This window comes from Salvelinus fontinalis, chromosome 31, assembly GCF_029448725.1.
Source record: "Salvelinus fontinalis isolate EN_2023a chromosome 31, ASM2944872v1, whole genome shotgun sequence".
Lineage (NCBI taxonomy): Eukaryota > Metazoa > Chordata > Actinopteri > Salmoniformes > Salmonidae > Salvelinus > Salvelinus fontinalis.
In genome coordinates, this window is record NC_074695.1 from 42,497,690 (window position 1) to 42,641,868 (window position 144,179).

Consider the following 144,179-nt stretch of genomic DNA (forward strand, 5'->3'; position numbering starts at 1 on the left):
CAGTGGCATTGCCCTCTCATGCCTAGCAGTAACGCTCTCTAATTGGACTGTTGCTTTAGAATGTGCCAAGGCTCTCTCCTATCATTGGCTACCTGCTGTGTGACCAGCTACTGTTACCTGAGGGGGAGGAGCCTGCCAGACAGGTAGAAAGGCTATATTAGACCCGAAACAACTTCAAAAACACAAGAGGAAAGACCTTTACTGTAAACATAAGAACCTGAAGTGTATTAAGAAGAAGCATATCATATTTTCAGTTCCCTTTAAATTCAGGACTTCACTTTTCCATTCACTTCATGTGCTCTGTTAATTGTTTTGGGAAAGTAGAAGAGCAAAGTGGTCTTTGATACTGTATAACACTTTAGTATGTTTTGATGACAATGAGATGGCAGAGCCTTGCAGAGTACGCCTATATCCCTGACACTAACTTGACTGTACACAGTCTGTATCTATCTGGACCACGGGGACTGTAGGTAACTGGGCAAGCGCAGTTGTCAGAAGAGCTGCTGCTCACCAAGACAACTTTATATCAGAAAGGCACTCTAGTGACCTTATTATTGACAACACAACAAACATGGTGGGCCTCGGGCAGGTAGGCAGGTATTGCGTTTAGTTCTTCCAGGTCCTGTTTGTGAGGAGGGCAGGGAGGTAGCAGAGGACGGGTTGGGCAGCAGCTTCTATCAAAGGCCGGAGGAACCAGACCAGTTAGTCTGTCTGTGTGGACTGGAATCATGCTCGTCAGTGGTTGGATGGCTGGGCCTGGGAGAGACTGTGGGTCTGAACCACAAGGTGGTGGGTTATGTGCGTGTCACACATTCATTGAGGATCTCGGGGGTAGCGGCCAAATCAGTGTTTTTATGACAGTGACATGCTCATCTTTAAGGCACCTGCCAGGGACTGACTCCTAACCAATAGCCATTTATATAGAGTACTCTGTGCCACTGCCAATTTGGCAAAAACTGAGCCTTTTCTCTTACCTAAAAGCCTTGTAAAAAGCCATTTTTTCAATTAGGGAAGAATCTGCACTATTAGTTCAGCACCATTGCAATCCGAGAAAAACAAACAAACAGATATAAACATTTATATATATATATATATATATACACAAATAATTTACTTCTCTGAAAAAAGTTCCTTGGTATCAAAAGAACGTAAACCATTCGCTCTCTCTCTCCGTGCTTCTAAGAGTTGGTGACGACTTGTCACTTCTGAATGACGTGTACATAAGAGTGTACTGTATATCCACCTTGTGTCTAAAATCAATATAAGAACAACAATGTGGGGTCCTAGTTGTCGTTTGGCGCGAGCTGACCTAGTCCAACAGGCACTTCAAAGTCACCATAGTAACAGGCTGACTGACAGCTATCAGACCTTAAAGGGACACTTCAAAATGGAAGGAATCAATCAAATATAACTAGACAATTTCTCAGTCTCTCTCGTCTCGGATTTCATTTCAAGGTACAAATAACCCTCTTCACAACCAAGGCTTTTGTCGTCCCCCCCCCCCCCCCTTTTAAAGATATCATTTCTTCATTAAACATATTACACAAAGGATCTCACGAACTGAGTGATGACGTGAGAAAGTAACGAGCTAACCTTCTGTAGAGGACGTTGTCACACAAAGCAGGAGAAAAGAGGTCAGGAACACACCGACAGTCAATGAAAGAGAAACACGCACAATTGAACAGATTACCCAGAGTGTCATTGGAATTGTAACTTAAACAAAGGAATGCATTTTGTCTCAAAATGGGACAAGTAGTTTGCGTTTTTTTCCTGGCAGGGATCTTTACAGCTGGGTTTAAATTGAGTATAGTTCCTCCTGTACTCATACAGCCTACAGTACAGTACACACAGGAGACACCCCTCATAGTCCTAACCACCATACTATCATTGTGTGCCAACAGCAGGCAGATGACAAACCTTCAAACAACCTTCAGAAAACATAGGATCATATTATACGTGATATATCGTAGCAACGTCAATGTCCTAGCCCGACATCGGATTCAAGTCTTTTGGAAAAACAACAAGCATAACATCTGGCAGTTGACGTAAAAAAAACAAAGAAACGTTGAACAGGCGTTTTTTTGATGGTTGATGGTTGACAACAGCAAGAGGTGGTAATTCAATAGTCCAGGATGTTTCCCCCTGTGCAATTCCAGGTAAAGTAGAGTGCTGAGTGTTCTGACATGATATAAATCCAAAACACTGTCCAAAATGGCACCCGATTCCCTAAATACTGCACTATATAGGGAGTAGTGTGTGAAGTGGGGTTGTCCTGCTGGTAGTTGACAGTGGATATGGTGGTCACAGAGGAATCCTAGGAGATCAGGGTCTTGCTTTGTCCTTGGCATTAGAATATTCTGCTTGGGTTTTAGTTCCAATTCTAGATATCTGTGTATGTGCGCGCGCACGTGTGACAGTGATTCTGTGTGGCAGTTTGTGGGGAATTGTGTGTATGTACATTATGCATGTGGCAGTGTGTTTGTGTGGCGGTTTGTTGGTGTATGTATGTATGTATGTGTGTGAGCAAAGATGTTTGTGTGTGTGCGTGTACGTTTTGTGACAGTACTGTAGCCTATGTGGCAGTGTGTTGGCGAGGCAGCATGCATGTTCGTGTGTGTGTGTGGCAGTGTGAGCTTCCGTGCTCTCTCTGATCCATCACTCATTGCTTGGATCCAATCTCTCCTCTGTTGCCGTTGGAGACTCCTGGGAGAGGTGGATGCAGAGGCCCGGTGAATGGCGTGTGGCCGAGCGGGAGGGCCGGACGGAACAGGAAGTCAGAGCCTGGGAGGTGCAATCACACACTGCATCCTGGGACAGGAAGGAGACAGTAAATAGTTACGTTATAATCCAATCCAATGAAAGACGAAGCTGTTTAAATAATATGCTTGGATATGATGTCCTGTGTGTGTGTGTGTGTGTACGCGCGCGCACGTTCATGTGTATGCTCCTGTCTCTGCGTGAGTGTGTGTGTGTGCGCCTGAACCTACCTCAATGCTAGAGCTCATGGTCAGGTCCCTGGTGGTGGGGTCCCTGGCGGTGGGGTCCCTGGTGGTGGGGTCCCTGGTGGTGGGGTCCCTGGTGGTGGGGTCCCTGGCAGTGGGGTCCCTGATGGTGGGGTCCCTGACGGTGGGGTCCCTGACGGTGGGGTCCCTGGTGGTGGGGTCCTTGGCGGTGGGGTCCCTGGCGGTGGCCCCAAGCTCCTCCCTGGGCATCTGTCTCATGAACCTCTTGTTAACGATCTTGGTTACACTGTCGTTCCCCACCAGCGAGGCCCCGGAGAGGCACTCTGGCTTAGGCTCATCCGTGGCCCCCACCTCCCTCTGCCCTCTCTCCCCTCCCCCAGGCATGGGCGTCCCGGTCCGACCGCATACGTTCCTGAAGAATTCCTGGAAGGGACCGTATTTCTGGGCTCCGGTGTCGGGGCCAGGGCCAGAGGGCTTCCCTGCTGCCTGACGGGCTGGGCTGACCCCCGGCTCACTCTTCCACAGGGACTCCACGCTGCCTGAGTGCTCCACCACACTGAACAGGCTGGACAGGCCATCGTTGAGGCCACTGAGCACGGGGCTGTCCCTGGTGGTGGTGGAGCGGGCCCAGGCCGAGCCGCTGGAGGTCGAGGAGCGCTGGTGCAGGTTCCACAGGCTGCGATCCCGGGAGGAAGCCGAGGATGACCCCCCTCCGTCCAACTTGGAGGAGGATGCGGAGATGCGGCGCTGAAGCTTGGGGGAGCCGTACTTGGGCGAACAGCAGGGCCTGTCGATGCGGCTGTGCACCTTATCCAGGGACGAGGAGATGTGGCGTGAGCGGGCCGAGGCCAGTGAGGACGAGGGCCGGGGGGACCAGGAGGACTTGGTGTGGAGGCCCCCCACCCCCCGAGACCCGAGCCCGTCCGTCTGCAGTCCCACGCTCACAAACTGGGCCGTCTGGGTGGAGCGGCTAGACACCCCCACCGTCTGGCTGGCCGCGTCCTTGCTGCACTTCCTCTCCAGAGAGCTGGAACGGATGGCCTGGCGCACACAGTTGGTCATCTCCTTCATGTCGTCCGAGAGGTTGGCAGAGATCTCCAGGCCGTGGAAGGGCGCCACCCCCGCGCCACCGCTGCTGTTCTCCAGAAGTTCCCTGTGCTGCTCGGACAGAGAGCTCAGCCACTGGTCGTAGGACGAAGAGGAGGAGGCAAAGGAGGAAGAGGGAGGCTGGCCCTCCGGGGCCCCAGCGTCTGACGGAGTTGAAGCCCGGGACAGGTGGCCTTGCTGGGCTTGAGGTTTGTCCTGCTTCTCCTTGGCCAGCCGGCTCTCCATACGGCGCATGGTAGGGGGGCTGTAGTAGATGCGGATACCGGTCTTGTCGGGGGCCGTGTAGCTCCTCTGGATGCTCCCCAGGCCCAGGAAACTACTGGGGGAGCTGGGGCAGTCCCACGTCTTGAAGGGTGCATTACCCTGCTCCATCATAGCCACCTCATTGGTCAGGTACTTCCAGTTCTTCCTGGTGAGGTCACCCAGGTCTGTGTGGGCTAGAAGGGGAGGGGCATGGGTGTTGGGCTGGTCCTTCTCTCCCTCCTCATTGGCTGTCCCGTTGATCTCCTGACCCGGAAGGAAAGGACAGGCCTCCAGCAGACCCTCCAACTCTGGCATGGACGGGATGGATTTGGTCCTGGGAGGAGAAAAATGACATCACTAAACATTTTTCATGACAACTGAAATGTAGAGTTTTGTTTACATTCAAAGCCAATGTTACCTTGGTAAATTACTTCCACTTGTAACAGCGTCTGTTGCAGTTTCCCTTTCGGAGGTGGTTTTGTCGTGCAGAGACTGTAAGGGAGAGAAACAAGGAGAGGTTTTAAGTTGCCGGCCCAGCCAGGCTGTGGTTTTATAGGTAGTGTTTAATGGAGGACATGATGAGGATGTGGGCATCATGAAGGAGATACAGTATCTCTCCCTGACAGAGGGCTCGCTGTCCATGTAGTGACGCTGACTCAGGACCGTTCAGCTCACACACACACACACACACACACACACACACACACACACACACACACACACACACACACACACACACACACACACACACACACACACACACACACACACACACACACACACACACACACACACACACACACACACACACTAAACCATTTCCTCTCAGAGGGGAGGGAGGAAAGATGAGAGGGGATGGGGGGAAGGAGAGAGAGGAGGGGAGGGAAGGAGAGAGAGGAGGTGAAGGAAGGGAGGAAGGAAGAAGAGGAGGATGGGGAAGGTTCATTGAAATCCTACAGTACATGACTGCTGTCTACTTCATGAAGGAAAGGAAACAAGTTGTTTGTTTTTTTACACAGGTTTTGTTTTCAGGGCGTTTTGAAGCACGGCGAACAGAACCAACAGCAGTGCTGCGACAGATTGGAGAAAATAGTAGAGAGAGAAAGAGGCGTCTGTCTGAAATAATGACATGTCCTCTTGTGTGCTTGGCCTCAGTGCTACGTTTCCTGTACAATTTTCTGCCACAATGAGTATTGGAGCAAGAGAGAGAGAGAGAGAGAGAGAGAGAGAGAGAGAGAGAGAGTCCTATTTTCCAAGACCAGCCAGTCAGTTTGGGATAGACTGGATGACAGCCAGACAGGCACAGGTAATGAGGCTGGGCTGGTAGTAGGGCCAGTCAGACTATACCACGCACAAGCGCGTGCTCACACACACACACACGTGCTCACACACACACACACACACACACACGTGCTCACACACACACACACACACACACACACGCGTGCTCACACACACACACGTGCTCACACACACACACACACACACACACACACACACACACACACACACACACACACACACACACACACACACACACACACACACACACACACACACACACACACACACACACACACACACACACACACACACACACACACACACACACACACGCCTCCAGTGTGGTTAGACCACACAGCAGACACACTCCTGTTCAGCAGCATGCTGTCTGTCTTGTACTGGCCAGTCATCCACCCACAGTGAAAGTTCTATGGAAAACGCTAAACCTATAGTCATAGAGTTCAGGAATGCATACAAGCCTGCAATTTCCTACCCGTGACAACCTCCCATTCCACCCCATCAAAATACCACCCGAGGAAGGAAAACGAAGATAGTCATTAGATGTCACAAGGATATTCAGCGTCACTCTCAGTACTCATGGCTAAGTGTCACTCTCAATATACATGGCTAAGCCAGACTACTAGACTATGCTAGAATAGAATTGAACAGAGTAGAGTAGAAGCTCTGAGGTGCAAAAAAATCGAGTTACCATCTTGTTCTGTAGCCTCTGCTCCCACTGGCCTCTCTCCTGATTGAAGTGCTCCAGGAGCTCCAGCTTCTCACGGCTCCAGTTCCTCTCTCCCATCTGCAGCTGCTTGGTCAGGTCCATGACGGCGGCGTACGAGTCGGCCAGGAGGTGCGGGTACTCCTCGCGCTCCCTCTTCAGAGCCATCTTCAGGTCGGGAGGTCCTTGGAGGTCCTTCTCTCCCCCGGCCAGCACAGCTTGGCCCAACTTGCTCTCCAGCTGGAAGGGGGTGACAGAGAGAGTGGATTGGGCGAGGTTAATGAACATGGCGAATTATGAGAGATGTTAGTGCGATTGGTGCGCAAGTTCTTGTTCCATGCATTTCGGAACAGCTACATTAGACGTAGGCCTACGGCTGATGAAATGCCCAATTGCAGAAAAGCTTCCTGAATTCAACTCTCTCTCTCACTGGCTTCCACTCTTTTTCTTTCTTTCTGTCTGTCTTGTCTCAGAGAACAACTGTTAGTGTTTATCTGAATTAGTGATGTGAGGGTTGAGGGTCCTGACATAATGTGTGGATGAAGGGCGTTGGGCGGCGGGCGGGTTCGACCAAAGAGAAAACAATGCATAAAAAAATCGAAACGTCAGCATCACTCATGTGAATATCTAAACAGACTTTTTTTGCTCTTTAGTATTTCTCCCTCTATAAAACCAGATACGGAGCAATTAGAGAGAGCCCCATGAACAACAACAGCGGATGCTTTGTGTGTGTGTGTGTGTGTGTGTGTGTGTGTGTGTGTGTGTGTGTGTGTGTGTGTGTGTGTGTGTGTGTGTGTGTGTGTGTGTGTGTGACAATTTGAACAAGGCATCCCTTGTTTCTGAGGCGGAAGAGAAAACAGACAGAAAACCTGGAAACTCAGTCACATTAAAGAGACGACAGCTGAAGACGCCCCCACTACGTTTCTCCCCTCGTCCTCTTTTCCTCCTCTCTCCACCTCTCCCTCCTCTCCAATCCCCCCATTAGAATGAATCAAGCTGTGCTTCAAGGAGGCGATTGCTCTTTATATTTTTTACGAGTCCGTCTCGTTTCTTTCTTGTATTAGAGCTCACAGCTTTCGGCGGAGGGAGCCCCATCAATCGCTACGGTAGGGACGACTGCAGGTTCCTCCCTTATATGGTGCTAATGGAGTCTGGGCGGCCTATTGGATGACTATGCCATTCGTCTCCGACGGCGACGGAGCGTTGATCTCATGTGATGATGAATATCCCTAATGAGTTTTATTGGTGAGGCGTTGCGGGGCTGTGACTTAATAGTTGTCTGGAGGTTTATGGCACAAAGAAAGACATTTGCTTTAAACGCTCCCAATTCACCCCAGATTCCCCCCAAAAACCACTGCAGACAGACTTCCTTAGAGGGTTTTCTGTAGGCATCTGTAGGCATTAGGCCCTAAGCCTGGTTCCACAGTGCAACAGCTGCCGGTGCCATGCCACGTTGCCAGGATGGCATCCTACTGATGTGGTTGGCAGAGCAGATCAGGGAGAGATTGGTCCCAGCTGTGCCATCCAGTTCTTGGGCACCAGACCAGTGGGTCTACACAAGACAAGGGCAGCAGTAACAGCATAGTTTATAGAGTGAAGGGGGTATTGTAGAATTGTGTGTGTGTGTGTGTGTGTGTGTGTGTGTGTGTGTGTGTGTGTGTGTGTGCGTGCGTGCGTGCGTGCGTGCGTGCGTGCGTGCGTGCGTGCGTACGTGCATGACTCTCAGGGTAGGGCAGCAGATGACGAATGAGTTTCTCCAAAAAGAAGAAAAGCAAAGTCACTCGTCAGCCCTTTCAGATGACAAATGATCCCAGACCGGGGAAAGAGAGCCAACGCTTTGATTATGGCCGTGATTCACACAGGTGACGCCATTTTAAAGTGATCCAACTGAATTACTACTCTGGCATTTGGGTCTTCCTGTGAGTTCACAAACAGAACACAAATCAGGAGGTTAATTAACCCAAGGCTACAGCATGTGACCCGCTCCTGCAGTCCATGTAGGACCTTATTTAATCAGGAAATATCAACGAAAAAGAAGTTAGTTGTATCAAGTTTAATAAAGGTCTAGAACTATAGCGCAAGAAGCCCATTTTACTCTCTCCCTATCCCTCTTTTCCCCCTCTCCCTCTCTCCCTATTCCTCTTTTCCCCCTCTCCCTCTCTCCCTATGCCTCTTTTCCCCCTCTCTCCCTCTCTCCCTATCCCTCTTTTCCCCCTCTCCCTCTCTCCCTATCCCTCTTTTCCCCCTCTCTCCCTCTCTCCCTACCCCTCTTTTCCCCCTCTCTCCCTATCCCCCTTTTCCCCCTCTCTCCCTATCTATCTTTTCCCCCTCTCCCTATCCCCCTTTCCCCCCTCTCTCCCTATCCCCCTTTTCCCCCTCTCTCCCTCTCTCCCTATCCCTCTTTTCCCCCTCTCTCCCTATCCCTCTTTTCCCCCTCTCTCCCTCTCTCCCTTTCCCCCCTCTCTCCCTCTCCCCCCTCTCTCCCTCTCCCCCTTTTCCCCCTCTCTCCCTATCCCCCTTTCCCCCCTCTCTCCCTATCCCTCTTTTCCCCCTCTCTCCCTATCCCCCTTTTCCCCCTCTCTCCCTATCCCCCTTTACCCCCTCTCTCCCTATCCCTCTTTTCCCCTTCTCTCCCTCTCTCCCTATCCCCCTTTTCCCCCTCTCTCCCTATCCCCCTTTACCCCCTCTCTCCCTCTCTCCCTATCCCTCTTTTCCCCCTCTCTCCCTCTCCCTCTTTTCCCCCTCTCTCCCTCTCTCCCTATCCTTCTTTTCCCCCTCTCCCTATCCCTCTTTTCCCCCTCTCTCCCTCTCTCCCTACCCCCCTTTTTCCCCTCTCTCCCTATCCCCCTTTTCCCCCTCTCTCCCTATCCCCCTTTCCCCCTCTTTCCCTCTCTCCCTATCCCCCTTTTCCCCCTCTCTCCCTCTCTCCCTATCCCCCTTTTCCCCCTCTCTCCCTATCCCTATTTTCCCCCTCTCTCCCTCTCTCCCTATCCCCCTTTTTCCCCTCTCTCCCTATCTCTCTTTCCCCCCTCTCTCCCTATCCCTCTTTTCCCCCTCTCTCCCTCTCTCCCTATCCCCCTTTTCCCCCTCTCTCCCTATCCCCCTTTTCCCCCTCTCTCCCCCTTTCCCCCCTCTCTCCCTATCCCCCCTTTTCCCCCTCTCTCCCTATCCCCCTTTTCCCCCTCTCTCCCTATCCCCCTCTTCCCCCTCTCTCCCTATCCCCCCCTCTCCCTATCCCCCTTTTCCCCCTCTCTCCCTATCCCTCTTTTCCCCCTCTCTCCCTCTCTCCCTATCCCCCTTTTCCCCCTCTCTCCCTATCCCTCTTTTCCCCCTCTCCCCCTATCCCCCTTTTCCCCCTCTCTCCCTACCCCTCCCCTCTCCCTCTCCCCCTTTCCCCCCTCTCTCCCTATCCCTCTTTTTCCCCTCTCTCCCTCTCTCCCTATCCCCCTTTTCCCCCTCTCTCCCGGACACACAACACATTACTACTGCCATGGAGGAGAGAAACAAAAGCCTCTACGGGGGATTCGTGAGGAGGGAGGGAGGATGGAGAAGACCTGGCCCACTCCTGACCTGATCCACTCCTCCATGGCTGTAAATTGTGACCCAGTTATGGTGTTGTGGCTGTGGTGGTGCCACCAGGACAGCGGATCCCCACGGCACAGTGCTGCTCAGGGCAGGCGGCCATTTACCTGTGCCCTTTCAGAGCCGTGGAGGAGGGACCGCAGAGGGAGGGAACAGTCTGACAGGACCAATGAACCATGCTTCAAACTGTCTACTGTACTGTGCCCCTCCCTCTCCTTCTCCACAGCTCACCCCCCCCCCCCCCTCCCTCCCTCTGTTAATTTCTCCCCCACTCTCTTCACGCTTTCTCTCTCTCTCATTATTACTCTTCATCTCTCCTCCTCCTAATTACTTTTTTATATTTTTCTCCTTCTCTTTCCCCCCTGGTCTGATATTATGTATTATCTTGCTGTAATGCAGTGGCCTGCCTCAAAGCATGTTAGTTTAAGTCATTGCGGAGGCTGCTGTTATGAGAACGTCTCAGGCTGGCAGTCGTCTGGATATTAAACTCATCTCTCACTGCCAGACACACACACACACACACACACACACACACACACACACACACACACACACACACACACACAGACACACACACAGAGAGAGAGAGTGAACGGCGGTCTGAGGGCAAAGCAGACAGCCAGACGGAACAGCAGACAAATAGATTGGTACAAATCCACCACCTCAGGATATCAGCAGTTTCAAGCCATTCGTTACTATGAGCATTGGTGATGAAATGAATACCCAGTGACTGATTCATACCGATCTGTAACACAATCCTCCACAACTCGGCAGCTTTCTCCAGTGACTAGATTGTAACAAATGGCAGGTCATGTCATCCTTCATGAATGGGTAACTTGATCTGTGTACAGCTCCACGGTGTGCTCTCCTGCATGCTGAATGGATAGCTAGCTATAGTTCCACTATAAAACCTCACTTAAAACGGCCGTACAAATCAATGGCTTTGCCCCAGACATCCAGGTAGCCAAAGGGAGAAACGATTGGGGCCAAGTAGCTATAGAATATCTGACTGATCAGGCATGAAATCTACACTAAAGTAATGACTCCACCTCCAAGCAGGGAGAGATCGTAACCCTGGTGACTAGAGTCCTATTATCTGTCCTCTCTCTCCAGTAGTCTGTGATACCAGGGTGCTAAAAGGCCTGATGAATTACTGTCCTCCCAGGGGAGGCTTTACGCTAAGCCTAGATAATGGTCTGTAAGCTACATAATAACCCGGCTTCTAAAATAGCCCAATAACACCTGATGGCTGAGGGTTTTTACATGGTTTTAGGTCAACTAGCTATACACTCTTAGAGAAAAAGGGGTTCCAAAATGGGTTCTTCGGCTGTCCCCGTAGGAGAACCCTTTTTGGTTCCAGGTCGAACCCATTGGGTTCCATTTATAACCCTCCTCTGTAGAAAGGGTTCTACATGGAACTCAAAAGGGTTCTAACTGCAGCCAAAAAGCTTTCTTCAAAGGGTTCTCCTATGGGGACAGCCGAAGAACACTTTTAGGTTCTAGATAGCACCTTTAATTTCTAAGCGTGTTGGTTCTAAACTATACAACAGAGCGTTTCCATCAATACCTTGTCAGCCACACTGAGTGCACCTACGAGGGCACAGTCAAATGTCCATTTCAGTAATTCTATTTTAATGCCAGTTACTTTCAGTAGGTGTTCTGGTCTTACCTGGGTGATGAGGCTCTTGAGCTCTGTCCTCTCCACTTCCCAGGAGGCCTTGGCGCGGGCAAACTGCTGGGTGAGTTCCTGTGAGCCCTGGCGCTCCTCTCGCAGCTCTCCGCTCAGATCCTGGAGCGTTCCCTTCAGGTCCGCCAGAGTGCTGCTCACGCCGCTCGTCTAGACCACGGACAGGATGGAGAATCAGTGAGAGGACCTCGTCATAGAGGCGAATATAATATTTACATTTAAAATGATTACTATCTGAGTAATACCTCTATATTATCTCTAACTATCTATCTCTCGAGGATCTCTATGCCACATTTAGTCTAAAATATTCCCTACTTTAATACTATATTTTCCTGTGTTAACCCTGTGTGTCCTGTACCTGTTTGTAGCTCTTCTCCAGCAGGCAGAGCTCCTTGGAGATGCTGGGGCTGAGGGGCTGGTGCTCTGCGGCGGCCATCTTGTTGTCTCCCTGGTGGGCGGCCAGACTCTCCTCCTCCAGCAGCAGGTACAGGTCCTTCAGACTGTTCACCTGTAGGGAAACACACAGCACATTATCTGTCAGTCAGTCAGTTAAACAATTAGTCAGTCAGCCAGCCAATCAGCCAGCAAGCCAACCAACCAACCAACCAACCAACCAACCAACCAACCAATTCTGCCACAACTAAGTGGCTGATTCAAAAGGAGAAGGTATCAACCAGTCCCGTACCTCCAGGACATCCTTGGCCTCCGTGTCCAGCTTGCGTCCCAGACGCCACTGTTTGAGGAAGCAGCGCAGCTTGAGGCTGAGCAGCAGCAGGGTCTGCTTGAGTTGATGGGACTCCTGCACCATCAGGTTCCTCTCTTGGCTCCAGAACTTCTGTTGCAGCCGCGTCTGCAGACTCAGACTCTGCAGCTGGAAGTCCCTCCTCGTCAGGGCCTTCTGGTGCTCCTCCTGCAGCTGGACACACACACACACACACACACACACACACACACACACACACACACACACACACACACACACACACACACACACACACACACACACACACACACACACACACACACACACACACACACACACAGGACACAGGCCAGTTAGTGAGGGCTACAGTGACATATTTGTTATTATAAGGGATTAGCTTCATAGCAGTTGTTTGTGAAGTTTGCATTTAGCTGTTTGCTAAGTGGGTGCATGTATGTAATAAACTGTTGTTAAATATATATAGTAGCGATACCGTACTGTTCTCCTGTGGGGCGCATATTCTGTATTAGCACTGACAGGACGTGACAGTGGCAATGCTCTGCGTGGTTTAGCAGGGTTTGTCTGTAGTCACTGTGGTGTCCATAGATATAGACCAGTCATGTCTCCATGGTTGTGTACATAGATATAGACCAGTCGTGTCTCCATGGTTGTGTACATAGATATAGAACAGTCGTGTCTCCATGGTTGTGTACATAGATATAGAACAGTCGTGTCTCCATGGTTGTGTACATAGATATAGAACAGTCGTGTCTCCATGGTTGTGTACATAGATATAGAACAGTCGTGTCTCCATGGTTGTGTACATAGATATAGAACAGTCGTGTCTCCATGGTTGTGTACATAGATATAGAACAGTCGTGTCTCCATGGTTGTGTACATAGATATAGACCAGTCGTGTCTCCATGGTTGTGTACATAGATATAGAACAGTTGTGTCTCCATGGTTGTGTACATAGATATAGAACAGTCATGTCTCCATGGTTGTGTACATAGATATAGAACAGTCGTGTCTCCATGGTTGTGTACATAGATATAGAACAGTCGTGTCTCCATGGTTGTGTACATAGATATAGAACAGTCGTGTCTCCATGGTTGTGTACATAGATATAGACCGGTCGTGTCTCCATGGTTGTATACATAGATATAGACCAGTCGTGTCTCCATGGCTGTGTACCTGTGAGACTGTCTGAGAACTGCTGTGGGTGTGGTCTCGGTGGGCCTGTCTCTCCAGAGTCAGTTCCTCCTGCGTCCCGTGAGCCGTCTCCCTCGCATCCGACAGAAGGGCCTGCAGCTCACTGATCTGCTGAGGGAAGAACGGCGGGAGGGAGGGAGGGAGGGAGCGAGCGAGCGAGCGAGCGAGAGAGAGAGAGAGAGAGAGAGAGAGAGAGAGAGAGAGAGAGAGAGAGAGAGAGAGAGAGAGAGAGAGAGAGAGAGAGAGAGAGAGAGAGAGAGAGAGAGAGAGAGAGAGAGAACACCATTATAGCTAGAGTAAAATACACCACACCACCTCCCAACTGAAAAAATATCCTCCTTTAGATTGTATAACACAACAAACATGTCTCATGTATTGATCATAACTATACTCCAAACAGGGAACAACAATCCCCGCCTTTTGTCACACCGCTAAAGAATGCAATACAACTTACACACCCACATTTGGTCCTGTGCTGGAACGAACACGCCTCATCTCAAATACCATCTCATGCTTCGTATTGGCTGTGGAGTGAGAGGCATCGACCGTTCCCCATAATGTTCTTCTTCTTCACCCTCCGCTAACTCGCGGCGGGGGTCACCCCCAGCCCGACCCAGCCCCACCATCACCGTTAACCCACTAACTGCGAACTCAAATGGCCTCCTTTATACCGACAGGCACATGACCAGCCGCTCGATCTCTTCATTATCACTCAGCGCCAAAATTAGACGAAGCGTGTAACATTTGATAGGGTGGGACACTGGTGATGTTGGGTGGAAGACTGAGATACCCTAAGGGCATTTTAATACTCTAAAGGCTTGTGAGGTTTGAAAATGAAAATTCCATTATTTAATGTCCACTGTGGGCATAACGTACCATGGATATGGATATCTGTGTTTAAATGACGCTCGGCTACTAGTTGCTGCTGTGTTTTGAAGTATAAAGACGGCGACCATTGCGCTTTGTCTTGCGATTCTCTGAGGGCTTTGACAGATAAGTGAAAGTACTATGTCATTTATTTTCATATGTAAGCTTGACAGGCGTTGCTGGAATCATTTTTTGGTTGTTGTACAAGTCACCCACCATTCGTCTACCCTTATTGTGTATTCTGAGTGAGTAAACTTTCCTGTCAGCGTAAGTCCTCGTTGCGCTATGACACTAGCTCACTATTGCAAGTAACATAATTGATTTACAACTGATTTTTTTATATCAGTTACACCATAACCAGCTTCTGTATATCTCTCTCTCCTTCTCCTCTGCAGCCTCTGTAAGTGACTTCTGACACCTTCAATTTCCCACCAAAGGGATTGAGGAGCAAGAGTGAGGGGCACTCAATTTCAGACGGTAGTTTCCTCACACTTCAATGCACATGTTGCCTCTTAGACCATCAAAATTGTATAAAGGGCTTACATTTCGCAGGCAAGCCTCAGGCGCAGACTCCGTGTACATAAATGGATAACCTGCTGTCAGTTTCCGTTGCCCTTCATAGCTTTTTGTCAGTCACGCCACTGCCCTGCAGAAGAATCTCCCATTTAAAGGTAGACTCAGCGATATGACGTAGATGCAGAAAGTAAAAAAAAACATAATGGGTCAATTTCCGCAACAAATAAGAGAGTTCAAGCGCGAGGCTCAACTTCTCCACTGCTTTGGTGTAAACAGCGTGAAGGGAACCCGTGAACATGCGTAGATACTGTGTGTGACTGTGTGAGAGCGAAGTGTTGCATCTCGCTAATCTCAAATATCTCTGGTGCTGCTCATGGCAACATCATTTGGATATAGTACCCTATTTCTAACATTCTGGCTAAGAAATGGAGTAGCAGATTATCATACAGTACATTACTGAGTTATACCCTGAAAGGGTTGGGTGGGGAGAATGAACAGGTCCAAATTCATTAGGCACCAAACAGAAGAAAACGGACTGAAATAGGGAGAGACAACCTGAACTTGTCCAATAAGAAACGTTCCTTTTCATTTTCCGATGCACAACGTTTTGAAGCCATGTTCCCAAATGAATAGAACAGTCACCCTGATGGGCCCCAGGTTCCCACCAACACTCCCACATCCATGTCCATACATCAGCCCTGTCTCGCTTCTATCGACGACCCCGTCTCTACAGACAGACATAGCACTCAGGCAGTCTGTGTGTGATAACATCATCGCCTGGCACAGTGCCAAGGTGTGACTGCCTGACAGTCCTGTCCCCTGTCCTTCCCTCCCCTGTCCCTGTCCTGGCAGCCTAATCACTGATCACTGAGAGGAGCCGGGTGGATGACAGATGTGTTAAAGCCAACAGTAGTCTGCAATGTAGTAATTACTGAGAGAGACACAGGTTAAATTAATAGGCCTACAGATCTCAAACACATGGCCCGCGGCCAAAAGTGGCCCACAAGCCATTTTAATATGGCCCGCTATGTTGTCATAGTTCATAGTTGTCATCGCCTACTATTATATCATTCTTGATTTCAATGCGTTTTAATTCTGCACATACAGAGAAATCAACTGAGTTATTGCACCTTTAATTATCAGCCTACTGACAGCAACAATAAGGTTCTTTAGTTCTCTCAGTATATAAAGAGTGTGGTGTGTTCAGATGACTAACTGATTATGTGCTACGATACAGTCCAGAGAGAAACCTTTCATTTCATGACTCCCACATTATAAAAACAAAATTGTAATATCCTGTAACAGGAGAACAGGCTGTGGCGATTGTGTTTCTCTCTGCTCTATTCATTGCTTCTGCTGATTCCCCCTCACAGCCCAGGTTTCCAAGGAGACCTATAGAAAGGCCAAACAAACACTGAGCAGCAGACTCGTCCTCTCCTCACCCCAAGAGTTGATGTCATACAGCAGCAGCAGCATGAATCCAGCCTGATTCAACCACATGAAAGAACGAGGGAAGCAAGCCTAAAGGCAGCCTAAACCGCATGTTGGGGCCATCAAGGAATGCCCAGTGTGTGTGTGTTTGGGGGGGGGGGGGGACACTAAAGTCACAGGACTAAGGTCGAATCTTACTAAGCTGGCTCTGATGCTAGATGGATGCAGCAGAGCGACTTGCAAACTATCACGGACTAAAAAGGGAAACCCAGCCGTGAGGTGTCCAGTGATGCAAGCCTACCAGACAAGTTAAATGCCTTCTATGCACGCTTCGAGGTAAGCAACACTGAACCATGTATGAGAGCACCAGCTGTTCCGGACAACTATGTGATCTCGTGCTCTGTAGCCGATGTAAGACCTTTAAACAGGTTGCAAGGTCGCGCGGCCAGACGAAATACCAGGACGCTTACTCAGAGCATGTGCTGACCAGCTGACATTTTATCCCTGACATGGTCTGCAATGCCAACTTATTTCAAGCAGACCACGATAGTCCCTGTGCCCAAGAACGCAAAGGTAACCTGCCTAAATTACTTTCGCCATGAAACGCTTTGAAAGGCTGGTCATGGCTCACATCAACACCATCATCCCAGACACCCTTGACCCACTCCAATTCGCATACCGCCCCAAAATATCCACAGATGATGCCATCTCTATTGCACTCCACACTGCCCTCACCCAACTGGACAAAAGTAATACCTAATGTAAGAATGCTGTTCATTGACTACAGCTCAGCATTCAACACCATAGGCCCCTCTATGCTCATCCACAAGCTCTGAACCCTGGGACTGAATGCCTCCCTCTGCAACTGGATCCTGGACTTCCTGACGGGCCGCTCCCAAGTGGGGAGGGTAGGCAACAACACATCCTCCACACTGACCATCAACACGGAGGTCCCTCAGGAGTGTGTGCTTAGTCCCCTCCTGTACTCTCTGTTCACCCACAACTGTGTGGCCGTGCATGACTCCAACACCATCATCAAGTTTGCTGATGACTCAACGGTTGTAGGACTGATCACTGACGATGATGGGGCAGCCTATGGGGAGGTTAGAGACCTGGCAGTGAGGTGCAAGGACAAGAACCTCTCCCTCAACGTCAGCAAGACAAAGGATCTTATCGTGGACTACAGGAAAAGGATAGACGAGCACGCCCCCATCCACATCGAGAGTTTCAAGTTCCTCGGTGTCCACATACACACACACACACAGTTGTGAAAAGGGCACGACAGTGCCTATTCCCCCTCCGGAAGCGGAAAAGATTTGGCATGAACCCTCAAATTCTCAAGTTCTACAGCTGCACCATTGAGAGCATCTTGACTGGATACATCACCGCTTGGTATGGCAACTGAAGGGCACTCGACTGCAAGGCGCTACAGAGAGTGGTGAGTACGGCCGAGCTCCCCTGCCATCTAGGACCTCTATACCGGGGGGTGTCAGAGGAAGGGCCAAAATATTGTCAAAGAATCCAGTTCCCCAAGTCATAGACTCTTCCAGACTTAGTACCAGTGCACCAAGTCTGGAACCAAAATTACCCTGAAATACTTCTAACCCCAAGCCATATGACTGCTAAAGAAGACTGCTAAATAGCCAATCAAATGGCTACCCAGACTACCTACATTGTCCCTTTCTCTTGCACTGACTCTATGCACACACACTGGGCTCTACCCACACACACATCCCAACACACTACATACACCCACACACACATACAGTTAAAGTCAGAAGCTTACATACACCTTAGCCAAATACATTTAAACTCAGTTTATCACAATTCTTGACATTGAATCCTAGTAAAAATTCCCTTTCTTAGGTCAGTTAGGGTCACCACTTTATTTTAAGAATGTGACATGTCAGAATAATAGTAGTGATTTATTTCAGCTTTTATTTCTTTCATCACATTCCCAGTGGGTCAGAAGTTTACATACACTCAATTAGTATTTGGTAGCATTGCCTTTAAATAGTTTAACTTGGGTCAAACCTTTCGGGTAGCCTTCCACAAGCTTCCCACAATAAGTTGGATGCATTTTGGCCCATTCCTCCTGACAGAGCTGGTGTAACTGAGTCAGGTTTGTAGGCCTCCTTGCTTGCACACACTTTTTCAGTTCTTCCCACAAATGTTCTATGGAATTGAGGTCAGGGCTTTGTGTTGGCCACTCCAATACCTTGACTTTGTTGTCTTTAAGGCATTTTGCCACAACGTTGGAAGTATGCTTGGGGTCATTGTCCATTTGGAAGACCCATTTGTGACCAAGCTTTAACTTCCTGACTGATGTCTTGAGATGTTGCTTTAATATATCCACATAATTTTCTTTCCTCATGATGCCATCTATTTTGTGAAGTGCACTAGTCCCTCCTGCAGCAAAGCAGCCCCGTGCTTCATGGTTGGGATGATGTTCTTCGGCTTGCAAGCCTCCCCCTTTTTCCTCCTAACATAACGATGGTCATTATGGCCAAACAGTTCTATTTTTGTTTCATCAGACCGGAGGACATTTCTCCAAAAAGTACGATCTTTGTCTCCATGTGCAGTTGCAAACCGTAGTTTGGCGCAGTGGCTTCTTCCTTGCTGAGCGGCCTTTCAGGTTATGTCAATATAGGACTCGTTTTACTGTCGATATAAATACTTTTCTACCTGTTTCTTCCAGCATCTTCACAAGGTCCTTTGCTGTTGTTCTGGGATTGATTTGCACTTTTCGCACCAATGTACGTTCATCTCTAGGAGGCAGAACGCGTCTCCTTCCTGAGCGGTATGACGGCTGCGTGGTACCATGGTGTTTGTACTTGCGTACTATTGTTTGTATAGATGAACGAGGTACCTTCAGGCGTTTCGAAATTGCTCCCAAGGATGAACCAGACTTGTGGTGGTCTACAATTATTTTCTGAGGTCTTGGCTGATTTCTTTTGATTTTCCCATGATGTCAAGCAAAGAGGCACTGAGTTTGAAGGTAGGCCTTGAAATACATCCACAGGTACACCTCCAATTGACTCAAATTATGTCATTTAGCCCATCAGAAGCTTCTAAAGCCATGACATAATTTTCTGGAATTTTCCAAGCTGTTTAAAGGCACAGTCCACTTAGTGTATGTAAACTTCTGACCCACTGGAATTGTGATACAGTGAATTATAAGTGAAATAATCTGTCTGTAAACAATTGTTGGAAAAATGACTTGTGTCATGCACAAAGTAGATGTCCTAACCGACTTGCCAAAACTATAGTTTGTTAACAAGAAATTTGTGAAGTGGTTGAAAAACAAGTTTTAATGACTCCAACCTAAGTGTATGTAAACTTCCGACTTCAACTGTACCACGCTCACACATGCATACTTACACAAACACACACACACACACACACACACACACACACACACACACACACACACACACACACACACACACACACACACACACACACACACACACACACACACACACACACACACACACACACACACACACACACACACACACACACACACACACACACACACACACACACACACCACATATGCTCCTGCTACTGTCTATTATCTACCCTGTTGCTTAGTCACTTTAACCCTACCTACTGTATATGTACATAGCTAACTCAATTACCTCTTACCCTTGCACGTTCTCCCTGAATATAGCCATCTTATTTTTTACTTGTCATCGTTATTCGTTATTCACAGGGTATTTATTCCTTGCAAGTTTTGTGTATCCTTAACTCTGCATTGTTGTAATAGGACCCTAAGCATTAAACTGTTTGTCTACACCTGTTGTTCACAAAGCATGTGACAAATCATTTGATTTTGTGGGTGTGTATTTTGACTGTACTGTAGCAGCGACCTACCAGAGCTGTGTATGTCTCCTGTGTTTCCTGGGTCTGGTTGCGGTCAGTGCGGCTGTCACCCTCCTCCTTCTGACCTTTCACATCGTGCTCTGATTGGTCCCTAAAGTGGGGCTGCTGCATGCATGCATGGGCAAGTTAATGAAAAAAAATAAAACAAAAAATAAAAAGAGGGGAAGACGAACAGAGGAGGAAGGAAGAGGATGAGGGGAGACGTATTGGGGGGGGGGGGGGGGGGGGGGGGGGGAATTGAATCGAAAACAAAACAAGACCAAATCAAAAAAGAGATAAAAACAATAGAACCAAAATGGACGATCAATAAGACACGTTCCAAATAAAAAAAATGAACCTCACAGGACAAAGAAAAGTATGTAAAGGAAAAACAGCTTTTTCAGAGTGGTGGAGGACAGAGTGGAAAACAGAACCAAAACAATGATGAGAAGTGCGAGCGACGGCTGGAGGGTTGGGGGAGGGGGGGTGAAGGAGAGGGGGATTACAATAATCAAAAGAGAGAGAGAGGAGAGAGGAAAAGGAAACAAGTGCAGAAAACGGCGGTCACGGTGCCCATGCAGTGAGAGAGAGAGGTGGGAGGGGGGAGAGAGAGAGGGAGGGACGGGTGGAGAGACGGAGGGATGGGGGGAGAGATGGAGGCAGAGATGGAGGGATGGGGGAGAGATGGAGGGACGGGGGGAGAGATGGAGGGATGGAGGGAGAGATCGGACGGGGTTGGCACTCAGTAGGCCTCTAATGTAGCTTCATTAAAAGCATAGAACCAACTTTACTAGACTGACTTAAAGTTATATCCTAAACATTTGGCCTAGGTGTGCTGAGCTATATATAGTAAGTAATACAGTACAACTACTCAACGAGCAAACCAACCACTATTGATACACTGTTTGCTCCTGTCTAGTTCAATACGCTCTTTTATTACACCTTCATAGCCCTACTCGTGCATATACAGTACATTTACATGGATATGACAATAGCCTCTTGATGTGTGTAAATAGATGGTGGTTTGTGGTTCCTAGGATTTCCTAATCACCCTACATGTCATGCAGCACAGCGGTGGCTGCATTTGAGGCCTGAGCTCTATGTAGCATCTATAGGAGGCTGTAAGGCGTCAAAGCAGCATGCGTGTCATGTGTACTGGCAGCATTCTGTGCCAGGGAGAAACCATAGTGTGAGCTGGGATGCAGGAGGAGTATTAGTAAGCCATAACGTGGTTCAAAGAGCAAACAGGACAGAAATAATAGATTTGTTACAACAACAGAAAAAGAGGATATAAAAAGAAAAGGAAAGAAACACGATCGATAATAAAGGAGGGGTGGGAAGAGGAGGAGTAGGGGGTTTGTTCTTACCTTCTGCTCTGCGGGGATCTCACCCGCCTGGTCGTCTGGAGGGCAGGGGTGAGAGGCAGAGGGTGCACCCACCACAGAGTCCCCAGCCTCGGACAGTAGAGGCAGGGGGGATGCCCCCTCCACCTGTGCCCTCCCTGGGGGGGTGGTGCCTAGGCTCTCAACCCGCTCCACAAAAGCCTGGAGCTGGGTGTGCAGTGCTCGCAGCCTGCCAGTCAGAGCCTCCACCAGGGGAAGATCCTGGAGCTCCGAGGGCTGGGCCTGCTGGATCTTCTCTGGGACACATGGCTCTGCAGCCTCCCCGGAGGAGATCTTGCGGTAGAGGGAGATGGAAGGGCAGTTGGAGTCGGAGGCAGTCAGCAGCTGGATGGCTGTAGAGATTAGGCGGGCTTGGTCCCTCATGGCTAGCAGGGATTCGCGGTCCTTCAGCCCCATGGGGACATCACTGTGCAGGGGGACAGGAACCCCAGTGGACATCTTCTTCTCCCTCTCCTCCAGGGGCTCGTTCTCCCCTCCGATGGGGCCCTCGCGGTGAGTCTGGCTGGGGAGGCACTCAGCTGAGTCCCCTGCCTCTGCGTCGGTCTCCAGGGCGGGCCTGGAAGAGCTGTGGTAAGAGGCCAGGTCGCAGCGCTGCAGGTTGGACAGCAACACACGGTTCTCATACTGGAGCTTCTTCACCTTGCCGCTCAGATCCCCAATCTGGAGCCTGGCGGTATGCAGCAGCTCCTCCTGGGGGGCCTCTGTGCTGATCAGAGCCCCCCCACCATGACCGTCCTCCAGGAGAGAGATGGACGAGGAGTCATCCTCATCTGGGTCCGACGCCAGCGGCAGCTCCGACTTGTAGCGGTTGATCTCGTTCATCAGCAGCTTGTTCTGCTCCTCCATCTCCAACAGCGAGCGCCGCAGCAGTTCCGCCTCCTCCTCGACAAACTGCAGGTGCCTCTGGAGCTCCATCACATTCTCCAGACCTCCTCCTCCAGGGCCTCCCATGCCTCCGACCCCCAGGCCTGGTGGCAGCTCCTGGCCCTTCATATCGTCCATCTCGGCCCGCAGGCCGCGGTTCTCCACCTCCAGTTCCACAATGCGCCGGCTCAGCAGGTTGGCCTCCTCCTCCACCAGCTTCAGGTGAACTCTGACGTCGGCCTCGCGCGTGTGGGGCGAGTCGTTGACCTCCTCCGCGGTGAGCGAGGCGTCCACATCGCCGTAGACCGAGCGGTACTTGGCCAGCTCCTCCCGCATTTCCTCGCTGTCCTTGGCCATCTTGGTCAGCTTCTTGCACATGAGCGCTGACTCCTCCTTGGCAAAGTGGAGCTGGCACTTGAGGTCCGAACTGTCCTCCTGCTGGCCACAGAGAGAGGTAGTTAGGAACCCTGACAACACAAACTAACTAACTCACACACAACAAGACACGTTATCTCCAGCTAACATATCACAGAGAGAAAGATTATGAGGCCAAAATGACAAATGAAAAAAGTGAATTGTTTCTTCCCATTAACATAATAGCTTGAACTCATCTGACATCCTCATGGTAACACTAGGAAATAGTTAGACCAATGCAAAGTTATGGATTTTTTTGTGGCAAAGTGGGGTAGGTGGATGCAACACTGGGAAGTCATGCACACTGTATTACAGTGATATGAAATGTGTGGTGGCTGGGGGCACTTAGAAACATTGGTGTATTTATAACAGACAGAAGCCATTTTGAATATTAAACCCACATTTATTTTGCAGAGGGCATTACTCAGATTCCCTTCCATTTATTATTTAACCAAGCGGCCCAAAATGATCCAGGCCCATTAAATAATACTTTGTGTTGTGTGATTTATTGGTTCTAGACTATTTCCCAGAACATTAAACACAGTCTGGAGAGGGTTTATACTATATACAGTATGTTTGCACTCCAATATTATAATATTAAGCATTAACCTCATCCCCACAGGAATGAAGGACGAGAGAGAGACTTTGGACTTTTCTTTAATAAGACGTCCTCATTATACTAAAAACACCACATTCCCCTCCCCCCACACACACATTGTGTACCACCACAACCTCAACATGAAATAGAGAGAGAGAGAGAGAGAGAGAGAGAGAGAGAGAGAGAGAGAGAGAGAGAGAGAGGAATGTGCGCAAAAGCTTGATCTGCTATTGTCAAACTAGTCAAACGTTGTGCCATCTTGGAAGTGTATCATCTCCTTCCCAAGTCGCGAAAGTGACAACAATCAAGTTTAACTGTAATACTTTAGCATTGACTTTGTGTTCAATAGCTGAGGTCAGGTGAGAATCGTGAGACAAAATGCTGCGCCTGCAGTTTGTTTTATTGGTTGATTTTATTTGGGAGGTCTCTAGGGAGATTTTCCTTCTTGCTGTTCAACGTAGAAAAAAAATCTACGGTCTCTGTAAGTCTGGGTTACCTGGGGAGACAGCTTCTTCTCTGGCTTGTTGTTTGGCCGAGCGCCTCGCTTCTTCAGAGAGTTCTGAAAATAGAGGGAAACACATATATTGACAATAATTAGTATCAATCGTTCAACAAATCAAATGAACAAAGTGCTTTCACAGTAACCTAGCCGAGGCCCTAGACCCCCAAAGAGCCAGCAGCAGCACATTGGCCAAGGTGTTATACAACATAATAATAATACAACCAATCTCCAAGCCTTCTCCCCCACCACCCCCTCACCCAATTTGCCCCTGTCACCCCCTTCACCCCTGCCACTTTACCCAGGTTATCATCACCATGGAGATGTTTATCCCTACAGTGACACTGATAGGGGTGTGGAGCTACAGTTGACCGCATTCCTGCTATGCAAACCGAGAGGAAGGGGCGGCGAGGGGAGAGGGAGACAGCGATAGAGAAAGAAAGAAAGAGAAAGCTGAAGAGAGGAAGATAGTGAACTGAGATGAGACCATAAAGAGAGAAAAGGAACAGCATTGCTAATGATAGCCAGCCCCTCCCGTTGGTCACCTGGGCTTCAGTACACAGAGTTAAATCCAAATAAATCCCAATTCCTACCAGAGTCCAGAGAGACACAAACATACACACACACACACACACACACAGAGAGACAGACAGACGCGCTGCAGTACAAGCTTATCTCGCCAAGGCGTTTCCATGGAAACTGGCTACTTTCTCCGCACTCGGCTGGCTGGTGAAAAAAGGCAGAGATATCCACAGTCCTCTCTGCTGTGTTTTATTAAATCAAGCTGAAAACAAACAAGACCCTGCTACCACAGTACAGTATAGAGCCTTTAACTCAGTGGACACACACGTATGCACATACACACACACACACACACACACACACACACACACACACACACACACACACACACACACACACACACACACACACACACACACACACACACACACACACACACACACACACACACACACACACAGGCACACACAACATCCAGAACCAATTCCCCCAGTGCAAAAAAATCCAGCTGGAGAGCAGAGTAACTAGATTGGATTTAAAGTGGTGCCGGTACAGCATAAAGAGATGCATCCAATCCTCAACCCCCATTTTGCGTTTGCTGACAATGTCATGCAGTTTAGCTGGTGGCTGAGACCCTTTAAATGGTGCTAAACTTCCAGGTAGAATCAATGGAGCGATAATGGAAGTAATGATCCCTGCCAAGTATTGACCAAGCTTGGGACACTTTTCCATTTTGTTTTGACCATTGGTTTCGACAGGCCAGCTGTAACAGGGATGGAGTGGTGCCACTGTGACATGGCAGGCGTACACCATCTTAACACAGAGCTAAACCCCAATACCCAGTCATCTATAAAACCCCTTTAAATAATACCCAGTCACCTATAAAACCCCTTTAAATAATACCCAGTCATCTATAAAACCCCTTTAAATAATAACCAGTCATCTATAAAACCCCTTTAAATAATACCCAGTCATCTATAAAACCACTTTAAATAATACCCAGTCATCTATAAAACCCCTTTAAATAATACCCAGTCATCTATAAAACCCCTTTAAATAATACCCAGTCATCTATAAAACCCCTTTAAATAATACCCAGTCATCTATAAAACCCCTTTAAATAATACCCAGTCATCTATAAAACCCCTTTAAATAATACCCAGTCATCTATAAAAACCACTTTAAATAATACCCAGTCATCTATAAAACCACTTTAAATAATACCCAGTCATCTATAAAACCCCTTTAAATAATACCCAGTCATCTATAAAACCCCTTTAAATAATACCCAGTCATCTACAAAAACCCTTTAAATAATACCCAGTCATCTATAAAACCCCTTTAAATAATACCCAGTCATCTATAAAACCCCTTTAAATAATACCCAGTCATCTATAAAACCCCTTTAAATAATACCCAGTCATCTATAAAACCCCTTTAAATAATACCCAGTCATCTATAAAACCCCTTTAAATAATACCCAGTCATCTATAAAACCCCTTTAAATAATACCCAGTCATCTATAAAACCCCTTTAAATAATACCCAGTCATCTATAAAACCCCTTTAAATAATACCCAGTCATCTATAAAACCCCTTTAAATAATACCCAGTCATCTATAAAACCCCTTTAAATAATACCCAGTCATCTATAAAACCCCTTTAAATAATACCCAGTCATCTATAAAACCCCTTTAAATAATACCCAGTCATCTATAAAACCCCTTTAAATAATACCCAGTCATCTATAAAACCCCTTTAAATAATACCCAGTCATCTATAAAACCCCTTTAAATAATACCCAGTCATCTATAAAACCCCTTTAAATAATACCCAGTCATCTATAAAACCCCTTTAAATAATACCCAGTCATCTATAAAACCCCTTTAAATAATACCCAGTCATCTATAAAACCCCTTTAAATAATACCCAGTCATCTATAAAACCCCTTTAAATAATACCCAGTCATCTATAAAACCCCTTTAAATAATACCCAGTCATCTATAAAACCCCTTTAAATAATACCCAGTCATCTATAAAACCCCTTTAAATAATACCCAGTCATCTATAAAACCCCTTTAAATAATACCCAGTCATCTATAAAACCCCTTTAAATAATACCCAGTCATCTATAAAACCCCTTTAAATAATACCCAGTCATCTATAAAACCCCTTTAAATAATACCCAGTCATCTATAAAACCCCTTTAAATAATACCCAGTCATCTATAAAACCCCTTTAAATAATACCCAGTCATCTATAAAACCCCTTTAAATAATACCCAGTCATCTATAAAACCCCTTTAAGATACAAACATCTCACGTCAATGTGTTTCTGTCCCTCTTACCTGTCTTGTTATCTCCAGGGGTGTGGCGGATATTATCATGCAAAAGACTGCCGGTCTCACCGTAATTGACCGTTCATTAGCATCAACACGTTTAGCATCTCCAGGCCTCCACACATACAAGCCACCGACGCCTTTGAAACATCTACATTTGAAAACGTCTAATAAATCAATTTAACACACACCATCACAATAAATCCCTTATTTGTTTTACGCAAGTCTAAAAGACACATTACGATGTGAAGAGAATGTATTTCAGAAGAACAGAATGTGATACTACTGTATGTTATCCGGCTGTGCGCCGTGCCATAGGCTGTAGGCTTGTTCATTTAGCTGACAATATATGTTGATATACACCTAATCAAGTTTCATTTTGCATGATTTTATAGATAGAATAATATAATTGAACTTAGCTTAATTAAATAGAAAGGATATGTTTCCAATTATGGAGCGAGTGAGCACAGGAAGTGGCTGTGTTGAGCATATGAAGTGGCTGTGTTGAGCATATGAAGTGGCTGTGTTGAGCATATGAAGTGGCTGTGTTGAGCATATGAAGTGGCTGTGTTGAGTATATGAAGTGGCTGTGTTGAGTATATGAAGTGGCTGTGTTGAGTATATGAAGTGGCTGTGTTGAGTATATGAAGTGGCTGTGTTGAGTATATGAAGTGGCTGTGTTGAGTATATGAAGTGGCTGTGTTGAGTATATGAAGTGGCTGTGTTGAGTATATGAAGTGGCTGTGTTGAGTATATGAAGTGGCTGTGTTGAGTATATGAAGTGGCTGTGTTGAGTATATGAAGTGGCTGTGTTGAGTATATGAAGTGGCTGTGTTGAGTATATGAAGTGGCTGTGTTGAGTATATGAAGTGGCTGTGTTGAGTATATGAAGTGGCTGTGTTGAGTATATGAAGTGGCTGTGTTGAGTATATGAAGTGGCTGTGTTGAGCATATGAAGTGGCTGTGTTGAGTATATGAAGTGGCTGTGTTGAGTATATGAAGTGGCTGTGTTGAGCATATGAAGTGGCTGTGTTGAGCATATGAAGTGGCTGTGTTGAGCATATGAAGTGGCTGTGTTGAGCATATGAAGTGGCTGTGTTGAGTATATGAAGTGGCTGTGTTGAGTATATGAAGTGGCTGTGTTGAGTATATGAAGTGGCTGTGTTGAGTATATGAAGTGGCTGTGTTGAGTATATGAAGTGGCTGTGTTGAGTATATGAAGTGGCTGTGTTGAGTATATGAAGTGGCTGTGTTGAGTATATGAAGTGGCTGTGTTGAGTATATGAAGTGGCTGTGTTGAGTATATGAAGTGGCTGTGTTGAGCATAAAAGTGAACATTTGAAACAGGAGTTATTTGGCAACTAGGGTTGTGAGTTAAACAGACTTTAGAATGTCTTAGAAATCAAAACATATATGGGCTTCACGATGCGAGTATAGGCTATTCATGATTTGAGAAAGTAGCCAAAAAAGCTTGCTCTCTGTGTAACAGTTTAACTTTAGTCCGTCCCCTCGCCCCGACCCAGGCGCGAACCAGGGACCCTCTGCACACATCAACAACAGTCACCCACGAAGCATCATTACCCATCGCTCCACAAAAGCCGCGGCTCAAGGGGAACTACTACTTCAACGTCTCAGAGCAAGTGACGTCACCGATTGAAAGGCTATTAGCGCGCACCACCGCTAACTAGCTAGCCATTTCACATCCGTTACACTTGTTCCTGGCCTCAGGTTTAACAGCTGACCATATTTTCATCCATCAGACTATTCACATTTTTATTTTATTTAACTAGGCAAGTCAGTTAAGAACAAATTCTTATTTACAATGATGGCTTACTGAGGAACAGTGGGTTACCTGCCTTGTTCAGGAACAGAATGATAGATTTTAACCTTGTCAGCTCGGAGATTTGATCCAACAACCTTTTGGTTACTGGCCCAACGCTCTAACCACTAGCTTACCTGCCGCCCCTAGTCTCAATTAAATCTTGTCTTTACTAATATGTAAAATGAGTTTAGATTTAGACTGGCCCATTATCAAGCCTGGGCTCCCGAGTGGCGCAGTGGTCTAAGGCACTGCAGTCCCTGGTTCGAATCCAGGCTGCATCACATCTGACCGTGATCTGGGGTGGGCCATCATTGTAAATGAAAATGTGTTCTTAACTGTCTTGCCTAGTTAAATAAAAAATCATGCACTCAAATAGGGATTTGGAGGCTGCACACTTTCGGTCCATTCGGTCCGTTCTGTAGGCTACTTGGGTTTTATAGAGGAGCTGTGCTTAATATGAGCAGCTGAGAAATAAATCCAATAACACTTACTTCACTCCATCAACCACTGTTCGAGGAGCATGCTCTCACTGCGCGACAGGTGATATTCCGCCCAAACTCTGTCACGTTCCTGACCTGTTTTCTGTTGTTTTGTATGTGTTTAGTTGGTCAGGGCGTGAGTTGGGGTGGGTATTCTATGTTGTGTGTCTAGTTCGTCTGTTTCTATGTTCAGCCTGATATGGTTCTCAATCAGAGACAGCTGTCAATCGTTGTCCCTGATTGAGAATCATATATAGGTGGCTTGTTTTGTGTTGGGGATTGTGGGTGGTTGTTTCCTGTCTCTGTGTTTATGTTCTGCACCAGATAGGACTGTCTCGGCTTTCACGTTTGTTGTTTTGTAATGTTTGTTAATGTTCATCGTTTATTGTTTAATTAAACATGTTGAACACTAACTGCGCTGCATTTTGGTCCTCTCCTTCATCACAGGAAGAAAGCCGTAACAGAACCACCCACCAAACCCGGATCAAGCAGCGGGTTAACGGGCAGCAGCGACAGCAGCAGTGGTTCAAGGAGGAATGGACATGGGAGGAGATTCTGGACGGTAAAGGACCCTGGGCAGAGCCAGAGGAGTGTCGCCGTTCCAAGGCGGAGCTGGAGGCATCTAAAGCGGAGAGGCGACATTATGAGGCGCTAGCAAGGCAGAGCGGCTGGAAGCCAGAGAGGCTCACCCAAAAATTTCTTGGGGGGAGGCTAAAGGGGAGTGTGGCGAAGTCAGGTAGGAGACCTGCGCCAACTTCCCGCGCTTACCGTGGAGAGCGAGAGTACGGGCAGACACCGTGTTACGCAGTAGAGCGCATGGTGTCTCCTGTACGTGTTCTTTGCCCGGTGCGGGTTACTCCACCTCCCTGCACTAGCCGGGCTAGAGTGAGCATTGAGTCAAGTGCCATGAAGCCGGCTCTACATATCTGGCCTCCAGTACGTCTCCTCGGGCCGGTGTACATGGCACCAGCCTTACGCATGGTGTCCCCGGTTCGCCAACACAGCCCAGTGCGGGTTATTCTACCTCCCCGTACTGGGCGGGCTACGGGGAGCATACAACCAGGTAAGGTTGGGCAGGCTCAGTGCTCAAGGGAGCCAGTACGCCTGCACGGTCCGGTATATTTTTTTTATTTTTTATTTCACCTTTATTTAACCAGGTAGGCTAGTTGAGAACAAGTTCTCATTTGCAACTGCGACCTGGCCAAGATAAAGCATAGCAGTGTGAACAGACAACAACACAGAGTTACACATGGAGTAAACAATAGACAAGTCAATAACATGGTAGAAAAAAGAGAATCTATATACAATGTGTGCAAAAGGCATGAGGTAGGCAATAAATCGAATAATTACAATTTAGCAGATTAACACTGGAGTGATAAATCATCAGATGATCATGTGCAAGAAGAGATACTGGTGTGCAAAAGAGCAGAAAAGTAAATAAATAAAAGCAGTATGGGGGTGAGGTAGGTAAATTGGGTGGGTAGTTTACAGATGGACTATGTACAGCTGCAGCGATCGGTTAGCTGCTCGGATAGCAGATTTTTAAAGTTGTTGAGGGAGATAAAAGTCTCCAACTTCAGAGATTTTTGCAATTCGTTCCAGTCGCAGGCAGCAGAGAACTGGAAGGAAAGGCGTCCAAATGAGGTTTTGGCTTTAGGGATGATCAGTGAGATACACCTGCTGGAGCGCGTGCTACGGGTGGGTGTAGCCATCGTGACCAGTGAACTGAGATAATGCGGCACTTTGCCTAGCATAGCCTTGTAGATGACCTGGAGCCAGTGGGTCTGACGACGAACATGTAGCGAGGGCCAGCCGACTAGGGCATACAGGTCGCAGTGGTGGGTCGTATAAGGTGCTTTAGTAACAAAACGGATGGCACTGTGATAAACTGCATCCAGTTTGCTGAGTAGAGTATTGGAAGCTATTTTGTAGATGACATCGCCGAAGTCGAGGATCGGTAGGATAGTCAGTTTTACTAGGGTAAGTTTGGCGGCGTGAGTGAAGGAGGCTTTGTTCCGGAATAGAAAGCCGACTCTAGATTTGATTTTGGATTGGAGATGTTTGATATGAGTCTGGAAGGAGAGTTTGCAGTCTAGCCAGACACCTAGGTACTTATAGATGTCCACATATTCTAGGTCGGAACCGTCCAGGGTGGTGATGCTAGTCGGGCGTGCGGGTGCAGGCAGCGAACGGTTGAAAAGCATGCATTTGGTTTTACTAGCGTTTAAGAGCAGTTGGAGGCCAAGGAAGGAGTGTTGTATGGCATTGAAGCTCGTTTGGAGGTTAGATAGCACAGTGTCCAGGGAAGGGCCGGAAGTATACAGAATGGTGTCGTCTGCGTAGAGGTGGATCAGGGAATCGCCCGCAGCAAGAGCAACATCATTGATGTATACAGAGAAAAGAGTCGGCCCGAGAATTGAACCCTGTGGTACCCCCATAGAGACTGCCAGAGGACCGGACAACATGCCCTCCGATTTGACACACTGAACTCTGTCTGCAAAGTAGTTGGTGAACCAGGCAAGGCAGTCATTAGAAAAACCGAGGCTATTGAGTCTGCCGATAAGAATATGGTGATTGACAGAGTCGAAAGCCTTGGCCAGGTCGATGAAGACGGCTGCACAGTAATGTCTTTTATCGATGGCGGTTATGATATCGTTTAGTACCTTGAGCGTGGCTGAGGTGCACCCGTGACCGGCTCGGAAACCGGATTGCACAGCGGAGAAGGTACGGTGGGATTCGAGATGGTCAGTGATCTGTTTGTTGACTTCGCTTTCGAAGACCTTAGCTAGGCAGGGCAGGATGGATATAGGTCTGTAACAGTTTGGGTCCAGGGTGTCTCCCCCTTTGAAGAGGGGGATGACAGCGGCAGCTTTCCAATCCTTGGGGATCTCAGATGATACGAAGGAGAGGTTGAACAGGCTGGTAATAGGGGGTGCGACAATGGCAGCGGACAGTTTCAGAAATAGGGGGCCCAGATTGTCAAGCCCAGCTGATTTGTATGGGTCCAGGTTTTCCAGCTCTTTCAGAACATCTGCTATCTGGATAAGGGTAAAGGAGAAGCTGGGGAGGCTTGGGCGAGTAGCAGCGGGGGGGGCGGGGCTGTTGGCCAAGGTTGGAGTCGCCAGGTGGAAGGCATGGCCAGCCATTGAGAAATGTTTGTTGAAGTTTTCGATTATCACGGACTTATCAGTGGTGACCGTGTTATCTAGCCTCAGTGCAGTGGGCAGCTGGGAGGAGGTGCTCTTGTTTTCCATGGACTTTACAGTATCCCAGAACTTTTTAGAGTTAGAGCTACAGGATGCAAATTTCTGCTTGAAAAAGCTGGCCTTTGCTTTCCTGACTGACTGCGTGTATTGGTTCCTGACTTCCCTGAACAGTTGCATATCACGGGGGCTCTTCGATGCTATTGCAGTTCGCCACAGGATGTTTTTGTGCTGGTCGAGGGCAGTCAGGTCTGGAGTGAACCAAGGGCTATATCTGTTCTTGGTTCTACATTTTTTGAACGGAGCATGCTTGTCTAATATGGTGAGGAAGTAACTTTTAAAGAATGACCAGGCATCCTCAACTGACGGGATGAGGTCAATATCCTTCCAGGGTACCCGGGCCAGGTCGATTAGAAAGGCCTGCTCGCAGAAGTGTTTCAGGGAGCGTTTGACAGTGATGAGGGGTGGTCGTTTGACCGTGGACCCGTGGCGGATACAGGCAATGAGGCAGTGATCGCTGAGATCTTGATTGAAGACAGCAGAGGTGTATTTTGAGGGCAAGTTGGTCAGGATAATGTCTATTAGGGTGCCCATGTTTACGGATTTAGGGTTGTACCTGGTGGGTTCCTTGATGATTTGTGTGAGATTGAGGGCATCAAGCTTAGATTGTAGGACTGCCGGGGTGTTAAGCATATCCCAGTTTAGGTCACCTAACAGAACAAACTCTGAAGCTAGATGGGGAGCGATCAATTCACAGATGGTGTCCAGGGCACAGCTGGGAGCTGAGGGGGGTCGGTAGCAGGCGGCAACAGTGAGAGACTTATTTCTGGAGAGATTAATTTTTAAAATTAGAAGTTCGAACTGTTTGGGCATAGACTTGGAAAGTATGACAGAACTTTGCAGGCTATCTCTGCAGTAGATTGCAACTCCTCCCCCTTTGGCAGTTCTATCTTGACGGAAAGTGTTATAGTTGGGTATGGAAATCTCAGAGTTTTTGGTGGCCTTCCTAAGCCAGGATTCAGACACGGCAAGGACATCAGGGTTGGCAGAGTGTGCTAAAGCGGTGAGTAAGGCAAACTTGGGGAGGAGGCTTCTGATGTTGACATGCATGAGGCCAAGGCTTTTTCGATCACAGAAGTCAACAAATGAGGGTGACTGGGGACATGCAGGGCGTGGGTTTACCTCCACATCACCCGAGGAACAGAGGAGTAGTATGATGAGGGTGCGGCTAAAGGCTATCAAAACTGGTCGCCTAGAGCGTTGGGGACAAGGAATAAAAGGAGCAGATTTATGGGCGTGGTAGAATAGATTCTGGGCATAATGTGCAGACCAGGGTATGGTGGGGCACGGGTACAGCGGAGGCAAGCCCAGGCACTGGGTGATGATAAGAGAGGTTGTATCTCTGGACATGCTGGTCTCAATGGGTGAGGTCACCGCATGTGTGGGGGGTGGGACAAAGGAGGTATCAGAGGTACGGAGAGTGGAACTACGGGGTCCATTGCAAACCAAAACAATGATAACTAGCCTGAACAACAGTATGTAAGGCATATTGATATTAGAGAGAGACATACAATAAGGCATAAAGTGATTGCAGGTCATGATTGGGAGAGCTAGCTAAAACAGCAGGTGAAATAACAGCAGCTAGTCAGCTAACACAGCAACAGAAGGTAAAAATGGCGACGACTGGGCAGAGAGGGTCGGATTAACTACACACAGATCCTGAGTTAAGGCACAGAGCCGACAGATAAAACACAAATAAACAGAATGGAGTACCGTGAATTAATGGACAGTCAAGCAGGCATCAGCTATGTAGCCAAGTGATCATAGTGTCCAGGGGGCAGCCGTAGATGGAGTAGTGAGGCCTCCACTAAGCTAGCACGCGTTTAAAGTTAGTAGCCCGGGGGGGTGGTCTGCTCAGACGGAGGGGGTCTGCTCAGACGGAGGCCGGTTGAGGGCACCCGTTGAGGGCACGTCTGCAAACCAGACGTGGTCGTGTCGACAGAGAATCCAAGCCGGATAGCGATGGCGAAAGAGAGGTTGTGAATTGTAGAATTGTGTTTGCTAACTGGTGCTAGCTTCCTGGCTGCGCTAGCTGCAAGATAAGCTAGCAGTTAGCAGACCGGGGCAGGCAAGTTAGCCTTTGGGGGACGTCGCGATGGGGGGGAAGTCTGTTTTTGCCTCTTCGTGCGGTGACGTCGATAGACCAGTCGTGGAATTAGTAGGGTTCCAGGTAGCTCTAGGTAGCTAACAGGCCTAGTAGGTTAGCAGAATGGGCCTTCAGCGGGCGTCACGCCTGAGGGGCCTGTTGGAGTCCCCGGGCAGATTATGTCGGTATTCCAGTCGTAGAGGATAGGCGGGGTTCCGTGCTCCGTACCGGCAGTAAATGGGTCCGGGTCTTGTAGCCCAGGAGTGGGCTTCAGTGGTAGCACAGGAGCCCTAGCCAATTAGCTTCAGGCTAATTGGTGCCTGCTCCGGTGCCTGCTCCGGGATGGAAACGCTAGCCAGGAGTGGTCACCCGGGATTGTGGTTAGCTAGTTGCGAAGATCCAGATGAAAATGTTCAGAGTTTGCGGTAGGAATCCGGGGATATGGAGAGAAATAGGTCCGTTATGCTCTGGTTTTATTCACGTTGTTCGAACTAGCGAGAGCTTTCCGAGCTAAAGGTTAGCTGATGACCGCTAGCAATGGTTTGCTAACTGATAGCTGGTAGGCAGTTAGCTGGCTATCTTCAGTAGATGGATTCCAGATCAGAAGTAAATAGAAATACTTTAGAAAAAAGCAGATCCACGCCACATTGGGTGAGGCGGGTTGCAGGAGAGTATTTAGAAGTTGAGGTTTAAGAAAGTATTTTTAAAAGATATGCGAAGAAAAAGATGTAAAAAGATATATACAAGGGACACGGGACACGACAGGACAAAGACGTCTACACTGCTACGCCACCTTCCCGCCCCAGCCCAGTACCATCAGTGCCTACACCACGCACCAGGCTTCCTGTGCGTCTCCAGAGCCCTGTTCCTCCTCCACGCACTAGTCCTATGGTGCGTGTCTTCAGCCCGGTACCACCAGTTCCGGCACCACGCATCAAGCCTCCTGTGCATCTACAGAGCCCTGTACGCACTGTTCCTTCTCCCCGCACTCGCCCTGAGGTGCGTGCCCTCAGCCCGGTACCTCCAGTTCCGGTACCACGCACCAGGCCTATAGTGCGCATCGAGAGTCCAGTGTGCCCTGTTCCTGCTCCCTGCACTAGCCTTGAGGTGCGTGTCTCCAGTCCGGTACCACCAGTTCCGGCACCACGCACCAGGCCTACTGTGCGCCTCAGCAGGTCAGAGTCGGCCGTCTGCCCAACGCCGCCTGTACTGCTCGTCTGCTCAGCGCCGTCTGAGCTGCCTGCACTGCTCGTCTGCCCAGCGCTGTCTGAGCTGCCTGCACTGCTCGTCTGCCCAGCGCCGTCTGAGCTGCCTGTCTGCCCAGCGCCGTCTGAGCCATCCGTCTGCCCAGCGCCGTCTGAGCCATCCGTCTGCCGAGCGCCGTCTGAGCCATCCGTCTGCCCAGCGCCGTCTGAGCCATCCGTCTGCCCAGCGCCGTCTGAGCCATCCGTCTGCCCAGCGCCTTCTGAGCCATCCGTCTGCCCAGCGCCGTCTGAGCCATCCGTCTGCCCAGCGCCGTCTGAGCCATCCGTCTGCCCAGCACCGTCTGAGCCATCCGCCTGCCCAGCGCCGTCTGAGCCATCCGTCTGCCACGAGCCTTCAGAGCCGCCCGTCTGTCCCGAGCCATTAGAGCCGTCCGTCAGTCAGGAGCCGCTAGAGCCGTCCGTCAGTCAGGAGCCGCTAGAGCCGTCTGCCAGTCAGGAGCTGCCAGAGCCGCCAGCCAGTCAGGAGCTGCCAGAGCCGCCAGCCAGTCAGGAGCTGCCAGAGCCGCCAGCCAGTCAGGAGCTGCCAGAGCCGCCAGCCAGTCAGGAGCTGCCAGAGACGCCAGCCAGTCAGGAGCTGCCAGAGACGCCAGCCAGTCAGGAGCTGCCAGAGACGCCAGCCAGTCAGGAGCTGCCAGAGACGCCAGCCAGTCAGGAGCTGCCAGAGCCGCCAGCCAGTCAGGAGCTGCCAGAGCCGCCAGCCAGTCAGGAGCTGCCAGAGCCGCCAGCCAGTCAGGAGCTGCCAGAGCCGCCAGCCAGTCAGGAGCTGCCAGAGCCGCCAGCCAGTCAGGAGCTGCCCTCCAGTCATGAGCTGCCCTCCAGTCATGAGCTGCCCTCCAGTCATGAGCTGCCCTCCAGTCATGAGCTGCCCTACAGTCTGGAGCTGCCACTCGGTCCGGAGCTGCCACTCGGTCCAGAGCTGCCACTCGGTCCGGAGCTGCCACTCGGTCCGGAGCTGCTATTAGTCCAGAGTTGTCCCTCTGTCCTAAGCTACCTCTCTGTCTGGAGCGATTTCTCTGTCCTGAGCTACCTCTCTGTCTTGAGCTACCTCTCGGTCCTGAGCTACCTCTCGGTCCTGAGTTGTCTCCTCTATTCAGGAGGGGCCTTGGTGAAGGTCGAGGGTGAGGGTCGCCACTCAAAGGACGCTAAGGAGGGGGACAAAGACAGTGGTGGAGTGGTGTCCTCGTCCACCGCCGGAGCCACCACCGCGGACAGATGCCCACCCAGACCCTCCCCTTGAGTTTTAGGGGTGCGCCTGGAGTTCGCACCTTGAGGGGGGGGTTTCTGTCACGTTCCTGACCGGTTTTCTGTTGTTTTGTATGTGTTTAGTTGGTCAGGGCGTGAGTTGGGGTGGGTATTCTATGTTGTGTGTCTAGTTCGTCTGTTTCTATGTTCAGCCTGATATGGTTCTCAATCAGAGACAGCTGTCAATCGTTGTCCCTGATTGAGAATCATATATAGGTGGCTTGTTTTGTGTTGGGGATTGTGGGTGGTTGTTTCCTGTCTCTGTGTTTATGTTCTGCACCAGATAGGACTGTCTCGGCTTTCACGTTTGTTGTTTTGTAATGTTTGTTAATGTTCATCGTTTATTGTTTAATTAAACATGTTGAACACTAACTGCGCTGCATTTTGGTCCTCTCCTTCATCACAGGAAGAAAGCCGTAACAAACTCTGTATGCCAGGGGCTCTCCAACCCTGTTCCTGCAGCTACCCAGTGCTTCATTTGGGAAACCAAGTGAAAATCTGTTCGGGAACATCGATAGTAACATGTTTTCCCAACTAAACATATTTCACTAAACTGTTGACAGCCCGTTGCGTGCTCTAGAAATGAATAAAGGAGAGAAAGGGGGAGATGGAAACGCACGGTGGTGAGATTCTGTATAGCTAAAGGTAATGTGTCACCCAATTAATTATGAAAATATAAAATGACCTATTACTAGGCTATTCTAAATCAAATCGAAATTCACTAATTGTAGACTAACTGTAAGCCGCCGTGCACAATCAATGAAACAACAGCATCGCCTCGCTAGGCTATACATGCTCTCCCAGACTCATGCATATACATTTTGGAGCGTGCAATAAGGTAACCAGTCCATTTAGTTTGCATAAAAAATACCGTCCACACTCGGAGGCGATTACTCAAATGTGTTTAATATTGACGTATAGGCCAGACCAATTATGTACCAAAGACATCTTAAATCAGTGTTGTTGTATGTTTCTCTGCCATGGGTAATACGCAGTAGGCTATGTATTGTATAAAGGCACAATGTCCCCCCCCCCAGGATTGGGCTCATAAGCCTATGTGTATGGGAGTCTTTAATGAATCTTCACGCTGTCCATTTCGTTGTGTTAAGGTTTTGAAACAACATCCACAACGACCACGTTTTACACAGTTTAAACCTGCTGTTGAACTTCTCTCTTCAGATTGATCATCACGACAAGGTGATTGTAACACTTTTACAAGTACGATAGCCATACTGTTTTGATGATAAGTGTTTGATGCGATTTTCGATCCCCTATGCATTGATGTCAGAGTGGTTAGAGGGGCAATAGAGCCCTGGGTACCAGGCCATTAGCAACCTGATGGTAGTTAGCAAGTTGGATACTACCAAAGCATGTCCAGAGTGCATGAAAGGAGATTACCTTGACTCAATGGTCACATGGAATTTTACTGCGGTCATGACTCATGACTGCAGGTGTGGCGGCAATACGGTCACCCCAATAGCTGATTCAAATATTAATCATTTTCACACTCAAAAATGTTTCTCCTATGGGGACAGTCGAAGTACCCTTTTGGAACTTTTTTTCCAAAGAGTGTAGGGTGTAATTTTGGACACAGTCTTCCTGCTCTGCAATCTCACACCCCCAAACGAAACCAGACAAAATTCCACCCGCTCTGCCAAGTTGATGTAATCTTCCGGCCCTCTCTGTGCAACAGCTACGTGTCATTCAGAACACAAGGCCACTCACACAAACAATGCAGCGCTGACTCAACCTCAGTAAAACACAGAGGCAATACTGGGACAACGTTAGGGAGATGAGGTTAGAAATTATGTTTTTGTACACTGTAAATTGGTTACCGTGAATTTGACAGTAGCTTACAGGCAACTTGATGGCAAGTAAAATTCTGTATTTCATATTATAGTACACTTACTGTAATATAGGTACGGTATCAAAGCAAATACTGTGTAATGACACACATTACAATACCGTACACTGTAAAAAAGTAAATGCTACTGTAAAATGAATGAATTAATGGATTAATGAAATTCATTGAGGGGAGGGCTTTGTATTTCACAGTATTTTACTATAATTACAAGGGATTGGTGCAAGCAGATTTACTGCTATAGTGTTTACACATAATAGCATATTAATAAATATTTTGTGTTTTATGTCACTTGCACATCTAGAGGCCTTAACAAAGGCTTCCAAACATGTGGCAAATACAGGGCAAAACAGACCAGAAAGACATGGAGAAATGGTAAACCATTTAAGGTTTAAGAATTCCTGTCACTCCAATCTGTCCCCTATACAGTTTATATTAATGGGTCTCCATAAGCACATACGAGTTAAAAATTGGTACATCATTCTCACTCATGGGTGCAACAAATATAGCCTTTTACAAGGCATGCCTCAAAATATGTTAATGATCCAGCAACAACAATACCATCCACCCACTAGTGGTCAAAAGGTTTTCAGCCCTCTAAAGATACGGTACGGTACTGTATTCTGTGGAGTGGAATGACAGAGCCATTCAAAATACCGCAATTTTCCCACAATGCACCATCATTTACAATATGCAGTAAAACATTTGAGTTTTTTCTTAAACTTCTGATAATATCTAAAACTACAGTTTTCTGTTCCAGTGTATGTAAAGTGGTGCCACTCCAAGTCTGCCTGTGTCATGCCTAAACACACCTGCACCATGCACAGTTAAAGACACGCACGTGCACACACATACAGATGCGTGCACGCACCCACACCCTATTTCCAGCAAAAAGAACCTGAGCATTCAAAGGCATGTGTCTGTGCTATCTGATAACATGGTTCTGTGTGTATGTCAACAGGCTGTAACTCTAGTGGTGTGGGCTGGGTAACCGGAGGCCTGGAGGGGGTAGGTAGGTCGGTAGGATGATCCCTGGCAGGATGTCTCTCTCCTGCGAGAGGGAGGTAGAGACGTGTAGGTCCCCTTAGACATGTGAAATGGCATTTTCACTAGTAAAATAGCAGTTTTCACACGTTGACGTTAAAATTCACACGTTGAAACCATATTTTCACATGTATTACATTTAGAGTTCACATGTTAACACCACCTTTTCACGTGAGGATAACGACATGTTTTCACCTCGCATGTGAAGTGCAGTTTCAAATGTGACATTTTCGGTATTGCATGTTCAAAACGTTCATGTGGAAATCGGATATGTAGTTTCACGTGAAAAACATTCCGTTTCATGTGAAAAACTTCCACATGATTGTTTTCACAACTGAGCTTGCAATTCCACATGTGAAAGTAAAAATCGAATTTGCAGTTTCATGTTTAAGAAAACTCCATATGAATATGTCACTTTCACATGTGGAATTGCAAATTCACATGTGGGGTTTAAAAGAATGTTATGGTGTGAAAAGATGGTGTTAGCATGATGCATTAGCAATGTTTCCAAATGTAGAATTAGGGTAACCACATCTAAAAAGCCCAAGACGGGAACGATTTAGCGTGAAAATTTGTGAAACAGAGGACAGAATAACTTTTTTAGGGGTAGGTTCATAAATGCTGCAAATAGATCACATTTGTTTTGATCAGTCATGGAAATGAAAGTGATGAAAACATGTTTTAAAAAGATGGAGAACAAGCCATAGGATGAAAAATACCGGAGTTTTGGCGCAGGTACTGCCGACTAGTGCTAGCTAACGCTACCTAACAATAAAAAAAAAAATTGAATAGATAATTATATTTAAAAAATTTACAAATGGATACTTGGTCACAGTATCGATATAATATTGTCCAAAATAATGTTGTGATATTAATAGATTTCCTAGTTATTATATGGTGCAATCCTCTAGTGAGCGAGTTACTTTTGTGACATTAATATTAAGCAAAACTTCTGAAGTCGAGAACACAGTTCTTAGTATAGCAAACAAAAAGAATGATATCGAAAGCAAAACATAAACCTTAAAGTATTGATGGCAAAACAAAATATCGCAAGGAAATAATTAAAAACTGCGAGAACAAATGAATGTAAATGGGTGCAAAAATAGTTTTCCATGAAAACATTTTGTGTAACGCGATTAAATAGAAATGCCTCCCTCTTTCCTGTAATTTTCCCTCTCTTTGGTTATGTTACCCTGGCCTTTGCTTTCACTGCTTTGTTTTGGCACGTTCATTCCAGCAGCATAGCACCCTGTATCCCACTGCTGGCTTGCCTCTGAAGCTAAGGGACTATTTAGGTCCTGGTTGGTCCCTGGATGGGACACAGGAAGTAGGGAAAAAATGCACATGTGGGGAAAATATAATTCACATGGTATGTTTACAAGTGTGTTGAAAAACCATGTGTTTTTTGTGTAAGGGTCCGGCCTGGCCATCATGCCTGCACACTTAAGCCCAGTACAGCTCTGCTTGGCTTTGCCCTGTAGTGTAAATCAGGAAACAGTCAGCCTGACTGGACTTAGGAAATAATGTCTGGTGCAAAGAAAAGGACGGAGACGTTGTTACACAACGATTAACTTGTGCAACAATGAATGTTTGGATAGGATCAGACATCATCGCAACACTAATGTGGGTTTACTGGATTTGGTGGACATCTGATGGCTTTGTTGTGTGTGTGTGTGTGTGTGTGGGGGGGTGGAGTTTGATCCACACACACACATAACACACACACACACACACACAAACAGCAAGAAAATAATCCTGCAGCAAAAGGAAATGTGAATTATTATGTAGATTATAATTGATTATAATGAATGAAAAACAGAGGAAGAGAGAGGAGTGTAGGTGTGGGAGGGAGGTAAGGAAGGAGGAGTGGGAGAGAGTAAGAATGAGAGAGAGAGAGAGTAAGAGAGAGAGGGTGAGAGTGTGGGATATGCTGACTAGTTAATAATGGAGAGTAATAGTGTACAACAGTTGAGGCTGCTGAGGGGATTTGATACCGTTCTACCAATTCCGCTCCAGCCATTGCCACAACCATGTCCTCCCCAATTAAGGTGCCACCAACCTCCTGTGGTGTACAAGGGACTCTGATGGCGGCTCGACCAGAGGGGGGAAAAAATAGTCCCAGACTCCTACTGATGTGCCCTACTCCGTCAGGCACTCAAACAATGGGTTGCTCCGCCAGCCCGGAACATAATCACACAGAACTACTACTTCGGTCTGCACCCAAGGCAACCAACACAGCAATCACACAATATGGCGTTATCATATTGCTACACCATTCAATACGGAGGAAGCATGAAACAAAGGGAGCAATAAAAGTGTAATAAGATTTGAAATATGAATATCCTAATCAGTAGGATTATTAAAAAGCAATCGATGCTATTCTAGTCGTAACATAAAATGGTGTTATTGCAGTAATGGAGGAGGCACTTTCAAAATAAATTACATCTTTATTCTATCTGCACTCCAAAGAGGGAAGTGAAGTAGAATAGTATATTTGCATGACACTTCCCAGGCTGCTATCGCAGACCTGTGGGTGATGTCAGTGTAAATGACAACACCAGACAATACACCCCCCACTTTGCTTTTGGTCTAATCCACAGACCAATCAATGGTGTTCGGATCAACCCAAGTTTGAGATCCAGTGGGTGGAGATATGTCTCTGTGTTACCAAACTCACTGCTGCTCACTTTCAGACATTGTAGGAAGGCTGTGGGAAAGAAGGATGTGGTTGGTTGGTTGATCTGACCCTGTGCGTTCACTGGTTAAATATCTTTCTGAAAGCTTGCTATTAATATGATTGGTCAATTTCAAGTAGAGCAAACAGAGTAATGTGTCTGTTTCTGTCTGTTGGTGTGTCAGTCTGTGTGCAGTGTTAGAGGTTAGAGAAAGCGTGCAACAATGAGTTGAGGAGAGAGGAAGGTGGGAGGGTGGGAGGGAGGGGTCTGTAGATGTCCTCTAACGCCTGTCAGCACAGCAAAATCCAGGGGGACAGCCTAAACACCAGCCACCCCTCTGTCTCCTCTCCTCTTATTGTCCTTTTACTGCACTCACAGTGGACCAGCAGCAAAAACCCAAATCTGCATACACAGAATCCCCGGAACCAAATGTAACCCACAAATCAAATCAACGTTTATTGGTTGCATACACAGATTTGCAGATGTTATCGCAGTTGCAGCAAAATGCTTTGTTTCGAGCTCCAACAGTGCAGAAATTACCTAGCAATAAAAAAACAATACACACAAGCCCAAAAAATACAAAATAAAGAGATTAAGAAATATCAGAACGAGCAAAAATATATATTATGTATATATATATAATGTACACATATACCCACACAGTAAATATACATATAATGGTGTGTATGGACAGTATAGGAATAGAAAAGGTGTGTACAGCAGTAGTTATATGGGATGAACCATGACTAGAATACTGTATATACACATGAAGTGGGTAAAACAGTGTGTAAACATTAAAAGTGACCAGTGTTCAATGACTCTATGTACATAGGGCAGCAGTCTCTAACGTGCAGGGTAAAGTACTGGGTGGTAGCTGGCTAGTAACAGTGACTAAGGTTCAGGGCAAGGTACTGGGCAGTGGTGACTGTTTAGCAGTCTGATGGCATGGAGATAGAAGCTGTTTATCAGTTTCTCGGGTCCCAGCTTTGATGCACCTGTACTGTCTCCACCTTCTAGATGGTAGTGAGGTGAACAAGCTTAGGCTTGGGTGGCTGAGGTCCTTGATGATCTTCTTGGTCTTCCTGTTGATGTCCTGGAGGGTAGGCATTGTGCCCCCAGTGATGCGTTGGGCTAACTGCACCTCCCTCAGGAGAGCCCTGCGGTTGCGGACGGTGCAAAAGCTTTTGACCCTCTCCATCACGGCCCCGATGGGGGTGTGGCCTCATTGCTGTCTCCTGTAGTCCATGATCACCTCCTTTGTTTTGTTGACGTTGAGGGAGAGGTTATTTTCCTGACACCACTTTCCCAGGGCTCTCATCTCCTCCCTGTAGGCTGTCTCGTCAGTGTTGGTAATCAGGTCTACCACCCTTGTGTCGTCTGCAAACTTCATGATTGAGTAGGAGACGTGCGTGGCCACGCAGTCATGGGTGAACAGGGAGTACCGGAGGGGGCTGAGTAAGCGTGTTGCTGCCTGTTTTCACCACCTGGAGGCGGGCTGACAGGAAGTCCAGGACCCAGTTGCACAGGGAGGGGTTCAGACCCAGGGCCCTGAGCTTAGTGATGAGATTGGAGGGTACTGTGGTGTTGAAGGCTGAGCTGTAGTCAATGAACAGCATTCTTACATAGGTATTTCTCTTGTCCAAGTGGGATAGGGCAGTGTGCAGTGAAATGGCGATTGCGTCGTCCGTGGGTCTGTTGGGGCAATATACAAATTGTTGTAGGGTCTATGGCAGGGATATTCAACTCTTACCCTATGAGGTCCAGAGCCTGCTGGTTTTCTGTTCTACCTGATAATTAATTGCACACACCTGGTGTCCCAGGTCTAAATCAGTCTCTGATTAGAGGGGAACAATGAAAAAACGCAGAGGAACTGGTCAAAGATTTTTAGTTGGAGGGGTCTAGGGTGATATGGTCCTTAACTAGCCTCTCAAAGCGCTTCATGATGACAGAAGTGAGTGCTACAGGGCGAGAGTCATTCTTTGTGCTAAGGCCCTATTCCCACTACGGGAGATGAAGGAGAGTCTGAGAAATGGAGTGGCGGAAGAGATTTCTACTTTTCAATTCACATCACATCCTTGCCTTACCTTTAGTTGTGACTGGCAAGGCAACATTCTTAGTCAGCAGCTCAACATGACCCGTGAATATCACAGTAGCCAGTAAGCACAAACTATTTAACAATCTGAGCAACCTTTCTTCGAAAACATATTATAATATTTAATAATGCAACCGAAACATATTACACTCTTGAACCATGCAACAATCTACAAGCATGTGCAGACAATTAAAGGGTTTACTTTTTGTGAAGTAAACCGAGGGAATGTTTGGCAGCATGAGTGAAGGATGCTTTGTTGCGAAATAGGAAGCCGATTCTAGATTTAATTTCGGATTGGAGATGCTTAATGTGAGTCTGGAAGGAGAGTTTACAGTCTAGCCAGACACCTAGGTATTTGTAGTTGTCCACATATTCTAAGTCAGAACCGTCCAGAGTAGTGATGCTGGACGGGCGGGCACGTGCGGGCAGTGATCGGTTGATGAGCATGCACTTAGTTTTACTTGCATTTAAGAGCAGTTGGAGGCCACGGAAGGAGAGTTGGCTCCAGCTCATCTACAAGTCTCTGCTAGGTAAAGCCCCGCCTTATCTCAGCTCACTGTTCACCATAGCAGCACCCACCCGTAGCACGTGCTCCAGCAGGTCAATCTCACTGGTCGTCCCCAAAGCCAATTCCTCCTTTGGCCGCCTTTCCTTCCTGTTCTCTGCTGCCAATGACTGGAACGAACTGCAAAAATCACTGAAGCTGGAGACCCATATCTCCTTCACTAGCTTTAAGCACCAGCTGTCAGAGCAGCTCACAGATCACTGCACCTGTACATAGCCCATCTGTAAACAGCCCATCCAATTACCTCATCCCCATACTGTATTTATTTATTTATTTATCTTGCTCCTTCACACCCTAGTATCTCTACTTGCACATTAATCTTCTGCACATCTACCATTACAGTGTCTAATTGCTATATTGCAATTACTTCGCCACCATGGCCTATTTATTGCCTTAATTAACTTCTTGTCAATAGGGGGAGCTGTTAGCACTATGTAATCTTGACGTTCCCAAATTAAACTGCCTCGTACTCAATTCTTGCTCGTACAATATGCATATTATTATTACTATTGGATAGAAAACACTCTCTAGTTTCTAAAACCGTTTGAATTATGTCTGTGAGTGAAACAGAACTGGACTTAGAGCAATTTCCCTATGTGGAGTTGAGAATGCAGAATTTTCCAACCTGTTCTCAGACCTGTGTATAACTCTGCCTGTCTTCTATTGGTTGAGATGCACTGCATACGCCTTCCCCTGGGTGTCAGCGAATAGAGGGCCTTGAAATGGAGTCTCTAGGCAGATCCGAAAGTCTATAAATTGATTGGAATCGAAGTGTCCCCTCTTTTGATTCTTCGCTCTGACGCAGGGAGGATCTTGGCATGTCGTTTTAGAAGCTCCTGTTTTAGCTCCTAGATATATCCGGCTCTGTTTTTATTCGATATAGGCTTTAAAGACATCATAATCTTGTTATTTTAAACCGAGTTATATCAGTTTATGTCAGTATATTGCGATTTTCGGGTATTTCATTTTCTGGCGTTGTAGGAAGTTGGGTATCTCTCTCTCGCATGCTATTGTTTACTGCTAATTGCAACGTGGAAGATGACTTTCTCCAACCCAGCAACGATTCTTTTGGACAAAGGACACCTATCCCAAGATTCTGATGAGAGGTCATCAAAAAGTAAGAACTATTTATGCTGATAATTCATTGTTCTGTTGAAAAAAGTAAAATGCATAAGACGCCATTACTTGCAGTGTAGCCTTGCTTTATCGCACGCTGTATTGCGCAGTAACGTTAATTTTAAAAATGTAACCCAGCGATTGCATTAAGAACTAATTTGTCTTTCAATTGCTGTCCAACCTGTATTTTTTTTGTCAAGTTTATGAATAGTTTTCGATAAAAATAGGTGCCTTTCCAAGATGGCGCCGGACAGATTGCTTGAGGTTTTGGACACTATTCTCATTGTATAAGCACGATTTGTGCCGCTAAATATGCACATTTTCGAACAAACTCTATATGCATTGTGTAATATGATGTTACAGGACTGTCATCTGAAGAATTCTGAGAAGGTTAGTGAAAAACGCTGTGTATTTTTAAGAAATGTTTTATGATGAGTAATTAGCTAATACACGATGGTCTCTGTAGTTATTCTAGTCGCTTTGGTGAGAGTTGTGATGGTGGCTGCAATGGTAAACTCTGATTTATACCTGAAATATGCACATTTTTCTAACAAAACATATGCTATACAATAAATATGTTATCAGACTGTCATCTGATGAGGTTGTTTCTTGGTTAGTGGCTATTTATATCTTTATTTGGTCGAATTTGTGATAGCTACTGATGGAGTAAAAAAAATGGTGGAGTAAAGAAGTGGTGTCTTTTGCTAACGTGGTTAGCTAATAGATTTACATATTGTGTCTTCCCTGTAAAACATTTTAAAAATCAGAAATGATGGCTTGATTGACAAGATGTGTATCTTTCATCTGGTGTCTTGGACTTGTGATTTAATGATATTTAGATGCTACTATTTACTTGTGACGCTATGCTAGCCTATGCTAGTCAGCTTTTTTACTGATGGGGGTGCTCCCGGATCCGGGTTTGGGAGGAATTAGAGGTTAATTCCCTTATCTTACCTCATTTGCACTCACTGTATATAGACTTTTTGTTTTCTTTTTTTCTACTGTATTATTGACTATGTTTTGTTTATTCCATGTGTAACTCTGTGTTGCTGTATGTGTCGAATTGCTCTGCTTTATCTTGTCCAGGTCGCAGTTGTAAATGAGAACTTGTTCTCAACTGGCCTACCTGATTTAAATAAAGGTGAATAAAATGTATTTAAAAAACAAAGTCACTCAAAGGATCTGATGATATAAGCCTAGGTCTAGATAGTGTTTTTACCTAAGTCTTTATGGTGTTTGTGTGTTTTAATATTTTCCTAAGTGTTGGCTACTACCTTTAACACTTAAAGTCAATAGTTAAGTTAAGTCTTAAAAGACAATTAAAAGAAAAGACAACACGTTCTTAGTTTTTTAAGCACTACCTCCACATGTGTTTCAGTGTAATTTCTTTGAGATGGGTGGGTCTAAGGCTTTAGAGGGTGTGAACGATGCTACAAGGGGGGAAAACAAAGAGCAGCACTGTGGCTGTTCAATGTGAAACGTTATCTTTATTTCTCAACAATAGGCTATTTAATACTGTTAATAGTTTGCCTAATGGGGGAATTTGGTGAGGTAATGTTCAGAGAATCCATTTAGGCAGTTTGGTGAAAGTATTCATTTTCTAAATATGTTTCCCAAGGATTAAAGTAGAGCAAGTGTGAAAATCGCAGCAAAATGTTTGAATGCCTTTTTTTCCTAAATGGGATTATAAATGTATCAACTTTGAAACAGCTTCCCCATGTTTCCACCAAATACAGTGTATGCTATTCCATTTTGAAGCTCTGAGTCTGTACTTTTATTCAATATACAAAACACAATTTAACATCTTGGAACAAAAGACCGAAAAGAGAATGGTCGGTCACAAATAGCTAATTTTTGCATCCTCACAAACATGCTGGATGTAGCTGAAAGCTGACGTTTAGCTGAACCATAGCTAAATAGGAGTTATTGGGCTTACACCAGCCACCGTATTAAAGTTACCATAGAAAAAAACAGACATCATGGAAGTCATTATATTATATGAGGTAAAAGCAAATTGTGACTGAAAATGTTAATAATAGCCTGGGGAGTTGCTTCTTGCCTGGACCTCGGATTCCACTAGATAGCACAGCCACAAAGTCAACACTGGCTATATTGTAAAGATTCATGAAAGCGAAAAGTTGCCTTTAGGTCTTAATTTAAGTTTAGGGCTAGGCATAAGGTTAGCAGTGTGGCTAAGGTTAGGGTTAGGTTTAAAAACTGATTTTAAGAAGATACATTTTAGAAAAGGAAGGGGTTTATAACAGTGGCTGTGGTATCTAGTGACGATGCTGGATATCGATGGCGGTTCAGTGCAGTCACGCAAAAACGCACTATTTAGATTTAAAACTACGGTGACATTTTCAGAATGCAACAGGCCGTTACTGCCAACTCAGGTAAAAACTCAATAAAACAAGTCTCCAACATAAGGAAAAGGTCTATACATTTCAGCTGTTTCAAAAACATTGCTATTACAATTTTTACCGTCGGGAGTGTTAGCTCAACGAGACAATTCTGTTTACACTGCCCTGCTTAGAGAGGGGCAATTTTCGGGCGTGTGTTGTGTGGTCGAGAAGTGACACGTTTGCAAGTTTACATCGCAGTATGTGCATAGGCGAGGGTATTTTTGCGGAAAGTCTAGTAAGTGTGAAGACCTAAGAAAGGAGCTCTGCAGGTGTAGAGAGAGAGAGAAAGAGAGATCTAGCCAAGGTACAGGGATATATTCAGGGTGACAAATGAGAGAGGGAGAAGTGGGGGGAGATAAAGACAATCTGCATAGGCAAAGAGAGTAAGAGGGGGAAGAAAGAGAGAAGGAGGGAGACGTATAAGAATGAGTATTTAAGTATTTAAACTACAGTGAATGTTCGATTCAGAGACTGGGGGGGGGGGGGGGGGGGTTATCCCACCCCCTCCACCGCAGACCTTAATAGGTTCCCTTGACTACCGCTTGTGCACTCCCTTGTTCAGTTTCTGACAGTGGAGGCCAATAAAACAAGTTGGTGAAAGATGGAAGGAAGAAACATGGAGGACAGGAAATCCCTATTGACATGAGACAGCTCCACTCTTCAAAAACCAATGGAAATAACAACAAACACAAGAACACCCCCTCCTGCCCTCTCTTTTACGTCGAACTGGGAAATAGGGATGGGCATTAGAAAATATTTTACTATTCAAATAATATCATTAAAAAAAATCAAAATACTAAAAATAACAAATTTGCTCTTGAGTCTCTCCACCGTACAATGACGCAAATGGCAGAGGTAAACAGTGGACAGGCTGCTGGCTTTTCTCCGCTAGTTTGGCTCACGACAACAGCGAAAGAGAAGTCTGATTTTCACCACGATAGAACAGATTCTGTTACTGAAAGGTTTTCTGGCGAGTATTTGGCATTGATCTGTGTCAGGTCTTGTGGAAACGCCGCTAGACACCTGTAATTGCTATTGGAAGTGGGTAAAATAACATACCGATGTCAGGCCAGCCTGTAGGGCTAAATGCGCAGCAGAAGTTCAATGCACTATTATAAAAACTACATTCAAAAGTTTGTTGTTTCATTCAATTAAGAATTTCAAATGTCATGGTATATCCTTGTCATTCATGGTATAAAAATGTCACAAGGATCATACATTTTATATATATATTTTTTTTTACATGAACACTCAAGTAATAGAATACCAACGTCCTTTCAGATATCCGGACATTCGATTAACCGTGCCCATCCCTACTGGAAATGTGATTATTTGCATATGGATTACTCAGAGGTGTTAACGTGCACATACATTATTGCACACACTATATTAAACACATAGGCCTGACAGATATATACAAATACACATATTGGAAATCTGTTCTGTACATGCAGACAATGCAAAATCATTGAGGTGGGACCTGGACAGTCATTCACTTCATCCCTCCACCCTCACTCCCTTCTATTCAGCATATCTTGGCTTTACTGTACATGCAGGGGCGGCCCTGGGCGTAAGCGACATAGGCATTTTGTGTGGGGGGGGGGGGGGCTCAGTCCCATTAGAATAGTAGAATTTCTAAATGTGGTGGTGTCAGCAGTTTTCCACTTGTTATGCTAGTCAATCAATTAGCCCACGTCAGCACTTTCATTGTGATGAGTAAAGTTAGTCTACCAAGCTATCTAAACTTGTTGTAATCATGTCCAAATTGCCCAGGGGCCCTGACCTCCAGGGGGCCCCCATTGATTTTGTTAGTCACTCTCACTCAGATACAGTATCATATTAACATGGCATAAGTCATGGCAAAATGTGTAGAATTTCAGGAAATTTGCTTTAAAACTGAAAACAAGTTCTCTCTGCCCCATGGCAAAACGTGTAGAATTTCAGGAAATTTGCTTTAAAACTGAAAACAAGTTCTCTCCGCCCCATGGCAAAACGAATAGAATTGCATGAAATTAGTTATAAAAATGTATCTCCGCCCCATGGCAAAATGTGTAGAATTGCAGGAAATTAACTTCAAAACTTAAGATGTTTCTCTCCGGCGTCCATAGGTTTGCAAATGGTTTGCCTAGAGCTCCCTAAAGGCTAGGGGCGGTTCTGTGTACATGTCCATTGTCTACACAAAGGAGCTAGCAGATTGGCCAGCTCCTGAAAGCCTGATCCCTTCTGCAGGCAACTCTCCCGCCCCCTCCTTCTCTTTCCCTCTCCTCCCCCTCTCTCGCTCTTACCATGGAATCACAGCACGCACCCATATACCATCCCAAACAAACAGACGCTGTTCCAATGCTAAAAATAGACCCCCATCTTTGACGACAGAGCCCCCTCGCCCCTCTGTGCCCACCCTCCACACCACCCACGTCGAGCAGCAGTGACACCTTCCATCATATGCTTCTGAGACTGGGAGAGAGAGGAGCAGTGTTTATGACGAGGTGTTGTAATTAGCACTGTGAAACACTGTTATAATGGTGCCCTGGGGCATATAGGGGTTGAGTGGCCAGAGTGAGGGAGTTCTTTCTGAGCCTGAGGGGACGCAGCATGTTGACTAGCTTGATCAGTTTAGATAAAGAGTCGACTCCAGAGTGCAGAGGAGAGGAGGTCATTTCTAGGCCGCGATAGAAGGACGTTGAACGGTGGAGATTGTGTCTCTGGTTGTAATCACGTTGACCAAGTCACGGTCACAATAACACTTTACAAATTGGTCCATTAGAATCCATGCACCGTGGGAACAAAATGTAGATAAAAGAAAGAATTGAGGTGAAGGAGTTATTCCTCCATCCGGCTGCCCTTTAGATGAGTGTCACAAGCAGCCACACAAAGACTAGGATCAAACCCAGCTGAGCTCCCGACGTCCACCCTTTCATCTCTCCCTTTAATGTGCTGAAGCTGACGTCACTTCTAGGTGACGTCTCAAATGGCACTCGATTCTCTATGGGCCCTGGTCTAAAATAGTGCACTATATAGGGAATAGGCTGCCATTTGGGACGAACCCCCTAGGTCCTGCCCTGACTGCTTTGACTGCCATTTAACTACCAGTAACGGCTCAAACACCAGGGATTTTACAGTTTGTCTACTGGAATTAAACATCACACGAATCGCTCTCTGAAACCTCTTTTCATCAAACACTTTCCTGGAGACATGACTTGTGTAATCCAGGCAATCTCCCCTTTCTGACAGGACATCAACGTTGAAATGGGAAATTGATGAAACATAACTTTAATGCAATTGTCTCTCATGGCACATTTCTGTTATGACCTTGTGTAGTTGCTCTACGCTCGGCTCTAAACGCAGGTGAGGCTTACACTGTACACTCCCACACAGAGAGGGGGAAGAGAGAGAGACAGAGACAGAGACAAAGAGAGACACACACAGGGAGAAAAATAGAGAAAGAGGGATGGAATGATTGAAATCATAAATAAGTAACAAAAGAAAACAAAGCCATCTGTACGTGCTCTTCCCACCTGCAGTAAAAACATGGTTAATTACACACAGGTGTGGGCCAATCATATTTACCCACCAAAACATGTTTCTCATTATTCTAACCAAAATGGCGGCCACCGAGTCAATACAGACTACGGCTGCGGTTCAAACTCATAAAAGACACACCCTTGTCCACTTACCCTTGCCTTATGCCGTTGGGGAATCCTTGTCGCCATCTTGGCGGGCGTTCCAAATGATTAGCCAAGCAAGGGAAGTTTGCAACGTAAGCCCCTCAGCCCTCGTTTTTAGTCGAGTTTGCGAGTGTTCAATTATGTTCCCTCCGGGGCCTGAACCTCCCCATAATTCAATTCACGACGATTGTACATCCACTTAGGAAAGTCCCCGAAAACTTAAAAACAACATCAATGGAGAAGTCAACATACAAGTGTGAGTAAAAACGAATGTGAATGAGTTAGAAATTGTGCTACTAATGCACATGATGCTAGAAACACGTCTCATTAAAAGTAAATATGTTTTTGTTTGGTTATCTTTTGGAAATTGTAGAAATAAATGATTTTCCTTCTTCAGAAGTTCCAGCTAGGCATGTTAACGCTAGTTAGCTAATTAATTTGCTACCTATCATACAGTTGGTGTATATTAATAATTATATATTTAATATAAGTAGACATATACTCATAATTGACTGTAGCGCATATAAAGCACCCACAAGCTACCGGTGGCTGAAAACACAATCATCGCAGGATGAGCGAGTAATGAATTTCTGGCCAAGGACGGTCCATTTAAAAATCATTCCTTCCACCCTCGCCCCTCGCCCTGCAAGTGTATACTCGTCAGACGTCATGATACATCATCAGAAGTGACCACTGAATTTGAGAGCTGAGGGGATAGGGTGTGTCTTTTAAGTGTTTGGATTGCAGCTAGTGTCCCACTGATTTAAGGATGGATAACCCCAGTCCTCGGGGGCCTGATTGGTCTCCCACTTTTGCCCCAGCTAACACACCTGACTCCAATAATCAACTAATCATCATCTTCAGTTAAGAATGCAATTCGTTTAAATCAGCCGTGTTTGCTAGGGATGGGGGGGGGGAAGTGTCACGCCACATGAAGACTTGAGTTGCCCATCCCTGCTCTGATGGAACTACAGGGAAACATACATTTGATACCATTGTTATGATGGGGAGTGGGAAAACAAGAAATATGTCAGGCCTGATATTACACATTTCTGACACATCATTCTGGCAGTAGAGGAGTAAAAAAGTAACATTTTAGCCTTATTTTACCAAGTAAGTTGACTGAGGACACATTTTCATTTACAGCAATAACCTGGGAAATAGTTACAGGAGAGGGGATAAATGAGCAAATTGGAAGCTAGGGATGATTAGGTGGCCATGATGGTACGGGGACCAGATTGGAAATTTAAACAGGACACCAGGTTTAACACACCTACTCTTACAATAAGTGCCATGGGATCTTTAGTGACCACGGAGAGTCAGGACACCTGTTTAATGTCCCATCTGAAAGACAGCACCCTACACCAGGAAATGTCCCAAATCACTGCCATGGGACAGCATATACATATATCTTATTAAGAAAGAGTGCCTCCTACTGGCCCTCCAACAACACTTCCAGCAGCATCTGGTCTCCCATCCAGGGACTGAGCAGGACCAACCTTGCTTAGCTTCAGAGGCAAGCCAGCAGTGGGATGCAGGGTGGTGCGCTGCTGGCATTACTAGGCCACTCAGCTCAGAGCAGAATGTAGGCAATTAGATATTTCATTTCAGAGCGGCAGATACTGGGTAGTGTGGAAAGGTTCTCTCTCTATTGCTCTGTCTCTCTCGACTGGGATGAGAGAGCAAAATAAGTCAAATCAGCCTTCAAAGTCAAATCAGAACTGGGAGGCCAGTTTGACCCAGTTAACAGCCCTCCTCTCCTCCCTCCCTGTCTCCCTCCCCCACCTGGCACCTCGCCTGCTTTTGGATGTGTGTTTAAAAGGGCTATCCATCAAATGCCTGTCTGCCGTTCCTGTCTATTAAGAGTTACTGAGGAGTAGAGGCAGGAGGAGACAAGACCTAAACAGTATATATCCCAACTGCCACATAGACAAGACACCGTCTTCCTCTCTTCTCTTCACATCTCCTCTCCTCCATTCTCCACTCCTTTCAGTAGAATTCAGTTCAGGAGCATGTGCCTCTCGCGCCCCTGCTCTCGCTCGTTAGGAGAATCTGGAGCACCTGACGCTCATTAAGCCGTCAGTTAGCCGGTCGCTAACGGAGACAGACGCTCAGTCGAAGGAGAGGGGCGCGACAGTCCCCTGCATTCCCCTCATAGCTCACCTCATCTCTTCATTAAGCCTCCTACACAACAACAACAGTGGCAACGGGGCCTTCTCGCAGTTCTTTCCAGCCTGAAGAAAGATGCACGAGGCCAATGAAATGGATTCAGTTTCAATCTATAAGAGATTGTATCTGATTGTATCTCGGGGCATGCTGTTCAAGAGGGAAAGCTTTTCGTTTGGCTTTTTTTCTGTTGAGTGGGCAGGTGCACACTTAACACATAAAGACACACACAAACTCATGCACGCACGCACGCACACGCATATGCAAACACACGCACACATACACACAGACACCAGCCCCCCCCCTCACCAGACCCACACACACTCTCCCACACAAACTCACACCAATCATCCTCTTTCGACTAAACCCCTCACACTCAGTAAAGAGGGGCTGCCAGCCAATTTATTTCCCTTTCTGCCACAAAATGAGTTTGGAGAGCTCTCCACCCCCCTGATAACATTGCTGGGAGGAGATAGAAGTATAGACATTTCTTTAAAAAAAAAAAGCCACGTCCTGTGTGACAGCTAGGCAACTATCTATGTGCTTTCATAACCAAGCAGGACCAAACAGGACCAAACAGGAGCACTGAGGCTGAAACTGGCCGTCAGCTCCTCCCAAACTGTAGTGGTGGTGCTGATGGGTGGTTCAATAGAGAAATAAAGAGAAAGATGAATACCCAGCTGGTATGGACTAAATACAACCAACAGTCATCACACAGTCATCCCGCAGAGGACAGATTCACTCTTATGTCGTGATGGTTTGTCCAGCATGTCCTATCTACATAACACTACTGATCATCTCCCGAGCCACGTACATGAAGGTCATGAAGGTCAAGAGAGACTACATTACCACTATGTGCGCATAATTGCGGTCTTACAAGTCTTACAAGCTAAATACGTGTATGTGACTAGTAAAATGTGATTTGATTTGACTATGCTGAGGTTGGCAGTGCCAGAAATAGTCATCAATCTGTAGGTGATAATTGATGAGTGCTTCATTTCACTGTGTGCATCCAGCCTTCTCTCTTACAGTCTGCGGCTGCCTGGGAGTTAACTGATAATTATCAGAGGAGAGAGAGAGAGGAGAGAAAAACGTGTCACAGCATGGGGTAGTGCTGGGCTCTAGGAGAGACAATGCAGGGGTGGGTGTGTACAGTATATCACGCCACTGCAGCATGCTACTGCTGCACACACACACACGCGCACGCACGCACGCACGCACGCACGCACGCACGCACGCACACACACACACACACACACACACACACACACACACACACACACACACACACACACACACACTAATGCAGGCAGGCAGACACATGACCACACACACTCAGAGAAGCCTGCCCAGTCAAGCCCCTGTGTACTCTAAGCAGAGAGAAGGTGATAAGAACTCAGAGTGGCTCAGACCACGTTGTAATTGTTTAACGGTCTACACACGGTGGTTTTGATGATCTCACCAGGTCCTCTAAAACCACATTAAATCCTGGAGGACATACAGTTACAATCATTTTTATGCCTGGGGGGTCATTTTGTATCTAGATGTCCCCCATGGTTCCCTTCTCTCTTCTTGTTCTTCTTCTCCCCCCCTCTCTCTACCTCCCTCCATGTCTCAGGGTCTGACAGGTCAGTGTACGGCGCACTAGTAATGGAAGGTGCAATTTTCCTCATCCAATTGAGCAATCAATCTCACGTCTCATTTGCTCCACTCAGCCACGTCACACAGCTTAGTAGCCCAGTGGTCTGGGGGAGCGTGACTGGGCCTCGAGGACCTGTCCCTGGGTAAAGGAGAGCAGGGAGGCAGGAAGACTGATCGTACTGGACATGGAACAATGCTACGTCAGCTCAGCATACAGCTAGGGTTTATGGAACGAGGGTTACGTAAGGAGAGGTGGATCCCACCATCTCCGAGTCTGCTGGACGGGACACTCACTAATGGCTCAAGACGGAGAGACCCAGAACCACACACACACACTTAGGAGTCAAACTCCAATTCTTCAACAGTCAAACTCAAAGATTTGGGATTCTCCGATTCATTATCGATGTCTCATTCCCTGCCAATTTAATCAGTAATGATCTAAATCCTGCTTTGCTGGTTTTAAAATGACTTCATCTGCAAGGCTCTTAGCCTGACCCTTTGCTGTCCTACTGTCTTAACAGTCTCAACAGCACTCAGACAGACAGACAAAGAGAGAGATAAACAGAAAAGAGAGAAATAGAGAGAGAGAGAGAGAGAGAGAGTGAGAGAGAGAGAGCGTGAGATAGAGAGAAACAGAAGAAAGTGAGAAATAGAGAGAGAGAGAGAGAATGAGCTAGAAATAGAGACAGACAGACAGAAATCAAGTCCAAGTGGAGCTCAGCTCCTTCTCAGCCTTCTGATGCAGGCCGACATGTCGGTCTCTTACATAACAGGGTGTTTTTTCTACAAACATGCACGGGTGCAAGTTTGGTTTTAGAAGTGGGGGGGACATAATAATAATAATAATATATATATTTTTTAATTCAGTCGGATAAATGTTCAAACAGCATACCCGACCGCTCGGAGGCGTCCGCATTGTCCTCGTTTTGTATCACATTCCAAAGATAAAACTTGGGGGGGATGCAATTTCAGAAGGTAGGAGGGGGGGGGGGGGGCATGTCCCCCCTGTCCCCAGTGAAAGTTGCGCCCCTGCAAACATGCACACACACACACACACACACACACACACAAACACAAACACACACACATGAGAGGAGCGAGAGACTCCTGGAGAGTCAGGATCTACCGGTCTTCTGTCAGTGAGAGAGGCAGGAATGTTCTGACAGGACCTAATGAGGAGAACAGAGAAAACAGAGAACCCTTAGAACTAGGCGCCTTAACAATACACGTCTTCGTACTGCTCGGTTCGGTCCGCACTGTGAACACCAGCGAATACATCAAAAATACAATAAAAAAGAAACACTAGGCCATTAACTGCGTTGTATGCCATTGCCTCGTGAGTAAATCTGAGCTGGAAAAACCATTGAAGGCTATTTTGTTAAAACAAGTACAGCCTATGCGCACGTTGTAATCAAAGTTTTAATCTTAAGTGGCGGATTTCAAACTGTCCTTTTGTGAGGAGCAGCCGGGAACTGTTGATGTGGTGGGATCAATAAACCAGAAGGATCCTCCGTCATCTTTTAAAATCTCCAGTTTGGGAACATTTTGGCTTCACAGTCGATTACAACGGCGACAGACAGAGAGTTGTGGATAAAAAGTGAATAGGATGTTCTCCGCTGCTCAACGAGAATAGTCTATGCAGGGTGGCGCGTGTAGCTCGGTGTTGTTGTCGGGCCAATCACAAGTCATCAAAGCGCCACTACAGTCATAGAGCCTCCGTGTGTGGCAAAGCAAGTTAGGACATGATCTAATCAATGGAAGTTGCAATTAAAATGATGGAATTAAAAATTTAATGAGAAGTATATGCTACAATGAACAAGAGCCAAATGGCAGGCTGCAATTTAATAGTCTGAATGGAGGTGTTGTTATTTGTAACTGTAGGACAGGAAGAAAGATAGCTGGCTAGCTATTTTAGCCAACTAGCTTCTCTCGGTTTGATGCGGTCAAGACAGGTACTACGCAATCATTTTGGATGATAAACAACCTAGCTATGACAAGCTAGAAGTTAGTCTACTAGCGCAAGTCAGCCCTTCCTCCCTCCCTCCCTCCCTGCTCCCGTTTCACTTGCTCACAGTACACACACCCGTTCTCTGCCTGCTCTCCCTCGCGCTGTATCAGGTCTGGTTAATAAAGTAGCTTACAAATGGACTTTTCTGCTGCTTCCTTTACTAGGATCCGACCACGTCTATACGAAACTGGTCGTGCTCGTGTTCCGTTCGGAATCCTCCTGGAATGGGTCTCTATATTGAAAAATGTATTTATGCATATTTGTCTAGATGGGGAAAGCCCCAGGTACATTTCGGAATGGGTCTAACTTTTTAGACCTCTACTTGAGGCCCAACATATCAATCCCTGTCACAACAGACAATGCCAGGAACACTGTGAATGATGTCACAGAAACTGAACTTGGGCCACAAATAGGGTGCTTTTTAATTCTGCGTATATTTAGCCAAATAAACAACAGTTAACAAGAGTAACTGTTGGAATTACATTTTTACCGAAACCGAACCGTGACCCAAAAACCGTGTACCGAACCCCGTTACACCCCTACTTAGAACCCTGGAGAACAACCTTGGTTCAAAGCTCCTGACGTGAAACCAGACAGACATACATGCCGTGATGGAAACCATTGGTGGTGACATTCTGTAGTCACACAACTGCCATTCGTTCAATATACTCATTCTATACGGCAGGCCACATTTTCGAGATAATAAAACGTCCCTACTGTCCTACTATTCTACGATTCTGTCTTTTGTTTTCTCTGTTAGGGATCTGTCATTGGCTTAATATAGTCTTTATCATAAGCCTCGCTAGAAAACCTATTCCCAATTGATGTGACGAGGGGCTAATATGTCTAACCAAACAGGTGTCTGAGTTTGGGTAGCCATGGCAACCAAGGTCCAAAGTGACAGCATAGCCAGCATAACATGTAATTGGCCTATTCCCATTACCTTGTTGAATATCACAGTAAACACAGGTGCAACTGGCAGCATGTTGATGATGTCACTGCCTTGGTCTGGTAGGATGACGGGGATTGTGGAGTCTGGGACCTTATCGGAGCCAGAGCTCCGAATAGACATCTGGTAAAACTATTATTAGTCTTGGGCCAAGGCAGTCGGTTCAGACAGGGTGTGTGGCGGTGGGGGACTTTACAAATGACCTGCCAGGACAGGAAGCCTATCACCCAGTCCTCCCTAATCACCGCTCGGTCTGATAGGCCCCGCTCCTCCTGGAGAATCCGTATAAATGTGCCAATCATCATAAATCACAGACACATCCCTGCATCTGGGTTTCTTCCCCTGTCAAAATGGCCGAGAGGTTTACTTCGGGTCTTCCGATAAGGGTATATGAAAAGGGACTGCGTGCGAGACCGCTCAATGACGATTCCCTCCGGTCCTTTGTTACCCTGAAAGCAGCATGTTGAGTAAATTGACACCTTGCAGCACATTTGAAACCTGGGCAATTAATGCCACAGTCTAGTGCGCAGATTATTCTGACATACTGTACCAGTCAAAAGTTTGGACACACCTACTCATTCAAGGGTTTTTCTTTATTTTTACTATTTTCTACATTGTAGAATAATAAGAGTAATAGTGAAGAATATGAAATAACACGTATGGAACCATGTAGTAACCAAAAAAGTGTTGAACAAATCAAAAAATATATTTTAGATACTTCAAAGTAGCCACCCTTTGCCTTGATGACAGCTTTGCATTCTCTCAACCAGTTTCATGAGGTAGTCACCTGGAATGCTTTCCCAACAGTCTTTAAAGGAGTTTCCACATATGCTGAGCAATTGTTGGCTGCTTTTCCTTCACTCTGTGGTCCAACTCATTCCAAACCATCTCAATTGGGTTGAGGTCAGGTGATTGAGGAGGCCAGGTCATCTGAGGCAGCACTCCATCACTCTCCTTCTTGGTCAAATAGCCCTTACACAGCCTGGAGGTGTGTTTTGGGTCATTGTCCTGTTGGGAAAAAAATGATAGTCCCACTAAGCGCAAACCAGATGGGATGGCGTATCGCTGCAGAATGCTGTGGTAGCCATGCTGGTTAAGTGTACCTTGAATTCTAAATAAATCACTGACATTGTCACCAGCAAAGCACCACCACACCATCACACCTCCTCCTCCATGCTTCACGGTGGGAACCACACACGCGGAGATCATCCGTTCACCTACTCTGCGTCTCACAAAGACACGGCGGTTGGAACAGAAAATCTCAAATTTGGACTCATCAGAAGGACATATTTCCATCGTTCTAATGTCCATTCCTCGTGTTTCTTGGCCCAAGCAAGTCTCTTCTTATTGGTGTCCTTTAGTAGTGGTTTCTTTGCAGCAATTCAACCATGAAGGCCTGATTCACGCAGTCTCCTCTGAACAGTTGATGTTGAGATGTGTCTGTTACTTGAACTCTGTGAGGTGAAATCTGAGGTGCAGTTAATTGCCGATTTCTGAGGATGGTAACTCTAATGAACTTATCCTCTGCAGCAGAGGTAACTCTGGGTCTTGCTTTCCTGTGGCGGTCCTCATGAGAGCCAGTTTCATTATAGTACTTGATGATTTTTGCGACTGCACTTGAAGAAACGTAAAAGTTCTTGAAATTTTCCGGATTGACTGACCTTCATGTCTTAACTTCTCTAGGATAGGGGGCAGCATTTTCACTTTTGGATAAATAGCGTGCCCAATTTCAACTTCATTCTACTCATCCCCAGAATATAAGATATGCATATTGTTAGTAGAAACACTCTGAAGTTTCTAAAACTGTTTGAATCATGTCTGTGAGTATAACAGAACTTATGTAGCAGGCAAAACCCCGAGGACTAACCATTCAGATTTCTTTTTTTTTTAGGTCACCGTCTGTTCAATGAGTTTTCATTGGGATACTAGATTTCTAATCAACCTGTTTGCAGTTCCTACCGCTTCCACTGGATGTCACCAGTCTTTGGAAATAGGTTGAGGTTATTCCTTTGTGCAATGAAGAAGAACGGCCATCTGGAATCAATGTAACGTTATGTGTACTGTTTGAGAGTTGCGCAAGACTAGAAAAGTATTGTTAGTTTGTTGTCATCCTGTTTTGAAAACAGATAGACCTGTCTTCAATTTGATCGATTATTAACGTTTACAAATACCTTAAGTTGTATTACAAAAGTAGTTTGAAATGTTTTGGCAAAGTTTAGAGGTAATTTTTTAGATATTTTGTAGTGACGTTGCGCAAATTGGAAGCTGTTTTTTTCTGGATCAAACGCACCAAATAAATGGACATTTTGGACATATATGGACGGAATTAATCGAACAAAAGGACAATTTGTGATGTTTATGGGACATATTGGAGTGCCAACAAAAGAAATTCGTCAAAGGTAAGGCATGATTTATATTTTATTTCTACGTTTTGTGTTGCGCCTGCAGGGTTGAAATATGCTACACTCTCTTTGTTTACTGTTGTGCTATCATCAGATAATAGCATCTTATGCTTTCGCCGAAAAGCCTTTTTGAAATCTGACATGTTGGCTGGATTCACAACGAGTGTAGCTTTAATTTGGTATCTTATATGTGTGATTTAATGAAAGGTTGATTTTATATCATTTTTTATTTATTTGGCGCTCTACATTTTCCCTGGCTATTGGCCACGCAAACGTCCCACATATCCCAGAGAGGTTAAAGTAATGATAGACTGTCGTTTCTCTTTGCTTATATGAGCTGTTCTTTCCATAATATGGACCTGATCTTTTACCAAATAGGGCTATCTTCTGTATACCACCCCTACCTTGACACAACACAACTGATTGGCTCAAACGCTTTAAGAAGGAAATCAATTCCACAAATTAACTTCTAACAAGGCACACCTGTTAATTGAAATGCATTCCAGGTGACTACCTCATGAAGCTGGTTGAGAGAATGGCAAAGTGTGGCTACTTTGATGAATCTCAAATATTGTTTAACACTTTTTAGGTTACTACATAATTCCATATGTATTATTTCATAGTTTTGATGTCTTCACTATTATTCTACAATATAGAAAATAGTAAAAATAAACTTTTGACTAGCATTGTATATACAATTCATGTGTAATTCTCCGACCAGCAGCCGTTAAGCATCGCTCACACACACGCACGCACGCACGCACGCACGCACGCACGCACGCACGCACACACACACACACACACACACACACACACACACACACACACACACACACACACACACACACACACACACACACACACACACACACACACATGGAACAGATGTACTCTTGAGAGCAATTAGTCTTCCCCACTAAACTTTGGTGAGGAAAGGTAAGGATGTCAATAGAACCGTCTACCGCCTACATCCTCAACCCCACCTCCCCCTGACATTAACCTGTTGTTTTCCAGACTACAATGGCTCCCTGAAGACTGCATGGTTCAAATTGAACCTTGTAGAAGACCTTTCCTCGCCACATCCAACAGGTCCCACTGCGTGAGATAATCTGACACTTTAAAAACCTTTTAATGTCTTTAAAACAAGAGGAGAGGGGGGGGGGGGGGGGGGGGGGGGGTTAGAAAGGGGGAGAAAGAGAGCTGTTAAAACAACAACCAGTCTGGCTCAGGGGGGTGATGAACGGAGAGGTAGTTTTAGATGTGTCTGCTCTCTCTCTCTCTCTCTCTCGCTCTCTCTCCTCACTGCAGACTGGCTCAGGTGTGGATTTTCTGGCCGGGGATGAAAAGACTAGCAGGGGATGGATATAAAATGCCTTTCATGTAACCTGTCAGGGCTCCAGTGCTCTGCATTCACTCTGTCTGCTGCATGTGTTTCTATGTCCACAGTGTTTTCACTCTGTACTGAGGAGGAGGATGCAGGCTATACAGCCTGAGGTCCATTCCATAGTTGGCCTGACTCTTCTCAATTTTCATGTGGATTTGTATTGGAGCATTAAATTACCTTGCGATTCCTTAGGGGAGGGGGGGGGGGGGGTATGGATGTGTTTGAAAAATTCAACACTGTTTGCTTGGCTGTGCCTGACTCGTGCATGAGGAAATGGCCCATGCAGCTCCAAGATGTCGCATGGATTTTGTGATGAGTATATGCGTTTATTTTTTGGGGGAGACGTGTGCGTGTGTTTGTGTTCTTCTGCAGGTATTTTATGTTCCTCCATAGCACATATGTCAGAGTCAAGGCCCGCGGGCCACATCCGGCCCGCGAGAAGGTTTTTTACGGCCCCTGGGATGATCTTGATTTATTATTAGAACCGGCCCGCAGACCGCAGCAAGCCGGCAGCCCGCAGATCTTTTACACGCACCAATACTACATTTCCCACAATGCAACGGTGACGCACCGAGCAGTAGGCTGCTTCATTTCAATATTTATTGGCACAGCAGTCGTCAGCATCACAGTAAAATTAACTTTCAGATACCCATCAAAAATGGCAAAACGGAAGGTGGACACTGAGAACCGGGGGTTTCAAACAAGGTGGGAGTCGGAGTATATGTTCACGGAGGTAGCTGGAAAACCTGTGTGTCTTCTGTGTGGAGAAAGTGTGGCGGTACTGAAAGAGTATAATCTGAGACGACATTATGAAACGAAACACGCGGACAAAAACAAGAATATGGACATGGAACAAAGGCTACAAAAGGCAGAGGAATTAAAACGAGGCCTCAAATCTCGACAGGCTCTGTTCAAAAAAGCCAAATCACAAGGCCAGGCTGCTGTCAAGGCCAGTTTTATTTTGGCAGAAGAGATCGCTAAATCAGCCCGGCCATTTACGGAGGGGGATTTCATCAAAAACTGCATGATTAAAGTTTGTGACGAAGTTTGCCCAGAAAAAAGGCAACTCTTTTTAAATGTGAGTCTGAGCAGAAACACCATTGCCGAGAGAGTAGACCAGTTGTCCATCAATCTAAAAGAGCAGCTTGTGAAAAAGGGAAAAGATTTCATTGCATATTCCTTGGCTGTGGATGAAAGCACCGACATTTCTGACATTGCCCAGTTGTCAATTTTCATCCGCGGAGTGGACTCCAGCCTAAGCGTGACAGAGGAGTTTTTGGCTTTACGTCCTATGCATGGCACAACTACGGGGCATGATTTGTATGAAGAGGTGTCAAGATGTGTAAATGAGATGGAGCTGCCTTGGGAAAAACTCGTGGGTTTGACAACCGACGGAGCACCTGCGATGTGTGGACACAGGAGCGGACTGGTGGCGAAGATACGGGAAAAGATGCAAGAGGAAAACGCGACAGGTGAGCTGACAGCTTATCATTGTATCATACACCAGGAAGCGTTGTGCGGTAAAGCCTTGAAAATGGAGCATGTAATGAGCATCATCACGCGCACAGTTAACTTTATCAGAGCCAAAGGTTTGAATCACCGCCAGTTCAAGGCATTTCTGACGGAGTTAGAAACGGCGCATGGTGATTTGCCTTATCACACAGAGGTGCGATGGCTAAGCCAGGGAAAGGTGCTTCAAAGATGTTTCGAGCTTCGTGAGGAGATTTGTCTGTTCTTGGACAGCAAAGGGAAAGACACAACACAACTCCGAGACGAAATGTTTCTGTGTGAAATGGCTTTTCTGTGTGACATTACGAGTCATCTGAATGCAATGAACTTGCAGCTGCAGGGTCGGGATCATGTCATCTCTGATATGTACAGTACAGTGAAGGCATTTAAAACCAAACTGACTCTGTGGGAGACGCAGATGCGGAAAGAAAATTTGAGCCACTTTCCCAGCTGCCAGACCATGAAAGAGAAGCTCTCTACCAGTGCGTTCCCGAGCGCACAGTTGGCTGATAAAATAGGTATGCTTGCCGCTGACTTTCGACGCCGATTTGCTGACTTTGAAGCACAAAAAAGCAGGTTGGAACTGCTCGGTAACCCATTTGCTGTTGACGTGGAAAGCTCACCACCAAACCTCCAAATGGAGTTGATTGACCTCCAATGCAATGATGCACTGAGGGCAAAATATGCGGCAGTGGGTGCTGCGGAGTTCGCCCGTTTCCTCCCCGACACAATGCCCCAGCTGCGCATCCAGGCTGCTCAAACGTTGTCTATGTTTGGCAGCACATACCTGTGTGAACAACTGTTTTCTTTGATGAACCTGAACAAAACATCACACAGAAGTCGACTTACTGCTGAACACCTCCACTCAATTCTGAGGATTTCCTCAGCTCAGAGCCTTACCCCGAACATTGATGAACTTGTGGAAAAGATGGGACACCACCAAGTATCACCCTCAACCTCAAACAAGTGAACATTACTGTGCAATCACATATTTAGAGTTTTTACTCAGTTCAAGTTTAAAAGTTAAAGTTTAATATTTGTTTTCACTGCATGTTACTTCTCCTTAAACAAAGTGTTGTTTTTGATTAATAGATTTTTGCACTTTATTTTATTGTATTTCAATCCAATTATATTTTAAAAATATTTCAGTTGAGTGGATGATAGAAAATTGCTATTATTGTTTTTTTCTTTGAAGTAAATTTAGCCCACTTTTGCTAAAATAGAAAATATAGGCTACTGATGGTGCCTTGAATACCGGTTTCTTTCATTTAATGTTCATGTTATGGGGATTTTTATATAAAGGAAATTTGTCTTTTGTGTCTGTTGAAAATTAAAGATTACTGACAGAGCCATAAGAAAATATTGCTTTATTTATCTGATCATATTGGAATATATTTGTTAGGTTTTCAGTAGGTTCAATTAGGTTCACTAGACTATATGCGTCATTTAAAAATTTTTCAATGAACATTCGAACAGTCCGGCCCTCGGCTTGTAGCTAAATTTTTTATTTGGCCCTCCGTCCATTTGACTTTGACACCCCTGCTCCATAGGGATCGCTGGTCCTTCAGCAGCTCCTCACAAACCTCTGAATGTCCCTCAGGGTTCATTGTGTGAAGCTTCATTCTATCCACCCAGAAACGCTACTGGGAACATTCCTTTGTCTTCACTGGCCTTCTCTCCTCACCTTTCTTTTTAGCTTACTCCCCATTTCACCTGCTTTCTGCTCTCTCTCTATTTTAGTCATTAGGCTAATAAAAGGTACGGTGGCCTATATTTACATCCTATTTAGTGCTGCACGACAGTGATTACATTTTAGTAGTTGCTCTTCTCCAGAGCAACTTACAGTCGTGAGTGCGTACATTTTCGTACTAGTCCCCTGTGGGAAATGAACCCACAACCCTGTCGTTGCAAGCGCCATGCTCTACCAACTGAGCCACATAGGTGAGGTCCTGGTCAATCACAATGACCCAGAAAAACTGCCTTCTATCCAGTGCCTCCATAACCCATCTGCTTTGTTGCCATGATGGCCCATAATAGGTTTGTTTGCACTTGGCACAGTCCTGGAACACACCCAGAGCAGGGCGCTCCTCATCAGAGACAGACAGCTGGCCAGATAAATCATCATTAGGGTGGGAGAGGTTTTGACCAGGGGTAAGCACCTCGGTTTTTAGGATGGACAGTTTGAGGGGACCGGGAAAGAGACAGTCATTATCAGAAAAGGCTCCGTTACATGCTGAAGGTTTGCAGGTCTGGAGATCTGCAGCATGGTGAGACTCAGTTCAGCCCAAACCACTGGGATTGCAGGCAGCATGGTGAGGAGTTCTAATCAGAGCACACACACACACACACACACACACACACACACACACACACACACACACACACACACAAACACACACAAACACACACACACACACACACACACACACACACACACACACGACGACAGCAGCCCATTTGGGACAAGTGATCTTCGCCCACAGCGACCTGATTGGTTGGCAGGGCCTGGGCTGAGCGGAGAATCCCAGATTAAACCTGAGAAGTACTCAGGACCCACCTAATGCGGCGGAACAGGTGTGTGTGTGTGTGTGTGTGTGTGTGTGTGTGTGTGTGTGTGTGTGTGTGTGTGTGTGTGTGTGTGTGTGTGTGTGTGTGTGTGTGTGTGTGTGTGTGTGTGTGTACTACTGTATGTGTGCCCATGGTGAAATACCTGACCCATTCCACTGTAACCTAACTGAATAACACCACCATTGGGTGTTAACTAAAGTGGACCACAGTGGCAAAGTGCCAGAAGATGGAACATTGTCCAAGGTACCGAAGAAAACAACATGGTCTACTACCCACATTTTTTTTTAAATATTACACTTTACTAGAGAATACTACAGTAATAACTGTAGAATTATATAACAAACGGTAGTATACTGTAGAATACCATTCTACCATCTGTAGTATCCCTCGATCATGTGTAGTACTTACTATAGAATGTTGTAGACATTACTATAGTAAAATACTATAGTAAATACTACAATATTATCCAAGGAAGAAAAAAACACTGTAGAAAATACTACAGTAAAATACGCAAAAACACTACAGTCCAAAAAATACTACACTTTTTAAACTTTAGTAAATATTACTGTATATCATTTGCATACACCCTGCCCATTCCCCTCCCCCATAACGCAATTTGTGCCACCCATAACTGAGAAACCTACATGCCAAGTATAGACCATATCTTGTGTTCCCTACAGGTTTTAGAAAAGAGCAGAAGCTCTGAACTGTCTATTCAGAACCCAGCTCTACCTAACAAGGTCATCCATGATACAGTATTTGACATCCATCCATGTCTGAGGATGTTGGGAGATAATGTGGAAACTAGAGAGGGGGTTTCAGTGAGCGCTGTTAAGTTTAATTAGGTTTCGGTTTTGCAAGGGGGATGGCGAAAGGGCATAAATGTCTGCCTCTGATTCCAAAGTTTGCAAGATCAAATCCAGCAATTGAAAATTGTTTTTGATATTGTTTTAAGCCTATCCCAAACCTGAACCCTTACCATAACCATTTGGAGTTAATGCCAAACCTTAAACATTCAGAGTTAATGCCTAAACTTAACCTTAAACACTTTGAAATTTGACATTCGGAATAACTTTGAAATTTGAGTTTTGAGAAACATAGATGAACATTTAATTCTGACGTGAGACTGTGAGAGCTGGTAGGTCCTACCTACTTACAGGTTATGGAGCATTTGCTCTTTTAATATTTCTCCAGTAGGTTTCCTGAAGGAGAAAGTCTCCACTTCTATGTCTAAGTTAATGAAACAAAACACTATAGTAAATACTACAGTAATGTCCGCAAAAACACTACATGAATTACTATAGTATTTACTACGGTTGTCTTTTACTACAGTATACTATAGTTAACTGTAAATACTACAGTATTATACAATACTCTACAGTAAATAATATAGTAAATACTACATAATTCACTGTAGTGTTTTTGCTGACTACAGCAAAGTCAGTAAAAACACTACAGTGAATACTATAGTATTTTTATTAATTTTTCTAGGCAAGTCAGTTAAGAACAAATTCTTATTCACAATGACGACCTAGGAACAGTGGGTTAACTGCCTTGTTCAGGGGCAGAACAGAACAGATCAGATCGGGGATTCAATCTAGCAAACTTTCAGTTACTGGCCCAATGCTCTAACCACTAGGCTACCTGCCGCCCCATAGTAGTATAGTATACTATTGTATTTTTTCTGCAGGTATTCATCACATGAATACACCCCTCAGCTCTTCTGCATGTTGTAAAGCACTGCATGATCAATGGCTCAAGCCCAGAGCATAATCATTCATTCATTGGGAGAAACAACCATGTGACTGATAAGGAAGTAGCTCACGGTCACATGTCCTCCATCTCCACTGACTTCCCTTTGCCTGTAAGGCTCCTCCCCCTCTCTCTGCTCAAGGACATGCTTCTCTCAGCCTCCTACAAACAAAGGGACAACAGCACTTCCTGAAGGAATAAATAAAATGGGGGCAGGCTCGGTATAGTGTTTCCTTGATAAGTAATGGCGTAATGAGTGGCGTTTGCAATACAAAAGGAGTGCATTAGGCCTTGGTATTGACTGCTACAGAGGTCTGTGTCCCTACAGAGGTCTGTGTCCCAGTCTCCACTGCGATCCCACTAAATCACTGGGGTAATGAAAGCCCAGAAATACACACCAGCAAACATAAAACACTGCCCAGTCTGCCCATGACCTCCAAGAGAAAAACTATTATAAAGGTAGAGAGAGATAACTATTTGCACATCGCTACAACACTGTATATAAACATAAAGTGACATTTGCAATGTCACTTTATAGAGAGAGAGAGAGAGAGAGAGAGAGAGAGAGAGAGAGAGAGAGAGAGAGAGAGAGAGAGAGAGAGAGAGAGAGAGAGAGAGAGAGAGAGAGAGAGAGAGAGAGAGAGAGAGAGAGAACGTGCAAGGGAGTGACTGGAAATGAAAGTGGGAGAGGGGTGGTGAGATTGAGAAAAATAAAGACAGAGGGAGAACAAGTTAAAGAGAGAGAGAAAGCGGGAGGGAGAGATGTCCTGCTGGATGTTTACACCTAAAGGCGTTATCTTTCCTGACTGCCTGCCCCCTTCGCCAATTCCAGCTGCAACCCAACCACCCAAACCCCTCCCCTCCCTACCCCTACCCCCATCCCCGCCCTACCTCAACCCAACCCAACCCCCTTGCATCACTCCATCCCTCCCTCCAATCCAGCCTCATCACCTTCAGAGGGTCAAAACAGCTGCAACGGGAGTCGATGCAGTTGGAATTAGAGGAGGACTGGACAGGAACGGAGGGGATGAAGAAAAGCCTTAATCAGCAGTGTTCTGTCTGTGTTGGAAAGGGGAGGGGTTGCAAGCATTCCACTTCCCTTTGTCCATTTGTGTGGAATCACTTCTTATCAAAAAGGTAGCTGGTTAACAGAGGGCAATGCGCTAGACACAGGCAGCCCAAACCACAAAAAATGTCTCTAATCTCAGAGAGTTGTCCTTACTGGTGACCCTACTTCTAATCCCAACATTTTCCATTGGTTTAGAGGGGTGGATGGCGGATCCTTCACAATGCATTTTACACGACGAAACGCTGAGAGCCTACGACGGGTTTTAAACAGATTGTCTTGGGAAGACAAGTAGTCAGCAGCCAATCTGGGTTTAACCGAGGTGTAATGGTTCATGCATCCTACATATGGACTCAAATGTTACTGACCACATCTTTCAACACAACTGAGGTTATAAACATTGAAATGTTTGGGGGGAAGGTCTGATGTTATAGAGCACAGTATGTCACAGCCTGCCACAAGCTAAGGGAGGAAACATAAAATGTACTATTTTCTCCATGTCTTATAAGTAATAGACAAAATAAGTACCACCAGTCATTTTACATTTTGTTTGTCGAATTAGATTCTGAATGGATTGTTATTCAATTATTAAAATGGACCATTATTACATGTCTGCATTGAAACAGAGAAGAAGGAAAACATGGCATATCCTGCATATTTGCTTTCTCTTTTTCCCTTCCTTCTCACTCTCTTCTCCCTCTACCTGGCCAGCATCTTCAGCCCCTCCACTACCCCAGGAGACAGACCGTCCAGCAGCAGAATCCAATGGAATAGCCAGGCCCAGCAGCTACCTCAATCCTGCAGCAGCAGCAGAATCACTTCCACTCCCAGACAGGAGCCACAGAATACCAATTCATTACTTACAAACCGCCTTTTATTCACCTTTATACACACATCCCTGATTCTCAGGGACCGAGACATTCCTAACTGACGGAGGACAGAGACAGAGTGGGCAGTGAAAGGGTGAAGCCAGGGATCGGCAGGCACACATAATAGTTCTGGATCGGAAGGGTGCCAGCTATGCAAAGAATTCTCCCTCTCCATTGGGCCAAGCACAACACAGCAGCAGTACCTCGCTTAGCATAGGCCCGCCAACCACAAAGCTAGCCAAGCAGCCAACCAGCCAGCCAGCCAACCAGCCAGCCAGCCAGCCACCCAGCCTGGCAGTGACTGAGTGAGTTAGCATTGCAGCCAGCCAGACACCCAGCTACCCAACCAGCTACCCAACAAGCCTCATTCTGAGAGCTGGGCCAAGGCTATGGTCAGTCATCAGTCCCCCCTCCCTGCTCTCTTCGCCTCCATAAAGGGACAGCAGGAGAGAAAGGGGCCTCCTTTTGTCCACTCCAGATTAGTCAACACAGGGGGAGGGCCAAGACTGAGAGAAGAGGACATTTGATTTCTCCTTAGAGCATAACTGAGCATAACGCAATATCTGTAGATAGCAAACAGTGTTTTTAGCAGGAGCATTTATCAGGATAGAAAGACTTGCACAAAGCAACTTCCTCCCACAGTTTTCTATTCAACTCTTTCCAGTAAACATACGGCGAGGCCAAATGAAGAAAGGCCAAATGTCAACATTTGGCTTAAAAGTTACCAGTCCCTATTTGAGGCCAATCAAAAAACACAACCCTCTATCATAAAACTCAAACCGGTCACTTCACAACATATAGGACAACATACAATTGTGGTTCAGTCTGACCGTGTATGTGGTCCCAAACGTTCCATTTACTGAAAACGGACACGCTTTTATTCCAAGCCTGGTCAATTTACATGAAACCTTGAAGAAAGGCAAATAACAGATCAGCTCAGCTAAACCCAGCCTACTTAACCCTGGCTACTTAACCCAGCCTACTTAACCCAGCCTATACAACACAGCGTAACCTATAGCCAAACCCAGCTAAACCCAGCCTACTTAACACAGCCTATTCAACACAGCGTAATCTATAGCCAAACCCAGCTAAACCCAGTCCAGCTCAGCCCAGCTAGACACAGCCAGGGTCAACCCAACCAAGCCCAGCCCAGCCAAACCACACCGTGTCTTACTTCTCTGGCCCTATCCACACGGCCCAACCATGGTAATCCCAGCTCAGCTCAGCCCAATCCCACCCCACCCAGCCTTGTACTACATAATGTCTTACCTCTCGTTGCTTCTCCATCTCAGCCTGCAGGACCTGCTTGGCTACCTCGAGGTCCTGGAGCCTGACCCTCATCTCCTCGTTCTCCTGCTCCAGACGGCCCCTCTTCTTCTCCACAGAGTCCAACTCGTTGTGCAGCCGGATGGACACGTCTTTAGCCACCTGTAGTCCAAAGATGGAGACGAGAGAGAGAAGACATGAGGGAGGGTGGTCAACATCAGAGGTTCATTGAGAAGCATGATCCACAATGCCATGGTCCAGAGTCATACTAAATGACTTTATGAATGCCCTTAATAAATTGTGATTTGTTTCCAGTATGACCATATACACACTGAGTGTACAAAACATTAGCAGCCCCTTTTTGCCCTCAGAACAACCTCAATTCGTCGGGGGAATGGGCTCTACAAGTTGTTGAATGCGTTCTACAGGGATGCTGGCACATGCTGACTCCAATGCTTGCAAACGGTTGTGTCAATTGTCTCAAGGCTTAAAAATCCTTCGCTAACCTGTCTCCTCGCCTTCATCTACACTGATGGAAGTGCATTTAACAGATGGCATCAATAAGGAATCATAGCTTTCACCTGGACCTGGTCAAATCAAATCAAATGTTATTGGTCACATACACATGGTTAGCAGATGTTAATGCGAGTGTAGTGAAATGCGTGTGCTTCTAGTTCCGACAGTGCAGTAATATCTAACAAGTAATCTAACCATTCCCCAACAACTACCTAATACACACAAATCTAAAGTGAATGAGAATACGTACATATAAGTATATGGATGGTCAGTCTACGTCATGGAAAGAGTGTTCTTAATGTTTTGTCCACTCAGTGTATATGGGTAAGTAAAATATGTCTCTCTGCTGATGGTGTATTCACAGCACAGTAACAAATGACACCATACTGTAACTTATCATTAATGTGTTCCAGTATTTTATTTAATGTGTTCCAGTATTATCATTAATGTGTTCCAGTATTATCACCAATGTGTTCCAGTATTATCACTAATGTGTTCCAGTATTATCCCTAATCTGTTCCAGTATTATCATTAATGTGTTCCAGTATTATCATTAATGTGTTCCAGTATTATCATTAATGTGTTCCAGTATTGTCATTAATGTGTTCCAGTATTATCATGAATGTGTTCCAGTATGATCACTAATGTGTTCCAGTATTATCCCTAATCTGTTCCAGTACATTCACTAATGTGTTCCAGTATCATGATTAATGTGTTCCAGTACTATCACTAATGTGTTCCAGTATCATCACTAATACGGGTAGGAGTGGAGTAGAGCAGAGACCAGCTTACATCATCATGTGTTGACATGTTGCTACAGAACAAGACTGTTATTAAGGCTGATCTTCTTAAAGTTGGATATAGGTTCCCCTGAGGGGTAGGAAGAGCATTACATGCAGTTGGGGATCAACACAGACACTATCCAGATGAGGATATGATGTTCTGCTGGGCCAACAACAACTTGTGTGTGTGTGTTTGTGTGTGTGTGTGTGTGTGTGTGTTTGTGTGTGTGTGTGTGTGTGTGTGTGTGTGTGTGTGTGTGTGTGTGTGTGTGTGTGTGTGTGTGTGTGTGTGTGTGTGTGTGTGTGTGTGTGTGTGTGTGTGTGTGTGTGTGTGTGTGTGTGTGTGTTCCTGTTTGACTGTATATCACCAGGGCACTGACAGGATGTTCAATCCAAATGCAAATCCAGCTGTCTGGTTTTAATTGTTTATAATGAAAGGAGGTGACATGTCAAGGGGTGCTCTATTCATTCCATAGACAGGAAACACATCCAAAACATCTGAGTGGATTGTCATATTGATGTCAATTGTGCTGAAAGCATTGTATCATTCAAAATGGTAATATAACATAATGATATCTAATGCATAATCTGATTATTATTATTTAATGTTCTCTCTCTATTTTTCTACCTCTGCAACGTCATAGCATGGGATGGGAGTCTTTTGGTGCAGTGTGGAGTGGGGTACAGTGCTGATCTCATTAAAGGAGGAAGGGGGTCAGAGCAAACAGGGCTTCTGTGTGTGTGTGTGCGAATATGTTTGAATATGTGTGTGCGTGCGTGCGTCTGTGTGTTTGTTTGTGTGTGCGAGTGCATGCACGTGTGTCACAATTGGGGTATTCTCTCTGGCCCTATAACCAGAGCCAATGTGCAGCTGGGAACCACAATGCCCCTCTGTGCTGCACACTCTGAGAGTGGACCAACCGACCAATTCCCCATCATGCTCAAATTCATCTCTCTCTCTCTCTCTCTCTCTCTCACAGACTTTCTCTTTCTATCTCTTCTTGCACCTCTTTTTTCGGTCTTCCCCTCCTTCTCTCATTCTGCCCCGGCCCCTCCCTCTCTCTTCTCCATACTTTATAAGGTAGAAAAGTACATGCAGAGAGACGGACTGCATGGCCAAATCAATGCTCCCTTTCATTAGCGTTCTGGGAAGGTTCCAGGTTATGTTTTTAGACTGCCGGTATATGGCGATCGGGCCCCTTCACAGTAAACAACAGTCTGTATTAACGGCCTGTTAACTTACTACATCTACAGGATTCCCTTCTCCCTCTTGCTGTTCAGCCTCTTTCCATACACTTTCTTGTCTGCCTTCGCCTGGATTTCAGCACTCCGTGGGTGAAGTTTCCCCTAGATACAGATCTAGGATCAGCTTCCCAGCCCCAACCCCTAACCTTAACCATTATTGAAAAAAAAAAGAAAAGAAAACTGAATCAAGATCAGTGTCTAGGTTCACCGTACTAGCGGTTTTAGCATTGGTGAGAGGGGTTCCAGCTGGAAAGCTAGAGGACGTGAATGGCATACAGAGGAGAGGAGAGAAGGTCTTGCAGGACTGGTACATTATAGTCAAGTCCCAGCCTTCAGACTCCTAACGTCGATCCTATCCACACCCGGCACTTGGACACACATACCAAATTAAAGAGAGACATTCACCCATCAAACGGGTCTCTTTCACATGTTTTTGTGGGTGAGTGTGTGTGTGATAGAGAATATTTTGCATCTCTGAGGGTGGGTTCGTTGGTGTGTGTTTGTGTGTGTGTGTACGCGCACATGTGTGTGCCTGCATGGGAGTGTGTGAGTGTGTGTGCCTGCATGGGAGTGTGAGTGTGTGTGTGTGTGTGTGTGTGTGTGTGTGTGTGTGTGTGTGTGTGTGTGTGTGTGTGTGTGTGTGTGTGTGTGTGTGCTGAAGCAGCACCCTGTTCCCCTTCTGATCCTTCCTGTCAGCATTGGCACAGCTGTTCCTCCACACGCCTTTTAACAATGACTTCCCTGTACATTTTATCATCGCCGTTTTGCATGTTGGCAGTACGCACAGGAGGGGGGAGTGTGTAAAGCATCGGCCATGTCTGTGTCCCAATTGGCATCATCTGCCCTACGTAGTGCACTACTTTTGACTAGGGCCCATAGCCAAGGCCTTACTGTACATAACCTTGGAGAGATATTGTATTTTCTACTTAAATGAGCTAAGAAGTGCTTACAAAGGAGAGCATACTCTATGAAAGCATTGAGTATTTACCATCTAGCTTAGACATTTAATGATAGGATCTAGTATTGCAGTATCAGCTAACAGGCTCAGCCATCTAGTTGTTATCCTTCCTGTTGCAGCCTCTAGAAACTGAAAATAATCATCTTCTTCCCTTCTGTCTATCTATAAAAGGCTCTTTAGCAGTGAAAGAGCAGACCCCTGCACGACAGTTGTTTAGTGGTTACAAAATAATCCACATGGTGGGCATCCACACACGCTCCGTCTAGTGCCGTGCTGAGCAGGCACAGGGACAAAAATACTTCCTGATACTCCTCGAGCCAGCCAATCGGCTCTCTGATCCGGGCGTGTCTGGCTGACACATGGAGACGGTTTCTATTGGTATCTCCAGGATGCTGCTGTTACTGCAGCCCAGACGTTATCTGCTGCTGAGAGAGGGATGGAGAGAGGGAGATAGAGGAGAGAGAGGGAATCCACCCTCTCTCTCTCTCTCTCTCTCCCTCTATCTCAACAACCCCTACTTTCCTTCCCTATATGTCACATCACGCCATACTGCAACTCGGCTGTTGCTATGCAGGAGTGCACAGAGGTTAAGCCCACTCATCCTATATATGTGAAGTTAAGAGGGGGAAGGATATGGTATCTTTCACACCCCACCCCATCACAGATCACAGGCAATGTGTGAGAGACTGTGCCTTTGACTAGAAATAAAAGACCTCAGTCAGTTTCCCCAGCAAACAATGACGGTAGCATCATAACATCCAGGCTGGGAGAGATGTTGTTAATGGAATGTTTATGGAATGAAAAGGCTAGCTGCCCTGAATAAAATCCACTGACCCAGACAGTGTAATGAGAGACTGATTCTATATCATACTGGTATCTACTGTATATCCCTCAGCACATTTCCATTGTCATGGAAGACCTCACTGTTTTCCATTTCCTATGTGTCATAGCTCTGGAATTAGGACAGTGGGTCAGAAAGGACAGGAAGTGACAAGGAGAATCCCACGACCATCTCCAGATGTCACACACACACACACGCACACACACACACACACACACACACACACACACACACACACACACACACACACACACACACACACACACACACACACACACACACACACACACACACACACACACACACACACACACACACACACACGTACACACACTCGTACTCGCACGCAAAAATGCATGCATTGCACATTCACGCCCCTCCCCCTGCGGAGCGCTGAAGAGCAGAATGCAACAGGAAGTGGGAACAGCTCACTGTGTATGTCACAAGGGAACAAGGACTTAGGAGAGAGAGCAATAATTATGTTAAGCCAATTTAAAGTATAGCCCTACTGCTACAGCCCTATCAGCTTACAGTATGCTATTTTATGTGATCACGTTGGTTGAGTACTGTGTGACTAATAAAGACTGACCATAGCCACAAAGTAGTTATTTTCGTCTAAGGAACCTACCTACCCCAATGTGTTGAAACGACCTGTATTTACTGAATGTGCCTAACATACATAATACATACTAACTGTTCAATAACTCATTGCTGTGCCACAAAGACAAAGTAGTGTGTTCTTGCTGACAAGCAGAAGAAGGTCTACAATGGCTGGTAAAGGACAGGTCTCAAATATCACCTGGAATACAGCCCAAATCCTCTCAAACATGTCAAGACACATTTCCTTCCCCCAGTGCTTGGTTGGTGCGTGAATACGCCTTACTATCTGAGAACACCGGCCTCACGGTTAGAGGAACTCAGTTTGAAGGGAGTCTGGAGTGCATGGGAGTGTTAAAACCCAGTGTGAGGGAAGAGGGTTGAGAAATTTGATCTGGTTTAGTTGGTAGCCGGCAGAAACAATCAGGTATGTGTTGAGTGACTGGCCCTAGCTGTTTAAGAATACGGAGAGGGAGACGGAGAGGGGAGGCCGAGGAAGCCGGGGTCACATCCCTGTGGTTTGTTTTTGGTTTCCTGTGTTAATGGCCTTCTTTGACTGGCTTCCCCCTGGCCCGTTGAGCCCTGCGCCCACCCGCTGCGCCCCGATTGGCTGCTGAGGACTTAACTCGGGAGCGACACCAAATCCTTATTCCCCAGAGTCAGCACAGACGGCCGGCACAAAGGCACAATATTACCTCGCCAGAAAGAAGGGACACTTTTTTTCACCTGTTTCTTTCTTTCTCTTTAAAAAAAAAAAGATATACAAATGGACTGTTTTTAGTGAGGGACAGCAGGAACAGGGCCTGCCTTCAGGGGATGACATCATTACCCTCTCCCCCCCCCTCTATTCCCTCCTTCCTCGACTCCTGAGAAAGACCACATTGTGCTTCTGTCACATGGATCACAGAGGGCTGTGAATTTGGGATGTGTAACCACAGCCTCAGTTCAGTAGGAAGACCAACAACCCGCAATGTCTCCATTAACAAGAAATCCCATCAATGGTGTGTGAATGTATGCATTTAAAGCCAAATGTAACCTTTGTCCTTTGACTTGTTATGTCATACCCCCCTTCTTTGAATTTTCTGAAAATCTGCAAAGACCTAAATGCTAGCAATTACCCAAAGTTCAGTCTCTCGTCAAGTTCTGTTTGTGTTACTGACATATACGATGTATGCATAGCCTTACACACAGACACACACACATAATCTTGGCTGCCCATCGAAAGTCGATGAAGGCATACACACACACACTCTCCATTCCAGATTCACCTTGACGTCCTGCTCCAGGGTACGGATGAGCTCCCCATCCACCTGTCCCGTCTGGGCCACGCGGAGGCTGCGTCTCTCGGCCTTGCGGAGGCGGTACTGCAAAATGCGGCAGGTCTTGTTGGCCTGCTCAAACTGCTGCCTCAGCTCCTGCAGCTGGTACACATCCTCCTCCATGTACATGTCCCTCATCTCCAACATCTCCGAGCGCAGCTCCTCCATCTCATCCTGGGGAGAGAGGGTCGGGGGAAGGGTGGAGGAGAAGAGAGTTGAGAATGGTAGAAAATGGTCTTGATGAGCTAGTGCCATCCTTAGACTCCTTATAATAATGATTATAGGGACTGTCTCAGCATCAGATCACCAGTCATCTTCAACACCCCCTTCATTAGTGTTTCCTTAGCAGGGTGTGTATCATCATCTCAAACTCAGTAGGCCTTTCCTGCAGTCAAATTACCTAGTGGCCTCATGGGTGGAATGTTATTAATCATTTTCATAATTTCATAATTAATCATTTTTGGGGGGTTTAAAGCTGAATGAAAATCCGGTGTTTCCATGTCAAACGGTTTTGTTATATTTCTGGGATGTATTTAACGTGTAATATTGGGATGCAAACTCAAAATTAAATACATTACAACTCGATATCTGACATGGTACAGGTGTCTTCTTTTTTAAAGCCCATAACCATGTTTGTGAGGTGTATACTTTCGTTTTAAAGGAGATATGCTGATTTAGCCCATTGCAGTAAGAATGTAGCTTTAACAACCCCATTGCCTACATAACCACTGCAGGGGCGAACCAGCGCAGAACACAGATTAATACAGAGCTGAACTTTGCCCACCTGATAGAAAGGTGTATAATAACAATTGCAAGGTATGATTTAAATCAAACTCAAAAAGCCTTCCTAGAATTCCCTACTACTACTTACATAACAACACGGTTGAAGAGGCATTAGCCCAAATCCTACAACCCCCCTGACAGAGGCGTAGTAATAAGGCAGATCAAGTATTTATAAGGGTGGTGGTGGGAGAAGTGTGTAGTAGTAAATAGAAGTCTTTTATCGCATTGCTAATATGCCGAGAGGGCTGCCAGGGGGAATGTGGGTCACTCACTGCAGAGCGCGTCACGTGGTGCGGCCCCGGTATAAACAATGGTGTGTGGAGTGAGTAAAGACAGTGGGCGCTCTCGACTGCAGCATCTGCACGACGCAGGCTACCCCCCAAAAAACAGCTGCGCTAGTCAGACAGGCGTGCCGACGACCAGCGAGAGAAAGCATGGGATAAATAAATAAAGATGTTGCGCTCTAGTACTACTCTGGCTGCACGAATGACCTGATTTTTTACGCATAATTAAACTTAAGAAAAAGGATGTGGCACCCCATGGCTGTTTATGGTAATTAACCAGTAAGATGGATTTGATGATTATGGTCTGAAATGAACCAAAACCTTACATGAGTGTTATTGTTGTGGGGGTGTGTATTACACATTCATGCACAGTGGACTGTCCGAATAAACTGCCTTCTTTTGAAGGGCCATCTTAGATGGCCACCAAATAGCCTAGTAGTCTATGTACACCATAATAATCTTAATATTGCTGTCCCAGACCAGTTAAATATTAAATAAAATGTACTAGTAGTAGCCTAGAAGTTGTTTGGATAAACCGTTATGTTGCGCAGGCCTGTAGGGTAATCCAATGAATTATTGAACCAATTGTCTCCGTGACGCATGTCAATGTTTTTTTTAAATTTGATTTAACCTTTATTTAACTAGGCAAGCCAGTTAAGAACCAATTCTTATATACAATGACGGCCTACATGTAAAGCCCCCCGGCCTTGATAATATTGTTTCACAAAATACAATTAGTTAAGCTGTTTTAACCAGGTCACTGTAACCCTCCAGCGCGTAATGGATGGGCGCACTACAACCACCTGCATGTCCGACCACCTCTGATGTTTTGGCCATTCACCACCTGACCATCATGAGCAGTGAACACAACAGCTGAGGCAACATTGATAATGAAGTCCGAAATAACACCGACCAACCCTGAAGTCTCGGTGTCTTCAAATGGTGATATTTTGTTGTTGTTTTTGACAAGAGGGAGGAGGGGGTAATCAATTATGCACTCAAGATGTTGTTGACTATGTGGCCAATTTGGGTTTGCATGGATTGCCCTGCTTTTATCCTGAAGTGCAGAACAGTGATTATGCATAAATATATTAGGTTTTGTTTTTGATGATCCAATTAAAATAGTTTCTCCGGAACCATCTCTTACAGAACTGTTATTGGAGAGATGTTTTAAAATAATGTTAATTAAAAAAAAAATGTAAAACCTTTTCACTTTCACAAATGAGAGCAAACAGAGGGAGGAATGTCTGTAGCAAATCAGTAAAAAATATGCTTACTTTTAGGTAATCGTTTTCTGATCTCAGTTCCTCGATTTCCCGGACAAATTCTTCATGCATGCCATCCATGAACTCTTCTGTCAGGTCGGAGAAAGCCAGGGATGTGCTGGCAGGCACCCGGCTGTCGAACGAGGTGAGAGACCGTTCATCCCCCGGAGAAATGCTCCCCTCCCCGGTCTCCACTCCAAATGAGAGTCGGTCCTTATCTACGGGGGTCTTGGCATGATGGTCACCACGAGTACCCCTATCCAGCGGTCCATCTCCGCAGTCCCTGCTCGGTTTCTCGCCCTCGGGCCCCACGCCTCGGCTGCTGGATTCGGTGTCACTACTCAGAGCATCGGTGGAGAGTTTATTCTCCTCCGAGGCGCAATCGGAGATCTCGGAACTGCTATCCGTTGGCGACAGCTTGCCCGCGGCGCAACCAGAGTCTTTGCTCAGGTCGTCTGAGGCGTTGCTTGCATCGGACACCTTCTTCCGACCACCTTTCATCGATTTACTGCCGCTCTTCTGGGCACTGGCAACCGATAGTGTGGATTTCCCCGGCAGTTTTCCTTTCTCTGATTTGGTGTCTTTTCCGCTACCTGGACTACGCCTGGACACCCGGCTGCCTAAATGTATGGATCCTGGTTTAACGCTCAGTGTTGGTGTACCGATGCCTCCCCGGATCTTGGTGAGGGACCATCCAGGCACATCCTTGGGTCTGGCGGGTGATGGAGCCCGGTTGATTTTTTTCTTCTCGTTCACTTGGATGGACTGCACTACGGGCTGTTGCTCGAACTGGTGCTGTTGTTGGGGCTGCGCCTGCCCGCTGTTGGCGTTCTCCGTCCCGCTTTCCATTTTGTGCCTGTGTCTCCTTTCCTTGGGCGAGACAAAGTGAGTTGGCGAATGAACATCAGCCTTTGTCTTTGTCATTCATTCCGCTTTGACAACTACAGAAAGAAGAAACGAAACCCCTATCAGAAGAGGTAGAAGTTGATATTTGTCTCACAACTGCAAACAAATACACTGTAGCAATCGCGAATAAGCCGGATGCAGCAGCGTAGAAAGATAGGAACTGCAAGAAGTAACACGTTGTAATTATGTTTTCCAGGTTTTAGGATGACTTTCGTTTAGGTTTTTGCCCGTCTTCTACTTATCTTGCATTAAGCGACTCTCTCGCCGGCGCGGTTTGAAGTGGTAGGAACAGTGGCAGTGTGCTCCGGGGGTTTATTTCTCCGCCCAGCTAGCTGTTCTGTCTGTGACGAATTGTTATCTGGAAACTCAGCATCACTTGGAGCTCTCTGCTGCCACCCAGACATGCAGATCGTTTCAAGAAGCACAAGTGAGACTACAATAAAACTAGGATGCATATAGGCTTACTACAAACATAGGCTATAGGCTGCCTATTTAATTCAGAATCAAACTCTATTTGGACAGTCAACTGTACAGGGTCTAATACGCAGTACTTAATTTGTAGATCGGGAGGTACCGGGATGTACCGAAACAAAATGTTTTAAATGTAACCTTTATTTAACTAGTCGAGTCAGTTAAGAACAAATTCTTATTTACAATGACGGCCTACACCGGCCAAACACGGACGACGCTGGGCCACTTGTGCGCCCTATGGGACTCCCAGTCACGGCCAGTTGTGATACAGCCTGGATGTACTCTTGAAAGTTGTAATAGTAGAATGCACAAGGTGCAATTTCGAAATTAGGTAGTGCATCATCAGTTCCTCTTGTCGTGTTAGTAATTGCATACCTTAGAGATCTATTTATAACTTGTCAGAAATGTTCAGATCAACTAGCCCATGTCAGCTAAAGTTTTTTTTATTTGTATTTGTATTTATTAAGGCTCCCCATCAGCTGCTGGCAAGGCAGCAGCTACTCTTCCTGGGGTCCAGCAACATTTTAGCCCATAGTATTGTTGTAATTTGTTTTGCCACTGAAATATCACACGAATACAAGTTAGACATGGCACAATGTATAGAATTACAAGAAAATTTGCTTTAAAACTCCAACATTTTCTTTGTTCCTCAATGCTGGAAAAGTTTGGGAACCCCTGCTATGAGGAAATAAATGATGAAGTGCAACTCCGGAGAGGTGAGAGGTGCAGGCGGATGTCTCTCAGAGCAGAGAGGGAGAGAGGTCATAGAAAGTGAATCTCATTCTAGTCCTGTGAGAGATAGAGGCTCGGCTTCTCACACAGTCACTGCCACGCATTGGTCTCAAACATAGCTTACAATGTTGTGCAAACCATAAGCCCGGGCCGGATCAACGGTTATAGAACATGTTTACTCGTTGCTATGTTAGCATCGCTATTTATGAACATAGTTTCCTCTCAGGAGACATTATTTGGCTCCATGTGCATTTCTCCCGACCTGCAGGCAAATGACATCAGCATTATTTTCACTGAGAGACACTTGGTTCTGTGACCCTTCCCCGGTTTTACAGTGTGACAGTGGTGTATTCAGTTCACATATCCATCATTGCCAGCACACACAGAGGATTGAGTACACAGGGGCCCCCACAACACGTTCTGGCCTGCTTCCATTTCACTGGAGCACACCTGTGTGTATATTCACCTCCTACGATCTTTCTTTCTTTCTCTCTCTCTTTCTGTTCTTTCTTTCACTTATTGTTCATTGAAACAGGCTCTATTGTTCTCTCTCTCCCTCTCCCTCCCTCTCGCTCTCTCTCTCTCTCTCTCTCTCTCACACACACACACACACACACACACACACACACACACACACACACACACACACACACACACACACACACACACACACACACACACACATTCATGCACGCATGCACACACAGTATAATTTCATATGCTGTAATAATATGTGTAATCTTAGCGTCGTATAGGCAGTTATTATACAACCACATTAAAACTATAAATTGACACCTTAGGGTATAAGCACAAGTTTCAGTCTCAATGCTGTAATATTTTTTTAACACTTGTATGTGTTTTCTCCTGATCATGTGTTGTTTTGTCTGTGGATTTGCCATGTGCCAGAATGAGAGTCTATCAGACTAACAGTTCAACACAGATCTAAGCCTCAGTGGAAGAATGGGATTCTCTGAATAATAACGCAGGAATCACACAGGAGCACAAAGCCCATACTCCCTAATTACCTTACTCTATAATGACTGCTTAATACTATGCTGTTCACACACACCAACACGCACAGACACACACAGACACGCATGCGTGCACACACACACACACAGACACACACACAGCGCAAAGCTCCTGGCTAACCACTCACAGGCTTAATTCTAGCCTATCCAGGGTCTAATACAGGCTGATAGTTACCCCAACTTCTCAAAAGCATATTCATATTGGATTCATAAACTGTGAAGGCAATCTTGTAAGACCAGCAATGGAATAATTGTAATGGGGTAATATGTATAATCTATGAGCTCCAAAACTATTGAGACAGTGACAAATGTTTTGTTGTTTTGGCTCTGTAGTCCAGCATTTGGATTTGAAATGATTCAATGACTATGAGGTTAAAGTGCAGACTGTCAGCTTTAATTTGAGGGTATTTTCATCCTTAGAAATTACAGCCGTTTAGAAAAACTCTTCAACATTAATGTGAATGCTTCCATGATTGTGGATAATCCTGAACGAATCGTGAATAATGATGAGTGAGAAAGTTACAGAGGCCTAAATATCATACCCCCCCCCAAAACAAAAACAAAAATGTGTCACTGTCCCAATACTTTTGGAGCTCACTGTATACCTCACGTGACCCGTATTAAGACTACGCAATTAATGGACACAGTCTATTAAAAGGTATATCTGACTCCATTTAACATTATAGTAAAACCATGTGCAATCAAGTATTATGCGTTTTACTGACTAAGACCAAGGAATAGTCATGAGAAGCGTTTACCAAAGAAAGCATTATTTAATAAGGTAATAAAAATGAATGGATTCACATACAAGGCATAGAGATACTGACATTAACAGAGAACAATTCTAGGCACATATATCCCGAAGTTAACTTAGAAAACAAAGAGATACCTACTAGGCCAAAGGCCTAGACGCCTAGGAAATGAGCAAATATCATACAACTGTTCTCCAATGGACAGGATGCAGGATAGTAGAGAGAACGACAGACCTTCATTCCATTTATACCATCTGAAGGTGTAACTTCTTCAAACAAAAACCAACCACCATTGACCAATCAAACTATACCAAGTTTACAGTAACTTGATCACCCAGGACAAATCTCCACAGGGTGTCATAGCATTTAAAGCCTTGTGTGTGGGATGAGACCAATGTAAATAGACAATAAAACCCCTTTGAATAGAATCATTTAGAGTTCAGCCTGTACAGACATAAGTTACCACAGAGATCATACATCCATATAGATAGCATCAGAGTCCTCCTTAGGGGACACGTTTCAGAAAGATACCCGAGATGGATACCGTGTCGTTATTCTGTCACACATTCCAGTAACCAGTCCTCTGGATGCCGTAGAGAGAGACACTTATCTACCTCACTTGCTTTGGCAATGTTAACACATGTTTCCCATGCCAATAAAGCCCCTTGAATTGAATTGATACATTTTGGTCCCTTGATGGGGGAAGGGCTGACTGATCCTTGGGTATTGTCTTGGTCCATTTGCTGTTCGGCCAGAGGTGGCAGAGAGCACATAAATTAGGGCTGAGCCGACAGAATGTCACACAGTAGGAGTCATGATTAGCTGTGAGCTTCCTCCAGGGATCATGTAACAACGTTAGGCTACATAAAACCTATCAAGGGGGATTTACACAGAGAGAGTACATGGAAGGCTGTCAGCGTCTCAGTGGGAAACCGGCTGCATTCAATGCTATCTATCTATCTATCTATCTATCTATCTATCTATCTATCTATCTATCTATCTATCTATCTATCTATCTATCTGTCTGTCCGTCCGTCCGTCCGTCCGTCCGTCCGTCCGTCCGTCCGTCCGTCCGTCCGTCCGCGTGTCTGTCGAATAACATAGCAACAAGTTCTATAACTAGTATTTTATAGGGTATTATATGAATTTGGCCAGCTAGGCAGCCAAAGCTTTTCTCTGTCCTGGCACTCCAATGGCGGAATGAGAATCCCACTAACGCTAGGACAGCAGAGTTCCTGCCCATCTTCCAAAAACGTCTTAAACCCTACCTCTTCAAAGAGTATCTTAAAAAAGACATCTCAGTCTTACCCCCCCCCCCCCCCGCCACACACACACACACACACACACACACACACACACACACACGTTACTGATATCTACTTTACTGAGGAAAAATCTACTTACTACAACTGTGATATGTGGTTGTCTCACCTATAGCTATCTTAAGATGAATGCACTAACTGTAAGTCGCTCTGGATAAGAGCATCTGCTAAATGACTCAAATGTAAATGTATATGCCATCTGCAGGGATGGGCATAGTGTCAACAAAGCAATTTGTGATGCCAGCCAGGGCTGCCAGGTCTGCCTTCTTGGCACAGCCAGGATATGGCGTGGAATCACAGGTGGCATCTGGGCCCAGGGCTTCACCGATCACAGAGCTGGAACAGGGAAGGAGAGACAACCAACGCTCATTAACAGTAGACATAGTCCTTAATTACCTAACACCTCCTTCTTTTCCTTACAGTTTATTATAGTCAAATGATATGAATTCCATCCTCTCTGGACATAAAGTATAGGCTAATACCCATACAGAAAAACTGCTGCCCAAGCAAGTCTTTACATTACAGTAATTGGAATCCAGTCATCCTCAACATAAGTTTTGAGAACTTGTTATGGCTATTAGCGATCAGCAGTGCTATTCATTAAGCATGCCAGCATTCTCAGACAGATTTAAACCGTGGTTTAAACAGCCCAGCCGCTGGTGGGATATGAAGTAAAAATATTGATAGTTATGGAAAATGAGCATTTCTTCAGCTTTCATCCCTGATCCCGATGGCCTGCGTAACTGTAATAACGATATCAACATTAGGACCCCCCCCTACTGATCTGTTGTCGCTCAAAGAGCTAGATGAACACTATTTCTGGGGCCCCTGCGCCGGTGTTTTGCCACCATGTTTCCAGAGTGATGGTTAGGATGCCAACAATGACGATAACTGTGTGTTCATCTTTTATCTGGCCATGTTATTGTGTTCCTCTGCTTGTTCTTTGTTGATGTGTCACATGGGAGGCTCAGGCTCCTTAAATCCTTAGATACTTTAAATATGGTGGTGAGTGACATACATCACAGTAATGGCATGTGACCTTTGTGTGTAAGGGTAAGCCTACATTCAATTTGAGCTGTCTTTTGAATCAAATGGCCAAATAAATTTGTTTCTGTTTTATTATTTGATATTCTCACAACATCTGTATTGCCTTCAAAAGCAGTTACAGATTTGACCCATTGACAGATTTCATCTCGAGATTGTGAGACAACATATAATGGAAACTGAATAGATTTCTGTTCAAACTGACGTTGGAAGTAGTTCAAGAAAATGCATCACATGCATCACAGTTCTCTACCCCCATCTAGTGGAAATATGAAGAATAGCCAGTAAGGACTCCGCAAGGGAAAATCAGGGCATGTCAGCTGAGGTACTGGTAAGAGTGAATTAGACTACCCCTGAAATGAATATGACTACTCCTTGAAGTACACAACATTTTCTCAGAGAAAAACAACTATGTGATATGTCATTTGTGAAAAGCCTATGTGATTATAAAATATACGGCACTTTAATTTCATACACTCAAAGCCTTCTTGTTCAAGCCATATTCGACAATAATAAAATTGTTTTTGACCTGTAGTTATGATATGCCGAGAGAAAGAATACTTTTTTCCCCTCCGAATCGCTGAAACAAAACCAGCCTGTGGCATACTCTAGCACTGGCTATCTGTGTAATTACCGTACATAATGCTGAATGACTTCTCTGAGGCCGGGCTCAACAACTTCTCTCTCGGGTTGCCATGAACCATCGGGGCGATGCTGCTTCAACAATGGCCATAATTATGCACTGTCTCTGTGCAGAGCGATGGATTGCTTGCCTGTGGTTAAACTATTAATAAATTCCTCCTGGTTTTTAGGAGGGTGAGGGTAGACAAGCAGGTCTATGTTTTGTTGAAGAGCCCAGAACTGGGCAGTGCTTGAATGGATAAAATAACACCCTCACTCACCAAATCATCAGACTTTAATATATAACACAACTAGGACAAGAACCTGTCTGATCCACTCAACATCTCATCTGCTCTCAATGAAGGATTGGAAATGAATTGTTATCCTCTCTCTCCCTCCTCTAGTGTCTCTCTCTCTGATATGAAACTCACACACACAGACACACCCCATATGTTTTGCTATCATTGTGGGGACCTAAAATGTAGGTTTAGATTCAAAATCATATTTTCCTAAACTTAAGTCTAACCCTATCCCTTAAACCCTAACCCCCAACCCTAACCCTAAATCTGACCCCTACTCTTAAAATAGAACACTAGAATCTGCAGTGAGTGCATATTTGTGACATGGACACTGCAGGTCATGGCAGAAGCCTGTCGTCATGGCTTTATAGCGATCTGAGGACAGGTGGGTGTATCAGTGACTGCTGCCTCCATTATCGATGAGCAGAATAGTACAGGACAACCAAACATATCCCTCATAAACAATGAACTGCATGCTGATTATTGCTATAGGTCTACTCCCATCCCTCCCAGCTCTATTTCTGGTACAGGACATGCTGGAGGTAAGTAGACTGGGGATGCAAAATACTCTCCCTGTCAGTTGCTGTACGTGATTGCCTGATGTGTCTACAACGTCTGTCAATGTGATATCATTCACTTTTTAACACAGTTTTACATGTTTGCACAGGAGGTGTCTCCACTACAGTTCAAGTACTTTCCCCCATCATCACCAGCATCATCAGCGAAAGCATTATCAACTTCAATACATCGGTTACCATTCTCCAGACAGGTGTTGTGAGATGATCCTGAGCCTTCATATGGACATGGTTGCACACCTGACTTTGGCAGTATCCATGAGAGCAGACAGCGATTGTTGATGGCTGTTGTATAGTAATACCATGCTATTAGGAGATTTCAGATATTAATGATGGGAATGAAAAACAAACAGTAGGCCTATTTTTCATCATCATTCATCAAGTCCCCTGTCCTCTGGAAACTGATTGCTGGGTCAGATTTCACTTGTACAGTAGTCCCTGTTCACCTTCCTGTACTCCCTGTTAACCCATGACTGCATGGCCGCGCACAACGCTTGGTACGGCTGCAAGGAACCCGACCGTTCAGGGTCTATAGAGGATGGTGAGTACGGCCCAGTACATCACTCGGGTCAAGCTCCCTGCCATTCAGGACCTCTATACCAGGCGTTGTCAGAGGAAGGCCCACAGACTCAAGCCATAGATAGACTGTTCTCTCTGCTAACGCACGGCAAGCAATACCAGTGCACCAAGTCTGGAACCAACAGGACACTGAACAGCTTCTACCCCCAAGCCATAAGACTACTAAACAAGACTGCTAAATAACTGATGTCACACACACACGCACATACACTTTCACACTCACCACATGCGCTACTGCTACTGTCTATTATCTATGCTTTTGCCTAGTCATTTTACCCTTACTATATGTACATAGCTAACTCAATTACCTCGTACCCCTGCACATCGACTCGGTACTGGTACTCCCTGTATATAGCCATGTTATTTTTACCTGTTATTGCTATTCGTTATTCACTGTGTAGTTATTCCTTGTGTCTCTATCTCTATATATTTAAAAATAGATATATCTTTAGCTCTGCATTGTTGGAAAAGGACCCGTAAGTAAGCATTTCACTGTTAGTACACCTGTTTTTTACAAAGCATGTGGCAAATAACATTTGATTTGATTTAGTAATTAGATACATTTTTGGCATACATCTTCTTGTCCCTAATGTGGATAAAAAAACATGTTTTTGTATCCTAAAAAAATGAATACTGTGTGTAATGTTATGTAGTCCACCCACCAGCCAGCCTGTGTGTGTGTATTCTGTATATACACTGAGTGTACAATACATGAAGAACACCTGCTCTTTCCATGACATAGACTGACCAGGTGAAAGTTATGCTCCCTTGTTGATTTCACTTGTTAAATCCACTTTAATCATTGTATATTAAGGGGAGGAGACCGTTTATGGTAGTTGGTGACAGGAGCACCGGTTTTAGTGTGTCAATAACTGCAACGCTGTTGGGTTTTTCACGCTCAACAGTTTTCCGTGTGTATGAAGAATGGTCCACCACCCAAAGGACATCCAGCCAACTTGACACAACTGTGGGAGTCAACATGAGCCAGCATCACTGTGGAACGTTTTCGACACCTTGTAGTCAACTCCCTGACGAATTGAGGCTGTTCTGAGGGGGGAAAGGAGGGAGGGGTGCAACTCAATATTAGGACGATGTTCATGGTTTATAGGCTCAGTGTTTGTGGATCAGGCGGTCCATTCAAGGATACCCGATTGGCCGGTTGTTAATAAGACCGCCCCTGTTGTCACCTACTTCCGCTTCTGTGTCAATTCACACCGTTTTGTGGTCCTCCTGTCCTTTCAAATTAAGGCAAACGTTACCAGGTGTCCCAACGCTTCAGGTACAGTAATTATGTGACAGTTCTGTGAGTTTTGTGTATGGGCTGTAATGTAACTACGCGTACACTTTTGCTTCATCTTCGTTTTTTCGACGAGCTCTCGGACTAGCTTCCCAGCTAACATAGGTAGATAAGCAAGACAACACGTCAATAATTTGTTTGATTGTGTAGTTGATAGTAAGCTAGGAAGTACATACAGTGTTATAAAGGTTAATGTCGCATTGATCTAGCTAGCGAATACATTGTATACCTGCTAGCTAGCATACAACATAGCTAACTAGCCTCTCCCTCCTAAACGTCGCGTTAACTAGGTTTCTTAACTAAGGTATGCCTTGCAAGTTAACTAATCACGAAAGTAAGATGGCTTGTCAAAGATACATTTACCACTGTCTACAACCGACATCCCACTGACTTGTTTAGTGAATTCGAGGTGGAGCATGACTGACTACTCCCTCCACTTGCCTGTCTGCGTCTATGCTGCGTCTCTGTCAACAAGATAATAAATCATATCTGCTCCATCAGCTAGTGCATAACACAGTATGGGAACGTTAACCTGTCTGTGTCTTTGATGCTGGAGACAAGCAGACCTGGGTTGATTATTTATTTAAATTCTTATATTTTGTGTAAATTGCGTATTTTATATAACATCTGAATACTTAAATTGTAATGTATGTGAAAGTAATTGAGACATTTGAAGTGGTGTTTTTAACCTAGGTCTGGACCCTAGGCTGCTTCATCGTACCATTTGAAGTACCAACATTTTGGCGGAAATCAAGCAATGACCGGGGCCATACAGATGTTGAGCAGTGCGTATCCCCCTTCCATTTGTGATGCACAGTTAGAGTAAGGATGAAACCTTGTTGACAGGTAATTCCCCATTGGCATAGTAAGCCTTGACTTTCTCCTGACAACCCAGTCAGGACGATAATTGCCCGCACCAGTCAATTAGCATCTATTTCAACCCAAGCATCTCCCAAAACACGGCGACTTACTTACACAACCTTCAGAGGCCATGTGTGTCAGCACTCCGCTGATCAATGAGGTTAATGCCTGGATGCAAGTCATTACCTTTGAGGAGTATGAATGGAAAAGGCTCACACGTGGTTGGTGCTTAGGATATAGAGTTTTGGACTAGAACGCGTCTCTTGTTTGAGTTCAAGGGAGGGTGATGGTCCTCCCAGGTTTCAGGTGACATTACATTGTGCTGACTCACTAACTTTAGCTTACTCAGTGCAGGTGTGTATCTGTAGTCAACAGCAGCACTGTCCTGCCCTGCCTTGGGTTACCTTGTCGTCTGTGTTAGAGAGGTTACATTCCTGAAGGCTTTCCCGAGGGGCGCCTGGGTGGGACGTAGTAACTCCTCAATGTTTGCCTGAGTATTTGTTCTTTATAGTTTGCCAATGTAGACACATGCATGACGTGTGTTTGTGGTGCCTTTGTCTGTTAGTTTGAATCACAGAGTACAAGATAAAGCCCCACATTTCCTAGAACTGGAACAATGTAAACCCTTGGCCCTGTGCACTATTAGTCAAAATCAAATACATTTTTATTTGTCATATGCAGATGTTATTGTGGCTGTAGTGAAATGCTTGTGTTTCTAGTTCCAAATGTACAGGAATATCTAACAATTCACAATATACACAACCTAAAAGTTAAATAATGGAATTAAGGAATATATAAATATTAGGATGAGCAATGTCAGTGGCATTGACTAAATACAGTAGAGTAGAATACAGTTGAAGTCTGAAGTGTATATACACTTAGGTTGGAGTCATAAACTCGTTTTACAACCACTCCACAAATTTCTTGTTTTAACAAACTATAGTTTTGGCAAGTCGGTTAGGCATCTACTTTGTGCATGACAAGTAATTTTTCCAACAATTGTTTACAGACAGATTATTTCACTTATAATTCACTGTATCACAATTCCAGTGGGTCAGAAGTTTACATACACTAAGTTGACTGTGCCTTTTAAACAGCTTGGAATTCCAGAAAAGTATGCCTTGGCTTTAGAAGTTTTGATAGGCTAATTGACATAATTTGAGTCAATTGGAGGCGTACCTGTGGATGTATTTCAAGGCCTACCTTCAAACTCAGTGCCTCTTTGCTTGACATAAGTAAATCAAAAGAAATCAGTCAAGACCTCAGAAAATCATTGTAGACCTCCACAAGTCTGGTTCATCCTTGAGAGCAATTTCCAAACGCCTGAAGGTACCATGTTCATCTGCACAAACAATAGTACGCAAATATGAACACCATGGAACCCGCAGCCGTCATACCGCTCAGGAAGGAGACGTGTCCTGTCTCCTAGAGATTAACGTACTTTAGTGCGAAAGGGGGACGATTGCAAGCCGAAGAACACCATCCCAACCGTGAAGCACGGGGGTGGCAGCATCATGTTGTGGGGGTGCTTTGCTGCAGGAGGGACTGGTGCACTTCACAAAATAGATGGCATCATGAGGATGGAAATTATGTGGATATATTGAAGCAACATCTCAAGACATCAGTCAGGAAGTTAAAGCTTGGTCGCAAATGGGTATTCCAAATGGACAATGACCCCAAGCATACTTCCAACGTTGTGGCAAAATGGCTTAAGGACAACAAAGTCAAGGTATTGAAGTGGCCATCACAAAGCCTTGACCTCAATCCTATAGAAAATTTGTGGGCCGAACTGAAAAGGCGTGTGCGAGCAAGGAGGCTTACAAACCTGACTCAGTTACACCAGCTCTGTCAGGAGGAATGTGCCAAACTTCACCCAACTTACTGTGGGAAGCTTGTAGAAGGCTACCCGAAATGTTTGACCCAAGTTAAACTATTTAAAGGCAATGCTACCAAATACTAATTGAGTGTATGTAAACTTCTGACCCACTGGGAATGTGATGAAAGAAATAAAAGCTGAAATAAATCATTCTCTATTATTATTCTGACATTTCACATTCTTAAAATAAAGTGGCGATCCTAACTGACCTAAAACAGGGAATCTTTACTCAGATTAAATGTCAGGAATTGTGAAAAACTGAGTTTAAATGTATTTGGCTAAGGTGTATGTAAACTTCTGACTTCAACTGTACATATGAGATGAGTAAAGCAAAAATATGTAAACATTATTAAAGTGACCAGTGATTTCAAGTCTATGTATATGTGGCAGCAGCCTCTAAGGTGCAGGGTTATGTAACCAGGTGGAAACCGTCTAGTGATGGCTATTTAACAGTCTGATGGCCTTGTGATAGAAGCTGTTTTTCAGTCTCTCGGTCCCAGCTTTGATGCACCTGTACTGAACTCACCTTCTGGATGATAGCGGGGTTAACAGGCAGTGGCTCGGGTGGTTGTCCTTGATGATGATTTTGGCCTTCCTGTGACATCGGGTGCTGTAGGTATCCTGGATGGCAGGTAGTTTGCACCCGATGATGCTTTGGGCAGACCGCATCACCCTCTGGAGAGCCCTGCGGTTGTGGGCGGTGCAGTTGCTGTACAAGGCGTTGATGTAGCACGACAGGATGCTCTCAATTGTGCAGCTCTAAAAGTTTGTGAGGGTTTTAGGTGCCAAGCCACAGTTTTTTTCAGCCTCCTGAGGTTGAAGAGGCGTTGTTGTGCCTTCACCACACTGTCTGTGTGGGTGGACCATTTCAGGTCATCAGTGACGTGTACACCGAGGAACTTGACACTTTTCACCCGCTCCAGGGCGCCGAAGACGTGGATGTTGATTTATGGCAGCACCCCCCCACCTCTTTGAATCAGTGGTTGGGTTAAATACAGAAGACACATTTTAGTTGAAGGTATTCAGTTGTACAACTGACTAGGTATCCCCCTTTCCCCTTCACTGTGGTCCTGTTGATGTTGATGGGGTTGTGCTCCCTTTGCTGTTTCCTGAAGTCCACGATCAGCTCCTTTTGTTTTGTCGACATTGAGTGAGAGATTATTTTCCTGGCACCACACTCCCAGGGCTCTCACCTCTTCTCTGTAGGCTGTCTTGTCATTGTTGGTAATCAGGCCTACTACTGTTGTGTCGTCTGCAAAGTTGATGATTGAGTTGGAGGCGTGTATGGCCACAGAGTCATGGGTGAACAGGGAATACAGGCGGCAGCTGAGCACGCAACCTTGTGGGGCCCCTGTGTCGAGGATCAGCGAAATGGAGGTGTTGTTTCCTACCTTCACCACCTGGGGGTGGCCCGTCAGGAAGTCCAGGACCCAGTTGCACAGGGCGGGGTTCAGACCCAGATCCCCGAGCTTAATGATACGCTTGGAAGGTACTGTGGTGTTGAAGGCTGAGCTCTGGTCAATGAACAGCATTCTTTACATGTGTATCCCTCTTTTCCAGGTGGGATAGGGCAGTGCGATGGCGTCTGTGGATCTATTGGGGCTGTAAGAAAATTTAAGTTGGTCTAGGGTGTAAGGTAGAGGTGATATGATCCTTAACTAGCCTCTCAAAGCACTTCATGATAACCAAAGTGAGTGCTATGGGGCGATAGTCATTTAGTTCAGTTACCTGAACTACCTTTCTTGGGTACAGGAACAATGGTGGACATCTTGAAGCAAGTGTGGACAGCAGACTGGGATAGGGAGATATTAAATATGTCAGTAAACACCAGCCAGCCAGCTGGTCTGCGCATGCTCTGAGGACGCAGCTAGTGATGCTGTCTGGGCCGGCATCCTTGCGAGGGTTAACACGTTTAAATGTCTTACTCACGTCGACCACGGAGAAGGAGAGCCCACAGTCCTTGATAGCGGGCAGCATCGGTGGCACTGTGTTATCCTCAAAGTGGGCGAAGAAGGTGTTTTGCTTGTCCGGAAGCAAGATGTTGTTGTCCGAGATGTGGCTGGTTTTCCCTTTGTAGTCTGTGATTGTCTGTAGACCCTGCCACATACGTACGGCTCTTGTCTGAGCCTTTCAATTGCGTCTCCACTTGGTCTCTATGCTGACGTTTTGCCTGTTTGATTGCCTTATGGAGGGAATAACTACACTGTTTCCCCGCTTTCAGTTTTGCGCGAATGCTGCCCTCTATCCACGGTTTATGGTTAGGGTAGGTTTTAATAGTCATAGTGGGTACAACATCCCCTATAGACTTCCTGATAAACTCATATTACCATATCGGTGTATTCGTTGATGTTATTCTTAGAGGCTACCCGGAACATATCCCAGTCTGCGTGATCAAAACAATCTTGAAGCGTGGATTCCGATTGGTCAGACCAGCGTTGAATAGTCCTTAGCACGGGTACTTCCTGTTTTGAGTTTCTGTCTATAGGAAAGGAAGCCGAAATGGAGTCGTGGTCAGATTTGCCGGAGGGCGGGGGGAGGGCCTTGTAGTCGTTTCAAAAAGCTGAGGAGCAGTGGTCTAACGTTTTCTCAGAGCGAGTGCTACAGTCAATGTGTTGGTAGAACTTCGGTAGGGTTTTCCTCATTTGCTTTGTTAAAATCCCCAGCTACAATAAATGCGTCCTCAGGATATGTGGTACCTACCTTTTTTAACCCACTGTTTTCTCTATCCTGTCTTACTCTGAAGCCAAATGCTGTATGTCCTTTTCCAAGGTTGACTCACTGCTCGCACTATCAATCTCTCCCATTCTCTCTAATTTCTATGTAGACTAGCTTTTGTTGAAACTCAGGCTGACCTTTCCCCACTACAGCTGTCAATGGCATTTATTCATAGAGTAGTGAAGGCCTGGCTTCCCTTTCTCATCAAATCAATCTTTATTCATACAGCACATTTCAGACATGGAATGCAACACGATGTTGTATACAGGGGGAAAAACAGTAAAACAATGAAAATCTAAATATGTATTACACAAAAACGAGGATAAAAACAACCAAAATAATAACTAAAAACTGAACGACTAAAAAGCACCCTACGGAAAAGCAAAGCTAAAAAGGTATGTTTTAAGATCTCTTTTAAATATGTCCACAGTTTCGGCCCCCCTCAAGTGCAGGCTATTCCAAAGGCTGGGGGCATAGTAACTTAAGGCTGCCAATCCATGTCTCTTAGTCCTAGGCTTTGGGATGGTTAAAAAGAGAGGGCCAGAGGACCTGAGGGACCTACTGGGTACAGAACTTCAAAGCATGTCTGACATGTATTGTGGTGCACAATTGTGGATTGACTTAAAACCCAATAGAAGATTCTTTAAAATTAATTCCAGAACTCACAGGCAGCCAGTGCAGAGACCTTAAAACCGGTGTAATGTGTGCTCTCCATTTGGTCTTGGTCAGTACCCGTGCTGCAGCATTCTGTATGTTTTGCGGTTTACCAATTTACTTTCTTGGGTAGACCAGACATGAGCCCATTACAGTAGTCAACCCTGCTTGTAATAAAAGCATGTTTTTCACACAGAAAAAAAAAGAACGCAGAAACAGTATCTTGCTGCGTTTTGTAAACGTAGTTCTAAAATGCTTCTTATTGTAATTTCTGCTTGGCTTCAGTCACGGCTAGCTCCAAATCCAGAATTTTTAAAAGGACACATTTTGTGCTTGAGTTGCTCTTCGCCACTCGGATGAGAAAATATTTGCTATCTTGATAAATCAGGTTCCACCCTTTTTTTACAGGTACTTTTCTCCGGTGTAGTTTTTTTCCCCGGTAGCAAGTTAAAAGGCAAGATGAACTTTAAGCAAATCATTAGGACATGTAGCTGGCTACATTCTTTCTATGATAAATATTAGAAATTTGATGGCCATGCATAGTTTTTGCGTAAATAGCCTGAGAAACGGCTTAAGGTGGCAGGTGCATAAATTACCCACTCCCGACTCGGAAGTACTGTGTAAGAAAAATAACAGAACAGGACTCTTTCGAGCTCTACGGACAATTCCTTCGATCTCGTTTTTGGTCTGACATGCACTGTCAACAGTGGGACCTTATCTAGACAGATGTGTGCCTTTCCAAATCATGTCTAATCAATTGAATTTACCACAAGTGGACTCAAATCAAGTTGTAGAAACATCTCAAGGATGATCAATGGAAACCGGATGCACCTAAGCTCAATTTCAAGTCTCCTAGCAAAGGGTCTGAATACTTATGTAAATGTGGTATTCCTGTTTTTTATATTTTTTTATATACATTTCCAAACATTCCTAAACCTGTTTTTGCGTTGTCATTATAGGGTATTGTGTGTAGATTGAGGAAAACATTTAATTTAATCCATTTGAAAATAAGGCTGTAACTTAACTGTGTAAAAAGTCGAGGGGTCTGAATACTTTCCGAATGCACTGTGTATATAAGCAAGCATATCGAACACAAGCAAGACAGACAGGCAGTCAAAATGGCTAAAACCACGGCAAAAGTTAACTTCAGTTTCAAGTTGCAAAGTATAAAATGTTTTGGCCATATATGGCCTACCCAATAGCGTGAATACACACCGAAGCTAGCCTATCATGTGAAAACATGTTAAAGTTAGCTTTCCACACGCACAACCTCATTATCTCTTAATGGGGCTCCTGGGTGTGTTGGTCCTCTCCCCTTTGTCATTTTGCTCTCAGCTCACCCTTAAGAAGCCACTCTGCTTGCCAAAAGGGATTCTATTCAAATGAGCTAGGCCGTTGCTGTAGCTACCGTTTCTCACAGTCCATGACAGACCGGCCAAGTCCTCACATGCACACAGAGGTGTGTGTGTGTGTGTGTGTGTCTCGCATGGTAACATCTCTCCCCGGCTTGAGTTCTCTCTTCCCTTCCGGTCTCATCTCTGACTCCCGCTGGCTTTGTATGTTGTTTACCAACCACACAGGACCGTATTAGGAGCAGTATAGAGAATCTGAATGGAACAGCGGGTTGGTAACTGGTGTCTCCATTATTACCAGTGATGTAAAGTACTTAAGTAGTACTTTCAAGTATTTTTACTTAAGTCGTTTTTTTGGGGTATCTGTACTTTACGATTTTATTTTGACAACTTTTACTTCTACATTCCTAAACAAAATCATGTACTTTTTACTTTTTCCCTGACACACCCAAAAGTACTCGTTACATTTTGAATGCTAAGCAGGACAGGAAACTGGTCCAATTCAGGCGCTTATTAAGAGAGCATCCCTGGTCATCCCTACTGCCTCTGATCTGGCGGACTCACTAAACACATGCTTTATTTGTAAATTATGTTAGTGTGCCCCTGGCTATCCGTAAAGGAAAAAAAGAAAATGGCGCCGTCTAGTTTGCTTAATATAATGGAATTTGAAATTATTCATACTTTTGATACTTAAGTATATTTTGATACTTAAGTATATTTTATCAATTACATTTACTTTTGATACTTAAGTATATTGAAAACCAAATACTTTGACTTTTACTCAAGTAGTATTTTACTGGGTCACTTTTACTTTCTCATTTTCTATTAAGGTGTCTTTACTTCTACTCAAGTTTGAGAATTGGGTACTTTTTCCACCACTGATTTTTACTGTCTATAGCTGTAGACCATCAGTCTGTTGGGTTGCTAGTTTCTCATTAGCCTGTTAGTAGTGATCTTCTCGGGGTCTGAAATTGAGCTCGGAACTGAATTGGATCCGCAAAATTTCCACATTATCCAGCCTTTATACAACCATTTCAGCAACTATGCAAGAAGAATTAGCAACTTGACCAAAATAATGAACCCGATTTTTGTCCGGACTACAACATCTTGTGCCTTATTGCTTAATTACAGGCTAGAACACTTTACCAATGCAAGAAGATACTAGTAGCTTCCAGCTTTGTAGGCTAGCTTTCGTCGTTAGCTTCCAGCTGAAGCTATCAATTCACTACACTGGTACTTTGTGATAATATGCTGACTTCAAAGCTGGTTGTCACCAAAAACCATAGTCATTGGCAAAAACGTTATGCATTCACTTCGTCTCCCTCGGCCTAGTCACGTTTCTCCTGTCTCTCACTGTCTGTGTAAATGACGTCATTAGGTCCTAAAGAGAGACTTTTATGAAAGAGATTGCTTATTCTATGCAAATGTTAAGTACAATAAAATAAGTCCCAAATTGAAAGAAGTGATTGTTTTTCATCAGTATGCCCAAGAAATCAGCCAAAACAAACCCACTAACTCGATGCGTGCACACTCCTACTGAATATGCATTCACCTGACTAGACCTAGGCTACATCTTGATTTTCCCAGGTAATCAATAGATTTACCATCCAAATAAATGATTACCGTTAGGTTGTTAAAAACAACTTCAGATTTGATTGTATAATTGACATTGATTTAAGGCAGCCCCCCCGCAACCCTCTCATTCTTGGGGGTTGGGGTAAATGCGGGGAGACACATCTTCGGTTGAACGCATTGTTGTACAACTGACTAGGTATCCCCTTTCCTTTACATGTCTGTCTCAGAAAAATGGACACATTTCAAATGTAATGCTGTCGAGCTCAAAAGATCTGTCTGAATCAAGTGCCGTTCTTTTTTTTTCTTCTGTGGTATCGTGATGATATAGAGTATCAGGATACTTAACCAGGTATCGGTATCGAAGTTAGTTCTGGTGTCGTGACCACTAGTTGGCAGTGGTCACGATCGGCAGCTTTTTATAACACACGGCTGCAATATTTTTTGTAGAATAGGAATCAGTCTAACACACACACACACAAAGATTAACTTGGTCAAGAATGTTTGTTCAGAAAGATTGTGTCTAACTGCATTATAGCTTTATGCTGACAAATAGGCTAGTCCTATCACACTTGACTTGAGTCATTCAAAATTAGTTAAACTTTTATTTGAAAGATAATAGCCCAAACTAGCAAATTTAATAAATAAAACAAATGAATTAAATAGCTCAGGTCTTGAAAGAGCAGCTCCTCTCCCACAGCAAGTAGCCTTTTTTTACCCCTCAACATGTGCAGATCGCAGTGGCTTGTTTTCAGAAAGCAAATATGCCGGTTTGTCATAAAATTATATTTTGACACATTTGACTTGATGAAAAGGGACCCCCTGACAATCGTTTTAAGATAATTAAATGTGTGAAATTTGAATTTGTTGTTTAGGAACGAAATTCTTTAAATATGTCGGATCCGGTCGGTATTCCACATAGCGGGAACCAACCTGTGATCCAACCTGAGGGTCAACTACAGAATTCCAGGCCCAACTTCCAAGGGTCAAGGATGGGTTTAGCAGTGGGAGATCGGTTACTCCTCAAATTTTACCCAATAATTGATCACTGTCTGCCGTCTTTAGCTCTCCTCACCCCTTAGTTCAAGCATAGATGGGCATAAATGTAATTTGACACATGATTGTGCGTTGTCATAAGTTGCCTAAACTTTCTTGTCTGAGGTGAGGTGACTGTAACACTTTTTGGTACTTAAAGCAAATGTGCTGCCTGTCCTGTTACAGCACAAAGGCCTGACGCTGTAAGCCATGCAAACCATCTGAGATCAAAGTATCCTCCAAGCTCAAGTCCTAAGGCCCTTTGGCCTGTAGGAGCAGACAGTTGGCGCTCCCAGAGCATTCCACAGATCACATGGAGAATAGATTACATACTGTAGCATTCATGCAAAGAAAAATATTGTAGATAATAGGTTTGGGCGGTATACCGGGGTATTTTGAAAAAGCCACGGGGTTGGTTTTTCAACACCGTCAACAAATTGAAACGTTTTTGTAGCTACTTTTTTAAGCATTACCTGTAGTCAACTTGTGCAATGCGTTAAGAGATAAAGCGGATTTGTGCTCATTTCACCTGTCACATTATTTAATATTATGACGCTTACGGTAGTTCCCCAGAACAGTCGAGCCAGTCACGTGTGTTTTGTAAATAGTACAACGGGAGACGACCGGAGCTGGTGAGTCCGTAGTGTTCTATATCTATTGGCGAGTCTCGAAGTTACTTGTATGCAATTCACTGCTAAACGTTTGCCATCAGATATCTTATGGCTTTCTGACAGAAGTCAAAAAGCTCTGGATGAGTTATCTGTACAGCTGCCATTTCTTCCATGTGCTTCCTACTAGCTTTTTTTGTTTTCACCTCCGTTCTTCTCCCATCTGCTCCGCGTACACATGCTGCTCTTCCTTCAGAAAAGCATGCATCACAACTTTGTTCATTTGCACAATTTCTCTCTTTCGGTAGCTACTAGCTATGCTTGTGTAACTTAATGAGCTGGATTTGCCTGTCTTTGCCATTTTAGTTTGATTTTGCTCGTTAGCATTTAGCTAAAAGTGTATGTGATTTCACTATTTGTTTGTGCTAATTTTGTTAGCATTCTGGTAATTGAGGCCCAATGGGCGTGTTGTGTTTTCAGCGCCCCCTTTGTGTGCTATGCCGTTAATACTGTAAATCCTGGGATGAGAGAAGGACGATATGGCCCAAGCCTAGTCGATAACACTTATTGTGAATGTACGTGACGTCTTGGGATGCAACACTCCCCTTACTTTAGGTGCTAGTTTCTCTCGTGCGGGTGTAACCCTGTCATATTTGCTATATTTCTGTGAAAATGAGAGGCTGGAGGCGAGAGTGCTGTTCGGGTAAAGGATACGAAGGCGTTTCAGTTATAGTTCACCTGTGATCTTTTGGAATCCGGTGCTCTGTATTTGTGTTGATCATACAACAGTGTGGGGAGGTAGGCCTTAAAATATTTTGTATTTTAAGGTATACTGGTATAGATTTGTACAATATCGTATAGATAACGATTTATGTTAATACAGTGCTTCTTCACTGTCAGTTTTGTCCTAGTTTAGTTTTGTATAAAGCAAATCAGAATAGAGAAAGCCCATTAAAACCACTTAGAATGTGTTTGCCGCCATCTTGCATTATTTTCCGTTCAGCGCCGGCCGTCGGCTAATCAGCCGGTTACAGACTCGTTTTCAGCCGGCTACTTTTTCCACTTCATATTAACTAGGCTACTTTTCGTTTAAAAGTTTTAATTCGCCAGTCCGTCGAGCCCTATCCCCCCTAGAATGATTCGATATGCATTTTCTAGAAATCTGTTGATAGGATAAGGGGTCTGTCAGTCACAAAGCGAGCGATGTCCAGCCTCCCCGGACAATTTGTGTGCACTGTGGTTGGTTGCAGTCAAATGTCTTTACACGGAGGAGGGAGAGAGCACGATGCTCTTTTACACTTCCCGTGTAATGTATGTGGGAACGATGAGTCAAAATTAGCGTAATTATTGTTTTCTGGCACATTTCATTTATTTTCTTTTGTGGTTCACTTTAGCCAGCTATGTGGAGTCGTGGCGCATAGTATGCTATTTACTGTGCTTTTGATTGACAACTGAACAGCAAGTGTTGACTAGTTTTTAAAAGTTGTCGAACTGTCTGAATAAAGTCGATCCGCTATATCACTTTGCCACTCATAAATCATGCAACGTGGTTGTACCGTGCCTTCAGAAAGTATTCTTACCCCTTGACTGATTCCACATTTAGTTGTGTTACAGCCTGAATTCCAAATGAATTACATTTTAGATTTTTGTCACTGGCTTACACACAACACCCCATAATGTCAAAGTGGAATTATGTTTTTAGAATGTGTTACTTAAATCCATGGTATCGCATTGGGACAAGTAAACCAAATGATTTCCTAGGTTTCCTTAACTAGGATGTCGGAGCTTGCCAGATAGTGTCGCTAAAGTGAGCGACTCATCAGTCAGTGTAGCCTACCGATAGAGCACTGTTTATTTGGCTCCATAATTTGCATATGCTACTGGCAGGCCTAGTCTTTTTGGCGATTATCTGCCGATAAAGTCTAAAAACATTCAATGAAGAGGGTGAATCATCACTGCAGGAACAATATGTAGTGGAGCGCCTCATTCTTGTCCATCTGTAATAATTAGGGCCCTCGCGGAATCCAGGTATTCAAACGGAATTTTCCAAAATCTATTGACCTTAGTCGGGAATCAACTAAATGTATTGAACATGTCATTTATTTGCTGAAGTTTATCGTAAGACTTGGTACAGAATGCGTCAGTGATTTGTGTTTCCTGCAACTTTCTGAAGAGGCAACGAGAAAGCCCCTGTCTGTGTGTGTGCAGTCCTCGTGTCTACCACTTATGCTAATGACTACCTTTCTTTCTCAATTCATTGTTAACTACAAAGTAACATATGCCTTCCTGGCAGAATGATATGATGAGTATTTGCATCAATCCAGTGGCCATTTGTTTTGCAAACTCTGCAGTCATATGAGCGCTATAGAAACATTGATACCCAAACAGTCTCTCTCCTTTTGGTCCACCAGCCACTGTGGCAGGAAGATTTAAACATCTGCAAGTGGAGTTGGGCAAAAAATGGAATTGTCCTTCGCGGTCCTAGGATCATAAGACGACACATTTAGAGCTTTTATTATGCAGAAATGTATTTAAAAAATACCACCGTCATATACCGCCATACACACTTTCATATGGCGTGGAGCACAGGGCCTACACCAACACGGCTTCTCCTCGCTTGTCGATCGGGGTTGAGTCCAAAATTCACCAGTGAGTGTGTTTTGAGGCATTCACTGAGAACAGTCAGTCACCCACCCTAGTCCTCCGACACTCAGTTCACCACCCAGAAAAACCTCCCAGACCAGAGGCTAGGAGACACAGACAGCAGGTAAGGCTAACCCAGAGAAAGGGCGAGAGAGTTCAGGCTAACACCAGATAGACGGAGACTAACAAAGAAGAGCGTCAGGAAATGGCAGCCATTTTGCTCCTGCGTTTGTTTATGTAATAGGAGCACTGTTTATTTAGGCTCATCGGTCCGTGCAGGCAACCTCTCACTGGATCCACTCCTAACCAGAAACCACAACTGCTGGACTAGAGGGACACTAAGGAGAAGACTTAATTTCCTGGTGGAGTGAATGAGTGTGTTGATATGAAATGACTGGGAGTTTGATGAACAGATTGCCTTGTTGTGTTACTATTGTTGATGTGCGGACATTAGTGGTGACCTTTCATGGTCTGGCACCAAACAGGGAAAAAAAACTGACTAAAACGTGGAGGGGCTACCAGTACTTGTTTTTGTCTTCTGTTGCAAATCATTTTGCTACGGCGTGCACTAATGAATACAATCCTGAACTGTTTATAGTATGTGTCCAGCAGGTTTGCTGTGTGAGCTGCTGCCTGTCCTGACGTGGTTGCGGAGGAGGAAGTTGCCGTGCCAGTGACCAGTGAGGCCCGCTATAGGGACCATGCTCTAGAGGCTCACCTCCCTCTCCGATAGCACCTGGAGGTCCGGCTTTGACCCTGTACAATGAACAACGAGGATAAATTCTACGACGCCGTAACAGGTGGGTGTCCCTGTCCGCACAGGGGGGACGTACATAATAGAATGACTTACCAGACCTTCAGAGGTAACCACAAACCTGTCGGAGAACACGCACACAGAGGGAGAGAACATTGACAGTTTACATTTTTTTTGTTCAACAGGTTCAAAGTGGAAGTTCTGAAATGGGAGAAGTTACTTGTTTTAGCAACGTTCTCAAATACATTTTTATCTTGTTTTATACCTAATGAACACGACCCCATTTATTTTTTTTGTCTCTTGGTGTTTTGGAATGTTGCTCTGACGACTGTCATGGTCAGGACTCAGGAGTTAGAGGTGTCTTCGTACTGTACTTCACACTGTGGCCCAGTGCCACACAATATGCTGTAACCTGAGCAGCCTAACTGACAGCTTCAGTAACGCAGCGGTCTATTCAGCGTCCGTGATTTTGTCTTTGCCATCAGCAGCAGTGGAGACGTGTGTGCCGTCTCGTCCTCTTATCAATCCCAGATCACATGGCTAGAGGTGTTCCGGTTGACTCGGGCCCCAATCTATTTATTTGAAAATGTTAACAGGGCACCACACCTTTTCTCTTTTCCACGCGTCCGATGCTTAGTTCAGCGTCAGACAGTGGCTGTCATGTCACAGTGTGTATCACGTCCATATTGCAGTCAGTTCTGCGGCTCCCCCTCATGTAGTCATTGCTTTGACCTGTAGCCTAATTGCAAGACTGTTTACTTTATTATTATACGAGCATATTCTATCATTCTATATTAGGTAACCTTGTCAGGCAAGGTGAGTTGTGTGCAGCATAGCTTTTCCCTAATTTGTGGCCAACCCTTTAATGTGTGTTAGGCTTGGACTCTGATGAGTCGTATGAAGGCGCGTCGGAGGCCAGTTTTAAAGACGCGGGGGTGTACGACGACGCCCAGAGGAGCAACGGCTCCACGTCACCGGAGAACGGAATCGGGAAGCGCAGGTACGCTCCGAATCCTGCCGTGTCCTCTCCTCCCGAGTCTTCTCTCTGTTTCTTTCTCTCTGTCGCCGCTCTCTTGCTTTCTGTCGCTTTCGCCCTCTCTTTCTTTATTAGTCTCTCTCTCTCACCCCTTCCACATTGTTAATAGCTTTAACCCTGGTAGAAGACTGGCCAGTTCTCATGCTCCTCTTAACTCTAACCCAGTCAGTCCGGATGACGACACCCGACAGGTCAGCCTCCACCATCGCCTACTGTATTACTGATAGTCATCATAGGGAGACTCCCCTTCCCTCGGATTCTCTGCTAGACACTAATATGTTGTCTCTCTGTGTAGTGTTTTTGACTTTCTCCTAACATCTTTCAGGACAACGCTACCTGCCCCAATGTTCTCCAGGAACAACTTCAGTGTGTGGGGCATTCTGAAGAAATGCATTGGACTGGTAAGGGCTACAGACCATCTCTGAAGAACCACTTTGTGATCACACATGTATCTTTAGACCGTGACGTTCTCTGGGTCTCTACTATGCCAGTGAGTTTGATTTCATCCCACTTGTGTGAAAGTATTTTGCGTTCTTATCTTGCGCATTTTCTGCGTGTGTGTGTGCAGGAGCTATCCAAGATCACCATGCCCATCGTGTTCAACGAGCCCCTGAGCTTCCTCCAGCGGATCACAGAGTACATGGAGCACACATACCTCATCAACAAAGCCTGCTCGCTGTCTGACTCTATAGAGCGCATGCAGGTGAGAGACTGAATGTAGCTGGATCACAACTAGACTCTGTGTGGGAGCCAGTGAATCCTGTGGCTGACTCCTCCTCTCCATTCTTCCCAGGCGGTAGCTGCTTTTGCCGTGTCGGCCGTGGCGTCGCAGTGGGACAGGACTGGAAAGCCCTTCAACCCTCTGCTAGGAGAGACCTATGAACTAACGCGGTGAGGGGTCAGGGCTGCAACGCTCCCATACAAAGTGACACAGAGACGAGTTGTAAAAAGCTGTGTAGCTCTGGACAGTTCCTTCCTGTCTTTGACTAGAAATGCACATGTTATTGGCCTTTTTAATAGGATATCTTTACCTGCCTTCAACCATGAATTTAACAACACTTGTTTTCCTCTGCTGACCTTATTTTCAGGAGGCTATGATAACAATCTTTGTCTCCTTTTCACTTCCTCTCCTGCCTACTCTCGCCCCCCCCAGAGAGGACCAGGGCTACAGGCTGATCTCGGAGCAGGTCAGCCACCACCCCCCTGTCAGTGCCTTCCATGCTGAGAGCCTGGTCGGGGACTTTGTCTTCCACGGCTCTATCTACCCCAAACTCAAGTTCTGGGGCAAGAGTGTGGAGGCTGAGCCCAAGGGAACTATCACACTAGAGCTCCTCAAGTGAGTCAAACGTGGGAGGGTGGGTGGTAGGGTGGGTGTTTTTGGATCTATACCTGGTCATGGGGTTCTGTTTGGTTGTTTTCTGTGCTTTGTCAAAGCCAATACCGCTTCAGCTTCTATAACCCTATTTTTCTTTACAAAGTCTCTTGTTGTGTGTGAGTCCATTGCACTGAGGCTGTGTTTGCTGCCCCTCTCCTCCCGTCCTCTCCCCAGGCACGGTGAGGTCTATACGTGGAGCAACCCTTTCTGCTGTGTACACAATGTCATCCTGGGCAAGCTGTGGATCGAGCAGTACGGCACTGTAGAAATCCTCAACCACAGGTGAGTGAAGGACTGGATATTATAGTTGATCTTATTTTTACATTCAATTCCTGGTTTGGAGGCATACAGATGTGTATATATCCACCACTTTCAGCATAGCAGACTTAGGGGTCAATCTTACCTTCCATTTAAGTCAAATGTTCACTTGCAATCATGCATTGACGTCAATGGGACACCAAGTGAAAATTTGTCTTAAGTAGTAGTTAGGATTCGCCCTTTTAATTTGTGTTTGTACAGACAGTAGTTGAGCCATAATGGCATGGAGTGAAGACAGTAGTTGAGCCGTAATGGTATAGCATGGTTTGTCTTTTCTCCTCATTGTTCTCGTTCCTTTCTCTCCCGAGCAGTACTGGAGATAAGTGTGTGCTGAACTTCAAGCCGTGTGGCATGTTTGGAAAGGAGCTGCACAGGGTGGAGGGCTACATTCAGGACAAGAGGTATGTGGAGGTATTGGCATCATTCTGATACACCGACTACCGCTTACTTCTCTGGTCCTGAATTCACTGGTCCAGTTAAGTGTTTGCTAACACTTTTGCCTGGGTCGTGTTCAGTAAGGTTTCTGAATGTTTTCTCCCTGCTAAACACGGCCCTGGTGGGTATAATAAATAATATCTTCCATTTAGGAGACTCCAAAGCGACTTAGTCATGCGTGCATATATTTTACGAATGGGTGGCCCTGGGAATCGACCCACATTCCTGGGGTTGAAAGTGCAATGCTCTACCAACTGAGCCGTACAGGACACATAATGGTAGCACAGTGTCATTCTCTGTCAGTACAGCATTATTTGGTTGCTGATGTCTCCTCCCATCTCTGTCCCTGGCAGTAAAAAGAAGCTTTGTGTGATCTATGGGAAGTGGACCGAGTGCATGTGGAGCATGGACCCCCAGACGTACGAGTCCAACAAGAAGGCTGAGAAGAAGGCAGACTCTAAGAAACAGAAGAGTCCGGTGAGTGGGCGTCTCATGACATGGAGCAAATGATATGTATTTTATTTTTAAAAAAATAGCAGGAAAGATATAACAAGTCATACATGTCATCGTCGACATAAAAAAAGAAAGAAATTGGAAACCAGTGGAAAACACACACACACACACACACACACACACACACACACACACACACACACACACACACACACACGCATCAAAACCTCAGAATCCAGAGAATTAATTTCATAATACTAACGTAGAGCTTTATTTGCACACATTATAGCTTGGTCGCCCCCAGTGGTCCACCTCCCTGCAAGTTTTTTTTTTCTCCAAAGCAGATTGAGCCTAATAGTCTGTGTGCCGAAACGTGGTTTCTTACCCAATCAATTACTGGGAGGTTATAGATATGGAGTGTGCGGCTCTTTGTTTTTCATAGCTTGTGTTTTATTGTTTGACACATTGTAAATAGGCCTACACATTTACTTCTCTTGATAACTCTCCTCTGATTTTGGTTTCCTTATGATTCTGGCAGCACGCCATGACGTTATGTCAAGGTAAAAAAAAATGTAGTCTACGGTAGGTCACTGTTGGTAGTCTGTAGCTCCTAATGTATGTTCTATATATGGGTCTTTCTATAAATGATGGGGCCAATGTGTGACAATGGTTTATGTGGATCAATGGTTTGAAACAAAAATGAAAATGATTGTTATGCAGTTCCTCGTGTATTTAGAGAAATAAAAGGGAATTGATGCCAAATTAGCCCGTAACTCCACCGAACAACAACATAGGCCTAGGACTATATATCCTTTCAAATTTGTCATTTCATAACTTTATCACCAGATTATATCGTGAATAGGGCCTGGCGTCATATCGAGTTAATTCAAATGTATTTAGTAGCGCGGATTTCCAAATGCCTGTATTGCAAGTATCTAGTTTTTTGGTTTGTTTTTATGAGCGTTTATGTCCGCTTGTTCTCATGTCTTTTTGGTCTCGTCTCCCTCGCTCTTTCCGTGCTTTGCAGTGCGCACCTTCCAGGACACACAACAAGCCCCTCCCCCTGCCACTCACAACAACAGAGATCGCCTCTTGCTCTCTGATAACAAACATTCCCCAAACCAAACTTGTGGTTTGGTCCACCAGAATCGGTCATATGGACACCGAAACACATTGAGACATTATTTTGCTGTAACAGAGGAGAACTTAACCTTTCTAACGCCCTCTTTGTCTTGACTCCCAAAATGACGCACTGAGCAGACTACTAAACTGGAGTATTAATGAACATTGATTCTAGAAAAACGCTGGGTTTCTGTTGGCACAACATTACGGTACCAAGTAGCCTAAGGCTAGCAGCATTTTAGTGATATGTGTTAGCTGTTTAGTCTGTGTTTTTATAAATGTATAATGAGCTTAAAAAGCATTTATATGAGGAATTGACAACTCGTTCTCATTCTGAGAAATAAGCATATTGTTAGCCAGGTAGGTCCCGTGTGGCTCAGTTGGTAGAGCATGGCGCTTGCAACGCCAGGGTTGTGGGTTCAATTCCCACGGGGGGACCAGGATGAATATGTATGAACTTTCCAATTTGTAAGTCGCTCTGGATAAGAGTGTCTGCTAAATGACTTAAATGTAAAAATGTAAATGTAGACCACTTGATTTCAACATCTAAACAAAGTGAACAGGCTAGCATGCTGTTCACAGGTGAAGCACAGGAGGGTATGTTCATAGCAGTTCACCTGAAGTTGGCTAGTCTCAGGGTTGCCAGGGCTAGCTACAATTTCTAGCCCAATGACCACTCAAAACCCGGCCACTAGGCCTGAAAACTACTCCCCCAAAAATGTTTTTACAGCAAGAGAGGAGTTGGCGCGTTTATCCAATAGGAAAACTATTGGTTCATCACACAATGATTTAATCTGAGCTGTAGAAGTGAATGGTTAAACCTTAAACACAATGTTAAAAGTGTTAATAAAAGTCACATTGCTCAAAAATAAACACGTTTTCAACTGGAGTATGAAAACTGAAAATCAAAAAGCCCCAAGTTTGCTTTTTGGCAAATTTTATTTCATAACAAAATTAGAGTTCATGTTTGGCTCCAGCCCGACGTCCCAGTAATCCATCCCTCTGTAGCAAGATGGAGAGCGAGAGAGGAGATCATCATGAGTCCAGTACATTAAGAGTTTTATTCTACTAATTAATCAATAACTACTATTATAATTTGATAGTCAGTAATGAAGTTAATCTGTTCCTCAGACTTCAACTAGCAAATGTTAGCTAGCCTGCTACTACCTACAGGGCTCGAATCTAACTTTTTTCCATCACTGTCCCAGAATTGTCCCAAACTTATGATGAACCGTCCCAAATTACATTTGAAATGTTTTGATATGCCAACATGGGTCTACTCCAGGACCTAGGTCATTCAGTGATTTACAAAAAAAACTCATGTGAGTAGCCTACTACTGAAATAGATAAAAGGAGACTGTCAATTGAGCCATAAATTCACATTAAAAAAAGCATAAAAAATAAGCCAACATTATAATAATATTTATATACATTTTGCATAAATGTGCATAAATTAATTAGCCTGCATGTGAAAGTGTAGCCTAGGTTGTATGCGTGTTTGCTACAGCCTCATGTCCACATCAATGCTGACGAGAGGCGACAAATGTAGCTAATGAGACTATTTTTAATGGCATAAATATAGGCTAAACGGCAGTCATGTTTGACAATTTCGATGTAGTATTATTTAAATCTAGTTTCTGACACATTCGAGGCACAGTTAATTCAGATCAAATGGTCACGAGTGGAGCAAGAGAGAGAGCGGCCAATGCACCCTTCCTCCAACACTCACACACTCAGCAACTGTCTGATAGCCAGCAGAAGCAGGTCACAGTGAAATTGAAAATAAAAGAGAAATGCCATGGTGGCCGCGGTTTAATTTAGAAGTAGACCAAAACAACGCAACCCGCGACCAATACATTTTCACCTGCGACATTGTTTTCAGAATAGACCAATTTGGCAGGAAACCTACAGACATGGCAACCCTTGCTAGACTTGAAGTATTTTAAAAATATTTGTATTTTACCTTTAACTAGGCAAGTCAGTTAAGAACATTCTTTTTTTCAATGACGGCCTAGTGGGTTAACAGTGGGTTAACTGCCTGTTCAGGGGCAGAACGACAGATTTGTACCTTGTCACCTCGGGGATTTGAACTTGCAACCTTTCGGTTACTAGTCCAACGCTCTAACCACTAGGCTACCCTGGCTCATTAGCAAGTTGGCTTGTGCATGAGAGAGGTGTTAATTTTCCATAATGCATTGTCATCATGGAAAATTCTATGTGGACGGTTCTGGTTAAATTTGTAACAAAAAGGGCATTTTCATAAAAAGCAAGATCAATGATTACTGCAAAAAGGATAGTTAAACTATTTTGATAAGTGGGTCTTATGGTTGTGGAAGGCTTATATTTAGCATAGATATAATTTTACACGCCCTGAATGAATTTGGATTACTGCGGACTGTTTTTAAATGCTGTATGTTGACTTTAAGCCCACTTGTTTACTATGTAATTTGTCATTCTACTATCCAGAATAATGTAAAGGAATATAGGGTTGGGTGTTGTGCAATAGTCTATCCAACACAATTGCACACAGTAAACTGTCAAACCTGAGGCACAGAAATGTATGAAAACATGCAGTCATTACCTTGACACTTTCTCTGTGAAATCAAACCCTGCTGTAAATCAAGCAGACAACACATAATCAACATCAGTTTACTAGGGCTATTAGATCCAACGTGGATCACGGCACAACTGTCTTCACCGACGTAATGAATGCTACACCAAAATATTCTGGCCGTTCTTTCCAAACACGTTTTCCCCGCACTGTAGCTGTTTGTCACCCGACAAGTTCTGCATAATTATTGAAGGACCATGTCAATGACCGTACCGATATGGGTTTTAAGTGACTTTCGGTTAGAAGCATTTGATTTTTACTAACCCAGACATTATTTTGGATTTGTGTGCCCATAAACTGATTTCACGCCGTAACATATGGACAGTAAATATTACGTAGTCACAGTGCGTTTAAAAAACAATATGATATTTAACTAGGCAAGTCAGTTAAGCACAAATTCTTATTTACAATGACGGCCAATCCTGGCCAAACCCGGACGCCGCTGGGCCAATTGTGGCACTCCCAATCACGGCCGGCTGTGGAACAGCCTGGAATCGAACCAGGGTATGTAGTGACACCTCTAGCACTCAGATGCAGTGCCTTAGACCGCTGCGCCACTCGGGAGCCCAAGCATTTGTGAGATCTCGATGCCAAAAGAAAACTGTCCAACGACAAGATCCAGGATTATTTATTTAGTTTCTAGAAAGACCCATATAGTAAACCAGTCAAAACATTGTTGTATGTTAATTTCAGTATTCTGTTTGTAGTAGACATAGTATGCTCATGGTACACAAAGTAAACATCCCTCCAGTTATTTCTGATGTTTTTGTTTTGCTTTTATTCATATGGAAAAATACACATTTCATTTGATTTTGTTAAAAGGGCTATTTATATCAGACGTGTGTCTGCGCGTGCCTGTGTGGTCTGTGTGTATCTGTACACAGGAGGAGCCTGAGGGGTTCGACAGCGACGATGCAGACAACATGCCTGAGGTCTTGGAGACAGTAGCTGTGATCCCTGGCAGCACCCTGCTGTGGAGGATATCGTCACGACCCCAACACTCTGCTAAGGTAACGCATGCCGGCGTGTCAACAAAGAAACGGGTACATTCACATGCTCATTCACACATACAAGTTGAGCGTATACCCAACATCATACACACTATTTTTCTACCATTTACCTACAGTAAATTGGTTTTCCCTGATTGCATTCTACAGTTGTGGCCAAAAGTTTTGAGAATGACACAAATATTAATTTTCACAAAGTTTGCTGCTTCAGTGTCTTACGTTATTTTTGTCAGATGTTACTATGGAATACGGAAGTATAATTACAAGCATTTCATACGTGTCAAAGGCTTTTATTGACAATTACATGAAGTTGATGCAAAGAGTCAATATTTGCAGTGTTGACCCTTCTTTTTCAAGACCTCTGCCATCTGCCCTGGCATGCTGTCAATTAACTTCTGGGCCACATCCTGACTGATGGCAGCCCATTCTTGTATAATCAATGCTTGGAGTTTGTCAGAATTTGTGGGGTTTTGTTTGTCCACCCGCGTCTTGAGGATTGACCACAAGTTCTCAATGGGATTAAGGTCTGGGGAGTTTCCTGGCCATTGACCCAAAATATCAAGGTTTTGTTCCCCGAGCCACTTAGTTATCACGTTTGCCTTATAGCAAGGTGCTCCATTATTCTGGAAAAGGCATTGTTCGTCACCAAACTGTTCCTGGATGGTTGGGAGAAGTTGCTCTCGGAGGATGTGTTGGTACCATTCTTTATTCATGACTGTGTTCTTAGGCAAAATTGTGAGTGAGCCCACTCCCTTGGCTGAGAAACAACCCCACACTTGAATGGTCTCAGGATGCTTTACTGTTGGTATGACACAGGACTGATGGCAGCGCTCACCTTGTCTTCTCTGGACAAGCTTTTTTCCGGATGCCCCAAACAATCGGAAAGGGGATTCATCAGAGAAAATGACTTTACCCCAGTCCTCAGCAGTCCAATCCCTGTACCTTTTGCAGAATATCAGTCTGTCCCTGATGTTTTTCCTGGAGAGAAGTGGCTTTTTTACTGCCCTTCTTGACACCAGGCCATCCTCCAAAAGTCTTCGCCTCAATGTGCGTGCAGATGCACTCACACCGGCCTGCTGCCATTCCTGAGCAAGCTCTGTACTGGTGGTGCCCCGATCTCGCAGCTGAATCAACTTTAGGAGACCGTCCTGGCGCTTGCTTGACTTCCTTGGGTGCCCTGAAACCTTCTTCACAACAATTGAACCGCTCTCCTTGAAGTTCTTGATGATCCGATAAATGGTTGATTTAGGTGCAATCTTACTGGCAGCAATATCCTTGCCTGTGAAGCTCTTTTTGTGCAAAGCAATGATGACGGCACGTGTTTCCTTGCAGGTAACCATGATTGACAGAGGAAGAACAACGATTCCAAGCACCACCCTCCTTTTGAAGCTTCCAGTCTGTTATTCGAACTCAATCAGCATGACAGAGTGATCTCCAGCCTTGTCCTCGTCAACACTCACACCTGTGTTAATGAGAGACTCACTGATATGATGTCAGCTGGTCCATTTGTGGCAGGGCTGAAATGCAGTGGCGATTCAGTTGGCGATTCAATGCAATGGCAATTCAGTTCATTTGCATGGCAAAGAGGGATCACTCATTTGCATGGCAATTCATCGGATCACTCTTCATAACATTCTGAGGTATATGCAAATTGCCGTCATGCAAACTGAGGCAGCAGACTTTGTGAAAAATAATATTTATGTCATTCTCAACCTTTGGCCACGACTGTAATATAACATTTGTTGCTGTTTTCTTTGCTTATGACACGTAATGTGTTTTGATGTGCTGTTTCTTATGCCGGTCCCTAGTGGCCAGTAGATCAATTACCTGTGATCACCTAGGCACAGGTGTGTCGAGGATATTTAGATGCTTCTCCTCCACACGCTGATGAAGGCCTAAGCCGATACCCGTTTGTGTATTTTATGTCTTGGCCCATAAATGAAGGTTTTTTAATTTTCAAACCCACACGAGTGCCTGGACTCGTACTAGAGGTCGACCGATTATGATTATTGGATACCGATACCGATTATTGGAGGACCAAAAAAAGCCGATACCGATTTAATCGGTCGTTTTTAAAAATTTACATTTTATTTATTTGGAATAATGACAATTATAACAATGCTGAATGAACACTTATTTTAACTTAATATAATACATCAATAAAATCAATTTAGCCTCAAATATATAATGAAACATGTTCAATTTGGTTTAAATAATGCAAAAGCAAAGTGTTGGAGAAGAAAGTAAAAGTGCAATATGTGCCATGTAAGAAAGCTAACGTTTTAAGTTCCTTGCTCAGAACATGAGAACATATGAAATCTGGTGGTTCCTTTTAACATGCGTCTTCAATATTCCCAGGTAAGAAGTTTTAGGTTGTAGTTATTATAGGACTATTTCTGTCTATACGATTTGTATTTCATATACCTTTGACTATTGGATGTTCTTATAGGCACTTTAGTATTGCCAGTGTAACAGTATAGCTTCCATCCCTCTCCTCGCTCCTACCTGGGCTCGAACCAGGAACACATTGACAACAGCCACCCTCGAGGGCAGTGTTACCCATGCAGAGCAAGGGGAACAACTACTCCAAGTCTCAGAGCGAGTGACGTTTGAAACGCTATTAGCGCGCACCCCGCTAACTTGCTAGCCATTTCACATCGGTTACACCAGCCTAATCTTGGGAGTTGATAGGCTTGAAGTCATAAACAGCTCAATGCTTGAAGCATTGCGAAGAGCTGCTGGCAAACGCACGAAAGTGCTGTTTGAATGAATGCTTATGAGCATTCTGGTGCCTACCATCGCCCAGTCAGACTGCTCTATCAAATCATAGAATTCATTATAACATAATAACACACAGAAATACGAGCCTTTGGTCATTAAAATGGTCGAATCCGGAAACTATCATTTCGAAAACAAAACGTTTCTTTCAGTGAAATGCAGAACCGTTCTGTATTTTATCTAGTCTCTAAAGTCTCTGAATATTGCTGTTACATTGTACAACCTTCAATGTTATGTCATTATGTACAATTCTGGCAAATTAATTACGGCCTTTGTTAGGAATAAATGGACTTCACACAGTTCGCAATGAGCCAGGCGGCCCAAACTGCTGCATATACCCTGACTGCGTGCACGTAACGCGACAATTTCCCTAGTTATAAGAAATTCATGTTAGCAGGCAATATTAACTAAATATGCAGGTTTAAAAATATATACTTGTGTATTGATTTAAAGAAAGGCATGGATGTTTATGGTTAGGTACATTGGTGCAACGACTGTGCTTTTTTCGCAAATGTGCTTGTTAAATGCTCACCGTTTGTCGAAGTAGGCGCATCGATTATATGCAGCGCAGGACACGCTAGATAAACTAGTAATATCATCAACCATGTGTAGTTAACCAGTGATTATGTTAAGATTGATTGTTTTTTATAAGATAAGTTTAATGCTAGCTAGCAACTTACCATGGCTTCTTGCTGCCCTCGCGTAACAGGTAGTCAGCCTGCCACGCAGGCTCCTCGTGAAGTGCAATGTAAGGCAGTTGGTTAGAGCGTTGGATTAGTAACCGAAAGGTTGCAAAAACGAATCCCCGAGCGGACAAGGTAAAAATCTGTCCTTCTGCCCCTGAACAAGGCAGTTAACCCACCGTTCCTAGGCCGTCATTGAAAATAAGAATGTGTTCTTAACTGACTTGCCTAGTTAAATAAAGGTGTAAAAAAATATGTATTTTTAAAACATCTGCAATTCGGTGTCCAAAAATACCGATTACCGATTGTTATGAAAACTTGAAATCGGCCATTTAATCGGTCGACCTCTACTCAGTACCCATTTGTGGTTATAATCTTGCCTTTTTCTTTTCAATTACTATTCCCTTCCAAGAGCACCTGTGGTTGTTCTGGAATACCTGAAGCACTCCTACTTATTACGTTTATACACACACACACTCATCGATTTTGATGGTGTTAATTCTGTAGGATCTTGTTTTTCCAGATGTATAACTTCACTAACTTTGCCATGTCGCTGAATGAGCTGGAGCCTGGTATGCAGGCCACCCTGGCCCCCACAGACTGCCGCCTGCGGCCCGACATCAGAGCCATGGAGAACGGAGACATGGGTAATGAAGTCTTTCTGCTACATCCCCACACTTGCTAGACGATGCTGCCCTCTAGCATTCCCTTTGGGTGGTGCATTCACATGTCCTATTTGTGTTCAGATTTATTTTCTTGGTGTGTGTGTGTGGGGGGGGGGGGGTGTTAAAAGCCATTGAACAGTAAAATATCCACATAGCCAAAGTATTAGAGGCTGGTTTATTGAAGTTAGGGCTGTCAGCTTTTAATTACAGAATAATACAGTGGTCCTATGTTCTTGTTTGTGCAGATCAAGCCAGTCGAGAGAAGGCGAGGCTAGAGGAGAAACAGAGGTCGACGCAGAAAGACCGTTCCAAGGATGAGGAGGAATGGGCCACTCGGTGAAAACTTAGGCGTCCTCGCATTTCAAGATACTTTTTTTTCGTAAAATACATAACAATAAGCTAAACAGTTGTGTGTGTAAAATATATGTGTGTGTGTATATATGTATATGTATACATATATATGTATATGTATATGTGTATATATATATATGTATATGTATGTGTATTGTGTATATTTTTTAAAGTAAACCATAATTGTGTTTTATCGTGTCTTCCAGATGGTTCCAGTCAGGTACAAACCCCTACACGTCCTCTCAGGACTGGCTCTACACAGGGGGCTACTTTGATAGGAAATACGCTGACCTTCCTGATATCTACTGATCCTGGGGGGTTCTATGAACACCTGCTGAACCACCCCTTCAAACCCCCCCCCGCCAGTCCCCTGGCACGCCCCTGTTCTAAGCACCACACGGTCTCCCGTTGGAACTCTGAAGCGCCGATAGCCTGTCCTTGTACAACACATGCGTCTGTGTTAGCACAACCCTCCCCTCCCCAGTCTCCTGACAGTGATGAAAGGGAACAGTCAACGGTGAAATCAGGGATGTGAATGCTCCTTTGACTGATAACTGGTTTGGAGATTCTTTGGGACATGTTGGTGGCAGCACAAGCGGAAGCAGACATGAACAGAGACTGTGAGTCTGGAGGAGACTAGTTCTTGAACAGGAGTGCATTGTGGGTACCCCTCCCTCCTCCCTATCAGACCTGGGTTGAATACCTATTTCAAATATTCAAAATACTTGAGCTTGATTTAAATTGATTGGCATGTGGAGTTTGCACTTTTGGAATTATTCCATTGGTTCCATTGCGCCTGTCAAGCTAAACAAAGCACACCTGGAGTATTCTGCCCAGGTCTGGCTGTCCCCTATATACGTCCAGAGGGCAAGCTTCTCATCACTGTAATGTAACCTGTATGTATAGAGAAGAAGAATGATCATATGACCATATCGGCTAATCACACACATCTAGCCACATTGGCCACTGCTCAGTCTGTGAATACAGCCCCTGATTCAGGCAGTCGGCTAGTAATTCCCCCATCACAAAATATTCCTTTTGTTACTCTTCTGCATGGCTTTTGGCTAGCTAGCTAACAGTGTTAGCGACCCCTAGCTCTGTGGCGGTGGACCTACCGTACGATCGGCCCGGCTGCCGTTGTTTACCTAGTCAGTCAATTTAGAGTGTTCTCGTAATCATCAGTAAGGCAATAACAATGAGCGTTAATAAGATTATAAGAAGAGTATAATGGGTACCAGAGGAGGCTGGTGGGAGGAGCTATAGGAGGAAGAGCTCATTGTAATGGCTGGACTGGGATTAATGGAACGGTATCAAACACGTCGAGCATTTGGAAATCACGTTTGACTCCATTCCAGACATTACAATGAGCCCGTTCTCCTATAGCTCCTCCCACTAGCCTCCACTAGAGTGTGCATGTGTGGCTCTGGGTGTGTGAGTGTGTATGAATGACTGTAGTGATTTGTACAGAATCTTAAGCCATATGGTTCCTTTTAACTACAGGTATAACTGGCAAGGGTGGTTTGCTGTGCAGTCATTGGCTATGAATAAATGAATTGATAATTGTTACCTCAAGAACTAAATACTAGTTATCGCCAGAGCATGATAAAGCCTTTTTCATGTAAGATATACATGTATGTAAATACCTACTTTTATAAATATAGCTAGCCAATTGTCATAATAGTGTCCAACCAGGTCAAAGTGAATTTGGAATTGAATGGAATTATAGCCGATATGAAGTAGAAGTCATTGTGTAATATTACCAGCTTCCCTTGTAAGCATATTGTTGCCTAGGAACTCTTTGTGGCTTTAAACCACACACTCTCACATCACCAATCTCTTTCACAATGACGAGCCATTATGTGTAAGTTCTTATTTATAAGAGACTTTTTTTATTTTTTACAGAAATATTCGCACTCATGCAATGTACGATAGGGGTATATATATATATTTTTATTTTTTTGGGGGGGGTGGGTGTTCATGTGTAGTTAATTGTACTGTGGTAAACATTTAGCCTTGTAGATTAGATCTGCATGAATCAAAGTGTAAACCAACGCGTTTCTGCTCTGGAGGACTTTCAAAGCAGCAGACGCCTCTAGTGTCTGTCTAGTAAAACATGTCATGTTGACCATTGGGAATGCTCTTCATGTGAGTCCAAACTGAATCTCTTGACGTGATACGATATTGAAATGTAGGGTTATTTAGTTTGGAATTACCATGTTACTGTGCATTTGAAACGGCAGCCAAAATCTATGCAAGCAACCAATAGCGCTTAGTGTCTCTGTATACCTTTACATGTATAATAGTACACATAAATACTTTAGTTTTGTCACCGGCAGGCAAACCGACATTTAGATGACTGTATTGGCAGCTTACTTGACTGTAGATGAGCCGATCTCATAAGTGATTGTGTCCATTTGGTCTGTGGATCACCATCGTAGAGTTTCTAAGTAAGGAGTGTAAAGATGAATCGACAGTTTAGAGCAATTTGATCTTGACTGAGTATTTGTGCCTCTCTCGCCCCAATTTGCTACTTATTTAGTTATTTTTTTTCATTTAGCCTGACATGTCACAAAATGACGTCAATTGCTTTAGCAACTGTCTTTTTTTGTGTGGAATTGCTGGTGGTTTGAGAAACGGGCAACGGAATGTGGCAAAAAGATACAGCGAACCAAGAAGCCTTGCGTTGTGTCTTAGGTTGATTGTTACGTTTTTTTCCATGGTTATGCTTAGTGCCTAAATTTAAGTAAGCCAATTTTCCGCCCTCTTTTTTTAATTTTTTTTCTTTTTACCTTTTATTTCATTTAATATTTAAGGTGTTTTTAGGTTCATCAGATCAGTGTTTTTGACCCATTTGTTTTTCTAACCTATCTCTCTATACGGTACTTTATTATTGTCAATAACACTTTGAAATGTTTAGGTCAGAAGAAGTGTCCGTTTTCACCGTGTGTACAGGAAATGTATGTAAAACTGATCACTACTTCTGGTTGTGTCCACACACATTTCATCCAATTCTAATTTGTTAGCTAGCAACTTTAAGACTAATGCACCAACATTAAAAAAAAAAGTAGATTTTAACTTACTTTGTGTGGTGTTTATTTGTGTAAGAGTAGCTTATACACTGACATTCCTAATGATTTGTGCACTCAGTCTGTCTTTCCATGACATGGCTTTCACCTGGATTTTCCTGGTCAGTCTATGATCCCTTATTGATGTCACTTGTTAAAATTCACGTCAATCATTGTAGATGAAGTGGAGGAGACAGGTTAAATAATTATTTTAAGCCTTGAGACAATTGTTTGTGGGCAAGACAGATTTAAGTGCCCTTTGAACGGGGTATGGTGGCAGGCACAACAGTTTCCCATGTCTATCAAGAATGGTCCACCACCCAAAGGACATCCAGCCAACTTGACACAACTGCATTGGAGTCAACATAGGCCAGCATCCATGTGGAATGCTTTCGACACCTTGTAGGGTCCATGCCCTGATGAATTGAGGCTGTTCTGAGGGTGAAAACGGGGTGCAACTCAATATTAGGAAGATGTTCCTCATGTTTTGTACACTTTGTATATAGCGTTTGACCATTTTGAAAATCCTCTGCAAGTTGAAAATCCTTGACATTCAAATCTTTTCCCCTGTGTCTCAGAGGTGTTTAGTACAGTGGAATCACAAGCAAATAGCATTTTTTGTGCAATTTATTTTTTAAAGTATTTAAACAAACCTTTGGCAAGAACATTATTCCAGATGTTTTATTTTGAGACGGGAATATTTGTGTAATTTCTGTACTTTGGACAGCTTGCTACTTTATGGGCAACATCTAATGAAATCCTAATTATAGTTTAACTACATGCTTTTTTTTATTTGACAATAATATTGAACATTAAGTGAACTTCTGTCAATAAACTCAAAAGGAAAGATTCATCCATTTTGAATGTGATATCGAATTTGTACATCACTGAGCAATGTTCTATCGATTCCCCAGAGGGTCATTTCATGTTTTGATATGCACAAGTATGATATAACATTCAAAATGGGAGAATCTTTCCTTTTAATTCAAATCAAATGTTATTTGTCACATGTGCCGAATACAACAGTTTTTTTTAAATGAGTCAAATTTAAATGGGGTGGACAATGCAAATAGTCTGGGTAGCCATTTGATTAGCTGTTCAGTCTTATGGCTTGGGAGTAGAAGATGTTACGAAGCCTTTTGGACCTAGACTTGGTGCTCTGCTACCGTTTGCCGTGAGGTAGCAGAGAGAACAGTCAATGACTAGAGTGGCTGGATGGCAGAAAACTTGGCCCCAGTGATATACTGGGACGTACGCACTACCCTCTGTAGTGCCTTGCGGTCTGAGGCTGAGCAGTTGCCATACCAAGCAGTGATGCAACTAGTCAGGATGCTCTCGATGGTGCAGCTGTAGAACGTTTTGAGGACCCATGCCAAATTCTTCCTTTTTTCACTTCAAATTAGGTTTATCTATGCCTCTGACATTTAAACTTGATCATTGTGGTCTACCAGTAGTATGGAGGAAGTGAAAGGTTTTCTAAGGAATGGCCAGCATGATTTTTATGGACTGTAAATACAACGGTTGTACAGGATGTTGTCAAATTTTCCCCCTCATTCCATACAGTAGCATTTATACCGTATCCCACCAACTTAGTCTGACAGTGTGTGCATTTGACCAAGGTTATTAAAGTAAATGAAGGTTTGAGCTTATGAAACTCTTGGGTAAATGCTGCCAGTAGATGGCAATGTTTCAAATTGGCTTAGCTTGTGCCAGCCTATCACTAGCTTTCAGTAGCTAACAGGGAAGAAATCCGAGGGAGAGTGTGAAGCATGGGTGTGAACAATGGTGACAGTAAACCCCAAAACCCATTCACAAAAGGCAAGGCCTCGTATGGGATTATTTCTTATTGGTTGCCTACACACAGTGCATTTGGAGAGTATTCAGGATGTTTTTCAGAGGCAGGGACTGGGAAACTAGTCAGGATTGAGGGGAAAGATGAACAGAGCATAGTACAGAGAGATCATTGATGAAAACCTGATCTAGAGTGCTCGGGATCTCAGACTGGGGCGAAGGTTCACCTTCCAACAGGACAACTACCCTAAGCACACAGCCAAGACAATACATGAGTGGCTTTGGGACAAGTCTCTGAGTGGCCCAGCCAGAGCCCGGACTTGAACCCGATCGAACATCTCTGGAGAGACCTGTAAATAGCTGTGCAGCGACGCTCCCCATCCAACCTGACAGAGCTTGAGAGGATCTGCAGAGAAGAATGGGAGAAACTCCCCAAATGCAGGTGTGCCAAGCTTGTAGCGTCATACCCAAGAAGACTCGAGGCAGTAATTGCTGCCAAGTACTGAGTAAAGGGTCTGAATACTTATGTAAATGTGATGTTTCTGGTTTTTATACATCTGAAAACCTATTTTTGCTTTGTCATTATGGGGTATTGTGTAGATAATTTTTACTCCCCTTTTCAATTTAATTCATTCATTCATTTAGAATAAGGCTGTAATGTAGCAGAAAGTGAAGGGGTCTGAATACTTTCTGAATGCACTGTATTTAGCATATATTGTGAGTTTAGCAAAATGCTTGTGTTTCTAGCTCCAATAGTGCAGTAATATCGAACAACTCACAACAATACATGCATCTAAAAAGTAAAATAATTGAATTTAGAAATATTAGGATGAGCATTAGTATATGTACAGCAATAGTTAAATAGGATAGGCCTTGACTAGAATAGAGTATATACATATGAAGTGGGTAAAACGGTATGTAAACATTATTAAAGTGACCAGTGTTCCATGACTATGTACATAGTTTCCCATGCTTATTCAATGAACAATGAACATGCACCTGTGGAACGGTCGTTAAGATACTAACAGCTTACAGACGGTAGGCAATTAAGGTCACAGTTATGAAAACTTAGGACACTAAAGAGGCCTTTCTACTGACTGAAAAACACCAAAAGAAAGATGCCCAGGGTCCCTGCTCATCTGCGTGAACGTGCCTTAGGCATGCTGCAAGGATGCATGAGGACTGCAGATGTGGCCAGCTCAATAAATTGAAATGTCCATACTGTGAGACGCCTAAGACGGCGCTACAGGAAGACAGGACGGACAGCTGATTGTTCTCGCAGTGGCAAACCAATTTTAACAACACCTGCACAGGATCGGTACATCCAAACATCACACCTGTAGGCCAGGTACAGGATGGCAACAACAACTGCCCGAGTTACACCAGGAACGTACAATCCCTCCATCAGTGCTCAGACTGTCCACAATAGGCTGAGAGAGGCTGGACTGAGGGCTTGTAGGCCTGTTGTAGGGCAGGTCCTCACCAGACCGGCAACAACGTCGACTATGGGCACAAACCCACTGTCGCTGGACCAGACAGGAGTGGCAAAAAGTGCTCTTCCCTGACGAGTCGCGGTTTTGTTTCACCAGGGGTGATGGTTGGATTTGCGTTTATCGTTGAAGGAATGAGCGTTACACTGAGGACTGTACTCTGGAGTGTGATCGATTTGGAGGTGGAGGGTCCATCATGGTCTTAGGCAGTGTGTCACAGCATCATCGGACTGAGCTTCTTGTCACTGCAGGCAATCTCAACGCTGTGCGTTACAGGGAAGACATCTTCCTCCCTCGTGGTACCCTTCCTGCAGGCTCATCCTGACATGACCCTCCAGCATGACGACTGCCACCAGCCATACTGCTCGTTCTGTGCGTAATTTCCTGCAAGACAGGAATTTCAGTGTTCTACCATGGCCAGTGAAGAGCCCGGATCTCTATCCCATTGAGCACATCTGGGAACTGTTGGATCTGAGGGCTAGGGCCATTCCCTACAGAAATGTCCGGGAACTTGCAGGTGCCTTGGTGGAAGAGTGGGGTAACATCTCACAGCAAGAACTGGCAAATCTGGTGCAGTCCACGAGGAGGAGATGCACTGCAGTACTTAATGCAGCTGGTGGCCACACCAGATACTGACAATTTTGATTTTGACCCCCTCCCCCCCTTTGTTCAGGGACACATTATTCCATTTCTGTTAGTCACATGTCTGTAGAACTTGTTCAGTTTATGTCTTGGTTGTTGAATCTTATCTTCATACAAATATTTACACATGTTAAGTTTGCTGAAAATAAATGCAGTTGACAGTGAGAGGACGTTTCTCTTTTTTGCTGTGTTTACGTAGGCTACGTGTTATTTGTTATTCTGAAAACAAATGTAGTTAGTCATAATGGGACTTCAGAACATCGTTCAGTGGAACAGAAGAATATGTGCAGCACAATAAACAGTACAATTAGCTAACACAGACAAGAGGTTACATTTAGAAGCCAACACACACAGCAAGCTACCAGGCATTAATTAAACAAAAAATGTAACGGCAGTAAGGGTTTCCTGGATTATTGTGCATGTTTATCTTGCTGGTAGCCTGGAACAAATGTTATTGAAGTGAATGTGCACTTTTTATTTCACTTTTTATTACAACTACAAAAACCACTGGCCAAGCCTGTAGTAAAATCAAAAGAATTTGTAGCTATCAGAGATGTCCAAAATTAGGGACGGTCTCTGATCGCTGTAGGACTGAAGAGACTGTCACACGTTTGAGCTTTTAATGACCTAGCAAATTCCATGACTTTGGGGTTAAATACATCACATTTAGTTTTTTTAAACTGCTATTTCAACACCTGACAAATAAAAACCTCAAATGGTCCTACTCCTGAAAAATGTATATACCTGGAATATACCAGAGTAATGTGATTCTGCTGGATTTGGGAAGGCCTTGGCCTGCATAAAGTTCTGAGTCCATGCCGAGTATCCCGAGTCTCAGATTAGGCCTGAGCCCAGTGTGTTGACTGTGTTCGGTATTCCTTGAGACCCTAACCCGCTTTGATGCGGGCTGCCAGCTGTTTGCCAAGTGTGCTAAACTGAATCATGGAGACCCTGCTGGCAAAAAAACATTACTAAAATTTTTTATAATTGTAACGCTCTAGTGTCTTATATGCAATGGGTACATGGCCCACAAACAGTATTCCCATGTTTATATACAAAGATCTCTATTAATGGAGTAGAATTAAGAATAACTGGTCAGTAGTTCAATCCGATTTCAACCAAAAAACATATCAACCATAATAACATCAAAAAGACGTCATGATAAATATGTCTTAATCTGGTTGTGATCTGGTTATAAAATGTCCCGACCCAGATTTTAACCAGTAAAATACCTCTTTATCATGTAGTATGCCCACTGATAAATGACCATATCCATCTAGACATTTGCCAGCTAGGAAATGTGTGTGAATGGACCATCTCAAATAGTACTTGAGTACCAATGCCCATACGCCTACAACACATACATGTCTTCTCGCCTCCCATGCTTAAACCAACTTTCTTTCCCTAACAATAAAACAAACAAAGTAATATAAAACTGAAATAGAAATGTTTTTATCAAATCAAGTCTGAAAACAAACTGAAACTAAACTGAAATTCTGGTAAAAATAAAAAAAAATGAATATCAATAAGAACTGTTGTAAAATTACAAAATTATAATAGCCTTGAATTTGAATGTGAAGAAGCAGCGGAGACCTGACTGTATTTCTACCTAATTCTAGACAGATTACTTGACGCAACAGTTGTTTTTTTGTTGTTCTCTTTTATTCTTTTCCTGATTTGAAATGTATTGTAAGGTCATTATTTCATTCATCACATTACATGACATGATGCACCAAGTCTAATACAATTGTTTACAGGAATACACTGAAACATACACAATGTTTTACAATGGATACATGAAGTATAGCTCATTGCACTTACAACAGTGAATGTAACATTTTATTCATTTAGGGACTCTGCCTTTTATTTTCTGTAGCTTTTTTCAATTCGATTACATTTTTTTATACACCCCCCAACATTTTTCGTATATGGAAGCCAGGATATCCCTTTTGAGGGTTTTTTTCTTCTCATTTTACAAACACAACATGTATAGAAACTCGACACTGACCAATATGTTTCTGAATACAACTTTTTGTTTTTAGTCTGTTTTTAGTCTGCACAGTCTGCACGAGCCAGCCACATACACAATGCTTTAAAAAAAAGCAATAACTGCTCTTTTTTTGTATTTTTTTTTTTACACAAAAGCACAAGTTTGGCGAGGTCGGCGTGTGTGGCTTCACTGCACACTATGGCGTCCCGTGCCTGTGATGGTGTTTAGTATGACATTTACATGTTGTACAGCGTGGTCTATGGTCCTGACTGGTATTTACAGTGAATATGGTTGCCAGGTGAAAGGAGAAGCCTGAGGCTGGGGAGTCGGGCGTTAGGTTGCATTAGCTCATGCATTTGTTACTTTTCACTATATTCAAAGATGACTGCTCCCTGGTTGGTTGTGAAACATTTTCCTGTAGCTTTTTAAAAAAATGTTTCAGCATTCCCTTCCTAAACCTGTCTGTCACCCTTTTCTCTTCATCCATAGTAATAAATACTTTTGTTGTTCACTGTGCATAGCCATCCACAACCGCCCACAGTAAGGGCAGATCGTCACAGTTTGCTATGCTACTTTAAAAGCAACATTTTTGGTTGACGTAAAAAAAGACATGAGTGTTTTATTTGTCCCTGGCAAAATGCTGTGGTCTGGAGCCCATGTAAGCCAGAGTAGATGTAGGACTGGATGGGACAGTAACAAGATGGCTTTCTTGATTGACCAACATTGGAATAATAAGCCCTTACTACGATGCATATTAACGTCCCCTTTTCGTTTCGCCACGGTGCATTTTGTGTGTGCATTCCTGAGGCAAAGTGATTGAACACAGTTAAAAACTCCTTCAAACATAAACATACACAAGTCATAATTGGATTTGGATAAATATCGTTTCCCTTATTTTTATTTATTTTTTACAGCTTTATTTTTATGACCTCTATATCTATATCTAATTTACACATATCTGATATTCCAGTCAGGGGACAATGACTATATGTCACCAGTCTGTTCTAATGGCAGTGAGCCTGTGAGGTGCTTTCCATGCCAGTGTCTATTTACTGTAAGCAGGCCTTTGCATCAGCTCCATTAGGTCAATATTGAAACGATCATCATTCTATTCCATAAACTTCATAGAGATATGGACAGTGTACTAATGACTATTCATCTGTATGATAAAATAATATTTCTGTATAGATATTCCATGAATGTAAGTCGTAAAAATATCTCCACTTTTTTCCCCCTTTTTACATTGAACTAATTCGCCCATACTTGAAATAGCAGTTAGTGTACAGAGTGAGTTGTGGGTTAAGGGATGTTCACACTATAGCCTCCCAAGGTCCTTCAAACCAGATGAATGGTGAGTGGATATAGCCTACAATGGTTTTCTGTGGGTCACACTAAAAGGAAACAAGCGTTGTAGTGCCAGCAGCCTCCCATCAACGTTCAAACTACACGAGTATCATATTATGTTAATAGGTATTGGCAGTGTACACACACAAGGTCAACCCCTTTGATCATGAAAAGTGCCTGTCATTACAGAAATATTTGTGTTATATATTATCATATATATATAGTATTTGTTTTACATATACTGTATATTTATATCCAGTACCACACCTACTCAAGGGTTTTTCTTTATTAGTACTATTTTCTACATTGTAGAATAATAGTGAAGACATCAAAACTATGAAATAACACATATGGAATCATGTAGTAACCAAAAAAGTGTTTAACAAATAAAAATATATATTTTTATTTTAGTTTCTTTAAAGTAGCCACCCTTTGCCTTGATGACAGCTTTGCACACTCTTAGCATTCTCTCAACCAGCTTCACCTGGAATGCTTTTCCAACAGTCTTGAAGGAGTTCCCACATATGCTGAGCACTTATTGGCTGCTTTTCCTTCACTCTGCGGTCCAACTCATCCCAAACCATCTCAATTGGGTTGAGGTCGGGTGATTGTGGAGGCCAGGTCATCTGATGTAGCACTCCATCACTCTCCTTCTTGGTCATATAGTCCTTACACAGCCTGGAGGTGTGTTGGGTCATTGTCCTGTTGAAAAACAAATCATAGTCCCAGATGGGATGGCGTATCACTGCATATCTTAACTTAACCAGCATGGCGTATCACTGCAGAATGCTATGGTAGCCATGCTGGTTAAGTGTGCCTTGAATTCTAAATAAATCACAGATAGTGTCACCAGCAAAGCACCCCCACACAATCATACCACCTCCTCCATGATTCACGGTGGGAACCACACATGCAGAGATCATCCGTTCACCTACTCTGTGTCTCACAAAGACCCAGCGGTTGGAACCAAAAATCTCAGATTTGGACTAATCAGACCAAAGGACAGATTTCCACCGGTCTAATGTCCATTGCATGTGTTACTTAGCCCAAGCAAGTCTCTTCTTATTGTTGTCCTTTAGTAGTGGTTTCTTTGCAGCAAATCGACCATAAAGGCCTGATTCATGCAGTCTCTGAACAGTTGTTGAGATGTGTCTGTTACTTGAACTCTGCTGTGAAGCATTTATTTGGGCTGCAATTTATGAGGCTGGTAACTCTAATGAACTTATCCTCTGCAGCAGAGGTAACTGGGTCTTCCTTTCCTGTGGCGGTCCTCATGAGAGCCAGTTTCATCATAGCGCTTGATGGGTTTTTGCGACTGCACTTGAAGAAACTTTAAAAGTTCATGAAATGTTCCGTATTGACTGACCTTCATGTCTTAAAGTAATGATGGACTGTCGTTTCTCTTTGCTTATTTGAGCTGTTCTCGCCATGATATGGACTTGGTCTTTTACCAAATAGGGCTATCTTCTGTATACCACCGCTACCTTGTCACAACACAATTGATTGACTCAAATGCACTAAGGAAAGAAATTCCACAAATTAACTTTTAACAAGGCACACCTGTTATTAATTGAAATGCATTCCAGGTGACTACTTCATGAAGCTGGTTGAGAGAATGCCAAGAGTGTGCAAAGCTGTCATCAAGGCAAACGGTGTCTACTTTGAAAAATCTCAAATATAAAATATATTTAGATTTGTTTAACACTTTTGGTTACTACACGACTCCATATGTGTTATTTCATAGTAACAGTGTAGATAATAGTTTTAAAAAACCCTGTAATGATTAGGTGTCCAAACATTTGCCTGGTACTGTATATATAATTGATATATTTAATCTCTTCATAGAATTGGCTTAATTCTTCAGCAGCTTTATTCACTTTACGGAATAAGAAGTGCACAAATTGGCAGCCAAATATTGGGATCCACAGCTGTACTGTACGTAGAAGACCATTCACTGTACCCATGCTTGAAGCAATAAGATGGCAGACTTTTATGACAGTATTCTACATTAAAGAAATGGCATCCGATTCCCTATAGCCTTTAGTGCACAAATAGAAATAGCCTGCCGTTTTAGGGTGCCTATATAGTTAATCCTTTGGCAACGGGTCCCAATTTTCAGTGAGGAGACTCAAACATGCCCAAAAACAACAACATTGAATCAAATTCCTGACGTAAAAGTATTGTAGCTATATACAAACAAGTCAATTTGTTTTTGTAGCAGGAACGCTACAATAAAGCAGTATTTTTCTCAGGCATGACAACGAGTGATATTCAGTTTTTTTTTTCTTCCCTAGTATTTCCCCTAAATATGATTAATTGCATAGAACGTTTGAAATTGAAAAGTTGCTGTCGACCACACACTTCTGTTTTATTTTTCAAATATTGGTTTGTTTTGTGGTTTTGTAATAGGATGATGAGAAACACACGCATACTCACACATACACACAGACATCAGGACCGTAACGATACAGAAGTGACTGTTACTGAGATTTTGCCGGAGCATGCTTTATCCCAGCGTCCACACACACACACAGAGAGAGAGAGAGAGAGACAATATACATCAGGTTTGGGATCCCATCAGTAGGCCCCTGTAGCATCGGAGTGCCTGACCAGTCCCACCTGACCAGTCGAACTACACTGCACTGCAAAGAACAGCAGGAAGAACACTGACCTGAGAGGTTTCTGTGACAACTGTCAACATCTTGGGGTTTGCAGTTTGGTCGCAAAAACAAAGGCAAATAACTATCTGTGACTGAACCAACTGTATCTTTGACCCTTCAGCGTCTAATGCTCCAAACACCTTTAACATGCACATAACTCATACAGCCACATGTGAGTGTGCGCAGACTAGGTTTCTCCAGTGTGTCAACCTCAGTATATTTGAAACACATCGCCTATATGTTCTACTTCAGTCAGTAAGTATCATCTCTTTTCCTTTTTGTGTTCTTTTGGATATTAAAACATTTGTAGTAAGCCAGAAAACACGAAAACCCATTGATGATGATGACAGTCAACAATAGAATGCTTAAGTACTTCAAGTCAGATTCAATGGTGATTTGCACTGGTTTGTATTAGGTGCCTCTCTGCTGTCTTGCAGTGCTCACATATCAAAATGGGCAGATAGTATGTGCCTTGTCTGGGCAGTAACAAAGTACAAGAATGGATTCCCAGGGTCGTATTCATTAGAGCACACCGTTGCAACACGTTTTTACAACGGAAAAATGACAATTAGGGTTTCTTATTGGACAATTTCAGGTAGTACCTCCCTGTTTCAGTCCGTTGTTTCTTCGGTTTGGTGCCTAGTGAATGTGACCCAGGTGTGGCCCTGTTAAGATGTGATAGCAGAAAATCGCACAACTCAGATATACAGACAGAGGCAACACATTCCTGACCACTAATTTTGACACAAGACTGTGTTCTTTACTGATTTCCTTCCACATACTATTGCATTTTCAGAAATCATCATAAATCATAAATCAATAAATAACGTAATCAATTATTATGGCAACCATAAACACATAAATGTATGAAAAATAAATCATATAAATCATTTCAAACCTAAAAGTGAAACAACGTACAAAAATATTAAATGAATCTCACAGCCAGTGTTCTAGCTGACATCATTATCACATAAAAAAAAGTCTGCAATGAAAATAAGCTTTATGGACACAACATGGAGTACAAAAATAAGAGATGTCACTTTCCTCTAAATAAAAAGAATGGCATGATTAAGGCGAATCCGCTATCATGTAACAGAAAATCAGGCAAATACAGAGCGAGAACGAAAAACTGTTGTAAAAAATAAAAAAAATAAAAAAATAAACACCAGAGATCCAAACGTTGTGGGAAGGTTCAGAAACACTATGAACCCAAACGTTCTGGGGATGTTTTTTATTTTCTTAATGGCTTTGCAATGGCAAAAAAAAAAAAAAAACCTAGCCACATTCGACTCTCATGGTGCAACCAAAACCTCCCGAATGATGATTCTCCCATTCTGTGGCCAGATTCAGTGTTATGTCCACCTTGTCTTCTTTTGGAGTTTTTTAAAATGAGTTTTATTATTAACCAGTGTCTTATGGCCTCTGTGATTGAAATGGTGAACAGTGTAAGGTCTTGGATATAAAGTTCCATGCATTCAAAATCCTAAATCCACTATACACTTCTTAGACACATAAAAAAAAAGACAAAGAATGAGTCAGCATAAAAAAAGAAAACGGTGCCTTCTTTCATTCTGGAATGTAAAGATTAAAACAGAACTAACCGTGGAGTCGTCATGCTAGTCGTCCTTATTATGTATTTTCTTTTCTTCTTTTTCTTCTTCTTCTTCTTCTTCTTCTTCTTCTTCTTCTTCTTCTTCCCTAAATTGTTATCAGCATCCAAATGAAACAGGAAGTATTTAGTACCAGAAAAACCTACGAAGCGCTTCAGTTTTCTTTTCTTTATTCGGAGATGAAAGGAGAGTGTGTCTGAGCACAGGCTTACGGAATCAAGGATCCTAACCTGCCACCATGGCCACGCCCCCTGGGATGTGTTCCGCCCCCAGCAGGCAGCAGCACAACAGCCCACAGACTAGAGCAGTGGTTCCCAACCAGGGGTACTAGGACTTCCGGGGGGTATTTGGCCTATCAACAGGGGGGTACTTGAGAAGACTCATGAGATAATAGGCCGACTGGTAAAATGCACATGAGGAGGTACTTCCGTGGTACTCCGGGCAGATCAAAATTCAGTTACCTGAAAAGAGGTTGGGAACCACTGGACTAGAGGATAGCATCATCAGTGTGCTGGGGTGTCACAGTATTGTGGCTCCCTCCCATCCTCCTACAGAGCAGCTGGATGGAGTATTCCTTAGTACAGAGCCCATTCCCCAAAGGATAATGGCTGTTGGCGAGGTGGTGCTGAAAACCTGGACAGTGGCAGAGAGCAGGCGGAACAGGCTCTCTATTCAGCTAGCCGCTCTCTGGAAGGGTCCTCGGGGCTTGGGACCTCCGTGCAGACAACAGCCCTAGGGTGTTCTGGTGGTCCCAGGGTGTCAGGGGCCTGGATCTTTGGCTGTGGGCATTGCAGCCTGGTGGCCGCAAAACGATCTGGAGAACGTGAACACAAAGTCAGGTGACTGGTATCCTATGAGTATCTTACAATAGCCTGAATGAAACAGTAAACACATTTAAATGGATCTCCAATGAATGACAGAGGAATGCACAACTTAATGAAATAATTCTGTGGAAATAAGCGTTCTAAATGAACCCTCTCATTATATGCAGAGTTGAGCATACGATTAGAACAGAGTGAAATCCTATGATTCAACACTAGATGGTAGAAGAGCAGAAGAAAAGCAGGACTGAACTGTACAGTGTACTGAGGTCTGTGCAGGTTATGTAATTGTACTACCTCTCTATTACATTACACTCAGTTTATCCTCAGTGAAACACATTTAACAAAATATTAACAGTAACAACCATTCATTGAATATTGTGATTGTAAGGGCATGGCAGCCTACATGTAGGCTCTCGCTCACTGTATCGGACATAAACACAGCAGAACAGTCCATTTCACAGACAGCTCGAAACACAAGATGGTTTAGTGTGCACGAGGCTCCATTCATTCCATCAGCGGCACCAATATCTGTATATGAGAACGCTATGCTGAGAGAGACAGACTGGGGCTGTGGTCACATGGGGCGGTTAGTCATCATGGCATGGTTGGCTGCAACACCTTGCACTACAGATATACAGCATCTCAGGCAGCACACTGCCATTTCTGACAGGTGAACCCGACGGACATACTGTATGTTGTCGACCGATAATGCATCAGTCACACACTGGATTCAAATTCATCTTCTCCAGAAGGGAATCAACCACGCTTAAATGTATTATTTAAGGAGACATTGTGTTCGCTTCCGGAACGTCTCCACTGAGATAACAGCCGTATAGGATTACAGAGCATTATGGGTGCTGTAGTTGTACATCATCATCATAAGCCAGCGGGAGTATGTGTTTAAGGAGATGTGACTGTGTGTTATGCTAATGAGGGCGTGTTAATCAGATATACTAGGGGAAGTTACGGTAGAGCCTGTTAAGGGGTTCTCCTTGAGCTTGTCTAACAGGACCCCACGGGGACAGCCATTCCAAACTAAAGTTCCAGTCCTCAACACTAGGGGTTTTATATTGGGTTCATTGGGTTGCTATGATGTAATGTACTGTAACATGGTCTCTCTCTCTCTCTCTCTCACTCTCTCTCTCTCTCTCATCTCTCTCTCTCTCTCTCTCTCTCTCTCTCTCTCTCGTCTTCTCTCTCTCTCTCTCTCTCTCTCTCTCTCTCTTCTATCTCCTCTCCTCTCATCCTCTCTCTCTCTCTCTCTCTCTCTCTCTCTCCTCTCATCTCCTCTCTCTCTCTCTCCTCTCTCTCTCTCTCTCTCTCTCTCTCCTCTCTCTCTCTCTCTCTCGTCTCATCTCTCTCTCTTCTCTCTCTCTCTCTCAGCTCTCTCTCTCTCCTCTCTCTCCTCCCCTCTTCTCTCTCTCTCTCTCTCTCTCTCTCTCTCCCTTCTCTCCTCTCTCTCTCTCTCTCTCTCTCTCTCTCTCTCTCTCTCTCTCTCTCTCTCTCTCTCTCTCTCTCTCTCTCTCTCTCTCTCTCTCTCTCTCTCTCTCTCTCTCTCCTCTCTCTCTCTCTCTCTCTCTCTCTCTCTCTCTCTCTCTCTCTCTCTCTCTCTCTCTCTCTCTCTCGTATTCTGTGCACTACTGCCCCACTGTGGTAGAAGGAAGCCTCCGTGAGCGTAGTGGTCAATTCCTGTAATGTCTGTGTGTTCCTGCACAATTTGATGTGTGTGATATTCCCGCCTTCCTGTGAGTCTCAGGCGATGTCAGGTGATCCACACGGTAATGCTATCTTCAATAATGCTATGTTAAGCATGAGGGGGTCGGTTCAGGTGTCACGTTACAGGACGTTTAGATATCACGTCGAAACGTATTGTGTGGAACAGGTAGCTGTTAGCCTTATTCATTACAATTCGATCCCGGTGAATACAATCAAGTCGCCCTGTGACCCTAAAAGGCCGTGACCTCAATGGGCACCATGGGAGAGCAGGGCTCCGATGTCACAACTTCACAACACAATTATCAACCAATCAGGAGTGTTCTCTTCTGTCACAAAGGCAATGATGCTATAATATAAACAAACGTTGTGGCTGTTCTGTTTCCTCCTCCAACACTGCCTTGGTTCCACAGCTTTATTCTTGGGCTTAGTTAATTACTCCGGAGAGGTTATAGAACAATGCTGGTTTGTCATTTTCAACGTAGCAAAGCAATCATACGTTACCACTGCGTGATATGAAATCTATGATGCACCATGGGGGAAGAGGAGGAGGTAGAGAGATGAGGAGGAGGTAGAGAGATGAAGAGGAGGTAGAGAGATGAGGAAGAGGTAGAGAGATGAGGAGGAGGTAGAGAGATGAGGAGGAGGTAGAGAGATGAGGAGGAGGTAGAGAGATGAGGATGAGGTAGAGAGAAGAGCTGGTAGAGAGAGAACGGAAGGTAAAGAATGGTTACTTTAGCAAACAAAGGTAAACCAGAGCCATCTGTATTTGTAGCGGATGAACAGTGAAGAGTTGAGAAGTGTACAGTGTATGTTGTGGGGTGGGGGAGTGGAGAAGAAGGGGTCCCGGGGGGAGGTGGATGGATACACAATCTTCTGGCACACATTACCACGTCACTCAATCTCATATCCATCCATGGATACTGTTACCGGCCAAAGAGCCTGTCCATAGTCAGAGAGCGTGCTCTGTTCTCTGTGAATATGATGAGTCCAGTTCATAACCGGATAACCCACTTCATCTATTATTGCATTATTAAAAACAGCGGGATAGCCAGAAAGTAACAATACCCTAACTATACATGCTTGAGGGTAGAGTGTTTTGTTTAAAGGAAAAATCCACTAAACATTTTTGTGACTCTTTGCTTCTTGAAAGTGACACTTTGCTTCTTGAGAGTCCAATATCTTGTGCTACGCTTGACTGCAGACATGCAAAACATTTTGGGACTGTATCAACAGTGGATTAATGAAGAAAATACCAAATGATACCAATTTTGGAGTGGTGTTTTTCTTTAACTATTTGTCACCCGATGCTTTGTGGTATAAAGGGACTGCAGTTGAACCACAAGATACTCTGCTGTTCAGTTACAAACTACTATAATCAAATATGGGATTTTCTATGCTCTCTATAAACTGGTAGAAGAGGTAGAAGATAACAAAATGGTGCTAACACTGCCAAAACGAATGACACAATGCCACAGACAAGTGTAGGTAGAATTTACCCTGGATTACATGCTCTCTCATTGAGTCTTTCAATGTGCCTTATATTAACCCTCGGAGGTAAGATCAAAACTCTTCATGAAGGTTGTGTCACATACATTTGGACATCGAAGGCCATTCGGCAGACTCTTCTATAGCCCTGGTTCCCCATAGAAACGTGACCTGCGGTTGGCCCTAGAGAATCGCAGTGTCAATGCCAGTGTATGGATGTTACAGTAATATGGCTGTTACAGTGCACTCATGCAGAGGCTGACAGAGAGCCCATGGGTCAAGGGTCAGGGTTCATGAAAAGGTTAGCGCAAGGTGCAGTGCTGGTTTGCAGTAAACAGTATCAGCCTACAATAGCAGGAGTTACTTGACTGCAACATATTAAGAGATGAAGAATCTAGAATCTACTTTACTGCGAACTAAATCTTTCCCACACCATCCCTGCATAATTAACTATATTAGTAAATAATGATTATTGTTTTGTGATAATTCTTGTGTCATTAGTGTATTACTAAGAGGTACCCACCATCCTACCTTTTCTAATCTTAGTTGTGTTCGATGAGTCTGTGTGCACTACTTACTGTCTGGCCTGCCAGAGAAAGCAGCATTGTTTCTCTGCAATCGTGGGCTCAGGCCTGGAACATGCAGCATCCATTGATTCCTGTCCTCATTGGCTGAATGAGGGTGGGAAAAAACAATCAATCTTGAGCTGATTGATCTTGATCATGTTAGGTTCGCTAATCTTTTCCAATTATATTTTTAAATTCTGCAACTTGAAATATACACAATACTGTATGTACTACTTACTAATAAGTTAATTGTCATTTATGTTTTTCCATATTACACTACGATAAAGCCATCGAGTCTCTTTGGAAAATACATACTTTACAAAGTAGTTTTGTTGATGTAATTTTCTGAAAACGAGGGAGCTTTAGGCAGGGAATAGAGATTTTGGACTCACCAGTGCGCTCAGATTTCCTCTATCGATGGCTATATCTCCCCCCCCCCTCTCTCTCTCATAGTAAAACAAAGCAGGGGTCTTCCTAGGTTTTTCTGGTACGAAGCCTCACAACGTCCTCCATAACATTTACAGACACCTGAAATCACACGATCCGTGAGACTCCCACTTGTCACTTACTGGGCTGAGCTGTCATACCGTTCTAAAATCCTTGTTCAGGACACAGGAGAGACACTCAAATCTGCACATAGGGCCTACAAACAATTCACACAAAGTGGTCTGGGGGAAAAAACGGAACCACCCACACACAGTTAGAAGAAATAGTATTTTTACTTGGTAACACAGGTGAACACTTACCTTCATCTCAACACCTCACCACAACGAGGTGAACTTCTTGCCAAAACCGGAGATAGCTGTTGGAGGGAAGGAGGGAGAGAGAGAGAGAGATTAGGCATATTGTAGCAAGTAGAATGGACTGTAAAGGTTACGTTGACGGAATAACATGAAAGTTCCACAGAGAGAGCGAGAGTAAAAACGTCTGAGATCCAGCATGGCACCTTCTCCTAGTTTTCCTGCTGCCTCCGCAGGGTTTCCTGGTAGGACTTTAGAGAGGAGACTATCCCCCTCCATCCCCGGTTGACCTGTTGCCGCGCTCCCGATGCCACTGGGTCTAGGGGCGGCCTTGGAGCCTGCAGGGAGAAGGGGGAGGGGGAGGGGGATGGATGATGATTAGAAACTGATTCTCCGAAAATGTACCTACAGTACGAGAAAGAATCTTAAAATTAAGTTGAATGCCGATAAGTGTAAACTATGTTTGGTGTACTTTTCAATTCAAATACTTTCTTTTTAATCCAGTTGATGCCATACTCCAGTTTAGTGCACACTAACACAACAGTCTGAAGCCATTGCATTTATCTGGAGATGACCACACCAGCTTTTGACATAAATCTGATACCCAATTTGCGCTTTACAGACTGTTTCGAACCCGGGTCTCTATTTCCACAGAACTGTCTATGCAACTGTTAGCGAGGTGATGGGACTGTATAGACTATAGCAGGTATTCCACCAGGGGTACGCGCAATGCCATCGGGGGTACGCCAAATAAAAATGTGATTCACATTAAAAAAACAAAAAATAAGAATCGAACTATCCGTTTATATTTTCCAACAAAGCTATGCATTTGGGTGAGGTTTTTTTCTCGCCTGAGTAGCCTCGTTTCACTGCCAAAAATAAAATTCAACCATCTAGTGTTCAGCGAAATAACAACACAATGTCAAATACAGGTAGCCTAGTCAAATATTAACATCCAATCACATTAACTGTTACTCTCTCGCGGGAATTCCACTAATGGTCCGTATGTAGCCTGCTGCTGCTCATGTTGGTATCTGTACTGATGGCGCAAAACCCATGACAGGGAGACATATTGGAGTGGTAATGCCCATGCAAGCAGTTGCTCTCGACGCCACTTGGGTACACTGCAGCATCCACCGAGAGGCTCTTGCTGCCAAGGGAATGACTGACAGCTGGAAAGACGTTTTGGACAATACAGTGAAAATGGTTAACTTTGTTAAAGCAAGGCCCACGAGCAACTCTCGTGTATTTTCTGCACTATGCAATGATATGGGTAGCGACCATGTAATGCTTTTACAACATACACTGATTATCAAGGGGCAAAGTATTGACACGTTTTTTTTAAATTGAGAGATGAGCTTAAAGTTTTCTTTACTGACCATAATTTTCACTTGTCTAACAGCTTGCATGATGACGAGTTTCTCACACGACTGGCCTATCTGTGTGATGTTTTTTCTCGCCTGAATGATCTGAATCTAGGTTTACAGGGACCCTCTGCAACTATAGTCAATGTGCGGGACAAAATTGAGGCTATGATTAAGAAGCTATTCTCTGTCTGCATTAACAAGTACCACACACAGGTCTTTCCATTATTGTATGATTTTTTGTGTGCAAATGAACTCAAGCTTACAGACAATGTCAAATGTGATATAGCGAAGCACCTGAGTGAGCTGAGTGCGCAATTACGCAGATACTTTCCAGAAACAGATGACACAAACAACTGGATTCGTTATCCCTTTCATGCCCTGCCTCCAGTCGACTTACCGATATCTGAACAAGAGAGCCTCATCGAAATTGCAACAATCGGTTCTGTGAAAATTTTATTGAATCAGAAGTCACTGCCAGATTTCTGGATTGGGCTGTGCTCAGAGTATCCTGCATTGGAGAATCGTGCTGTTAAGACACTGATGCCCTTTGCAACCACGTTCCTATGTGAGAGTGGATTCTCGGCCCTCACTGGCATGAAAACGACTAAATACAGGCACAGACTGTGTGTGGAAAATGATTTAAGACTGAGACTCTCTCCAATAAAACCCATCCTTTCAAGCACATCATTCTCATCAATCTGTGGTGAGTTATTCACACTTTTTTATTCACAAATAAGGTTTTATATGTAAGATGGTTAAATAAAGAGCAAAATTATTGATTATTATTATATTATTATTTGTTTCCTGGTCCTATAAGAGCTCTTTGTCACTTCCCATGAGCCGGGTTGTGATAAAAACCCACACTCATTCTTATGTGTAATAAATGTATCCTATAGTGTGTGTGTGTGGCAGGCTTACAATGATGGCAAAACACAGCATTTGAGAGTGCGCTGACCCTGGTGCTAGAGGGGGTACGCAGCTGGAGGTTGAACGTTTGAATGGGTGCGGGACTATAAAACACCATCCAGGACATACATGCCACTATTTCTGAAAAAAACCCAAACAATTGTCAGACTCCAGCCACCTGAGACATGGACTGTTCTCCATGCTCCCATACTGCAGGCGGTACCGGTGAATCAAGGCTCAGATAAACAGACTCCAAAACAGTTTCTATCCCCTGGCCACAAGACTGTTAAATAGCTAACAACTACTGCTCTCACTCACACCTAAGCTGCTGCTAAAATGATTATTGATTTGATTTATTACCACCGCTACTCTTCTTTAACCATTAGTATTTATCTATGTATCCTACTACTGGTCACTATTACTTCTGTTTACATGTATATATTACCATTAGTATATTACCACAAGTATTTATATATTCCTGCTACCAGTCACTTTTCAGCCTTGTTTACATGCACAATACCAGTCAAAAGTTTGGACACACATTTATTAAACAATTTTTTTAACAAATAAAATCCTCGAAAATGGCAAATTAACCGAATAGATATAATATTTGCCTTAAAGATAATCATTTAAAACCTTGCTTACATTTGTGTATGATTACATGTATAGTTGAAGTTAGAAGTTTACATACACCTTAGCCAAATACATTTAAACTCAGGTTTTCACAATTCCTGACATTTCATCCTCGTAACAATTCCCTGTCTTAGGTCAGTTAGGATCACCACTTTATTTTAATAATGTGAAATGTCAGAATAATAGTAGAGAGAATGATTTATTTCAGCTTTAATTTCTTTCATCACATTCCCAGTGGGTCAGAAATTGTTTAATTTGGGTCAAATGTTTCAGGTAGCATTCCACAACTTTCCCACAATAATTTGGGTGAATTTTGTCCCATTCCTCCTGACAGAGCTGGTGTAACTGAGTCAGGTTTGTAGGCCTCCTTGCTCGCACATGCTTTTTCAGTTCTGCCCACAAATCTTCTATAGCATTGAGGTCAGGGCTTTGTGATGGCCACTCCAATACCTTGACTTTGTTGTCCTTAAGCCATTTTGCCACAATTTTGGAAGTATGCTTGGGGTCATTGTCCATTTGGAAGAGCCATTTGCAACCAAGCTTTAACTTCCTGACTGATGTCTTGATATGCTGCTTCAATATATCCACATAATTTTCTTACCACATGAGGCCATCTACTTTGTGAAGTGCACCAGTCCCTCCTGCAACAAAGCACCCTCACAACATGATGCTGCCACCCCCGTGCTTCACGGTTGGAATGTTGTTCTTCGGCTTGCAAGCATCCCCCTTTTTCCTCCAAACATAACGATGGTCATTATGGCCAAACAGTTCTATTTTTGTTTCATCAGACCAAGACATTTCTCCAAAAAGTACGATCTTTGTCCCCATGTACAGTTGCAAACCGTAGTCTGGTTTTTTTTATGGCAGTTTTGGAGCAGTGGCTTCTTCCTTGCTGAATGGCCTTTCAGGTTATGTCGATATAGGACTCATTTAATGTGGCTATAGATACTTTTATACCTGTTTCCCCCAGCATCTTCACAAGGTCCTTTGCTGTTGTTCTGGGATTGATTTGCACTTTTCGCACCAAAGTACGTTCATCTCTAGGAGACAGAACGCGTCTCCTTCCTGAGCGGTATGAAGGCTGCGTGGTCCCATGGTGTTTATACATGCGTACTATTGTTTGTACAGATGAACGTGGTTCCTTCCGGCATTTGTAAATTGCTCCCAAAGATGAACCAGACTTGTGGAGGTCTACAATTGTTTTGCTGAGGTCTTGGCTGATTTCTTTTGATTTTCCCATGATGTTAACTTCTTGTCAATATGGGGGCGCTGTTTCACCATTGGGAAAAATAGTGCCCAAATTAAACTGCCTCGTACTCAATTCTTGCTCGTACAATATGCATATTATTATTACTATTGGATAGAAAACACTCTCTAGTTTCTAAAACCGTTTGAATTATTTCTCTGAGTGAAACAGAACTCTTTCTGCAGCACATTTCCTGTCAGGGAGTGAGATTTCAGAAATCGAGGTCCCTGTTCTAAGGTCAGTTTATAAGTCCCCATGTAAGCTATGAGGGTACATGCACTGCATACGCCTTCCTCTAGATGTCAGTAAGTGGTGAGAATTTGAATGGAGTCGATTGCGCAATCTGGGACCTTATATTAATTCAACTTCCGTTGAAAAGGAAGTACCGTCCTTTTCAACGGTGCGCCCGGACCAAGAAGACATCACAATGACGTCCTGCAAACGCTTTCGTTTTAGTAGTTCTATATCTCCGGTCATGTTTTTATTCGTTATAGGTGTTAAAGACATCATAAGGTAGTTAATTTAAACCGACTTATAGCAGTTTATAGCAGTTTATTGCGATTTTCCTGGATTTCTTTGTGACGGGCTTCCACTAGTTGGGCACCTCTCCAGTGGGTGGCTAACGTTTAGCGGCTAATTCGACTGGACAAGAGGACATCTTTCAGCCAAAAGACGATTGTTTTGAAGAAAGGACACCTTGCCCAAGATTCTGATTGAAGCTCAGCTAATAGTAAGCAGTCTTTATGCTGTTAATTAATTGTTCTGTTGGAAAAAGTAAAATGCATGAGACGCCATTTCTTGCAGTATAGCATTGCGTTATCGCAGCCTGTATTGCGCAGTAACGATAATTTTAAAAATGTAATTCAGCGATTGCATTAAGAACTAATTTGTCTTTCAATTGCTGTCCAACCTGTATTTTTTTAGTCAAGTTTATGAATAGTTTTCGATAAAAGTAGGTGGCTTTCCAAGATGGCGCCGGACAGATTGCTTGAGCTCTTGGCTACTTTTCTCATTGCATAAGTACAATTTGTGCCGCTAAATATGCACATTTTCGAACAAACTCTATATGCATTGTGTAATATGATGTTACAGGACTGTCATCTGAAGAAGTCTGAGAAGGTTAGTGAAAAAATTTATATATTTTGGTGGTTTATACGTTATAGCTATTTTTGCCTTGAATCAATGCTAGTGTGATGTTCGCTATTGTGCTAAGCTAATATAACGCTATATTGTGTTTTCGCTGTAAAACACTTAGAAAATCTGAAATATTGTCTTGATTCACAAGATCTGTGTCTTTCATCTGCTGCACGCTGTGTATTTTTAAGAAATGTTTTATGATGAGTAATTAGCTAATACACGATGGTCTCTGTAGTTATCTAGTGGCTTTGGTGAGAGTTGTAATGGTGGCTGCAATGGTAAACTCTGATTTATACCTGAAATATGCACATTTTTCTAACAAAACCTATGCTATACAATAAATATGTTATCAGACTGTCATCTGATGAGGTTGTTTCTTGGTTAGTGGCTATTTATATCTTTATTTGGTCGAATTTGTGATAGCTGGTGATGGAGTAAAAAATGGTGGAGTATGGGAGTGGTGTCTTTTGCTAACGTGGTTAGCTAATAGATTTACATATTTTGTCTTCCCTGTAAAACATTTTAAAAATCAGAAATGATGGCTTTATTCACAAGATGTGTATCTTTCATTTGATGTCTTGGACTTGTGATTTCATTAACATTTTATTATATGATATCCCTGTGGCTTTAGGCTAGGCTATGCTAGTCAGCTTTTGTGATGGGGGTGCTCCCGGATCCGGGTTTGGTAGGCGTTTAAGCAAAGAGGCACTGAGTTTGAAGGTAGGCCTTGAAATTCATCCACAGGTACACCTCCAATTGACTCAAATTATGTCAATTAGCCTATCAGAAGCTTCTAAAGCCATGACATAATTTTCTGGAATTTTCCAAGCTGTTTAAAGGCAAAGTCAATTTAGTGTAATGAAAATTCTGACCCACTGGAAATGTGATACAGTGAATTATAAGTGAAATAATCAAATGAACAATTGTTGGAAAAATCACTTGTGTCATGCACGAAGTAGATGTCCTAACCGACTTGCCAAAACGATAGTTTGTTAGCAAGAAATTTGTGGAGTGGTTGAAAAACGAGTTTTAATGACTCCAACCTAAGTGTATGTAAATTTCTGACTTCAGCTGTATCTCTCTCTATATTTTACGTGAGAGGGGATACCTGGGAACAGATTTCTTGAATTGAAATCACTTGGAGCTTATTTCCAGTCTTTTATTTCCAACAATAAAATTAATTATTGCTCAGATAACTTTGGGGTACCAAATAAAACCGCCCACGTGTTAAATTTGGCCCGCAGGACGCCAGTTGGGGAATCCTGTCTTAGAGACTTACTCAAAAAGACTAAATTACTGTAATTGCTGCCAAAGGTGGTTCGAACATTTATTACCTCAGGGGGCTGAATACTTATGTAATCAAGATATATTAGTATTTAAGTTTTCATAATTTTGGTTTTTACAAATGTTAGAATTTTTCTTCCACTTCATTGACAAAAAAAGACTATTAAATCCATTTTAACAACATTTGGAACAATTCAAAGGGTGTAAATTATTTCTGAAGGCAGTATTCACACAGTACTGACACTCAGCACCTTGCACACACCCACCCACCACTTATGCTGCTGCGATACTGTTAGGTATTATTATTATGATTATTATTCAACCTGCTATCAGTCGCTTTCTCCTATTCCCTGCTGCCATGTTCATATCTACCTCTAATGCTCCAGTATCCCTGCACATTGTACTTCGCCTCACTGTGCATGCAGATGCACTCACACCGGCCTGCTGCCATTCCTGAGCAAGCTCTGTACTGGTGGTGCCCCGATCCCGCAGCTGAATCAACTTTAGGAGACGGTCCTGGCACTTGCTGGACTGTCTTGGGCGCCCTGAAGCCTTCTTCACAACAATTGAACCACTCTCC

The 144,179-nt window shown here is 44.3% G+C and overlaps 3 protein-coding genes and 1 long non-coding RNA gene across 8 annotated transcripts in view; 2 read left to right on the plus strand and 2 right to left on the minus strand.

Annotated features, from left to right (window-relative positions):
- Positions 1-2,088: 2,088 nt before the first annotated feature.
- LOC129830296 (protein SOGA1-like) lies at positions 2,089-81,831 on the minus strand. Of its 4 annotated transcripts, none has more exons than XM_055892770.1 (14): positions 80,583-81,831; positions 78,188-78,412; positions 71,984-72,142; positions 23,962-24,024; positions 21,554-22,888; positions 20,199-20,312; positions 13,488-13,616; positions 12,276-12,506; positions 11,949-12,098; positions 11,573-11,740; positions 6,307-6,561; positions 4,732-4,805; positions 2,988-4,647; positions 2,089-2,808 (listed from the first exon to the last, which is right to left on the minus strand). In XM_055892770.1, exons 1-14 carry the CDS (start codon positions 81,492-81,494, stop codon positions 2,656-2,658), a joined length of 5,628 nt encoding a protein of 1,875 aa, XP_055748745.1. In that variant the 5' UTR covers positions 81,495-81,831; the 3' UTR covers positions 2,089-2,655. The 4 variants fall into 4 exon arrangements, with proteins under 4 accessions (XP_055748745.1, XP_055748748.1, XP_055748747.1 ...); XM_055892773.1 differs by having other exon boundaries at positions 20,199-20,309; positions 21,554-22,891; XM_055892772.1 differs by having other exon boundaries at positions 13,488-13,613; positions 21,554-22,891.
- On the plus strand, positions 15,000-78,823 carry LOC129830297 (uncharacterized). Its single transcript, XR_008755512.1, has 2 exons — positions 15,000-17,757; positions 70,557-78,823. It is a non-coding gene; the product is annotated as an uncharacterized LOC129830297 (long non-coding RNA).
- Positions 81,832-90,063: 8,232 nt separating the features above from the next.
- LOC129830299 (oxysterol-binding protein-related protein 2-like) lies at positions 90,064-120,182 on the plus strand. Its single transcript, XM_055892777.1, has 14 exons — positions 90,064-90,181; positions 104,128-104,315; positions 105,146-105,269; positions 105,631-105,706; positions 105,874-106,008; positions 106,099-106,196; positions 106,459-106,641; positions 106,855-106,962; positions 107,310-107,399; positions 107,787-107,910; positions 112,504-112,629; positions 116,611-116,734; positions 116,998-117,088; positions 117,310-120,182. Exons 2-14 carry the CDS (start codon positions 104,279-104,281, stop codon positions 117,410-117,412), a joined length of 1,419 nt encoding a protein of 472 aa, XP_055748752.1. The 5' UTR covers positions 90,064-90,181; positions 104,128-104,278; the 3' UTR covers positions 117,413-120,182.
- Positions 120,183-125,731: 5,549 nt separating this feature from the next.
- The window catches only part of LOC129830298 (protein bassoon-like), a 215,734-nt gene continuing 197,286 nt past the window's right edge, over positions 125,732-144,179 (minus strand). For both annotated transcript variants that reach the window (XM_055892775.1, XM_055892774.1), the window contains exons 9-13: positions 137,233-137,364; positions 137,033-137,088; positions 136,679-136,814; positions 136,299-136,391; positions 125,732-132,509 (exon numbers count right to left, since the gene is read on the minus strand). In XM_055892775.1, coding sequence (XP_055748750.1) covers positions 137,048-137,088; positions 137,233-137,364 — 173 coding nt within the window. In that variant the 3' untranslated portion in view covers positions 125,732-132,509; positions 136,299-136,391; positions 136,679-136,814; positions 137,033-137,047. The remainder of the gene's footprint in view (positions 132,510-136,298; positions 136,392-136,678; positions 136,815-137,032; positions 137,089-137,232; positions 137,365-144,179) is intronic.

What these genes read in the sequence shown, in the direction of transcription:
- LOC129830299 (XM_055892777.1), top strand. Translation starts at nt 104,279, where the DNA reads ATGAACAACGAGGATAAATTCTACGACGCCGTAACAG. An exon ending in CTAAGAAACAGAAGAGTCCG is followed by an intron (nt 107,911 to 112,503) that starts GTGAGTGGGCGT and finishes ATCTGTACACAG; the next exon opens with GAGGAGCCTGAGGGGTTCGA. An exon ending in GAGGAGGAATGGGCCACTCG is followed by an intron (nt 117,089 to 117,309) that starts GTGAAAACTTAG and finishes CGTGTCTTCCAG; the next exon opens with ATGGTTCCAGTCAGGTACAA.
- LOC129830296 (XM_055892769.1), bottom strand. Translation starts at nt 81,494, where the DNA reads ATGACAAAGACAAAGGCTGATGTTCATTCGCCAACTCACTTTGTCTCG. An exon ending in AGTGGAAGTAATTTACCAAG is followed by an intron (nt 4,648 to 4,731) that starts GTAACATTGGCT and finishes TTCTCCTCCCAG; the next exon opens with GACCAAATCCATCCCGTCCA. An exon ending in CCATGAGCTCTAGCATTGAG is followed by an intron (nt 2,809 to 2,987) that starts GTAGGTTCAGGC and finishes TTCCTGTCCCAG; the next exon opens with GATGCAGTGTGTGATTGCAC.